The following is a 144,179-nucleotide window of genomic DNA, read 5'->3' as shown; positions in this document are numbered from 1 at the left end:
GATGACCCACTCGGTCGAGTTACATGTTTTCCAGAATGTATAACCCTCTGGAACCAGGTCCACTCGGTCGAGTCAAGGGTCCACTCAGTCGAGTGCTCGCTTACTTGGCCGAGTTGGCACTTGCACTCGGTCAAGTGATGCCATTGGGTTTTAAATTCGCACTAAGAGCTTATCGACAGATTTTCTTCAAGACAATACAAGGTTCGGGAGTTCGCCATTTATCGGTGACTCGTCCCGAGTTAGCTCATGCGACACTAAGGTTGCCGATCCCTACTTCCTACATCCACGCTCGCACTTATCTTACAGAAATGTTTCCATTCGTATACTAACAAAAAACACTATCAAGCATTAGATAACCGCATGATATGCGTCAAGGGAATGGGATTATCATTTTCGAAGAGATGTCAAGACATGTAAATCCATTCATACACATGTGAAATTTCATAGCATGCAAGAGTCTAGCAACAACCATATCATTCATGCCATCATACAACATTGTCAATAACGTTCACCCTTACTTGTAACCACCTGTAGATACCCAGTATCTGCTGAGACTCCAACAAACACCCGATGATTATCGGACTACAACATGTTTTGGAATCGCGGCGTTTGATCGACAGTTTGTGTACAACTTTACGTCGGAAAACTTAAAACGATTTCGAAAATAAAACATTTCAAAACATTTCAAAAATACCTGGAGTTTTTAATGCACGACGACGGGGTCGCAATGACACTAACTAGAGTCAAAACCGACACCGGACCAAAAACCGACTCAAAAATTCAAATCCCGACTCCAACAACGAGTCAAACCGAGTCAACCACAAAAAAACCCAACATTTTAAACCTTCTACCTTAAGTTTTCCCGGATTCATGTTGGTCAAGTACCAAACATGTGACTACAAAACCTAGGATAGAACAAATCATGATTGCGTTTGTTGTGAAAGTGACAACACAGCTCGAAGACCCGCGACGTGGCTCGCGCCTCTTTGAGCAGCCCAAGTGGCCACGTCGCTCAAAACTCACACAACCACTCATTCTCCTATAAATACCCCTCAAATGCCACCCATTTGAGACTTACGCGAGTGTCCGCCCCCTCTTTTCTCCCTTAAAATTCTCGACTCGACTTCTTAAGTCACAACCCGACGCATATTTACGACCTACCGACCGTAAACACGAGCCTTACACATTATTTGGTACCATCATCGTGCATTAAATCACTTGACCGACCACTTCGACCACTACACCATCACTAAACTTTTAAAACACTCTTTTACTTACCAAAACGGTTTTAAACCGAGTTTTTTCCGATCAAACGAGTTGTTACACTTACGTCGGTCACTCGCCATAACCAAACATGTAAGTATGAGGGTGTAAAAATCCTCTTTTATTATGTTTTCATTTGTTTCATGACTCTAACATGCTAAAACATGCATAACATGAACCAAAACATGGAATAAACGAGCCAAAACTGATTTTTGGTCTGAGGCAGAAGCCCATTAGGTCACCAACTAGCTCGCGCCTAAATGGGGTATTCAGACCAGAAATCAACTGTGTTTGTTCTCGTCATTTCCCTTAATCCATTTTTCATATTTGTAATCGGTTTTCACCATTTCAAGTATTTTCGAACCACTGTTATTTTATTTCACATGCTTTAACCATAAAGCATTTTTCACCCTTGGTTCTTACTACCATGACGGTTAAATCCGTGTTTCGGTGATAATATTTGGTTAATGAAATTTAGAAGGTATTTTAAAGCCTTTTATTTCATTTCTTTACATTTTCAAACAAACATATTAGTCACCAACACAAAGTCATCCTTGGTTCTACATACCATGCCGGATTTTAACCTGGGTACGATGATGAGTATCGACTAATAACATTCAAATGGACTTAAAACAATTAGTCCATAATTATTTTCAAAACTATTCATGTCAAGCTTTTCAAATCGAACCCGACACCGAATATTATCAAAATAATGATGATTATTCGAGTCTAGTTCTTCAAATCAACAAGTACGGCCAAAACGACCCCTTCAAACCAAACCGGGTTCAAATACCCATTTCCAACACGTTTTATAACGTTTTCTAAAAGGTCAGAACACGGCACATAAATCGTGGGCTAACCCGCGCCTAAACAGGCTCTCCATTTCTCATTTTCAAAACCAGAGGGAGGCCCCTTACACCGCCGGCTGGCTCGCTCCTCATATAGCCGTCTGGTACAGTGCCTGTTCCCTTCCAGCATTAGTCCGGGACGATCCCGACTCCGGTTAACCCGGATATAGGACGGATCAGATGACTATTTCGATTATTCAAAATCATATTTGCAAAATGCCTTACTAAGACAAATGGATCATGTTATGCACCCTAAAACGTAATACGGTAAATGGATGTTTAATTTCCGTCTTGCATGCAAATCATCCATTAATCCAACTCGACATCTTATACTTGATACTTGGATTAAATCAACCGACTTAGAAAGCTCTCACATGTTAGGTTTAAATCATTGGATGCGCATTCATGCATTTAAACCGTTTTATCAACTTTTGCATTCAACCAACCAAGATCGATCAGTAGAGGCCGCTAAACGCGGGCGGGATTGGGTGTCTGATTAAAGGGCTTCCCAATAAGTACCTTCACCTCTTACTCAGAAACTTTGGATAGTGGACGACCTTATCCAGGGCGTACGAGAGTCATTCTAGAGATAGGATGCAAAAGAGGGACGATTTCCTTATCTTTAGTACCTATGCCAAACGCTGCTTTGTGCTTCGATTTGACCGAGGTATAAAGTGGAATTCGAACGGGTTCCAGGCATCCCACAAATGCTTGGTGGCGACTCCGAACATCTCTAATTACCCTTACCGAGACGAAACCGACCGATCTAAAACGATCAGCGTCGAAAGCATTTTTACGCCGCCGAGCGTGGCTTTCAAAAAGACTGCTGTATGTCCACAGATCGAAGTGGGCTTGCAGGTGGGCCATGTCCACAGATTGACGACTCCGCTGGGGAAAACTAGGACACTTACGTCTTGGTGATCCCTAGATGGTGAGACTCGAACGAGGTCTTGGTTGGAATGCATTAATTGATATTACGGTCACGGTCGGGTTTCCTTGTCTGGGCACACAACCTAACCCTTTTCGACCAATTGGCTCGTTTCGTCGGCGTGAGTTTTCTCATCCCCGCGTTTCGAATCCCGATTGAGTCAAGCATACCGTTGACGTCACACATTTCTGTTTCGTCAAAGAGCTTTCATCACTTTCGAGCACGAGGCTAGGGCACCCTCCTTACACATTTTGTTTGGATTGGTATCCCTCTCGCAAATCGAGGTTTGATTGCTTGGTGTGTAACCCACCCTTCTAAGCCAAAACCCGTGTCAGCATGATGCATAATATAATGAAACTGTGAGTGCTTATGTGCTATCTGATCATAAGTCCTTCCGTGTCATTTTCTAACTTTCAAAAACACCTCTTTGCGCCGTTATAATGGCCATTTCAAACCTCGGTCTTTCGCCGACCGATGCACGCCTTTCTAGGCCGTCATAATGACGATTTTCAAACCCGGTTTTGTATAACCATTTCAACACGCCTTTCTAGGCCGTCATAATGATGATTTTCAAACTCGGTTTTGTATAACCATTTCAACACGCCTTTCTAGGCCGTCGTAATGACGATTTTCAAACGCGGTTTTGTATAACCATTTCAACACGCCTTTCTAGGCCGTCGTAATGACGATTTTCAAACTCGGTTTTGTATAACCATTTCAACACGCCTTTCTAGGCCGTCGTAATGACGATTTTCAAACTCGGTTTTGTATAACCATTTCAACACGCCTTTCTAGGCCGTCGTAATGACGATTTTCAAACTCGGTTTTGTATAACCATTTCAACACGCCTTTCTAGGCCGTCGTAATGACGATTTTCAAACCGGTTTTGTATAACCATTTCAAATCACCTTTTTACGCCGTTATAATCGCCGCGTCTAGACACGGATTTTAACCCGTTTCGCGCCGACAATGGCTTTCTTTCAAAACCCGAGAAAAGCACACACCCTTTTCTCGAGACACTTTCGAGATCCAGAGGACCATGCACCGTCCCCGAGACCTCTTCAAACATTTCAAACTCGATTTTCAAAAAATACAATTTTGAATTTCAAAAACCGTCTTGGGAAACAATACATTGTTTTCCGAGCCGACTGAAACTCAAAACCGCCTTTTTCAAAAAAACTTAAGACAACCCTTTCAACTGACCGACTTGCGGAGATCCCTATTTTCGGGAGCCGCCCATTAAAGCGACAAATGAATCTTTTTGAAAATTTCTATTTTCGAAAACTTCAATCCACCATTCCAATTCCGCCTCGTGTCTATCGAGTCAAAGCAAACATACTTATGGGTCTTTACTTATGAGTCGTCTCACCACGAGACCCGTCCAATGGCGCCGCGTCATCATGATTGGACTAGTGTCAAAGGTTCGGTCAAACACCGTCACGTCATAAATCGAGTCAGCACCGAGGGACCACACACGGTCGCCCCGTCTTGTTGAGTCTGTCTTTGTCCCGTCCTCTGCGTTTTCTACGTTCAGTCTTGGAACCATGTCGTATTGAGTTGTAATGTGAGCCGTTTTTCTGTCTCAGAGCCATGGCCCCGTCTTCAGCTTCGTCCAACAACAACAATGATAACAACAGAGATGTCACAACTGATCAGCTAGCCAGCCTGCTTACCGCTCTTAAGGTCACCCTGGATCGCGTCGAGACCCGTATCGATGCCCTCGAGAACAAGGAAACTAGGGAACATAATACCCCACCTCTGACTGAAACTGAGAAGAGGCTGAAACTCTTGGAGGAACAGCTCCTATCCCGGGGTAACAATATCCATCTTGAAAACAACTGAAGGTTCGAACCTGTCGGGGACCAGTTACTTGACAACTTCACCCTGACTGATGTGCCTAAGTTAAAGGGAGTGGAGGAACCACTCAACCATATCCGTGCTTTCAAGGACTACATGGCCATTAAAGGGGTCAAACAGGAACTTTTTACCCGGATCTTCCCATCCTCTTTGGAACCGATCCCTCGCCAGTGGTACTACTCCCTTCATCCGAAAAACCTCACTACTTTGGATGAGATCGCAGTTGAGTTTGCCAAGCAGTATGCCGACAACGTCGAAATCCAGGCCAACACCCGCACTCTCGAGGTGTTAACCCAAAACGACAAGGAAGGGTTCACTGAGTTCCTAACCCGATGTAGGAGGGTGAGTACTCAATTGGTCAGTAAGCCGAGTGAATCAACTCTGGTGGAAAAATTTATCGACAATCTCCGCCCGGTGTATGCCAACCTACTGAGGTATCAGAATATCAAAACTTTTCAAGATCTGCAGATTCTGGGGACACGTATTGAGGATGACCTCCGAAAGGGTGTCTTAGCAAAGACCACTGGCAGAGGTTACCAGGGATCCACCTCAACCGGATCTCTCCCTTACGGTCAGACAAACAAGATTGATGAGGTTAACCTCGTCGAACCATCTGCCAAGAAAACTGAGCGCCCCCAGAGAGTGTTCATCAACATAGGGTCGACTTATGCAAGTGCCCTGAAAAGGCTCATGGACCAAGAGAAGTTACAACCGATCGGACCCACCCCGGATCCGACCGACGCCAAGAAGTCCTGATTCTGGAACCCCAACGCCTACTGCCAGTATCATCGAGGGAAGGGGCATGATACCGAAAATTGCTTCAAACTCAAGCACCTCATTCAAGACATGATTGAGAAGGGAGATTTGCCTATACCCCCACCAACTAAGCCGAACAACAAGACGAATCCTTTGGGAATTCACGCCATCTCTGACGATGAACCGACCCTAGACTGCTCTCATCTCATCTTGCCGATTGACGACGAGGTGAATGTTCTGGAAAAGGATCCTTCAGACGGAGTGTTTGTGTTTAGTGCTGCCACCAAGCTCACTATGTTCCAACAAGTTGAAGAGGCCGTAGCAAGCCTCTCTGAAAGAATCACCCTACTCGACGACGCCTACCGTCGACTCATCTTCAATCCCCCAACACCGCGCCCAAGGGAGAATTCCCCAAGCATTCAAAACTACCCGCCCCAGGATGGATTGCTCCCGCGACCATTCTGGCATAGACTTCACGAAAATCACCCTCAAAATAATCACCCTCAAAATAACTACCCTCAAAATAACTACCCCCATAAAAATCTCCCTCACAAAAATATTCCCCACAAGAACTACCCACCGAGGAATACCCCTCCAAGGTATCCTCGAGACTCTGAAATTAACGGCATATGGAGGGATGATGTTGAGGATGTCTATATCCTCCCAGGGAAGGAGAAGTGGACGAAGGAAATCGGACATCTCACCCGGTCCGGACGTCCCTATCAAAATCCGAACAATCCAACGGTCGTTCCAACAACGAATGACCAAATCGTCCCAGAGGTGGACACTCAACCAAAGGCCCCCGAGAACTCAATCCTAAAACAGCTCCAGAAAGCAAAAGCCGAAATCTCAATTTGGCAACTGATCGCAACGTCTTTTGAGCATCGACAGGCCTCGCTGCTGGCCTTGGGAAAATTAACCGTGCCCTCCACCTCTTCCCCAGAAGAAATAGTGGCGCACATGACGAGAGACGCCCCTGATCTGAATAACCCGGTCGTCTTCTCCGACGAGGATATCCCTCCGTTTGGAGCCAATCATAACCTGGCCCTGTACATCACCGTACAATGCCTCCAGAAAAATATACCAATGGTCCTCGTGGATGACGGTTCCGCCGTGAATGTCATTCCTCTCAAAACTGCCCACAGGCTGGGTATCAAAGAATTTGATTTGATCCCAACGAATCAAGGAGTGCACGCCTACGACGGTACTCGTCGCAAGGTCGCTGAGCTAGTCACTTTGACTGTCGCAACCGGACCCTTAGAAAGACAAACCAATTTTCAAGTGGTCGACATCGACGCGTCCTTCAACATGCTCCTGGGGCGTCCCTGGATTCACGTCGTCAAGGCGGTCACATCAACGCTCCACCAGAAGATCAGGGCCCCCTTCATCGGGAAAACAATCACGATTCCTGCTTCCCCAATCAAAGCAGTTATGAGAAGGGGGATGGCCTCCCAAGCCATTGAGGAAGACGACAACGAAATGTGGGGTTTCCAAGCCGTAAACGCCATAACTGATGAATTGACGACCTCTGATTCTGACCCGTTCACCAACCTCACGGTCAACCGTATCATGATGCATCAGGGTTACTTCCCGGGTTTGCCGCTCAATCCACTAAAGGACCCATTGCCTCCCTTGAAACAGGCTAAGGTTCCCAACATTCCCTTTGGGCTGGGATACGAGCCTACTGACGAAGATATCCGGAAGATGAACCTCCTAATCCGAAAACGCAAGAAGCACGGAGATATCCTCCGTCCATACCACCTAACTCTCAACGAATACTTTGTCCCCGAGGGAGAGTCCGAGCTCTACCACGGTTTTCCGGAACCGATCTTTGACTCTGTGGCGAAGGCTAGGTACCCGGGAGTGGAAGTCTTCCAGGACTGCTACTTTATCCCCGACAACATCGAAGCTGCATCAACTGAGTCCAAACCGTCACCATGCCTCAACGGACAAGCTGTCACACTCCTCTTTGGGGAAGATAACATCAAACACCTCGACTATGAGGATATCATCAACATCGCCCTGAAAGACAATCAGTTTGATCCAACCGCCTTGATCTCCGATACTGACCCGGAGAAAGCTACCCAGGGCTGGAGGAAGACCATCAAGTGGACCGATCGCCAAGGCCGCATTCTCAAGATAACAACTGGAGAAGGCCCTATGTTCAAGGAGGGAAGTGAAGAAGGATCCGAGTCTGCGTCTGAGTCGGAGTCAGAGTCTGTTATAGCTCCTAACACTCCTAATGTCCCAGTCAAGGTCCCCTTCCCACTGTTTTATCACAAAGTCGTGGCTGATTCAGAGGTTGAGTCCACTAGGGTCACCCCCACTCCCATGAAAGGTGACAACCTGGAGCCTGTTCCAGGGGCCCCTTCCTCTATTGTGTCGCCTCTGACTGACCAAGAGATGTCTGTCCTTTCCGAGCTTTTCGCTCGTGTCAACTTAATGAACGCTAAGTTTGCTTATGACTCGTCTCAATTTAACTGCAATGCGATTCTGAATGACTATGAGGAATTTGACTTGAGTGACTACCCACCCCACTTAGCCAAAGAACTTGACAAACGGGAAACCAGAACCCCCATCATTGAGGAAACCAAGCCTATTAACGTAGGAACCGACAATACACCTCAAGAACTTAGGATAGGGACAACCCTGGACCCCTCGGAAAGACAACCGTTCATTGACCTCCTCCACGAATACAAGGACGTGTTCGCCTGGTCTTACAGAGACATGCCTGGGATTGACAGAGAAATTGCAGAGCACCGGATACCCATTAAACCCGGGGCTAAACCTGTGAAACAGAAGCTACGCCGGATGCGTCCTGAGTGGGCCCTAAAAATCAAGGAAGAAGTGGACAAACAGTTCAAGGCTGGGTTCATCAAAGTGTCTGAATACTCTGATTGGGTGGCCAACATTGTGCCCGTACCAAAGAAAGACGGAAGAATTCGGGTTTGCGTCGACTTCAGGGATCTGAACAAGGCAAGTCCAAAGGACGACTTCCCCTTGCCACATGTTGACATTCTGGTGGACAACACCGCCGAGCATGCTCTCCTATCCTTCATGGACGGTATGCTGGGTACAACCAGATTAAAATGGCTGAGGAAGACATGCACAAGACTGCGTTCACTACACAGTGGGGTACATATTGCTACACGGTCATGCCTTTCGGCCTCATCAACGCCGGAGCAACCTATCAAAGAACCGCTACCACTCTCCTACATGATATGATGCACAAGGAGGTAGAGGTATACGTCGATGACATGATCGTCAAATCGAAGGAACGGGACGGCCACATCAATGCCCTCAGAAAATTCTTCGCTCGTCTGCGGAAATATAACATGAGACTAAATCCTCAGAAATGTGCATTCGGGGTCACCTCCGGAAAACTCTTGGGACATGTCGTCAGCAAAAGAGGCATTGAGATTGATCCAACCAAAATCAAAGCCCTTCAACAAACGCCTCGGCCTAGGAACGAGAAGGAGATTCGGGGATTTCTCGGCCAGGTCCAATACATCAGCCGGTTCATTGCCAAGCTCACTATGATTTGTGAACTAATATTCAAGAAGCTTCGTGCCTCCGATCACACGGATTGGGACGACGACTGTCAGAAAGCCTTCGACAGGATAAAGGAAATCCTATCCAAACCTCCTGTCCTCATGCCACCTTAACCGGGGATTCCTCTATCCCTATACCTGACTGTTACCAACACAGCCATGGGAGCAATGCTAGCACAAACAGTTGGCAACGAAGAACGAGCCATCTACTACATCAGCAAAAAGTTCATTGAGTACGAGACGGGGTATACCCAACTGGAAAAGACATGCCTTGCCCTAGTATGGTCAACAAATAAGCTGCGACATTACATGCTCAGCTACTCGGTCCACATCTACTCCAAGATGGATTCGGTTAAATACATCATCGAAAAACCCGTACTATACGGAAGGCTGTCTAGGTGGACACTCATGATGTCCGAGTTTGATCTCAAATTCGTACCCCTCAAGGTTATCAAGAGAAGAGTAGTCGCTGATTTCCTAGCAGAAAATCCCGTCAACGAGGATCCAACGACCGACACATGGTCACTTCGTGACGAAGACATCCTTTATGCCGACTCCGACGCATGGGACCTATACTTCGATGGTGCATCTAATCTGAGAGGCTTCGGGGTAGGAATCCTTCTAATATCAACAGAGGGAGAACACGTTCCGATCTCGGTCAAGTTGGACTTTACTGTCACCAACAATGCCGCTGAATATGAAGCATGTCTTATCGGCCTACAAGCAGCCATCACACTTGGCATCAAGAGATTGAGGGTCCACGGCGATTCCTCGCTCATAATCAATCAGGTGTCCGGATCATGGAAAATCCGATCTGACAGCTTAGCTCCCTACCGAGCAAGGATCAATCAAGAGGCCGAGTTCTTCGACCGAGTCGACTACTTCCATCTGCCACGAGAGGAAAATCAATTTGCTGATGCCCTGGCAAAACTTGCCGCGCTCGTCAACATACCTGACGACATGACATCAATGCCCCTATGTGTCAAAAGAAGGAGCGAGCCAGCTCACATTTGTGCCATTATCGACGACGAGGAAAGCCATGATGAACCTTGGTACCAAGCCATCCTCAATTACAAAACCAAAAACGAATTCCCTCCCAACTCTGATCAAAGAGGACAAAGAGCCATCCGTTTACTTGCATCACAATTCGTGATAAACCAAAATCAACTCTACAAAAGAACACCCCAAGGAATTCTCCTCCTTTGCATTGACCATCACAAAGCCAAGATAGTCATGGGAGAGGTTCACGATGGAGAATGTGGCCCTCACATGAGTGCAATGATGCTTACACGGAAAATCACGCGGCTAGGTTACTACTGGACCACCATGGAAGCTGATTGCCGTAACTACATCAAACATTGCCACAATTGCCAAATCTTCGCCAACATACAACACATACCACCATCCCTTTTGTACACCATGATGTCACCCTGGCCTTTCTCAACCTGGGGCATTGTCATCATCGGGAAAGTCAACCCGATAGGCACCAAGTAGCATTGCTTCATCCTCGTCGCCATCGACTACTTCACCAAATGGGTGGAAGCACAGTCATATGCAGTCTTGACCGCCAAAAAAGTGGCCAAGTTCATTCAAAACAACATCATCTGCCGATATGGGGTACCCCTTGAAATCATCAGCGATCAAGGCTCTCACTTCCGGGCGGAAACTCAAGCCTTGTTGGACAAATACAAGATCAAACGACATCGATCATCCCCCTACCGCCCCCAAACCAACGGAGCGGTGGAGGCAGCGAACAAAACTCTTGTCACCATCATCAAGAAAATGCAAGACAACTACCACGATTGGCCGAGCAAACTACCATTCGCACTCTGGGGATACCGAACCTCCATTCGAACACCGACAGGCGCCACACCCTTCTACCTAGCATACGGTATGGAGGCGGTTCAACCGGTAGAGTTAGAAGTCCCATCTCTACGCATCCTACTGGAGAGTCAAGTCCCTGAGGCGGAATGGACCCGTCGAAGGTACGAACAACTCACTCTTCTAGACGAACGGCGACTCAACGCCTTGCACAACGTCCAACTATACCAACGACGTATACAACGGGCATTCAACAAGAAGGTTAAACCCAGAAACATCCAGGAGGGCGACTTGGTCCTCAAGTCAGTTCGAGCACCATTACCCGTCGATCCGAGGGGAAAATTCAAACCCAATTGGGCCGGGCCATACCTGGTCCAGAAAATACTTTCGGAGGGCGCAGTGAGACTGAGTGACATAGATGGGGAGGACTTTACAAACCCGACCAACCTAGACCAACTCAAGAAATACTACCCTTGAACCATAGCAACCAACGATCTAGCCTAGTTTTACAACTAGCAACGACCTCAACCCTCTTCAAGTAAAGTTCCTCAATGTGTTCTGATTTGAAATTGCATGTTTTATCGAGTCTAAACTGCGGCACTTTGCCCGTTTCGAATGTCCATTGATCTGTCAAAGGCAACGTCCATTTGCACTAAAACAACAAAACCCCTGAACTACGAGCATGGTTTGATTTCACCTCTTCAGGTGAATACGTAGGCAGTCCCTCTTATGTCTGAGGGATACAACCACAAAACCCAATCAAATTCACAAAACATTTCGAACTACGATCATAGTTTGATTTCACCTCCTCAGGTGAATACGTAGGCAGTCCTTTCTTACACAAGAAGGATACAACCATTCCCACAATAAAAAAAAAACATTACCCACACACAAAAAACATCCCCATCAAAAAAGAGAAAGGGAAAACCATTCCCTTTTTCCACAAAAATACAAAATGAGCCTTTCTCCCTTTCCACAAAATACCACTTTCCCAAGTGCAAATGTTTAGGACGATTCAAATTAAATTGCCTTCACAAAATGGATGGAAGAAACAAGCATTCACGATTTTCGACACGGGCAATCCTCTAATTTAATTAATAATGGGAGGGATTACAATTCCAACAACAAATAAAGCTCGACGAGTATACAACTTGTCAAAGCTAAGGTGTCAACTAACACACCTCACATAGTAAAACTAGCACAAAACACACAACAAATAGCTAGTACAACATAATAAAACTCACACCAATAATACGACATAATAATAAAACGGGTAATGAAGGTCTTCACTCTTCCATTCTACCCTTGCCTTTTCCCTCGGGTTACATCTTCCCCTTGTTCTTCTTCTTGGCCCGCCTAGCATGGATTTCCTCCTCGGAACGGATCCTCAACGGATCTAAGACGGCAACGGCCTCCGGTCTAACACAAGACCCCATATTTGACCCAAGATGAGCCAATGCACGGCCCACCATATTCTTGGGGCCGGAACTCCTCCTCTTCGGTGGTCTCATCACATCGGGAGTAGCTCCATCAACATACTCCTCAAAGAAGGCACGGTTGGCCTTGCCAACCTCTCGATACTTCAAATCGACGACCTCGTCCTTACGAAATTTGGATCTCTCTTCCAAGGACGGAGCTCGTGACCACTTGACATAAGCGGGAGTCACCCATGTTGTGGCAACGGGGTTTGGTACCTCCCAAAGTGGTCGTGTGGCCCACCACCTTTCGAAGAACTCCACAAGCTCGGAGTTCCGGAAAACATTCTCTTGGACAAGAGTATCTTGAGCGGGCACCTTTTGTTGACGCCCCATTTGCCTCATGAGCCTTTCGGGATAAATGAAGGAAACAACCTTCAAACCCACCACCATCAAAGAACGAGGACTAGCACCAGAAGCAGGCAACCCCGTGAAGGACCTCAAGTGCCACCACGGCACCACCCAACGGATATGAGGACCAACTTCCTCCGCCAATCTTGCGGCCTAATAGGCCTCGGTGGAAGCAAAACTATCCGGGTACAACTTCTTCCTCATGGTAAGATGACGGAAGGAGTATGAAGAAGGATTAACCGGAGGCTCTACATACCTTAGCCTCTTCAATAGCCACACTTGGAGGATCCTTGGGGATCCGAAAGAGGGAGCTTCTCCACAAGAGCCTTCCTTGTCCAAAGCTTGGATAATCTCTCTAAGTACCAACCATGATGGATCTCTACCATGCTCCATTTGCTCAATCACATGGATAAGGGTCATGCTACCATGGCATCTCGGCCCCTCCTTCTTCAAGACATCAACAAAGAGGTACACATGGACAAGGCAAAATGCAAGAGCCCTTCTCCTAGCCACCTCCGAGACATTAGCATCTAACCGATTTGAGAAGATGTTGATAAGAGCCAACATATCCACACCATGTGGAGCAAGAAGAAAGCTGATTTGGCTTGTTGATAAGCCCAACATGGAACGGAATTTCTCCTTGTAACACAACCGAGTCGGAGGAAGCACCGGAGCACAACCCGACCACCCACCAATGGCTCCAACTTCTTCGGCAAGAGGACAAAGCTCGCCTTTCGGAAAAACGAAAACATGGTGTTTCGAATCCCGAAACCGAGAACATGCTTCAAGAAACGAAGGTTGCACCTTGACTTGACGAAGCACCGACAATTGACCAACTCCCATGCAAGCGAGTTGATACTTTTCGGGAGGCGACAAATCCCGACACCATTGTCGCAATGCGTTCTCAAAAGCATCCATGAATTATTTTTGTGGAAGAAGAAGAGGTTTTGTAGAGATGATTTTGTGTTTCGGATGATGAAACAATGAAGCACAAACGTCCCTACTTATACAAAATGATCAGTGCATTTTTTCAGAAAAAGGGGAGAGCCGGCTTCCATCGCCAGGCTGCTCGCGCCTCTTTAGACCTTCTCCAGGATTCCCGCTGTTGACTTGTCTCTTTCAACATGTGTTTTCTCCTGACACCTCAAACCTCCCGCTAGGAACCTCGCGCCTCTTCGGGATGATCTGGAACATTTTGTGTTTCCTCACACTCACATTTCCATGTTTTCGCGTTTTACGAAATCCGACACAATTTCCATGATGCAGCTTTAAACATACGGATTTTTCTTTCTTTTTTTTAAGAGGGGAAGGGCTAGTCGCCCCGATCCGCGATGGATCGTTTCCATGTCAGTCAAAATTCCGCGGATCGTTTCCATGTCAGTCGAAATTCCGAAAATTTTCGCCTTTTTCGCAATTTTCCATCAAAAATCAAAACCGAAGATTGATAACACGACATCAATTTTCCTCAAAAATTCAAGCACTCACAAATTCGAGTCTTGACCTCAAAAACCAAATATACTCGCAAAAATCCTTTTCTAAAATTCTTTCCTGACGGTTTGAGTTTGAATTTTTCGAGTCAACTTCGATAATTTCGATGCAATTTAATTCACGACACGAGTTAATTGCTCAAATTTTCAAATCAATTCCTTTTGAATTCCGAACGTGACGATTCGTCACGGAATTTTCAAAATTCATTTCAAAATTTCAAATTTTAACTTCAAGTCATCTTGGTTAATTTTGATTTTTCAATCGAATGCTTTTACGTGTTTGCGGTTATGTGTATGTGCTATCTGTTGCCTGTTTTCTACACTAAGGGTGCAGAAACTGGTGCAAAGCAAATGGAGAATCGACAGCCGACAGCGCTCCTCCGAAACGCAACACAAAAAAGCTAAAAAACACAAAATAAACCACAATCCAAAAACACATATATACAAACCGCCTCACGCAAAATGTAAATGTGTACAGACAAGAGTCCAAGACACGGGCAAACTACAAACTACTCGACGTCTCCACTCCTAGTCTCACTAGGAGTCGCCACCAACGCAGACACCACCACCTGCTCAGGCTCCCTCTCCGGAGAACTCTCCAGCGTCTCCTCCTCCATCACGACGCGAACCTCCTCCGCCGCAGCCAACTGAGCCCTGAGGGAGGCAAACTCTGCGTCTTGACTCCGCAGCTCGTCATCATGACACCTCAACTCCTGGTCCCGACGAGTGATTCCTAACCCCTGGGCCTCGATCATCGACCTAGCTGCCTCCAACTCAGCACGGACCCGAGCAAGCTCCGCAGGATCCGCGGTACTCTGCAAAACACAATAACAGATCCTCAAGCTCTAAAAACATGAAATACAACACCAAATACAAAAAAACAGCACACAAAACGTACCTGAGAAAGCCGAGCCTCCCTCGTAGCCAGGTCACCAGCAAGCGCCCTCCAGCGGTTAGCCATCCGCCATAAGTTCTGGTGACTAACAGTCGTCACCTACAAAACAAAAATGTCCTTCAATACAATGTAAGGCAAAGTATAATTGGAGAAAGTGTTCAAGTCAGGAACTCACCCTCAGAACAATCAACCTCCACTCCATGCCGGCATCGGTCACCTCGGCCACCGCGGGCTCCCAGAACGCAATCAAGCTCCTCGCCACCCGGCCCCTGGAAAGTGGTCTCCGTCGGGAAAGCTGGGGGCTGAGTCCTCATCAGCGGGTCGACTCCCTACCATTTGGATCCACATCAAAGATGACAAACCCTCCTATCAAGGGAGACAATGAAAATAAAAAAGAAAAGAGGAAAACATACCTCGATCGGGTACCAAGCAAGCCTCGACAACCGGAAGGTGTCGTAGTCGGCATCCCGCAACAACAGCTCCTCACCTCCCCGACCGTGAAGGTGCTCCTCAACCTCATCAGGAGTCGACTCCTGGAACAACACCCTAGGCGGGTCAACCGGCACGAGGAAGTCTCGGTAAAGCACTGGCGAACTAAACGCTCACCCAAGTACCAAACCGGCTCAATTGCCGTCTCCAAGTACAAATGCAGGGAGCTGCGAGGCCGCAAACGCTCCCTGAAGGCAGCCGGTACACCCGTGTAGTGCTCGCAAGGCCGCCCAACAAACTACACTCAAAGCAAAGATATTCAGCTAACTGGGGGCTTAATGTGCTACCTAATCATCCTATCTCTATCTATTTCTATAAAGCAGAAGGGGGAGAGAGCGGGAACTTACATCAGCAATCCGAAGCTTGTTCACGCGACACCTGCAGTCATCGTAAGTCGACTTAGTCGACTTCTTCCTAGCCACCGTCCAACTCCTCACAGCAGGGTAAGCCGAGGGAACACCGTCTGTAGTCCCCGGACGTAGAGGAGTGAAGTAAGCATACAACCAAGCCTGTAATCAAACACAGCAAACACAAATCAGCCAATTTCTCAAAAATTGCCAAAGTCAAAATCAAAAAAAAAAAAACTACCACAAAAATACTCGTACCTCAAAGATGAGGCCGGGACCAACTAAGGCAGGAGCACTACCCGCTCCCACTATCTCCGGACGCACCGCCGCGTGTAAGTACCAGGTGAAACTCGCCAAAGCTGGCGCAACCCAGTCAAACCGACCCAAAGTGTCAAGGTCGGTGAGGAGAGGAAGCACCTTGGTCGATAAGCGCTCACCCTTGTCACCAAAGTACGTGGCACCCAAGAAGTACCACAACCACAGCCGCGCCTCCTTCGTGTCGGCCTCAACCTCTTCCTCCGGGCTTGCCAACGGCGCCGGAGCAACACCTGCCACCCTCTCAGTGAAGTGGTCCTTCACGTACGAACTCGCAATCAGGTACGGAGTGACGTCGGAAGGCTCCGGAAAAGCAGTACCGATCAAAGCAGTGACCGCAGGAGAGGACACTCTCTCCGGCGTCGCGGTAAACTCAATGGGCAGCTCGCCGCAGGGAAGGCCGGATACCATGGCGAAGTCCTCTAAAGTCACGCCGACCTCCCCAAACTCCATGTGGAACGACGACGTCGTATCCCAATACCGATCGAACATAGCTCGGATCAAACACAAGTTCGCCCTAATCGAGGACCTGTGAATGTCCCGCCAAGCGGCCACCAACGGCCCAAAAGCCGACCTCTCTATCAACGCCCTCGACCCAGCTCGGAGAACGTCGTAGAGACCCAAGCAGGTAGAAAAGCCCGAGAAAGTCCTCATGGTGCCAATCTCCTGAAATCAAAAACAGACAACGTAAGGATGCCTATTTAGGCCCGACACTTCTAAAAAAATGACAAAATTCAACCAGGGAATACGACTCACCATGCCCTCGTGAGCACGGTAGGAAAGGTGTCGGTCCAGTCGAAGCAACAACTGGCTACCGTCAAAACCCTCGGCCCACTCAGGCGCCGCCCGTAAAAGCAAACCCCGCGGGGCCGTAACTCGCCTGGCTCTCCAGCTCGCGACGTCAGCATCGTCCTCGGCTGTCTCCACTCTCCGTCTCTTATGGCCACGAGACTCGACGTGATGGGTAGGGCCCAACTCAACGACCCTGTTCACGTCCCGCAACGACCGCCTAGTCGCCCGAGGACGTCGCTCCCTCGAAGAAACCCTCCTCCCGGAGGTACTCGCCTCAGCCCCAGTCTGAGCTCTAACAGTGCTAACAGCCCCAACAACGGGCTCCTTACGCTCCTCGATGGCCCTTGAGGCCCCAACAGTCTGCTCAGGAGGTCTCTCCTCCTCAGTGACGTCCTCCACAACCACGGCAGGCGTGCTAACCGGAGTGCTAACCGGGCCCGACCCGAACAACTCCTCAAGAGTCGCAGCCATGAACTCGGCCTGCCCCGAACACTCTCCTGCAAACGAAAAACGTCAGCCGGATATTCGGCATTACGACGGCATGAAATGGATAAATCCAAAAAAAAAAAAACACACAACCTGCAATGCAAAAACAAGGGCAATCCCGCCCAAAATCCAACTAGAGAAAACCATTCACAAAAAAAAAACACAAAAACGACTCGCCCTTCTTTTCAAGCAAAAGACGAGTCAAAATCACAAAAACGGCATGTCAAGACCTCTACAGGGTCCGCCAACAAACCGAAATACATTCCCGACACAATGGGGATTTTACATTCCTGACACAACGGGTATTTTTCTACGGCTCAAAAAGGCAATTCATACGCTAATTTGAGCCCAAATCGGTCAAAATTCAAAAACGACCGCGAAAAGGCAAACGTGATTTTATCACGCCTCAAGGTGACCTAAAATACCAATAAGGTCCAATTCAAGGCAAATTGACTCAATTCAAGCCCAAACAGGCGCTTATTTGGGCAGACGTAAGACCGTCGCAAAAGGCAAAAATCCAATTTTGCCCACAAGCATCCGACGAAGGTCCTTAAATGGCAAATACGGGTTTTCCCAACTACAATGCAACCTAGTGGGACCCACTACCCAAGCAAATAAACTTGGCATTGTGAAATGAGACGGTTTCTCGCCTCACTCACGTTTTTCGAGCATAGGGGGCGGGAACGGGGACCAAAATGCAAACTAAAAGTACCCATATACTCCTAAGCAGGTTTCTAACCTAATGCAAGCATCAATTTCACTCGAAATGGGCTCAATCAAAAACGCCCAATTCGATTTTCTATGGCAAAATTCGCCCTAATTCAATCAAGCTAAGGATCAACAAATTTAAATGGATTCAAGAGGAAATACTTACCTTGAGATGACATTGTTGATGAAGGCAAGAACTCGAACTAGCAAGAAGGTCCTTCAATGGCGATTTTCGCAGGTTTTGTGTCGAAAATGAAGAAGGCGGGATGATGAATGAGATGCGGCCTGAACTCGCGTCTTTTACAAAAATAGGGAAGTCCCTTTGGTTCGCCAGGTGGCTCGCGCCTAAAGCAGGCCTCCCCCTTGCTCTATTAGCGGATTTTGGGCTTTAGCCCAATTTCCCGTGACAAACTTCAAACTTTCATTTGACGATATTAAAGGTCGTCATTTTTCTCAAAAACAAGTAGTGAAAATTCAAATTCACTATTTTCGAAAGCTTTAAACGACGGCACATGAACCGTACCTCCAGTCGAATAGTGAAAATTTAAATTCGCTATTTTCAAAAAATTTCAAAGCAAACGGCGATCAAAACCGCCAATTCCAAAAATAATAGTGAAATCCAATTCACTATTTCCCTCCAATTTCAGAAATAAATAGCGAAAATGCAAAAACTGCTATTTCTCCAAATTTTAAGCGACGACAATTAAAACCGCCATTTTCAAGATAGTTGGAAATTGAATTCCACTATTTCCATCACATGTCAACGGTGGCACATAAACCGTCACTTCAATCAATAGTGAAGTTTCCAAATCTACTATTTCCATCAAATGTCAACGGCGGCATATAAACCGTCACTTCAATCAATAGTGAAAATTCCAAATTCACTATTTCTTTCAAATGTCAACGGCGGCATATAAACTGTCATTTCAAACGCAATAGCAAACTCAAATTTGCTATTTTCCTTCAAAATTAAAACAAACGGCGATCAAAACCGCCGCTTCAAGTTCAAAGAAGAACGACGAATGGTGAAGATGCCAAATTCACTATTCTTTTAAATACCAGCAGGGGGCTTCTTCGCGGAACCCGCTCATTCCAAAAACAGTGATAGTGAAAATCCATACTCACTATTCCCACAGCGGCATTACGAGTTCGCTACTTTCAAAACAAGCCCATTCGACACGGCTACTCCCATGGTCCATTAACCGACCTTACCATCGGCTGGCGAGCCTTTGCCCGTAACCCTTCAAGGACAGGATCCCGAAGATGCCTCGGGTACATTTCCTTACCATCGGCTGGCGAGCCTTTGCCCGCAACCATCCAAGGACAGATCCCGAAGATGCCTCGGGTACATTTCCTTACCATTGGCTGGCGAGCCTTTGTCCGCAACCATTCAAGGACACATCACGAAGATGCCTCGGGTACATTTCCTTATCATGGCTGGCGAGCCTTTGTCCGCAAACGTGCAAGGACATATCCGAAGATGCCTCAGGTATGACTCCTTCTTATGGTTGGCGAGCCTTTGTACGTACTCTAATGGACTTTAAACGACCCGCACGGACAGTCGACAGACTCTAAAATGTTCCCGACGACAGGTCCTTGACTCGTACCCTCGAGTCGCCTAGGCGTTGCCCTTCCCGACGATAGGTCCTTGGCCCGAATCTTTTCGCGCCGCCTCGACGTCGCTTGGGTCTCCAGGTTGTAATCTTCGATTGACCTGGGGGCTCTACTTTGAATTTCGCCCTGTCCAAGCCTCAGTCAAAGTAGGGGCTCTGTAGATACCCAGTATCTGCTGAGACTCCAACAAACACCCGATGATTATCGGACTACAAAATGTTTTGGAATCGCGGCGTTTGATCGACAGTTTGTATACAACTTTACGTCGGAAAACTTAAAACGATTTCGAAAATAAAACATTTCAAAACATTTCAAAAATACCTGGAGTGTTTAATGCACGACGACGGGGTCGCAATGACACTAACTAGAGTCAAAACCGACACCGGACCAAAAACCGACTCAAAAATTCAAATCCCGACTCCAACAACGAGTCAAACCGAGTCAACCACAAAAAAACCAAACATTTCAAACCTTCTACCTTAAGTTTTCCCGGATTCATGTTGGTCAAGTACCAAACATGTGACTACAAAACCTAGGATAGAACAAATCATGATTGCGTTTGTTGTGAAAGTGACAACACAGCTCGAAGACCCGCGACGTGGCTCGCGCCTCTTTGAGCAGCCCAAGTGGCCACGTCGCTCAAAACTCACACAACCACTCATTCTCCTATAAATACCCCTCAAATGCCATCTATTTGAGACTTACGCGAGTGTCCGCCCCCTCTTTTCTCCGTTAAAATTCTCGACTCGACTTCTTAAGTCACAACCCGACGCGTATTTAAGACCTACCGATCGTAAACACGAGCCTTACATATTGTTTGGTACCGTCATCGTGCATTAAATCACTTGACCGACCATTTCGACCACTACACCATCATTAAACTTTTAAGACACTCTTTTACTTACCAAAACCCGATCAAACGAGTTGTTACACTTACGTCGGTCACTCGCCATAACCAAACATGTAAGTATGAGGGTGTAAAAATCCTCTTTTATTATGTTTTCATTTGTTTCATGACTCTAACATGCTAAAACATGCATAACATGAACCAAAACATGGAATAAACGAGCCAAAACTGATTTTTGGTCTGAGGCAGAAGCCCCTTAGGTCGCCAACTAGCTCGCGCCTAAATGGGGTATTCAGACCAGAAATCAACCGTGTTTGTTCTCGTCATTTTCCTTAATCCATTTTTCATAGTTGTAATCGGTTTTCACTATTTCAAGTATTTTCGAACCATTGTTATTTTATTTCACATGTTTTAACCATAAAGTATTTTTCACCCTTGGTTCTTCATACCATGACGGTTAAATCCGTGTTTCGGTGATAATATTTGGTTAATGACATTTAGAAGGTATTTTAAAGCCTTTTATTTCATTTCTTTACATTTTCAAACAAACATATTAGTCACCAACACAAAGTCATCCTTGGTTCTACATACCATGCCGGATTTTAACCCGGGTACGATGATGAGTATCGACTAATAACATTCAAATGGACTTAAAACAATTAGTCCATAATTATTTTCAAAACTATTCATGTCAAGCTTTTCAAATCGAACCCGACACCGAATATTATCAAAATAATGATGATTATTTGAGTCTAGTTCTTCAAATCAACAAATACGGTCTAAACGACCCCTTCAAACCAAACCGGGTTCAAATACCCATTTCCAACAAATTTTATAACGTTTTCTAAAAGGTCAGAACACGGCACATAAACCGTGGGCTAACCCGCGCCTAAACAGGCTCTCCATTTCTCATTTTCAAAACCAGAGGGAGGCCCCTTACACCGCCGGCTGGCTCGCACCTCATATAGCCGTCTGGTACAGTGCCTGTTCCCTTCCAGCATTAGTCCAGGACGATCCCGACTCCGGTTAACCCGGATATAGGACGGATCAGATGACTATTTAGATTATTCAAAATCATATTTGCAAAATGCCTTACTAAGACAAATGGATCATGTTATGCACCCTAAAACCTAATACGGTAAATGGATGTTTAATTTCCGTCTTGCATGCAAATCAACCATTAATCCAACTCGACATCTTATACTTGATACTTGGATTAAATCAACCGACTTAGAAAGCTCTCACATGTTAGGTTTAAATCATTGGATGCGCATTCATGCATTTAAACCGTTTTATCAACTTTTGCATTCAACCAACCAAGATCGATTAGTAGAGGCCGCTAAACGCGGGCGGGATTGGGTGTCTGATTAAAGGGCTTCCCAATACATACCTTCACCTCTTACTCAGAAACTTTGGATAGTGGACGACCTTATCCAGGGCGTACGAGAGTCATTCTAGAGATAGGATGCTAAAGAGGGACGATTTCCTTATCTTTAGTACCTATGTCAAACGCTGCTTTGTGCTTCGATTTGACCGAGGTATAAAGTGGAATTTGAACGGGTTCCAGGCATCCCACAAATGCTTGGTGGCGACTCCGAACATCTCTAATCGTTTCGAGACCCTTACCGAGACGAAACCGACCGATCTAAAACGATCCGGTCGAAAGCATTTTTACGCCGCCGAGCGTGGCTTTCAAAAAAACCGCTGTACGTCCACAGATCGAAGTGGGCTTGCAGGTGGGCCATGTCCACACCACCCACGTAGTGACCAACCGAGGCAATAGACACTAGCTTTGATATGAGGGCGCCCATTCATACAAAACCGATCTCCCATTGGACTCATGCCGGGTTCATTTTAATAGACACACCTAGTTCATTTTGGTTCATTCGTTTAGTTTCCAAAATCGTGGCTCTTATACCACTTTGTAACAACCCCTTCATGCCCGGCCAAGGTAATCGGGGAATGTTACCTTCTCGGTTTCCCGAGGTAGTGAGATCGGAGATACAATCCAAGAACAATATTATAAATAGCATGTTTAATGGTTTACAACGAATAAATGAATAATGAAAGATTACAACTCATGACCACTAAGCTAATCTAATCAATCATGTCCGACTCAGAGATCGTCAAGTCACGTCCTTTCTCCCGCATGCTACCAAAGCTAACCTGTAAACAACTGCTCCCCATATGATCGGAAATATCATATGGATCGACACAGGCCACCCCGGAAATAGGTGACATTACATGGGCACAACACACGTCAGTTCCAATGATAAACATGAGACATGACATAATGATGAAATATGCAACATGCTATCTACACGAAGGAGACACGGACAACCAACATCATACCGGTACCGGGACACGCCCAGACATACCCAGAACCACTACTCCGGTACCGGGACACGCCCAGACATACCGACCATCATGCTAGGTATTGGGACACGCCCAGACGTACCGGGTCCGGAAGCCGACCGGATCCTCTGCCAGACGTCGTGTCTCAACCACACGTGTCCCTCCGTACTCAAGCCATTAATGTGCACATTCCCCTTGGAGTGGGAAGCTCCAAGGGGCGACCCGGGCGCAAGACGGTTTCTCAATCGTCTTACGTCTCCTCAACAATCAAGTACCACCATCAAAGATCTCCAACACAATTCATTCACAACTATACATAGAAAATGGATAAGCCACATTAACCATATGACCAATTCATGAAATCCATCCCACATGTTATGAATTACAACCCTTACAATACCCACATGACATACTAACCAATTTATGAATGCATATGACAGAGGAAGACATACAAACATGCTTATAAAACATTGAAACCGAGTAGGATAACCTACCTTTAAGCATAATCCTCAAGATAATCGAAATCACCAAGTATCTATCTCATAAAACCGTCTCATCTTACATAAACCATGTAATATTTATCACAATTCACTCTATACTAAATTACAACATAAAATCCCTCATTATGAGTTACTAATTACTCATTTTACCTAACTAAATACTAATTAATCTTTCTTAATAAACCCTAATCCGAGATTAACATAAAACAAAGAGGAAAAAGGGTAGGATGTCGACTTATAAAGGTAGATCGGGAATTAGGAGGGGTCTTCCACCATAAATCTAAGCTTGAATGTGAAAGGGAAGGTTTATGGAGCTTTTAGAGAGAGGGGAGAGTATTTTAAAGTGAGGAAGAAGGAGAAGAAGAATGAAGGGGTTGGTGTTGGGATAAGATCAAATCCCGAAATATCATTTCTCGGGTACAGCTCAGCTCACTCGACCGAGTTACCGGTTCACTCGACCGAGTGGCTCTCACTCGGTCGAGTGTACCCTCACTCGACCGAGTGCCGACTCGCTTGGTCCACTAGGGGTTCCACTGGAAGTCTACTAGGTCTACTTTAGGTCTTACATGGTCTCGTCTGCGTATATGTGGGTTTCCTCACGCATCCCTAGGTCTAAGTACGGGTCCCATAAATGTCGAGTATTACACCGAGGCCATTTCATCTTGTGCAGTTGCAGTATTTCTATTTTTCCTCTTCTTTGAAATATTTTCCTGTTCATTTTTTTTGGTGAAACAATGAAAATCAAAAGCAATAAGGAGAACATGAAAATGCAAGTAGCAAAACAAAATCCAACATACTAACTACCCCGACTGCTGTTAACAGCAAAAAGAAACCGAATCTTAAAAGAGACCAACTTGATAAGGATGCCATATATCTAGTCATACAGCCATGAAATGAAAAAGGGTGTTAACTGGTAAAGTCGAATCTCGAGAATTATCACCCGCTCAACACAAATCAATTCACAAAATGATATCTGCGACTTAAAAAAAATGACAGGAAATATCCATTCAAATGCTACCACAACACTAATCATGCAAACAATCACTACCTCACCTGCTCAAAGAGAAGCAAAAGATTGCCAAAGCATAATACCAGTAAACCAATCCTATTTTTGCATTCAGTACACCATTTGTTGAATTGAATTGTAATCAATAAAGAACTATTAAATTAAATTGTCAACAATAAACACTGCAAAGTATTCATCGCTAAAGAAACAAAACCCAACATAATAACTACCCCTACTGCTATTAATAGGAAAAAGAAACACATCAGTTCAAGAAAATTTCTTGGCAAAGCAACTCTAGTACAGTCCTGGTCAATCAAGAAATTAATTTAGCATCTTAAATTGTGCATTAATACTACTCACTGCTACAATTGTACTGTCCAAGAAGCGTCATTCAGGACAGTTCTGCAAACCTTCATTATACGATAAATACGAGTTATGCTAACCTGAGATGTATTGTTTTGCAGATTTGTCCTCTATGATTTTTTTTTTCTTGAGATACTAGTCTGCTTTTGTCTAACTCTTATTCTTGGTCTTCTGACATATTTCACTTGATTCGGGTTTTGTAATGCAACCTTAGTCTGAGATCCATCTGAATTATCCATGAAAAATATGATACCTTGCTGATCTTCATTTTGGTTGACTTGTTCAGATGACATTCTACCCTCATTAGCAATGTCATTCTGCGTTGTAAGATTTTGGCTAATATTCGTAATACCAGTCAGTACAGTATCGAAGTTACTAGCAGAATTCATTGCTTTAATGACAAGTTTTTCAATTTCCTCTTGAATTTTTTGATACCTCATAACACACTTACTTTTCACCGGATCATAATAAGGAACTTTAACTCTCAGGTACGGTCTATCAATATCCCTCCTCCATCGATTAACAATATAGGAGTTTGGAATTTGTGGACCCCTGCATCATAAATAATTTTTAGAGAATGCCGACACATGATGCCACGTGTTTAAAGAAGCTTACAACTACAATATACTTCATTTGTGTCCTTCTGTAACTTCACCATGTACTCTACCCTCTTCTCTATCGGCAAATCACCAAATTCACGAGTGTCTTCTACCTTGAACTCTCTGAAATCTTCTTCATCTGTATGGATACTAGGAGTAGTATACATGCAACCTCTTACCTCATCCATCACCTTTTGGAATGCATAGTGTGTGTAGACTGGTTGAAAAAATCTTTCAGCAGCAAATTTAGTAACAATATGGTACCTTGTGTTCCTTGACTGGTGCTCTGCCAGTCTTTCCTTGTCACATTTTGCACCGAGGGCAAGATGATGTCTTACTTTTAACGTAACCCTTAAAAAAAGCATTTACGCTCTCATTTCTCTGTGTAGTTGACATGCCTGCCCAAAAACAATCAGTTAGAAAAGTGGGAACCCAACGATGTCAATCTTTGTACAAAGTATACAACCAGACATTATTTTTCAATTGATAGAGGTCAACAAACTCCTTCCAACTCACTTCAAACTCAGCAACGCTCATTGAGTCATAAACACACCTCGACATAGCTCCTTTAATCTCGTGGAAGTATTTGTAACTCTTAAACTTTTTTTTGTTTCTCCATAATATGCCAAAGGCACCTCCGGTGTCTAGTATTCGACATTTTCAACTTATTTGCTTTTGTTATAGGAACACTTTGATAAGTGATTATTGCTTTAGGTGCCACACCACCCATGCAATCTACCAATGTCCTCAATAACCACCTATAGGTTTCAATATCCGCTCTAGATAGTAGTGCACAACCCAAAAGTATTATTTGCCCGTGACGATTTATCCCTATAAAAGGAGCAAATGGCATCTCGTACTTATTTTTCAAATATGTACTATCGAGGCCGACGGAATCACTGAAATCTTTGTATGCTGCTCTACTCCTAGCATCCACCCACATTACATTACGGATTCAACCATCACACTCCTTCATGGATTTCATGAAATAATTATACAAAGCTACGGAATCTGGTCCAGCCAATTTCTCTTGTCTCTTCTTTTGTAGCAGGTTTCTCATGTCTCTCTCTAGGAAGAGAAGTTTTTAAAAGTCATGACTTTTCACCGCCTAAGCCAAATAGGTTTTAGAAGGCCTTATACGAGCCTCATCGTTTATCATGATTCTCCTCTCAACTTCTTTTGGCAGTTTTCTATAAGCTCGTAAATATCTGATATCTCCGGGCTTAAGGGGATGATTATGATCCAAGTTGACACTCGTATACATCCATTGACCCTCAGACTCCTTCACGTTGAATTTTGCGCCGCAATATGTCATTTGAGAAGGTCTAGGTTTCATTTTATTTTTCGACCTACTCGATTGTTCTCAACCCTTATGGCAAACCCATATAATGTACTTAGTTGGCTTATTTATTATTCGGGGCGGCTTCACATTCCTTAATCGAACAGAAAAAGTACATTGTTTAGCATTGTAACACCCCCATACTCCAAGTGCCTTACCAGGACCACTCAGGTATAAGGATGCTACAATCTCGGTTACCTGAGGCAATGATAATCAAATAGACAATAACGAAACAACATTTAAATAGAAATACTTTAGCGAAAGGTTACAATCTCAAAACCAAATCCAAAATGCGAATACATGTCCTCAAACCAACTGTCTAATCATCTAACTGAAATGTTTATTAAACTACTAAGCTACAGCGGAAGACTTCTAGCATCAGACCGTGGCACATCCCAGCTATCCCAGTAACTCGATTAATACCTGCTCAATAACTGCTCACCATCCCCGAATGGATCACCACAGTTATTAAAACATTAAACGGGGTCAGTACTAATCATACAATTTATATAAACCAACAATACCGTAAAACAAACAGCTCAATCATCACAGACATTCTCCGAACTCCAAACCCAACTCCACAATCCTGACTACACACTAAAGTGTGTAGCCCTGCCAGAGTGCCCATCGCAACAGGTCACTTCTCGCCGCCAGTGGGGGACCGCAGTCGTTCCCATCTAAGCCCCGCTCATCTCCATCGAGCGATAAACCCAAATCCATTAATGTGCACATCCTTTCTGTGGTGGGTTCCACAGAAGGCGAATCATGGGCGTGAAGCCACTCCCGCAAGTGACTCCACTCAGCCAGGGACGCACCCCGAAGAACACAGACAGATACAATCAATCACAACTACTATCAGTAACCAATTCCAGCAATCGTCACAATACGAGTATGATAATATTCAACAACCACAAAACACCACAACAAATTATAGGACTAATACTGAGTAGGAAAACCCTACCTGGAAAGCACAACACAATTAGACGATCTCACAGCTGATATCAAAACGCTTCCTCTACGAATCCTCCTCCTAACATACAAACATATAATCACTACCAATCATAAAATACAACAAAACCCCCAAATCCCAACACTAGGGTTTAACCAACTTTAATGAAATACTATAAAAACGGTATATAGGTCTTACCCTCGACGCAAGGATCACAACGGTATAAAGAAAGGTAAAATCCGACCTTCCAAGCTCCGGGATTTGCCAACAATGCGATTGAAGCGAAGAACGTAGTTTGATTTCTCCCTTTGAAAGTAATTAGGTTTTAAAAGTGTTTAAAGAAAAGTGACGGAAGTTATTATATACTTAATCGCATTATTAACAAAACCCGACAAATCAACCCCCGTAAACCGGCTACTCGATCGAGTAACTGAGGTACTCGATCGAGTGCCCCCTTACTCGATCGAGTATCTACGTTACTCGATCGAGTACCCAACAGGTCAGAAACTATTTTAAACTGCAACTCTCCCTTACTCGACAGAGTAAGGCCTACTCGATAGAGTACCCAGAGACTCATAAATCCGTAGTATTACAGTCTTCCCTCCTTAAAAAGAACTTCGTCCCCGAAGCTCAAACCACAGCAAAACAAAGACTCCCACTACAAGACTCTCGACTCAACAACCAAAACAAACTCAACAAAAAAAAACATGTTACTAACTCAAACTCAACCCGACTCAACGACAACAACCATACCGACACAACATAAAAAGGGTATAAAAACTCTTAAAACTCTTTGCGATCATCTCCTACCCCCCTAAAAGAAACAAGGTTACGTCCCCGTAACCATACATACCTGATAAAAAAGGAAAGGTTAACGCTCTCTCATGGCCTCCTCTGCCTCCCATGTAGCTTCCTCAATCTCATGGTTAGACCATAGGATCTTAAGCAAAACTGTCTCACCACTCCTAGTCTTCCTAACCTTCCGGTCAAGAATCTGCATAGGTACCTCAAGATATGATAAGGACTCATCTAGCTCTAAGCTCTCTGCCTCTAACACATGTGACGGGTCACTCACATACTTCCGCAGCTGCGATACATGAAACACGTTATGCACTCTCTCTAACGTAGCTGGTAAAGCCAGACGATATGCAACCTCCCCAACTCGCTCTAAGATCTCATAAGCCCCGATGAACTTCTGACTCAGCTTGCCTTTCTTCCCAAATCTCATAACCCCACGCATAGGAGACACTTTCAGAAGAACCTTGTCCCCAACCTGAAACTCTATATCCCGGCGATGTAGATCTGCATAACTCTTTTGCCTATCCTGAGCTGCTCTCATCCGTTCCCCGATCATCTTAATCTGTTCAACCATCTCATGTACTATCTCTGGTCCTAGAACCACTGCCTCAGCACTGTCGTCCCAACAAATCGGACTCCTGCATCTCCTCCCATATAAAGCCTCAAACGGTGCCATGCCAATACAAGTGTGATAGCTATTGTTGTAAGAAAACTCTATCAAATCCAATCTCTGTTCCCAGCTACCACCAAAGTCCATCACACAAGCTCGTAACATATCCTCAAGAGTTTTGATTGTTCTCTCAGTCTGACCGTCTGTCGCAGGATGAAATGCTGTACTCATCTTCAAAGTTGTTCCCAAAGATTCCTGCAACTCTTTCCAAAACCTTGAGATAAACCTCGCATCTCTGTCAGACACTATGTCCTTAGGGACTCCATGTAACTTTAGGACATTTTTTCGATAAGCCATAGCTAATTGTGCTTTAGTCCATGTATCTTTCATTGGCACAAAGTGAGCTGACTTGGTCAGTCGATCCACTATTACCCATATCATGTTGTTACCCTGTTGACTCTTTGGCAAACCCACGATAAATTCTATAGAAATGGATTCCCACTTCCACTCAGGTACCTCTAAAGACTGAATCTTACCTTGTGGTCGTCGCTGTTCCCCTTTAACTCTCTGGCATGTCAAACAACGGGCCACAAACTCAGCTGTTTCTTTCTTCATCCCAGGCCACCAAAACGTGTTCTTCAAGTCCTTGTACAATTAGTCACCACCTGGATGTACTGAATAAGATGTACAATGTGCCTCTGTCATGATAGTCTTTTTCAGCTCCTCATCATTAGGGACACACCACCTACCGTCGAACCTCAAACTACCATCTGTACGAATAGAGAATCGAGACACTGTCCCTTTCTCTACTCCAGCTCTCCACTCAACCATCTTAGGATCTAAAGCTGGTTTACCTCGAATATCATCATAAAGATCAGGCTATACTGTCAAATCTCCCACAGCATCCCCTCTCTACATCATATGTATCCCAAACTTCCCCACTTCATCTCTCAACCTCATCAAAGATAGAGCTGTACACAAGGAATGTACACTCTTCCTACTCAAAGCATCTGCAACAGCATTGGCTTTCCCTTCATGGTAGATAATATATAATCGCCAATCAGCTCCATCCACCTCCTCTGTCTCATGTTCAACTCCTTTTGAGTGAAGATGTACTTGAGACTCTTGTGATCCGAAAATACCTTAAAGGTCGCCCCATAAAGGTAATGTCTCCAAATCTTGAGAGCAAACACCAGTGCACCCAACTCTAGATCATGTGTAGGGTAGTTCTCCTCATACGGCTTCAATTGCCTAGAAGCATAGGCAATCACCTTACCGTTCTGCATCAACACACATCCCAACCCATTCTTTGAGGCATCTGTATAAACTTCAAAGTTCTCGATCCCTTCAGGCAATGCTAAGATAGGAGTTGTGGTCAAACGTTCCTTTAATGTTTGGAACGCCGTCTCACAACTCTCATCCCAATGAAACCTGTTCTCTTTCCTCATCAAAGCCGTCATAGGTCTAGCTATCTTGGAGAAATCTTTCACGAACCGTCTGTAGTATCCAGCTAAACCCAAGAAACTCATGATCTCAGCAACATTCTTTGGTGCTTCCCACTTTGTCACTGCCTCAATCTTTGCCGGATCCACAGCTACTCCCTCCTTAGAGATCACATACACCAGAAAAGCAACTTTCTCTAACCAGAACTCACACTTGGACAGCTTAGCATATAACTCATGCTCCCTCAAAATATGCAACACAATCCTCAGATGCTCCTCATGCTCCTCCTTAGTCTTAGAGTAGACTAAGATGTCATCGATAAACACCACCACAAACTTGTCCAAAAACTGTCTGAAGATTATGTTCATCAAATCCATAAACACAACCGGTGCATTAGATAACCCAAACGGCATTACCACATACTCATAATGGCCATACCTCGACGTGAAAGCTGTCTTTGGTATGTCCACCTCTCTAATCTTCACCTGATGGTACCCCGACCTCAAATCAATCTTAGAAAAGACTGATACACAACTCAACTGATCAAACAGGTCATCTATCCTTGGCAAAGGATACTTGTTCTTTACCGTCACTCGGTTCAGCTCCCTGTAGTCTATGCACAACCTCAAACTCCCATCTTTCTTCTTCACGAAAAAAAACTGGTGCTCCCCACGGCTATACACTAGGTCTAATGTATCCCTTCTCTATCAGATCATCTAACTGTTTCCTGAGCTCCTCCATCTCCTTAGGACCCATCCGGTACGGTGCCTTAGAGATTGGCCCCGTCCCCGGTTTCAACTCAATCGTGAAATCTATCTCCCTCTTCGGTGGCAACCCCGGAATCTCCTCTCGGAAAAACATCTCGCAAATCTCCCACCACCGGTATCTCGGTCAATCGTCGGACTCTCTATCCGGTCATCTCTCACATGGCACAAGATCAAAGGGCATCCCTTCCTCAGATAAGACTTCAAGGTGACAGCTGCAATCAACTTAACTTTGGGTTTGACTAGAAACCCACGATAAGACACACTAACACCCTTAGGCCCTCTCAAAGACACTTTCTTTTGATGACAGTCTATCTTAGCTTTATACTTTCCCAACCAATCCATCCCGACTATTATCTCAAAACCGTCAAAAGGAAACTCTAGCAAGTCTACAGGTAGATCAACTTGCCCAACTATCATAGGTACATCTCCATACAACCTCCCACATGATACAGACTCACCCGAAGGTATAAAAACTTTCTCACTTACAGACTCATATACCCTCAAACCCAACCGTTTAACATGACTCGAAGATACAAACGACTGAGACGCCCCCGAATCAAACAAAACAAAGGTATGAATACCGTTAACAAGAAAAGTACCAGTGATAACATGTGCATCCTCCTCAGCTGCTTTCTTGTCCATCATGAACAGACTTTCCATCGGTCTTCGTCCACCTCCCCGGACAAGATCTTGGCCGATGTGGTCGGCTTAGCACCCGACCCCTGATTGTTGTTGTTGTTCGTAGCTGGTTTCTGATAAGAATTACCGCCATTGCGGTTACCTCCACTGTGATAGCTCTGACTTCCCCGGTTAGACCATGACCCAGACGGTCTATTGCTCGCATAACTCTGTGCAGGTCCCTGAGAATAGCTCCCCCGAGCCGATCCCTGTAAAGCTCCCTGTGCATTCGTGCACTCATGTCTCTTGTGGCCTACACCGCCACAGCCAAAGCAAGTCATCCCCCAACTACCACTACTACTCACACGGCCACGCCCTAAGGAAGCCCCAGCACTGAACCCTGACCTAGCAGAAAACCCTCTAGCTTGATTGTGGTTGCCTTTCTTGTGACTAGATTGACCACCACCCTCACTCTCAGCCTTTCTTTTCTCAACACCCACTCTCTCCTGAGCCATCTCCACCAACCTCTCAGCTCTCCCAGCCCTCTCATAAGCTTCCTTAACATCAGTAAGGACTCCCACAGGTAGCTTATCCATGATCTTAGGGGTCAACCCCCTCTCAAACCTCGGCACTGTGTTCTCCTCACTCAAACCCATATCCTCAAAGATACCTAGACTTCTCATTAAATCGCTTGTAGTACTCAAAGAATCGACATATCATATGTCATCTTAAACCCATCAAACTCCTCTCTCAGCTTACTCCTCACATGTTCCGGTACAAACTCTTTCCTCATAGCCCTCCGAAACTCTTCCCAAGGTATAGCAGGTAAGCCCTGGTTCGCATACATCTCCCTAGCACTCACCTTCACCTTATCCCACCACTCGCCAGCTGCTTCCCTCAGGTAGAACGCAGCTTGTTCTACTCTCATCTCATCAGGACAGTGAACCAGGTCTAGTATATTATCCATCTCACGATGCCAGTTTTCAAGAAGGTTAGGTTCCCCGGTCCCCTTGTACTCTTTTGGGTTAAACCTCGCTATATAAAGGCTGATCTTAGAGTGATCAACCTCCTTATCCTTATCTTTTCCCACTTTCTTTAAGGCCTCCGTAAGAGCATCTTGATGCTCCAACATCTTAACGATATCATCTATGTTCATGGTCTCAGCTCTCGCATAAAAAGCGTTTCTCTTGGGCGGCATCTTGAAACTATATAAGAAAAGGTAGACATAAACATACGCACTAAAACCTCAAAACACGAAAGCGGACTGCCCAGAACACACTCGATCGAGTGCCTAAACCTACTCGATCGAGTAAGAGGCTACTCGATCGAGTGCCCACTATACTCGATCGAGTGCCCCGACATCAGACCCAAAACAGACCTTCTGATCTCAAACATACTCAACCGAGTAGCACAGCTACTCGATCGAGTGACCCCCTACTCGATCGAGTGCCCGAGGTACTCGATCGAGTGCCCAAAAACACGATTCTGGTTGCAAAATCGTCAAATACCCACTCGATCGAGTCAGACCCACTCGATCGAGTCATGCTAACTCGAATATGTTACCCGCATGCTCTATCATATCCCAACATATTCTATGCAACTTTATAACTCGACATATAAAATAGTTAAGCATGCATTTCTACCAAGCTTTATATATGATCAACAAATCAACGATATCATATTATCAAACGCCACATATTAAACAACCAACATGCTTCTTGTTCAAACAACAGTTCTATATACTTCACCAACCTTTCATGCACAAACTCAACCTTCTACTCCAAACATCCAACAATTACAGCATACATCACCACATTCACATGCAAACTAACAAACATCACATACGACCTTGACATATACCCCCCCCCCCCATGTGACCGGTTCAAAATTGTAGGGCGAGTTCGCGACTTTAGGACGTCTCCCAAGCCTTTGCATCAGCTCTTAAAACCTTTACCCCGGGTTCATTTTAATTGACTCCCTATATTCATTAGATTCATTGGTTACAAGTTTCAGGATCGTCGCTCTGATACCATTTTGTAACACCCCCATACTCCAAGTGCCTTACCAGGACCACTCAGGTATAAGGATGCTACCATCTCGGTTACCCGAGGCAATGACAATCAAATAGACAATAACGAAACAACATTTAAATAGAAATACTTTAGCGAAAGGTTACAATCTCAAAACCAAATCCAAAATGCGAATACATGTCCTCAAACCAACTGCCTAATCAGCTAACTGAAATGTTTATTAAACTACTAAGCTACAGCGGAAGACTTCTAGCATCAGACCGTGGCACATCCCAGCTATCCCAGTAACTCGACTCATACCTGCTCAATAACTGCTCACCATCCCCGAATAAATCACCACAGTTTTTAAAACATTAAACGAGGTCAGTACTAATCACACAATTTATATAAACCAACAATACAGTAAAACAAACAGCTCAATCATCACAAACATTCTCCGAACTCCAAACCCAACTCCACAATCCTGACTACACACTAAAGTGTGTAGCCCCGCTGATCGCCCATCGCAACAGTCACTCCTCGCCGCTGTGGGAACCGCAGCCGTTCCCACCTAAGCCCCGCTCATCTCCATCGAGCGATAAACCCAAATCCATTAATGTGCACATCCCTTCTGTGGCGGGTTCCACAGAAGGCGAATCATGGGCGTGAAGCCACTCCCGCAAGTGACTCCACTCAGCCAGGGACGCACCCCGAAGATCACAGACAGATACAATCAATCACAACTACTATCAGTAACCAATTCCAGCAATCGTCACAATACGAGTATGATAATATTCAACAACCACAAAACACCACAACACATTATGGGACTAATACTGAGTAGGAAAACCCTACCTGGAAAGCACAACACAATCAGACGATCTCACAGCTGATATCAAAACGCTTCCTCTACGAATCCTCCTCCTAACATACAAACATATAATCACTACCGATCATAAAATACAACAAAACCCCCAAATCCCAACACTAGGGTTTAACCAACTTTAATGAAATACTATAAAAACGGTATATAGGTCTTACCCTCGACGCAAGGATCACAACGGTATAAAGAAAGGTAAAATCCGACCTTCCAAGCTCCGGGATTTGCCAACAATGCGATTGAAGCGAAGAACGTAGTTTGATTTCTCCCTTTGAAAGTAATTAGGTTTTAAAAGTGTTTAAAGAAAAGTGACGGAAGTTATTATATACTTAATCGCATTATTAACAAAACCCGACAAATCAACCCCCGTAAACCGGCTACTCGATCGAGTAACTGAGGTACTCGATCGAGTGCCCCCTTACTCGATCGAGTATCTACGTTACTCGATCGAGTACCCAACAGGTCAGAAACTATTTTAAACTGCAACTCACCCTTACTCGATAGAGTAAGGCCTACTCGATAGAGTACCCAGAGACTCATAAATCCGTAGTATTACAAGCATAGTCACTGAGGTGTTTGTCTAAATCTTCAAGGGTGTCAAACTTCATGCCATCTTTTGGCGCTTTCACTTCGATTTCTATAACAGAATGTTCATTCTCATTATCGACTTCTTTATCAGAGTTATAAAAATTATCTTTTTCACCATTCTCCTTCGCACACACTTCTAAAATATGTAAATCGCTTCCTGGTATAAGTTCTTCATCATCAGATAGACCAATATCATCAAAATTATACTCCCCATCATTATTATCCCCAGAAGAAGGTTCTGTCTCGATCCTCTCACCATGTATCTCGACAATATTACTGCCACTTTGATTGTCCACACCTGACATTAACAAAAATGGATTGCTGAAGTTGAACAAAGACAGATTGTTGTTTCGGCTTTGATGGCACCTATAAAACCTCAAGAGAAGATGTGTATTCAAGCAGTAGTTTGGTTAATACAGTATCTTCTTTTTGGCGGAACTGTGAGAATATTATTAATCAGCAATCAAGGCACGAGCACCATTACAACCATTCCATGACTCAGTTGTGTCCAAGAGACCTATTACAATCACCTAGTACAACCTCTTAATCTTTCACCATTCCAAAAAATGATGTGGCATATAACCTACATATGACACACTGACTCTTAATTTAACATCCTCCCTAATGCAGTATCTTCATTCATTCTAATTTTAAAACTTTGAAGCTAATTAAAGTAGCATGTAGAGTTATGATGTCCATTCATATTTGATACATATTGTGGCTGTTCATCACTTGTTTCTATTACTGAATCAGTGGTAGTGACTCAACTATAGAGCTCAATTTGTTGCTCTGAATCAGTTTAACAAGCATTTGTTTAAGGGCATAAGTAACAAAGGATGAATTTTCGAGCAAAACTAGGGGTCGAGGAACATGAACGGGATTGGGCTACTGCACATTTGTATACATTGCATTCATAACTATGCAATGGCAAGTCGTGTCACCAGAAATGGGTGCTTTTTCTACACGGTTAACTTTAGTAACTTGGGGATTTCAGTGAATAGTTTACTTTAGCTACCTTTACCCCAACCCTCCAACAAACAGAGAATTTCTCCTTTCCAAAGGATTTGGCGCACAACCTACTTTCTCAAACTTTCAAAATTCAACAGATAATCAGTTGTTTATATGAACTCGATCGATCAAGCAAAGAACATACTAACAGTACAACAAATTAAAGATTCCATAAAAATCGAAATGTAGAAAATGCAATCTAAATCATCATTAAGTATAAACTTGACAGAGAGCGAATTATTACTCACTCGTCTCATTCATTTATTTACGTTTTGTGTTCTTTGTAAAGAGTATTTTAGCATATGTAAACAAATGATTAAGATGATAATAGAGCCTTTACCCTACAATAAAGGGAGCCCTTGGCTCCTTATCTCTATCAAGGCAACAATCACTATTCTTTCCATGTATATATTATACATAGCTGTTGTTGATTATCTTCCGCAAATAGGCAAATTTTGTAGGTGTATATATATATAGCTTGCACATTCTATTGTAACATACACAATCAATTCTTATCATTCTAATATAATCGATATATTACATTCATATTATGGTATCAGAGCCTATTGACCAAGTCTTGGTCATTCACGACTCTCCCACACCTACATCCCACGACACACCAGACCATACCCCCTCGACACACGACCAGACCATAACGTCTTCCACCCAAGGTACCCAACCTTCCGAGACCGACCACCTTAACAACGAGCCACAAGGATCTACAACCATACCCGAGCCTGCTGCCCTTGGGCATGGTCATCGCCTAAAAGATACCCAACTCGAACCTCAAAGACTTCGTTGTCCGCACCAATCGGTCCTCGACTCACGCCCTCATTTCATCATCACCGTCTTCAGGTACTCGTTTACCTATCTCTAATTATGTTATCAACACTAAATTTTCCCCTAACCATAAAGTTTTATTGACGGTCGTGACCAAAAGTCACGAGCCGAGTACGTTTACTGAAGCAATGCAGAACGCTAACTGGAAGGCGGAAATGCAACTCGAAGTTGATGCTCTTGAAAAGAACAACACTTGGACCTTTGAACCGTTACCACCTAATAAAAAGGCTATTGGTTCCAAATGGGTCTACAAAATCAAATACAATGCCGATGGAACCATTGAGCGCTACAAAGTTCGCCTCGTTGTAATGGGCAACCGATAAGTTAAAGGGGTTGACTACACCGAAACCTTTGCTCCTACAGTTAACTCGTAACGGTACGAACTCTACTTGCAATTGCTGCAACCAAACAATGGGAACTACATCAATGGACGTTCATAACGCTTTCCTCCATGGCGATCTTCATGAAGAGGTGTATATGAAACCTCCACCTGGGTTTCATTCGAATAGAGATGGAAAAGTCTGCCGCCTACGCAAGTTGTTATATGGTCTAAAACAAGCTCCTTGCTGTTGGTATGCTAAACTTGCTTCCGCTCTTACTAAATATGGGTTCAAACAGTGTCCATATGACCACTACCTCTTCTCCATTACAACACCTGGCACCGAAGTTCACGTCCTTATATATGTCGATGACCTGGTTGTATGTGGCAAGAATTCCAACACGATCAAGCAATTTAAATCTTATATGTGTAATTGTTTCCACATGAAGAACCTTGGCACTCTCAAATACTTCCTTGGGCTCGAAATTGCTAGAAGGAAAACCGGGATTTTTATATCACAACGTAAGTATGCTCTCGATATCCTCAATGAAACCGGGCTACTTGGTTCACGACCCAAACATATCCCAATGGAACCAAATCATCAATTGGCTCTTTCCAAAGCTCCGCCTATGAAAGACCCACAACCATACCGTCGCCTAGTAGGGCGTCTCGTGTATCTCACGATTAGTCGACCAGAGCACATCTACTTTGTCCATACCTTGGCACAATTTATGCATCCCCCTACTACCGAGCATTAGCAAGCAGTTTACAAGTAGTACGCTACATCAAGAATGCACCTGGTCAAGGCATTCTTCTCCGTTCGGACAGTGACTTGTCACTTCTCGCTTACTGTGACGCTGATTACGCGAAATACCCGAACACTCGTCGCTCCCTCGCAGCTTACATGGTCTTCCTCGGCTCTTCTCCCATATCTTGGAAAACAAAGAAACAAACTACGGTCTCCCGCTCATCGACAGAAGCTGAGTATCGAGCCATGGCATATACAACTTGCGAACTTAAATGGCTCAAGGGTCTCCTCATCTTTCTCAGGATACCTCATAAACAGCCCATCAAACTCATTTGCAATAGTCAATCCGCTCTACACATTGCACGCGACGAGATTAAAAAAGGGTACCATTACGACAAGTTATATTCACACCAAGAATCAACTCGCATACATTTTTACCAAAGCTCTCGGCCGTACCTCTTTCTCTGATCTCTTTTCTAAGTTGGGCGTTTCGAACCTCCACACACCAACTTGAGGAGGGGTAATAGAGTCGTTGCCCTACAATCAAGGGAGCCGTTGGCTCCATATCTCTATCAAGGCAAAAATCACGATTCTTTCCATGTATATAGTATACATAGCTGTTGTTGATTATCTTCCGCAAATAAGCAGATTTTGTAGCTATATATATAGCTTGCACATTCTATTGTAACATACACAATCAATTCTTATCATTCTAATATAATCGATATATTACATTCATAATAATAGATGAAGCGAGTAAAAGGTGAACAAATGACTAAGACAGAGAGAGTAATAGTGAAAACGAACAAACCGGCGACAACTTCGCGATTGAAGAGGGTGATTTTCGGCAAAGATCGCGAACGTACCCAGTTAATTGGATTTAATACTCAGAGCAAATTAAATTCAATCACTCAATTGGTTGTGAAACAGAATTGAAGGAAAATAAAACAACCGTATTAAATTTTGAGATCAAGTAGAAGAAATAGAAACAATGAACAATAGAAACAATGAACATAGGAGTTTTGTGATGAAGGGAGGAAGTGACATATTGTATTCACTGATAATTTGATTATTTTTTTTTTTTTTTTTTTTTTGTATGGAGATAATTTGCTTTGGTTAAGATCAGTTTTGATTTTAGTGGAATAGCTATAAGATAAGGTAAAATTACGTATTTATCCTTTAATATTTGGCGCAAAAACGAAAATTAACAATTTATTTTATTTTTTTTATTTAGTTAGGGTGGCGCCCTATCAGCATCCTTAAGTTATTTTAGCTGCAAGTCTGTACTGGTACTTAGAAGTTGTTAGTATATTGCACTTATGCTCAAAATTTAACTATTCATATTTTAGGGACCTGAAATGTTAATAAATACTAGTGTGTATCCCGAATTCCCGTACTAATGCACGGTATTTTAGATTGGGTAGTGAGATATTCGTTCTTACTTTGAAAATTTACACTACTGTTACGAAGTTTTATGAATTCATTTTTTTTAGTGAAAAACTAAGTACAACTTTGTTCAAAATAAAAAGACGGGTGTTATTCAAGATGGTGTACGCTAGAGATGTTTAATGTGAAGCTTGAAGAAATTACGGAATATCTTGATGACTTGAGCTTACTTGGCTATTGATAATTGGTATGCATTTTGTGCAAATTAGTGAATGGTAGTGGTCTGCTTTTTGAATAATTGAAATGTCTTGTTTGATGTCTGATAGATGAATATGTTCGATTTCAACATTTTTAGCTTATAACTAGCAGATCTGGCTACTCATTGCCCCACTCCAATTTTACTTATTCGTCAAATACTTGCTTGCTTAAACTGAGACATGAGATGTGTTAGCTTCAATGTATTCGCTTAATTCATGAACTGAAGGCTTACTTTTCCTTGTAAAGATTAGAAATAGCCGAATTGTTTACGTAAATTAAGGGCATTATAGAGATCCATGCACATGTTCTATTAAAAAATCAATGCTTAATGTTTGATAGATCAATACGCTCTCTTTGAACAATTTTGTAGCTCATTTAGTAGTGACTATGACTAATTTGCTCATTTGGTTTTCATTTATATCCCATGATCAAAGAAGGCATTACGAAATTTAGGGTGTTTGAGAGCGTAATCTGTTATAACAGAAGCAAGAAAGAACTGATAAAAACAATAAAGACACAAACGCACAGATTTACGTGGTTCACTAACGGTGTGTTAGCTACGTCCACAGGGCAGAAGGGAGAGAGTTTTATTGATATGTGAAGAGTTTTCAGATTACAGATTCAGACGGTATACGGTATATCTGCTAGGTAGAGGCTTAGAGAGTTTATATAATACTCTCTAAACCTAATACAGAATGACCTAATAAAGGCCCAAGACAGACCTAGCCCAATAACAGATACGGATACCGGTCAGCGAGACCCCCGCATAGTTATTCGAAGTGGCGGTTTAACAGAATCAAGGCACAAACCCAACATAATCATATATGATTTGAATTGGGACTGATCTCAGTAACTCTCATTGTAGTAGTATCATGCCTCATGGGGCTCTAATTGTGGGACACAAAGTGTGACAATGTTTACTGTTGGGTTGAACTTTTAACTGAGCTTCCTAACATTACAGTTATTTTATGTGTATACATGGTGAACACCGATCAGTCAAACTTCCTATGAAGGCTTTGTTATTAAAAACTCGTAGAATTCTCATCAACTGGATGGAGTAGGGTGGGATGGGAAATTGTATACTAGCTGTGAAATTGGATGATGAAACAAGGAACATATATTACTTCGCACTTCACCTAGGCTGTTTGGCATACGACACAACACGAAATACTTCATTTTAATCCAAGTGAAAAAAATAAACCTCTTTCAGAACTAGTTGTGTTCAAGCGTTATACTTGCAGTGGAGTCAGATTAACATAGGGAAGTGCTCAAGTTTGATGTTGCAGTTTGCTGCTGATGAAGGGTCGAAGGGATATAATGATGGGATTGGTTTTGCCTGTTATGTACTCCAAGTGTTCTGTAGTCGAAGAATGGTAGTCATGCTGGATGTATATATACAAACTGATCAGTTGTTTGCTCATTCCTGATAGCCATTGAACCTTCAATTTTTATCTCAAGCTTCATATTTATCTTTGAAGTTTTTCCATAGTCATTCTTTGGCCCAGCAGTATGCTTTGCTTTGGAGGGTGAGGGTTTCGGGTAGAAATCTTGCAGTTTTGTTAGAGAATGTACTCGTAATATGGAGCACCAACAGACTGAAATTCTCAATATTACGAGTTATTTGGAAGAGTTATCTGTGTTTTCTAACATTGGAGTGCGGTTGTGTATGTCGTCCACCCTGCCTCTACCCCCACCCCTATCCAAGGTATGAGCCCTTGAGGCATTAGGGTAATTTTTTAGTAGATTCGGAGCTCAACATCTGGATCATCCCTCGAATTCTGATTTTTGTGACCTAATCCTGGGAATTTAGTTCGATTTTTTTGCTCCCTCCATTTCTTCATGCGTTTCTCATTTTCCAAAATCCCCCTCACATATATACTTTAAAAAGTGAGAAAAACACAGTGAAATGGAGGTTAGTATTTTTTTTATTCTTGTTTTAGAACAGTTCCATGTTATCCAGCATGGTATGTGTGGTCGATGGTGCTTCACTTTTAATTTTTTACTACCTTTGTGGCATTGTGCAACTCATCATATAGTAGTTTCAAGCATAATAGGCCGCGGTGTCTTTGTGATATCAATGAGTGATGTTTGTCATACTGAAATCACTCAAACTTTGCTTACAGGGTGTAATTACCAGTTTGCTAAGTTCAACAATTCAGCATTTTTCTTAAATTGTCAATTTTTATTTATTGTTAATCTTCTGAATGAATGGTTAGGACTCAGAGAAGGATGATCTTCCCCCTCATATGGACTGATGACTGATGTACCCATCCCTGAGATTAGAAAGGTCGGTATCAGTAAATTGTTGTTTTTTTTTTCGGCAGCTGTAAAAAAAAGTGGATTACATGCTCATTACCCTTTTAGCTAGGCGATGAGCTCGTTTATTAAGATTCCTAGGTGCAAAACTAAGACATAAACAGTGAAAAGATGGAACAAGGTAGAAATATCTCCAAGCACCCCTTTAGCAAGATGATGTTCCTGTTCAATCCCTGTAATTTGGTAGAGCACCTTTAGACAGTCAAACGAAATATTCAAATGAAATATCATATTACGGACGGCCCATTCGAGAACTTTCTTGATACCAAGAGCTTCAGCTTGACTCGCCGATTCAGCCTTGAACTTGCCTCCCTCCTCAAACAAAATACTTCCTTCATTACTATAAGCTACCCACCCGGTAGAAGCCTCCAAATGATCAAACCAACTAGCGTCAACCTTAACGCGAGTTATCAAGCATGACAATTCTTTACCGATGAGATATAAAGGAATAAAATTTTTAATTTTATACCTGAGATCTTCCTTTGGACATAGCTCATCCACCCTCCCTCCATTTACATCAGCATTACCCAGCTGAATTGCTTCTGAAGCATAGTGTAACATCCCCATACACGAAGGTGCCTTACCAAGACCACCTTAGCACATTGAGATGCTACCATCTCGGTTACCCGAGGTATAATAATCAAAGGAGACCATAAAGTTGACTCGGACTAGTGATGACTTCATCCCTAGCTAGATTCCCCGCGTACTCCATAGAAATACCTGCTAATCAACTTCTTACCATCCCCGAATGGATCACCATAGTTTTCAAAACATTTAAACGGGGTCAGTTACTGAATAATCAAAATAAGCAATGCAGCAACATCCAATTACATAAGCACATTCCTCCAACTCCAGTTCATCGCCAATCACCTGTCTATACACTAAAGTGTGTAGACCTGCCAGAATACCCATCGCAACAGGTATTCTGATGCGTGTATTTTATATATGGTTTTTACCCTATATTTACACGCATTTCTGTGTTATTTATGTAGTGATTAACTACAAATGTCCCCCGAATAGTCTACTTTGGTTCGCCTTGTATTTATTACTGGAATGAGCCGGAGGGAGCGTAATCGAGCCTAAACTTGCCCCATCGGCATGCATTTTGGAGAAAGAAGAATCGGAGCTTGAAATCTGTCACCTAGAGATGCGTGAACTGGCTTCGGAAGGTGTTCAAGAGTTCATCCGTGCTAATACAGCTAGATCGACCAAGTTGGCTGCTGTTTCTGGTCGATCGAATGCTTTATGCTGCTGAAGATCCTCGATCGAGTTGTTACTGTACACGATCGAGATGGGATGTTTTCTGGTTCCTCGATCGAGCACCTAATGTTCTCGATCGAGATGTTTGGTCTGGATTTTCCTCGATCGAGTGGTTTTATTCTGCTCGATCGAGTAGGTTCTGCCGTAGGGGGTATTTTACGCAAAGATATTTTATTTCCCATCTGGAGAATAAATAGGATGACGACAGTAGAACAAAGTATCACTTCTTTCACCTTTAATTTTTGGATCTGGAAAACTTCTTCTTCTTCCCTTTTCTCTCATTGCTTCTTTACTCTCTAAACTTAATTACTCCATTGCTACTCTCTTGTATTCGGTATTTCTACTCTTTATTTTGATTAATTATTATGATTGCAATTTCATCCTTGTCTTTATTTCTTCTATTGATTTCTCTTTCTCTTGTCCCTGTCTTATTTAGTATGTTCAATTTATTTGTTATGCTCTTTATTATTTTCACAATATCAATTATGCAAAGCTAATCTCCTTTGCTAGGACATAGGGGAGCTATGGTACTTAGGGAATAATGAATAAATGATTACGGTTTGGTGTAATTTTAGTCTGTGTTGTTAATCATTGCAATTAATTGTAATTAACTGCTTGAGTCGACTCATTTAGCTAGTTAATTTCATTATGCCTTGACCTAGATCGAGAGATTGGAAGGGGTAAGACCTGCAATGAACATTAGGGCATGCTAGTGAGGGTGAAAGCTAAGCTAGTAATGTTTTAGGGTGAATAGCGGTTCGAGAGGACCTTTTCATTACCCTGCAGACCGGATTTATGCTAACCTGTGACCCTAGATTGGACTCCTAGAAAACCATGGTGAACCGACTGTCCTAGCTATCTCTCTTTATTTGCCAATTTCTCTACATTTTAACCTTTGTCTCTTCTCTACTCTCTTTCCTTATAACTTCATAGTTTAGAACTCAAACAACCAAAACCCCAAGATATGGATACTTAGACAGACTTAGTTTAGCATACATTTTTCCATCTCCCTGTGGATTCGATACCCGACTGCCTCTACTGCATTTATTATGGACCAGTTGGTTTTATTTTTGATAGGGTTGCGACAGCCGTGTCAAATTTTGGCGCCGTTGTCGTGGAGGTAGCGTAATTTTGTTGCTTTATTTTAAGTTTGTCTCTCGTCTCAAGGAATTTATTCCTTGAGACTGATCTCATATTTTTCTCTAGTGCTTTAACTGTGTTGCAGGAAATCTGTCCTAGAAGAGGACATTGTCATACCTGCTATTCTTTCAACTTGACTTGCTAAAATGCCGAACATCGCCAGTCACTCAGAACCTATGGTGGATTCTCTACCTAAAGGTTTCCTGCTTCCTACTACAGACGCGGGCACCTTTGGAATTCATTAATCCTACATTCAGTTGGTTGAGAGGAATTTCTTCAAGGGAGTAGCTGGTGAGGACCCGTGTAAGCATATAGAGTTGTTTACGGAGTATTGTTCCACTATTCCTTTAGCTGTTCGGGTGACACAGGATAGGGTCAAGGGAGTCCTTTTTCCTTTTTCTTTGAGTGATGACGCCCGGGAATGGTTGAGAGACTTGGATAGGGAAGCTGCCGGTGTTACTGACTGAAATTCCTTAGCCTTAGCCTTCTACAGAAGGTATTTTCCACCACAGTGCACCAACGCGTTGAGAGGCCAAATCACCACTTTTACACAATTGGCCACTGAGGATTTGAATGAAGCTTGGACTAGGTTCAAGAAGTTAGTTCGCTTCGTACCTCATCATGGTTTCCAACGATGGTTCTTATGCACCCAAATTTACAATGGGTTATATGCTGATCAAAGGGCCGTGTTGGATAATGCAGCCAAAGGGAGATTTCAAAAAAATGTTGAAGATGACAAGGAATGGCGTCTTATTGAAGAAATGGCCATTCATGTAGCTGAGTGTGGGAATCCCAGAGGGGGTAGACGAGTGAACGAAAGAGCTTGCAAATCTCTAGTGGCAGAAGTGGAAAGTCTTAATGCAAGGTTTGATAATTCGGAGATTCTACAAACTTCAGGTGAACATGAGCAAGTCCATGCCATGATTGAACAAGAGGTGATTTGTGGTAGATGCAGTACCGAAGGACACGATAATATTATTTGTATGGTGGATGTAGAACGAGTTCGTGCTTACCAACAATATAAGCAAGGATTCCCGTTCTCTAAACTTTATGAAGATTTAACCATGCCAAGTACTTCTAGTCCTCCTAATCCGATGAAACAACAAGTCGATTCACCTTCTAAAAATGTAGAAATTGCGGAGTTAAAGTCTTTGGTGCTATCCCTAGCACTTCAACTCGAGAGAAACTCAGACAGAGCTGAAAATTCTATAGAAAAGTTGCAAGACCAAGTCGCGCAACTTACATCTTAGGAAAAAAATCAAGTGAATCAATCACTTCCTTGCGACTTGCTTACTGCAATCAATCTACGAAGTGGACTTACTTATGATGGACCAAAAATGCCGGAAAATGTTGATATACTTGTTGATGAAACTCCGAAAATTGTTTTGGAAGAACACATTGACGACGTCCTTGCTGAACATCGTCCAAATGCTCCATCAAGTGAATCTGGTACTCGATCGAGCAGTTTCTCCTCTGAAAGTCCTCGATCGATTGATGTAAGGTCTCGATCGAGGAGTGCTCAAATCGAAGAACTCGATCGAGAGGTCTGTGTTCCTCGATCGAGTAATTCCCCTGAAGAAAGTTTTCGATCGAGTGGAAATTGTGCTCGATCGAGTACAACCAATAGTGGAGACGCTGTTATGATGTCTAAACTTGCTGATGTGTCGTCTTCCCCTGCTGCGGAGATGCCACGTTTAGACAAAGGTAAAGAGAAAGTCGCAGACCCGCTTATTGTTACCAGGATTCCTTATCTGGGACGTCTGAAAGATGCCAAGGTCGAGCGACAGTACGGTAAATTTGGGGATGTGGTCAAGAATCTTCAGGTGACCATTCCTTTTACTGAACTAATTACGCAGGTACCTTCTTATGCAAAATTTATGAAAGATATTTTGACGCGTAAGAGAGAGCTGAGTGAATTCAAGATGTTGCATTTATGGAAGAGTCTAGTAATTTAATTCTTAATAAAGCTCCACCTAAAATGAAAGACCCGGGTAGTTTCTCTATTACCTGTACCATAGGAAATGAAGTGATAAATAAGGCTCTCTGTGATTTAGGAGTCAGTGTCAGTGTCATGCCCTACTCTGTCTGCAAGAAACTTAATATAGGTCACGTTAAATTGACTAATATCACCCTCCAGATGGCTGATAGATCGGTTAGACGACATTTAGGTATCCTAGCAGACGTTCCTGTTAAAGTAGGCAAGTTCTTTATACCAGTAGATTTCATTGTCTTAGACATAGCTGAGGATACCCGGACACCAATTATACTAGGAAGACCATTCTTATGTACAGCTGAGGCTATTATTGATGTCAAACAAGGACGTTTGACTCTTGCAGTGGGGGATGATGCCATCACTTTTAGTTTTCTATGTACACTTGCTAGACCAATGATAGAGGATACTTGTTATTCAGCTGATATCGTTGATGAGTCTGTTTATGAGTTCTGGTCATATTCCTTGATTAAGGATCCACTGGAGGTTTTGACGTTGCTAGATGAGTGTGCAGATAACCAGGAAAACAATGACGTTGTGTTAGATTTGCTTGAAGCTGCAATAGATGAGCGTGAACTCACCGACGCTGAAGGAGAGAGGGTAGAACAATTGGTAAATACTCTTTGTGCTATGGAGGTAAAGGTACCTTAGCATAAGCCTCTTCCTTCTCATCTTAAATATGCATTCTTAGATGATACAGAGCAGTATCCAGTCATTGTTAGTGCTAAATTAGATGATAAACAACTGACCGCTTTGTTAGATGTTCTTAAGAAAAACAGGAAAGCGATGGGTTATTCATTGGATGATATTAAGGGCATCAGCCCTGATATCTATATGCATAGAATTGAGCTAGAGGAAGATCACAAACCTTGTAGATAGGGTCAGCGCAGGCTGAACCAGAAGATGCAAGATGTTGTGATGGCTGAGGTAATGAAGCTACTAGATGCGGGTATTATCTACTCTGTTGGTCATTCTAAATGGGTGAGTCCGGTTCAGGTGGTTCCTAAGAAAGGAGGAACTATTGTGGTTAAGAATGACAAAAATGAATTGATACCTACTAGAGTAGTAACTGGTTGGCGTATGTGCATAGACTACAGACAGCTAAATGCCGCCACAAAGAAAGATCATTTTCCCCTTCCTTTCATTGATCAGATGGTAGAAAGGTTAGCCTCTCATAAGTTTTTCTGTTATTTAGATGGGTATTCAGGGTTCTTTCAGATCCCTATTCATCTGAATGATCAGGAAAATACTACTTTCACTTGTTCTCAAGATGTTTTTGCTTATCGTAGAATGCCTTTTGGTTTGTGTAATGCCCCTGCCATCTTTCAATGGTGTATGATGGGTATTTTCTGAGTATATAGATTCTATTATGGAGGTCTTTATGGACGATTTCAGCGTCTATGGGAGTAATTTTGATAATTATTTTTCTAACCTTGATAAAGTGTTGCAGCGCTGTATTAAGGTTAATCTTGTGCTTAACTGGGAGAAGTGCCATTTTATGGTCAACGAGAGAGTTGTCTTAGGGCATTTGGTTTCTGATAGGGGCATCGAGGTGGATAAGGCAAAGGTGCAAGTGATTCAGCAATTGCCTTCTCCTGTTAATGTTAAAGGAGTGAGGAGTTTCCTTGGTCATGCCGGTTTCTATCGCCGATTTATTAAGGACTTTTCAAAAATTGCTAAACCACTTACACAACTGTTGCTTAAGGATGCCCCCTTTGTATTTACTGATGAGTGTCTTTCTGCTTTTAACAGGTTGAAGCAGGCCTTAATCTCAGCACCGATTATACAGCCTCCTAACTGGGATCTGCCATTTGAGATCATGTGCGATGCTAGTGATTATGCACTAGGAGCTGTGTTAGGCCACCGGAAAGACAAGGGTTTATGCGCGATTTATTATGCGAGCCGAACTCTGGATGAGGCTCAAGTGAAGTACACGACCACTGAGAAGGAGTGATTAGATGTGGTTTATGCGCTGGAGAAATTTCGTTCTTATTTGATATGGTCAGAAGTCACTGTTTTTACTGATCATGCAGCGCTGAGACACCTTCTTGCTAAGAAGGAAGCTAAGCCAAGACTTTTGAGATGGATACTCCTTCTCCAAGAATTTGATCTGCAAATCAAAGACAAGACAGGCATCGAGAATATAGTAGCTGATCATCTGTAGCGATTACCGCAACAGGAGGGAGAGGATCCTCTACCTATTGATGATTTTTTTCCCAATGACTCTTTATTTCCCGTATTTACTAATAATAACCATGATCCATGGTATGCATATTTGGCTAACTACGTTGTCAGTGGCGAGCTACCACCTGACCTGTATTATCAGCAGAGGAAGCGGTTTCTTTATAATGCCAAGCAATACTTCTGGGATGATCCTTATTTGTTTAAGGAGTGTGCAGACGGTCTCTATAGATGGTTTATTCCGCAGTGGGAGACCAAGGCGATCCTAAGGTTGTCACTTGTCCTCTTATGGTGGTCACCACGGTCCATCGCGAACCGTGGCTAAGGTACTTCAATTTGGTTTTTACTGGCCTACTTTATTTGTCGATGCTAAAGTGTTTGTTTCAGCTTGTGATGCTTGCCAACGCTCTGGGAATATTTCTAAGAGACATGACATGCCATAAAATGGCATTCTAGAGGTCGGGGTTTTTGATGTCTGGGGCATTGATTTTCATGGGCCATTCCCGTCTAGTAAAGGTAACAGGTATATATTGGTAACTGTGGATTATGTGTCTAAATGGGTGGAAGCTATTGCTTCACCTAACTGTGATGCCAAGACCGTGATTAAGATGTTTAAAAAGATTATTTTTCCCCGATTTGGTGTCCCTAGGGTCGTCATTAGTGATGGGGGAATGCACTTTAAAGAAAAGAAACTTACATCTATATTGTCTAAAGTCGGTGTCCAACATCGTCGTGGTTTGGGGTATCATCCCCAAACTAGTGGGCAGATTGAGGTCTCTAATAGAGAACTAAAAGAGATTTTGGCTAAGGTAGATTCTAAATCATAGAAGTATTGGAGTCTAAAATTAGATGACACATTATGGGCATATCGGACTGCCTTTAAAACACCGATTGGTGCATCACCATATCGGTTGGTTTATGGGAAGTCTTGTTATTTACCTGTTGAACTAGAGTGTAAGGCTCGGTGGGCCATTCGTGAACTAAACTATGATCCTAAGTTGTGTGGTCAGAACCGTTTATTGTAGCTAGACGAGCTGGAAGAGTTTAGGCTAAATGCCTACGATAGCTCACGCATTTACAAAGAGCAAACGAAGAGATGGCACGACAAAAGGATCATACCTCGAGAATTCAAAGTCGGGCGGAAGGTGTTGCTGTTTAATGCCCGGCTGCATTTATTTCCTAGTAAGCTGAAGTCTAGGTGGAGTGGCCCATATACAGTGACTGCTGTCAATAAGTTTGGGTCCGTCGAGTTAGAGAATTCCGAGGGAGAAAGATTTAAAGTGAATGGCCAATATGTGAAGCATTACTATGATGCAAATGACGTGGATGGCAGGGTCGAGGTTCTCTACTTCGACAATCCTGATGAGCCAGATAATTGAAGTCAAAAGGTCATGCGGGGCCTCTTAACCTGCGCTATCCGGGAGGCAACCTGGCATATAATTTGTTAATTTTTGTTGCGTTTTTGCAGGAATCTAACGTGGACTGTTCGATCGAGTACTTATTATCCTCGATCGAACACTTTTGTTGATCAATATGCTCGAACGAACATCTCCCTTCTCGATCAAGTACTTACAAAAGAGGACATCTCGATCGAGTAACTACTCCTCTCGATCGAGCACCTCTGATGCCCATTTCACTCGATCGGACACTTTGTCCTTTTGATCGAGTCCTCCTGCTTTGATTCGCATGCTGCGATGTTCATGGGCTATTTGTGACCTCCCATGTTTCTGGTCGGTTTGGGGAGGTTCCCACTTCACGATTATCTTGTAAGTTTCCCGAGTCTCGCTCTCCTTTTCTCCTTAGTTTGCATTTCCTTTCCCTATTTTTGGTACAATAAGGGCATTGTATGGTTTGGTTTGGGGAGGTATGCATCCATATCTGTGTCTGCATGTTGCTTTTATTGCATTTCAGTTTCCACGTTTCATTTACTTTCGCATGCATTGCTTATTTTAATTATAAAAATCCCTTAAAAATTCAAAACATTCAAAAAATTCATGAAATTCAAAAAATTTCATGTTTACTTTTACATTTAGGTTGAGTCGAAATGATGGAACTTTTATGCTGCTTTGAGTCTTCTACCCTTGCCTTGCACATTCCTAACATTTTTGTTGGCATAGTAATGTGCATAATCTACGAGTTTTTGGTTTAAACCTATCTGAATGAATAGACTTGACTCTCTTATTGGTAAGCTACATATACATTCTAAGGTTTAGAACTTGATAAACTGGTGACATTCATGACCAGTTTCATATAGGATGTGAGTAACACTCTCTATAACACATGTAACATCAATTTGCACGTGCATGACATTCTTTTCTCGGTACATGTATGCATTCGGTTTATGGTGGTGACACACGTGGAGAGGTAACTTACAACCCTTCTTTCATTACTACCCATAAACTTCACAATAGCCAAATTTGCATGTTGACCCCTTAACTACATCCAAACTTAGCCTGCCCTGTCAAGCTAGTTCAGTGGTTTTTGCGAGTATGCTGTTATCCATGTATATTTGGCTCGCTTTGAAAGACCTGAAGTTGGTGGTATGAATTGAAGAAGTGAATTAGAAAAATGGAATGAAAGATTGAAAAAGAAATATGAAAGAAAGAAAAAAATGACGAAGAAAAAGAAAAAAAACAAATGAAAAGGATCGTTGAATAATACTCTCATGCTTATCATTACTTTTTATAGGGAGTCTTTTGTTAATGTGAGTGATGTTATGCCACAATGGCACGGTTTTACGTTTTATGTTGAGTGATGAAGCGGAATGCGTTGATTATTTGGTTATGGTTGTACTAGCTTGGCCTTACCTCCACTTATCCAAATTCATTTTGCCCCTTGTTACCCAATTGCCTCACCTCACATTATATGTAAGTCCTCGGCGTGTGTCTTGGTCCTGATTGGTTGGAATGCGTATGTACGGTCGGTAGAAATCGGTTTCATGTTGGTTGCATGCATGTTCTTATAGGTTGAGTTAGGTGAGTGTCTTTACTTCTTTCTATCTCATACTTTTATACTCACCCTGTGCTTGATTTGTGTGAAGAGCGACCCGTGAGAGTCCGATATATATGAGACTTGCAAGGTCGACGGTTCAGTAGTTTAAAGCATTGATTTAACTCGTTTGCACTTACTTTTCGCCACTTTGTTGGTTGTTGCATTAAATTGGCTTGGGTGGACGATTTATAGCTGATAAGTTGGTCATGTTCCATTAGTTGTCTTTAGTTGCATTTATAGTTTTCTTGGGGACAAGCAAAACTTTGGTTTAGGGAGATTTGATGCGTGTATTTTATATATGGTTTTTACCCTATATTTACACGCATTTCTATGTTATTTATGTAGTGATTAACTACAAATGTCCCCCGGATAGTCTACTTTGGTTCGCCTTGTATTTATTGCAGGAATGAGCCGGAGGGAGCGTAATCGAGCCTAAACTTGCCCCATCTGCATGCATTTTGGAGAAACAAGAATTGGAGCTTGAAATCTATCACCTAGAGATGCGTGAAGTGGCTTCGGAAGGTGTTCAAGAGTTCATCCGCGCTAATACAGCTCGATCGACCAAGTTGGCTGCTGTTTGTGGTCGATCGAATGCTTTATGCTGCTGAAGATCCTCGATCGAGTTGTTACTGTACTCGATCGAGATGGGATGTATTCTGGTTCCTCGATCGAGCACCTAATGTTCTCGATCGAGATGTTTGGTCTGGATTTTCCTCGATCGAGTGGTTTTATTCTGCTCGATCGAGTAGGTTCTGCCGTAGGGAGTATTTTACGCAAAGATATTTTATTTCCCATCTGGAGAATAAATAGGATGACGGCAGTAGAACAAAGTATCACTTCTTTTACCTTTAATTTTGGATCTGGAAAACTTCTTCTTCTTCCCTTTTCTCTCATTCCTTCTTTACTCTCTAAACCTAATTACTCCATTCCTACTCTCTTATATTCAGTATTTCTACTCTTTATTTTGATTAATTATTATGATTGCAATTTCATCCTTGTCTTTATGTCTTCTATTGATTTCTGTTTCTCTTGTCCCTGTGTTATTTAGTATGTTCAATTTATTTGTTATGCTCTTTATTATTTTCACAATATCAATTATGCAAAGCTAATCTCATTTGCTAGGATATAGTGGAGCCATGGTACTTAGGAAATGATGAATAGGTGATTAGGGTTTGGTGTAATTTTAGTCTGTGTTGCTAATCATCGATTAATTGTAATTAACTGCTTGAGTCAACTCATTTAGCTAGTTAATTTCGTTATGCCCTGACCTACATCGAGAGATTGGAAGGGGTACGACCTGCAATGAACATTAAGGCATGCTAGTGAGGGTGAAAGCTAAGCTAGTAATGTTTTAGGGTGAATAGCGGACCGAGACGACCTTTTCATTACCCTGCAGACCAGATTTATGCTAACCTGTGACCTTAGATTGGACTCCTAGAAAACCATGGTGAACCAACTGTCCTAGCTATCTTTCTTTATTTGCCAATTTCTCTACATTTTAACCTTTGTCTCTTCTCTGCTCTCTTTCCTTATAACTTCGTAGTTTAGAACTCAAACAACCAAAACCCCAAGAAACGGATACTTAGACAGACTTAGTTTAGCATACATTTTCCCATATCCCTGTGGATTCGATACCCGACTGCCTATACTGCATTTATTAGGGACCAGTTGGTTTTATTTTTGATAGGGTTGCGACAGCCGTGTCATATTTCACTCCGCCAGTGGGGACCGCAACCTTACCACCTAAGCCCCACTCAACTCCCAAAGCGAATAACCGATGTCTATTAATGTGCACATCCCCCTTGTGATGGGAACCATAAGAGGCGAATCAAGGGCGTGAAGCTATTCCCGCAAATGACTCAACTCGGCCGAGGGTGCACCTCGCGAACCACATACAATTATCAGTCAAAACCACAATACTTACAATCATGCTTATTACCAAGAAATACAATTATGACCACAATGATAACCATGTAGTTCATCTATCACATTAACTTAAATCAATTATACAGTAACCGAGTAGGGAAAACCCTACCTTTTCGCAATCCGCTATAACTGCAGTCAAACATACAATTGTACAAGAGTACCATATCGTCACCTACAATAATAATCAACAACTATACATCATAATCCGATTTCTACCCAAAACCCCCAAATCACTCAATTAGGGTTAGACCAAACTTAACGAATCAACATAAAAAAACAACATAAGGAACTTACCCAAATACCGACGATTGCAAAGATGTAAAAATCCGCAAAAGTTATGAACCCTAGCTTTAGATTTGATTGTAAAAGGTGGAAAGGTTGAACGTCATTGAAGTTTTGTGAAATCCTTTGAGAATAAAATGTAGAATGAAAAGAAAGTGACGAAATAACCTTTAAATACCTCTTCCACTTTACTATCAAACCGCGACAAAAACCCGTAAATAAACCGACACTTGATCGAGTAACTTAAGTACTCGATCGACTACACCCTACTTGATCGAGTTGCGTCCATTCGATCTAGTACACTCATATCAGAACGTACTCCAGAACCCACATACAACTTACTCGATAGAGTACCCTAAGACCAGAATACCTGAGGTATTGCACATAGTAAGATGATTGTGAAACTAATTGAAAAATACATCCGGAACTAGTATCGCACCTCTGATGGCATGAGCGTGTCGTTGTACACCCAATCAAAACACATTTATAATACTCAATAAACAACTAGTTAGTGGTAAGTCGAGGTCGATCCTTGGGACGGTGTGCTTTGGGTTATAAGTCTATCTATCTCAATTTATGCTAGTGTCACAATTTGTTTGGGTTTGTAGTTGTGTTCTAGACTAATGCAAGCAATAAAGTATAACTAGCAATGAAATGAAGGATGTAAACAAATGATTAAAAGTGCTAGGATATCATGGGTTCATGGGGGATTCATGGGAGTTGATCATACAAACATGTTCACAAAGTTTCAAGCAATTAATGTTGTAGAGGAACCGAGTTGGTTTATGTCTTATGGTTCTTAGGAAGAGTTGGGTCCCAGAGCCGAATCGATTAGATTGTACAACACCTACAAGTCGACTTACTTTCCCCCTAATCACTTATATGCATGGTCTAACTAGACTCGAATTGGTTTATATCTTACAAGTAAAGTTGAATAGGTAAGAGATGGTTGTAAATGCAAGGATTCATAGGCTTAGCATTTCATCAAACATAACATGTGCATAGGTTGACATCATACCAAGCAAGCAATTTAATTATGAACATATATTAAATTAAGCATGATTAATCCCCATGTTTGTTTCCCTTAATTACCCATTAATCCTAGCTAAAGGAAACTACTCACTCATTATCATGGAAAACATGTCATTAATTGTGTCAATCATTACAACAAGTATAAACATGATAAGAGCTTAAGGAAATAAACAATAAAGAGTAAAGAGTAAAGAAATTATACCAAACTTGAGATGATCCAAATAATAAAGCAAAGAATAAAAGAAGATAACTTGATTGATTGATGAAGGGTTGTCAATCCTCCAATAATAACCCAATAATCTTCAATTACCCAAAAGTAATAAACTTGAACAATAATTAAGGAAAGATTAATGTGAAATTTTGGAAAGATTGAAGAGTGATCCAATCTAATCTACTCCTAATCTATTCTAAGCGGATTTTCTAATGTGGAAGCCCCCTTTGATTATCATCAAAATGGGGTATATATAGTAGTGCCTCATTAGGTTAACTAAGGCTAAACTAGTAATTAACAATTCTAAGTTCTAAGTAGGGAAATGCGAGTATTTTGGAGATATGAGCATCCTTGCTGAAGACGCCATGGTCCGCTCGTACACAAGGGTAGGACGCTCGGATTCTGGGCAGGGTAGGATGAGCGGCTGAAGGTCGGGACGCTCGGATTGTTGGGGCATAAGACGAGCGTCTTGAAGCTTTGGACGCTCGGATTGCTGTTCAGAGTGCTTCCTCTCGCATACTTCTTATTATTGCAATGTTGGTATTTAGTTCTTGCCTCTTCTTCCACACTCGTTCAACCACGATCGTCAATGTCCTTACAAATAAGCTCAAAAGACGGGAATTTCCGCATAATTGTCTCCTTTCCTACAAAACAAGCACAAGGCGATAGGAAAGCAAAATAGAAAGCATTTGACGGATAAAATGGCTATGGAATGTTATAATAATATACAAAATAGGCTCAATTAGGGGACTAAATGTGCGTAAATATGGGTCACATCAAATATCCCCAAACCGAACCTTTACTCGTCCCGAGTAAAGAGGTGACTAGAACTAGACCTTTATTTAAACTAACCTACTAATATAGCCGATGTGAGACAATTACCGGGTCTCACTCCGCCCCTTCAACTCACAACAAGACATCCATGAGGTAGGGTGCCTTCTTGCAAAGCAAGGTGGGGCTTGCCAAAATGGCGATACATCCAAGCATTAAAGCACACAAAACGAGTAATGGATGCATCTACAAAAGAATAGCCACTTTCCTCATCTAAGTGGCGGAAATTATCTAAAGGGGAGGCAATATAAAGGTACACATTCTATTATAGATATGGTTTCTTCAAACTACTAAGCCTATAAGGATACCAATAAATCACCTCCAAGTTGTGTCAAGCTAGGGTACCTTTGTCCTCAATCGTTAAATGCTTTCGTCAAGAGTATGCTCACTATGGTGTTAGAAACAGTGGAGGATCGCGGAATTCCTCTTCTTGCCTAGACAAGAAGAAGGGTCGTCCCGTCTTTACCATGCACAAAAGTGGATACGATGGAAAAGGGATCAATAGGATTTGAGTTTCATTTGGGAGTTTGCTTTTTGTTGTTGTTTTTCCCCTCAATTTCTTGTGGCATATAACATTTGAGAACACTTTCTTTTGCCATTTCTTTTTGATGTTTGGCATTTCAATACTTGACAATTTCAACTTTTCTTTGCATTTCTTTTTGAACATTTTCAAAGCTACCCCATTTGTAGTGAGGGTGCTTATTTTTGAAGCATTAGGAGTCTATTTTTGTTACTCCTCTTTTCTTTTTGATGCAATTGCAAACTTTTTGACTTTTCATTTCATTTCTTGAACTCAAATTTGAACAATTTTTGTGCCCATTCCCTTTTGATGACAAAATTGTGGTAGAACATGGATGATGGATGGTTGCATGAATTCAAGGGTCACCTTGGAATAAACGGTAGCCAAGGAGTTATCACACCACAAGGTACTCTTGACTAGGCCTTAATCCATGGGTCAAAGGATACTAGCATGACACATCCTAGGGTGTTTTACAAGTATTATAGCAAGCAAAGTCTTAAGAAGAAAAAGTATCTACAAGGGCCTTATATACACTTGTCAAGTTTCCTAAATAGATGCTTTCACAAAGTTTTTCCTAAATGCAACTATATGCCATGATGCAACTAACACTTATACATCCTAATGCATATGCTTCTACCAACTAGTATGCCAAATACTCTAAATGCAATCCTATAATCACATTGTTTATACCGCATCAATCAAAATAAAGCCATATAATCATTAACATAAAGAGGAAAAAGGAGATTGGAAAGATCATACCAGGCGGTCTTCAATATCCTCATGTCTCGGATGTGGCGTAGTCAATCAATGTAAACAAGGATGAACAAACACAATATATACAAAACAATATATACAAGACTATACTACAAAGGAAATGAACTTGTTTTTTTGGATTTTCAATTTTTCAAATTTTTATGGTTTTTATGATTAATGAAATAAAAAAAACTTGTTTTTTGTATTTTTCAAAAAAAATTCAATTTTTTTGTATTTTGGAATATAAATTCCCATCCCCCACTTTATTTTGGACATTGTCCTCAATGTACATATACGAGTAGGAATGAAAAAGAAAGTACATGTTTTGGGATTTTTGATTTTTTTGATTTTTTGAAATAAAGTACAAATGCAATGATATGATATGAATGAATGCATGCTCTAACTAAATGCAATTCTATATGACATATATAACAACTGAATGCAATCTACACTATACTAGATGATGCATGCTTAGGTCACCTATGATCAAACCTCCCCAAACCGATTTAAGCACTATTTCTAGTGTAGAAAGAAATAGGTTTGGTCATTAGTGACTATGCATGAATTCTAGTCTATATGCAACTAACTATATGAATCATGTGAGATATATAACAATGCAACTATACTATATGAACTAACTAATGTGAATGCAATATGAAATATAATACAAATGTAAGTGAGGACTAAACTAAATGCAATGCACTATACAAAAAGGGAGAGGGAGAGAAGAGTATCATACAAATGGAGGTGGTGAGGTAGGCATCTCTCACTCGTCATCATCATCCTGGTGGTAGCCATACCTGCTAGAACTTCCTCCTTGGTCATACACCCCTCCTTGACCAAAGTATCCTCCACCTTGACCATCAAAGTTCCCGGCTTGGTTCCCTTGATTAGGGAACAAAAGGTGTGGTTGAGCCCAAGATGGTCGAGGGCCATTAGGGTCGATATACCCTTGTTGTGCTATTTGGTAGTATTGAGGATAGAGGGCCAAGTAGTTATCGACCCGCCCATCATGTACTCCAAGATCAACCTTCTTCATAAGATCCATTAAATTATTCATATCTGGAGCATCGGGGACTTGCGGTGCGAATGGCCTATGAGGAGTAGGGTATGGTGGGATAGGCACATAGGACGGCGGGGCAATGGGCCATGCCGGTATCCCGCGAGGTTGTGGAGGATGGCGGGGTATTTTTTCTCTTTGAGAGAGGTTGGGGTGGATTTGAATGTCGAGAAGGTAGCTCGGCCTAGGTGAATACGGGCTCAACCTTGGGTTGGTACCGGGTATATTCCACCCCGAAAGAATAATAGAGGAACACCCTTTTGTGAACCATTCTACACCCCCGCCTTGGGTGTAGGCACACCACCGGTGGTGGTTAAAGACGGTGTCCTCATCAATCAAAGTACTACCCTCAAGAGGTGCATAAGTCCCATGGGTGTTGAACCCGGGACAAAGGTAGTTAGCCAAGATAGTAATTAGACCTCCCATCACGAAGGTCTTAAGTTGGGAGTTCCCTTGAGAAAAATCATAGAATCTTGTAAGCATCTCAAGGGGGGTATTGAAGTTGTATTGCCTTGTCCTCCGAACATTTAGATAGGACTCAAGGAATTTCAAATCGAGGAGAGTGCACATATCTTGCTCATATCTCCCATTAATGGTGTCGGCTACGAAACGTTCGGTGATCCGAATCACCGGGTGTTGAAGAGCAAAGGTGTAGCATTGTTTTTGGTGAATGAAATCCCTCCCGGAAATAGCCTTCCAAACTAGGTCCACATTAAAGTCGGAGGGTTTGTTGATGTTGCTTGTTGGTACAACAAGACCAAAAATATGAGCAAATTGGTCAAGTGATAGGCTATGGTCGAGGTTGCACAACCGGAACTCCATACCAACGTTGCTTCGTGTGTTCGAAACAATGCGGAGGCTACTCAAAAATTCCAAGGTAAGGCTAAGGTATGTCTCTTCATGGGAATGGAATAATTTCCCAATCCCCAAACCATCAAAGAACATTTCGGTTTGGTACCTTATACCTAGGATTTCTAACACCCTAGTGTCAATAAATTGAGTCGGTTCGTAATGCTTACCTAGCAACTTGACGAACTTAGCGCGGTGGTCATCGGATGTGAAGAGTACCTCCGGAAAGTACTCAAGTTGCTCCACCCCTCCTCTTATCACGGGATGGAAGTTTCTTGGCGGCATCCTTTCTTGAGGGGATGAAGAATATGAGCCCTTGCGTTTCTTGGTGGCGGCTTCAACGAGCTTCTTGGCTTTTCCCTTGAGATTCATCATTTTTGATTTGGGAAAGTTAGGATTTGGTTGATTTTTGGTTGATTTTTGTTGTGATGGGAGTGTTTGGAGGTGAAGATGAGTGGATTAGGTTTAGATAAGATGAGGAAATGAGGGATGGTGGGGGTGTTTTTATAGAAAAGTGGGGTGGGACGAGCGGCTGAGGGTCGGGCTCGGGCGGATTATTCGAGGTAAGTGCAGGAATCCGAGCGTCTTTAGGGTCGGGACGAACGTCTTCCTGCAGGTGGTCCGAGCGTCTTAGCAAAAATCCGCTCGGATTTCATTCCAGGGATTCTGCTTCAGCTGGGGTGGACAAAAGACGAGTGTACCGAGCTTGGGATGAGCGGCTGAACTGAGACGAGCGTCTTCTTCAGAATCCGCTCGGATTCAAGCGTAGTGCGAAATTTTTCTTCAGGTGTCCTAAAGCACGAGCGTCCAACTAATAATACGGGCGTCTTTTTCTGGACGAGCGTCTTGCGCCATAATCCGCTCGGATTTCAGGTCAGCGCCAAACAGTACCCTGAGGAAGGTTGAGGACGAGCGTCCTGCCCTCGGGACGAGCGTCCCTCGCTGATTTTCAAACTTTTCTTTCTTTTCTTTGCAAGATCGTACCCTTGCACCCCTTTGTCATTCCTCCTTATCTTTTTCTGAAATTTTGCTCAATAAAAAAAGTGTAAGAAAACTCTCTCTCTCACTACTCTCATGCAAGAAATAAAAGTGCGAAGATTTACAATATTATACAAGGCAAAGGTTCAAGAAATATCTTACAAATGGTGGTTTGAGATAGGACTCCACCAAACTAGTTCACATTGTAAAATTTCTTTGTCCATAGAGCTCAAGGCTCTTAGAAGAAGATCAAAAGCTTGTGAACAAACTCCAAATAAGCATGAGTATGGTTTGCTTAACTTCAAGACGAAGCTTGGCCAAGGAAGTTTGTCATTCATTCTTGTTTTATTCCTTTTCTTGGCACTTGAATATTTGCGATGCTTCAAACCGATTAGCCCATGATTCTCGTTAGCATAAGGTAGGAAGTATGGTTCATGGTTGTCCGGAGACTTCCACTCACTACCTTTTTCTTCAACTTTGTGATGATGATAGCATTTGAATTTATCAATCCTTCAAGAGTAGAAGGAGAATTCTCATGACCTTGATGATCGAGTTCTTTAGAAGTTGACATTGTGGATGCCAAATTTCCACAAGTAGCTTCATGTGCAAGTTTCTTTTTGAGCTTTTCCACCAAGTACCCCTTGTATGATGTCTTGACCTTTTGGAGGAGATCCACCATATCGTCGTCAATAATCATAGGTTCCATAGTGGGTGTGAAGTAGTCTTCATAGGTAATAGGGAAGGGACATTCTTCTTCATGATAAGATATCTCAAATTTCTCAAGAGTAGGCTCCTCAAGGAGAGCAACCTCACAGGCTTCCGCTTCCTTACCCCACGAGTTCTTACAAAACACAATTTTATCATCATAGCTATCTTCATAAGAATCATAGATGGGCGCTTCGTTCTTCTTCAATAATTCTTCCCCCACCATCTCAATATTCACATCAAAAGACACACCTTCATACTCACAAAGGCTAAGAGTATTTGGCTTACTCAACCTGTGGACAAGGCCCTCGGGAACTGCGTCCGCGGGATCTACACTAGGCATAATCGACTCGAGGATCTTTCGAATCGAATTAAGACAAACTAGAGTCGCCACCAAGTTTTTTGGGAACTTGGAACCGTTCAAGTCAACTTTACGCCTTTCATCGAAAAGCATAAAGCCAATCGACTATGAGTGATTAAAGATAAAGACTTGTACCCTATATCACTCGATTTGAATGACTCTCGTAATCCAATGGTATTTAGACGGATCCACAAACCATAGATCTTGAGTAAGGGGTGAGGGTACGTGTTAGGAAGCCCATAAGGACACCTAACCCCGCCCGTCAATAACGGCCTCTACTAAGTCAAGTGTCGGATTTCAAACAAGGTCATAGCTACTACGATATATGATATGCAAACATCATTTTAAAACCCTAACATGTGACAACAATTTCTATGTCGTTTTAGATGCAACTAAACTAACTTTATCAAAGTTGTAATTTAGCATGTGGGTTGATTGATCTAACAACATACAAACGAAACAAACAAGGCTTGATGGGAATGGGGGAGCCGTTGGGATCTATCCTATTACAACCCAGGCATTTCATGCCGACACAACGAGAAATTAAAGATACAACTCGATCTAAAATACAACGCTATACACACGACGCAATACACGGCCATTCGGCCTAGGAAACCGTGCACAAAGGGGTGGCCCACGGCTTACATGACTCACGGCCTTGGGTCACTCCTCGTAATGTGTGCTTTCACTTAATCTCATCGAATTAGACATAAGGCCACGCACCAAAGCATGCATTAGCATAAATCGGGCCATGTTGCTTTAAACAACATGCGATTTACTACGCTCTTATATGCATTGGGGCACAACCATCTAACCAAACAAGACTAAGGTTTTTGGAAGAAGTTTTGACTCGATAAAAGAAAGCTAACTTGAAAATTACAACTCGATAACAAACGATAAATTACAAGCGACAAAACAAATAAAGAACGAACGGTGTAAAACAAACGAAACAAGAAAGACAAAAGGACACGGCCAAGCCTCGCGGCCTAAAGCCACGTCCAACCCTAGGTCCTAGGTCAGGTTCATTAGTTAGATCAATTGATTGCGAAACAAGTTCGAAAGCGGGCTAGAAAACAAGTTAGAAACGACGTTGATCGATTTGAAAAGATACCTTGCAAACGCGCATTCTACACGGCCTAAAGGGGTCAAATTAGGTCAAGTTTGCTAATTAATTTAACTCATCGAGTGTTAATAAGAATGTGCTAATCAAGCACTCTTATACTAACGAGAAATTAGGTGAAAGAGAGAGATGCGTTCAATTAAGTTACAGAATTGTCAGTTGATTTTTAAAGCTATGTCGATGTACCCTAACGTGTTTAATTAGGTTATTAAATTGATCTAATGTCATCTAAACGAGTTATATGTTAACAATCAGAGGTCAAACTAACATGTGAATGGTCCTAAGGTGGGTCGAATTACATGAAACAAAAGAGGGGTCAAAAGCGAAGAGCGAAGTCAGAATTCGTTTTATTAATGCCCTACCTTGAACACGAGGATATGTAAATGAGACGGAGGTGTATGACCGACTGATGTAGCGGTTTCTTTCCCATCTCAAGTCAACGCGGGTGTTCATGGTGGTACTTTAACTCATACTCGGACTAAACTAGTTTCGTAGTTAATGATAACAATCGATAAACAAAAACGATAAATAAACAAAAACGAACTATAAGAAAACAAACATAAAAAACGAAATAAAAGGGAGAAAGAGGAGGATTTTATGCACCCTCAACCTACATGTATCGTTGACACCGTCTTGGGTCGTAATCGATGGTAGATTTTATCTCGAGAGGCCGTCGTCGACGAAGAAACAAAGCAAACAACACGTTTTTTGCAAATCTGGACAACAACTTTCAAACTGCGATTTCTCTCTCGTTTCACGGTGAAAATTCGATTCAAAAGATGTTTTGAAAACTAGAAAGAGAGGAGAACAGAGATCTTAAAACAATCCCTGCTCGTTTTGAATTATTGGGCACGAAAAATGAGCACAAACAGAATCGGACAGACAGGGAAAAGTCACAAAAACAGAGTGTATAACACTCTATTTTTCGAGGGAATTCGTGTACTCTCAAGGGCAATTTGGCTCGTAAATCTTTGTCTAATGTGTAGATGGATGTTGTATGGTTAATTAGGAACAAGAAACTCGAATTTTGATGGAGGTTTGAAGGGAGAACGAAGGGTTTCAAAGAGGACACACAAACTGATTCTCAGTTTGTAAGTCGGTTTTGTCGAGGGTTTTTGGGAGGCAATTAGGGTTTGTTTCTGGAGTTTAAAGCTTGTAAGTGAAGGTAGTATGTATGGAGAACTTAGAGGAATGAAAGTATGGCAGAGGGGAGGTATTTATAGGGAGTTAAAGTAGGGTTTTAGAGGGGAGAGGCAGACGGGCTCCGTTTGCACATAGCTGCTGTCCAGCAGCTTTTGTGAGGGTTTGAGAGGTTTTGTGAGGGGTTTTCTTGGTGGTTAAGCTAAGGTAATATGGGTAGGATACTAGGGTATGGGTTAGGGTTAATGGGAATGGGTTTTGGTGGTATTTGGAGCGGGTTTTGGGCTCGGGATTTGGCACGCAAAACAGTGGGGGGGGGGGCTGCTTATTATGCGGGCTGTTTGGGGAGGATTTGGGACGGGATTTGGGCCGTGGTTATGGGGGTTCGAACTGGGGTTGGATGGGTAGAGGCTTAGGTTGGTTAGTGTACTCGAGATTCGTGCCAACTCGCAAAGAAAACGGGCTCAAAAACCGAGCTATAATCGAGCTCCGAAACGCGTGGTTAAAACGAGTTTTCGATTTTTAAATTCGATTTTTCAAATCAAATTAACACATTAAAATTAATGATTTTTCAAATCAAATACACTCATAAAATGATTTTTCAAATTAATTATTTATTTTATTTTCAATAAAATAAACTTGAGAAAATAAATTCAAAATAAAATAAAATGAACTTACCTTAAAATAGCTTTAATTTAAATATCATTTAAATTAATAAAATACTCCGTCGACAACGCTCATTCTACATCGTAAAACGAGCCCAAATAATGACAATGACAACTAAAGAATACATGTGTCCTATCATCATCGGGTGTTTGTCGGGTTCTCTATAAATTCCAATATCGACGGATACGGGTATCTACAGAGCCCCCACTTTGACTGAGGCTTGGACAAGGCGAAAGTCAAAGTATACCCCAGGTCCCTCTCGACCTGAGGATTCTGCGGGTCATTTATAGTCCATTAAACTTGCGTATGTAAGCTCGTCAGCCATAAGAAGAGATCATACCTGAAACTTCGTTGGGGATTAACTCTTGCTTCATGTTGCGTCGAATTATCATCGTTGGTCATCGACCCATAAATTGCATATATGGTGGATTGAGCCTTATCCTTAGGCGCCTATGTATCCGTTTCTGACGGAATCAAACCCGCGTCGTAGTTCGGCCACTGCTGACACTTGCCCAAACTTTATCATCTGCTGGCATTTGTCCGAAATTCGTATCTGCTGACACTTGCCCAAAGTTTATCATCTGCTGGCAGGTGTCCGAAATTCATATCTGCTGACACTTGCCCAAAGTTTATCATCTGCTGGCAGGTGTCAAAAATGAGACGGGACTTTCCGAGGAGGTTGCCGCCACTTTCATCACTTGCTTTCAGCTGCGGAATTCTTCCATTTCTTACTCTTGTAATTGAATTGAATTCTTGGTGGATGTCATCCTTTACATCTTGATAATGGTCTCTGAAGCCAACGGCTTCAGAGCCCCCAGTTTGTAATGGCTCTAAAGTCGAAGACTTTAGAGCCCCCAGTTGAAGCATATCCTGCTATAATTGAAACACAAAAATGTACTAGCAATAATCATCACATAAGCACATTTTAGATCATCAATCTTGAAATTGGATCATTTGAAATACTGGGTCATCGACCCGAAAATTGAATTTGAAAATTTTGAATAATTGGGCCATCGACCCGAAGTTTAAATTTGACATCACTTGGTGTGTTGGGCCATCGACCCTTCAAAATTGAATTTGAAATTTTGAATGATTGGGCCATCGACCCGAAAATTGAATTTGAAAATTTTGAATAATTGGGCCATCGACCCGAAGTTTCTACTACTTAGATCATCTATCCACAATTCGCAAAAAGTTTTTGGAATTTTGAAATTTTGAATTTTTTTGAAATCGAACCTTGATGGGTGAGCATGAAACATGACACGGACACTCTGTATGACTTGCAAACAACGTGGGCGTAGCCCGCTACCGTAAAACAAAAAAAGAAACAAAAACCGTAAGTGTGCACGAGTTTAAATTCAAATATTGACTTGTTGGGGGTAGAAATGTAAATTGGCCATTCTGGTGCCAAAAGATGCGATGAATGAGCGAAAACCCGACGCATCGTGCTAAAGACTGGTGTGAACTGGGGCGGGCCTAAGAGGTGCATGACCCGAGGCCCACACGGCCAAAAAAAAGCCACCCTAGGGGTGTCACCCTAGGTTTTTCCTTCCCTTATACTTTCTATATATAAGGAAGAGTTGTATTGCCAGAAACAAAATTTATTCTGCTTTCCTAAACGGGTGCAAACGACATAAATCATTATGAATAATCTAGTGAGTGCTATGCGAGCATGGGAGACAGACTTCACTGTCGCAGAGAGACAAGAATTAAAGACCGGTCAACTGGCGCAATTATTTCCCTTACGCCAGATCCGCCTTCAACCTGCGTTGTTGGAACACTGCCTTAACTATTGGGATCCTCGTACCCATGTCTTTGCTTTTCCTGAAAGGGAAATCTGCCCTCTGCCGGAGGAGTTTTCTGCCCTGGGAGGGTGGGATGCTGAGGTCGTACCGGCCATACCGAAATTTCATTCGGGGTGGCGTGGAATATATCTAGACTGTCTTGGCCTTTCCAGGACGGAGTCTGAGGAGATAGTTACTGGTGACGAAGTCAACCTTCTTGCTATTCATCGGAAATTTTGCATCTTGCGAAACAGTACTTCACTGCCAACGTACTGCCGCAGGGCATTTGGATTGATCATGTTACATCTTTATGTCTTCGAAGGTAGGATGAACAAGACAACTTGCGTAGGACAAGCGAAGCTTGTGTCTATTGTGTCTCAGATGGAGACGGGACATAACCCTTCCTGGATTATTCTCGCTGAAACCATCAGGGGTTTAGATGCTAAGAAAATGAACCTTGGTGTTGATTGGTCGGGATGCTCCCGTCTATTGCAGGTAACAAAATCTATCCTCTTGATTTCGCGTTCTTGATTTTTACCACAATTCTTGTGTTATTGCCACGATTTATCTATATGTTGCCACGATTTCTGCCACAATTCTGTGTTTCTGCCCCGATTTTGTTGCATACTACCACGATTTTGCTGCATTCTGCCACGACTGTGCTTCTGTTGTCTTTTTTTCTTTTTTTCTCCTTTTTTTTCTTTTTTTTTCTTTTTTTTTCTTTCTTTTTTTTCTTTTTCTCGTTTTTCTTTCTCTTCTCTTTTTTTTTTTGTTCTTCTTTTTTTTTTTTTTTCGTTTTCTTTTTTTTTCACGTTTTTTTTTTCTTTTTTTGCAGGTGTGGCTTTGTGAGAGATTTTGGCTCTTTGCCCCGCCGCGTGAGCCAAACTCGTACCTCACCCGTATGCTGACTATGCGTGCTAAGCGGTATGAAGACGAGCATCAAAATGACCTTGCTTATTGGCGAAACAAGATGACAGAAGGGGGAGGTCGCCCCCTTTGCTGGTTTATGCCTTGGCTTCGCCTCAAATCTTTTACTATCCTTCCGGAAGATGATAAGACCAGACGTTTGCAATTACTGGGTTTGGAACGGTCTATTCACATTTACCCCGACCGAGTTCTTGCGTCAGATGGGCCGTAGACAAGTAATTCCCAAGTGTGAGGCTGTTCTGGGACGAGCAAGAGAGCTACATCCCTCTATATGTGATGACTGGCTCAGGAGGTGGCACCAAAGGCGTCTCTGGTACGTGTCTGCGCGCCCTGAGACTACCTGGGTATCCCCGTCCTACACTAAGTGGCTTAATGAGAAAACTGAATCAGGTAAGGACTTGTGTCGGAAGGATGAGCTTGTCGACATCAGATATTATGACAAAGGCAGAAGCAGTCGCGACTTCTTCGCTAACGATCTTTCGTCTGCATCTGGACCCGAAACTAAGACCGAGAAAACTTCTAAGACTGACTCACAGGTGACAGGTGTGTGGAAACGATTGGGTTCAAAGGCACACTCGGGCTCAGCCTTGGAAGGAAGACTTGGCCCTTGCTTGAGTGTAAAAGATAGGCTGGGCCCTCGGGAGGAAATGATGATCCCTCCTAAGAAGCGCGCTAGACAGAACGCGACTACCCCTCCTCCGTAGGAGCCTCGGTCACATGACTCAAAAGGCAAAGGGAAAAGGAAGATGTAGGAGCCTTCGACTCCAATCTATTATTTAATACTACTACTTATCATTTGTTGCTGGCTGTCTTTTTTCTTTTTTTGAAGGTTGTAATGGGCATTGCCCGATTTTAATAAGACTTACTATTTATTACAATTCCCAGTTTCTGCATAAAATTTCATTTTATTAAAGGAAGGGTCGGTTGTACTCTTATAAAGAGCTGCCTACGTATCTGTTATCAACAGAATCAAACCGGGTTCGTAGTTCCACAAAACAAATGCGCTATAAACATCAGTTTATAATGCACAAAAAGCAGTGAAGCAAAAGTGCATGGCTTAGACTCGCTTGCAAGCACCGCAATTCAAAATTTTATTTTGCGACATTGAGAATGAGTTCTAAGGATAGTATTTCTTGATTGATCCAAATTCGTCGGATTTGCAAAGTCGTTTCCATCTAGATCTCGTTAGTCCGATTGCGCCTCCCAATAATATTTTCTTTACTGTAAGGACCGGCCCGGTTCGGCTTGAATTTTCCCCTCGGGTCGATTGGTAGTAAAGCGCGAAGCGGACTCTAGGACCAAATCCCCATCCTTTATTCCTCGAGGTTTCACCTTTTTGTTAAATGCTCTTTGTATCCTTTTCTGATAGAGTTGAACATGGTGTAGCGCATTTAACCGTCGCTCGTCGAGCATGACCAAAGAATCATACCTAGCTGCAGCCGATCGACCTCCGAAACGACTTTCTAACAAGAATCCTCAAAGAAGGTACATCTAATTCGATAGGCCGGATCGCTTCCATCCCATATGTCAAATAGAACGGAGTTGCTCCAGTGGCTGTGCGAATAGACGTCCTGTATCCCCATAGTGCGAACGGTATCTTCTCTGGCCATTCGCGATAATTGTCGGTCATTTTCCTGAGAATCACAGTGATTGTCTTGTTGGCGGCTTCCACCGCGCCATTTGTTTGAGGTCGATAAGGTGACGACTTGTGGTGCTTGATTTTATACTTTTCAAGTATCACAGCAGTTTCAGCTTGGAAGTGAGTGCCATGGTCGCTAATGAACTCATGCGGCACCCCATATCTGCAAATGATTTCATTCTGAATGAACTTTGCTACCTGCTACGCTTTTAGTACTTTGTATGATTTCACTTCTACCCACTTCGTGAAGTAATCGATGGCGACTAGCATGAAACAATGCCCACCTGTTCCAGATGGGTTGACCTTTCCAATAATGTCGATTCCCCATGTTGAGAAAGGTCATGGTGATGTCAAAGTATACAACAGTGATGGTGGCACGTGTTGTATGTTCGCAAAGATTTGGCAATTATGGCAATGTCTGACATATTCGCGACAATCTGTCTCCATCGTGGTCCAATAATACCTTAATCTCATGATTTTACGCACTAGCATATGGGCATTCATGTGTGGGCCACACTCCCCTTCATGGACTTCTTCCATGACTCTTTTTGCAGTTGGTGAGTCTATGCATCGCAGAAGGATATTTTGCGCGGTCTTCTTGTACAATTGTCCATCATTGGTTCTAACGAACTGAGCGGCTAGCATTCGAATAGCGCGCTTTCCGCGGTTATCCATGTCGGGTGGGGACTCTCCTGATCCTTTAAATTTCAGAATAGCATGATACCAAGGTTCAGCCTCGGTTTCTTCTGTGTCTCCGATTACATTAACGTAAGCAGGTGATGATCTTTGTTCGACACATATTGGCATAGTATCCATATGATCAGGTATGTTGATCAGAGCAGCTAGCTTTGATAGTGCGTCAGCAAACTGGTTTTCATCCCTGGGGAGGTGCACGTATTAGACGTCGGCGAACAACTTTTCTAGTTCCTCGATTTTCGCTTAGTACGGAGCCAGTGTCGCCGGGTTTTCCACGTCCCGGCAACCTGATTGATCACTAGCGACGAGTCCCCATGTACTACGAGCTTTTTGATGCCTAACTCGAGAGCACTGTGCAAACCGAGTAGGCACGCTTCGTATTCGGCCGCGTTATTAGTAACATTAAAGTCCAACTTGATCGAAATGGGAACATGTTCACCTTCTGGTGAAATGAGTAGCACTCCTATCCCGTAACCCCTGCAGTTCGATGCTCCATCGAAATAGAGGTCCCACGTATCGTTGTCTATGTGAACGATATCTTCGTCGGGAAACGACCATGTATCTATAACCTCGGTTTCTTCTATCGGGTTATCAGCCAAGAAGTCCGCAACCGCCCTTCCCTTTATCACCTTTAGCGGTACATACTTTAGATCAAATTCGGAAAGCATTAAAGTCCATCTCGACATTCTGCCGTTTAGAACTGGTTTTTCAAACAAGTATTTGATTGGGTCCATCTTCGAGTGGATGCAGACACTATGACTGAGCATGTAGTGTCGTAACTTCTTTGTCGCCCATACTAAAGCCAAACATGTCTTCTCGAGCTGAGTATACTTGATTTCATACTCCAAGAACTTTTTACTAATGTAGTAAATTGCTCTTTCCTCTTTATCGACTATCTGTGCCAGCATTGCCCCCATTGCAGTATCGGTAACTGTAAGATACATCAAATGTGGTAACCCAGCCGTTGGTGGGCTGAGCACGGGAGGGGAAGATAGTATTTATTTGATTTTGTTGAACGCAGCTTGACAGTGATCATTCCATATGACGTGTTCCCCGACTTTCAACTTCTTAAAAATTGGTTCGCATATCATAGTTAGCCTTGCCACGAACCGGCTTATGTACTGGATTCTTCCTAGGAAACCTCGAATTTCCTTCTTGGTTTTCGGGTGAGGCATTTCCATTATGGCCTTTATTTTTGATGGGTCCACCTTGATGCCACGGTGGCTAACGATGTGACCCAACAGTTTGCCGGATGTGACCCCGAATGCGCACTTTTGGGGATTCAACCTCATGTTATACTTGCGCAATCGTTCAAAGAATTTGCGTAGCGTACCAAGGTGGCCATCACGCTCCTTTGACTTGACAATCATGTCGTCGACATAAACCTCGACTTCCTTATGCATCATATCATGTAACAACGTTGTCGCGGTCCTTTGGTATGTGGCCCCTGCGTTTATCAACCTAAAAGGCATTACTGTGTAGCAATAGGTTCCCCATTGTGTTCTGAACGCAGTCTTATGCATGTCTTCTTTCGCCATCTTGATCTGATTATAACCGGCGTATCCGTCCATAAAGGATAATAATGCGTGATTTGCCGTGTTGTCAACCAGGATGTCGATGTGAGGTAATGGGAAATCGTCCTTCGGACTTGCCTTGTTTAGATCCCGGAAGTCGACACAAACCCGAACTTTACCATCTTTCTTTGGCACTGGTACGACGTTAGCCACCCAGTCTGAGTATTCTGACACCTTGATGAACCCAGCTTGGAGTTGCTTGTCGATTTCTTCCTTGACTTTCAAAGACCAATCTGTGTGCATTTTGCGGAGCTTCTGCTTGACTGGCTTATATCCCGGCTTGATTGGGATCCTGTGCTCCGCAATTTCCCTATCAATGCCTGGCATGTCTTTGTAGGACCATGCAAAAACATCTTTGAACTCATGTAACAACCCAATGAACCCTTGTCTCTCGGTGGGACTTAAAGTAGTTCCTATTTTAAGCTCCTGTGGTCCTAAGGTTGTACCTACATTGATGGTTTCGGTATCTTCGATGATCGAAGTTTTCTGTTCGTATTCTTCCAACCCTTTTATCAACTGTAGAGGTGGTTCCATTTCTTCTTCTTCTTCTTCGACCAACTGTTCATCCTCGACCTCAGTCTCAATGTCATTATTAAAACAATCATTTTCAAAGTTTGAATTGCAATGTAAGTGAGACAAGTCGTAAGCAAACTGGTTCATATTATTATTGATTTGAAATTGCGCGAAATGCGCTAACATTTGAGCCAACTGGTCAGAGCTCAGTGGCGAGATAGGGGTATTCGGGACAGGCCCCGGAATACCACCATTAGGAAAGGGTGCATAGGAAGGGAAAGCTAGGGGAGGGGTATTTTCAACACCTGACTCCTTAGACTCAATCTTAGGACCTATCTCAGACTCATACTCGGACTCAGACTTAGACTCAGAACCGGTAACGTCATCTGGGTTGAACATCTCTCCTTCTCCCGTTGTCAACTTGAAAAGAAGTCCCTTGTTGTCAGTCCACTTGATTGTTTTCCGCCATCCCATGTTGGTCCTAAGAGGATCAACATCGGTGATGAGGGTAGATGGGTCGAAACGCTCGCTTCTCAGGATCATGCTTACCAAATCTTCGTTTGGTATTGGTGATTTCCTCTCTTCACCGAAAAGAAGACCCAAGGCTCCCTCGTCGCTTATTGGATCTGGTTTAGTCCCTACTGGCATCACAGTTAGAATATCTTCAGGGATGTAGTAGCATTCTTGGAATACTTCGATTCCTGGGACCATAAGGTTTTTCTTTGGGTCAAAGATAGGTTCGGGGAAGTCCATGCAGGGAAGTTCTTCCCCAGCTCTCACGAAGTGACCGTTTAGAGTTAGGTGATACGGTCCCATTTTAATATCTCGATCTTCGATCGTTCTTCCCCTCTTTTCCAGCAGATCTTTCCCAGTGGGCTCATATCCAAGCCCGAAAGTTACTCCTTTGGCTACTGGCGGTTTCAACTCGAACGTACTCTTCTTTCTAGGATATAAAGAGAAACCGAAGTACTTCCCAGTCTTGAGAATCACCTCGCAGGCATGACTTCCCGTGTATAGATCCATATTCTCTGCTTCGGAGTTCAGCTCGATCATGTTGAAAATCTCGAAACCACATGCGTCATTGGCAGTTTCGACCCTTACTTCAGAAGTAATGTCTCCTCCTGCCACAGTAATTTGCGTGGCGTCAATGGTGACGGTTTTACCGTTGAGTGGGACTTTGATTTTTCGATGCAGCGTTGATGTTACGGCCCTTGTAGCGTGGATCCAAGGCCTTCCCAACAATAAGTTGAAGGATGAGCAAATGTCAATTACTTGGCAACTCACTTTCATTTCCACTTGCCCTGTCTGTACTACTAGATCGACAAGTCCACTTACTCGACGCACAGTGCCATCGAATGCCCGAACTGTCTGTGTAGTGGGAATGAAGTCATTCTTCTCCAGGCCCAGAATATGCGTTGTTTTCAAAGGGAGTACGTTGACAGCCGATCCGTCGTCAACCAAGGTCATAGGAATATGCTTGTTGAGACACAGGGTAGCAATATAGAGGGCCAGGTTATGTCGGGGCCCGAACGGTGGTAGATCTTCGTCGGAAAATTTCACGGCGTTGGTAATCTGAGGCCGATTCTGGGCGATGTGAGTGACCATGTTAGCAGGAGTAGTATTTGACGACACGATCATGTTCATCAAGGCTTGCAACAACGCCTGACGATGTTCGAAAGAGCTTAAGATAAGTTGCCAGATAGACACGTCGGCCTTAGTCTTTTGGAGTTGCTTGATGAGGGAAGCCTCGGAGGTCGACCCTTCACCAAGAACTTCGACCACTACCGGCTCTTTGGGAGGTGTCTTGTTCGGGATATCCTTAGCTTTCTCCACGCGGTACGGGCGCCCTGATCTAGTCAGATGGTTTGACTCTAGGGCATGTTGCCTCACTTTTAAGATTTCTTCTTGGGTGTGAGGGATTGTCGCACCTTTGACGAGGTAAACTTCATCTTCGTCATCAGCCCAAACGCCATTGATTTCATTGCCGCTCCGAAGTATGTAAGGAGTGCAATCGACAACAAAATCCCCGAATGTAATCTCGTTTCTCGAGCTTGGTAGGAACTCGGAGCAATCCACGAATATTTTTCCGATGAAAACCCCTTTTAGACGACATGGGCGAATCAAGTGAGAGTAATCGACACTATCTTCAGTGGAGACAAAGTTAGTGTGGTCCCCAAAGGGGTTGGTGACGTTGTTGGGCTTTATGGCCGGGATTGGGAGCGTTCCGTTCTCAATCATGTCTTGAATTTCGTGCTTTAGTCTAAAGCACCTTTCAGTATCGTGTCCCTTCCCTTGATGAAAGGCACAGTAGGCATTCGGTTTGTACCATTTGCCTTGTTGTTCAGCAGGTGGATCCGGAGTTGGACCAATGGGCTTCAACTTTCCTTGGGCCATGAGCCTTTGGAGAGCGTAGGCGTAAGTGCACCCGATATCGGTAAATACTCTCGGAGCTTGGCGCGGAGGCCTTTTTGACTGTCCATCTAAGAGATTGACAGTTTCATCAAAGTGGGCCGCTGCTGGTGCTTTTGCTTTAGATGACGAGGCCCCTTGGCATCCTTTTGGCTTCTCAGCTTCAGCCATTCGAACATCGTCCTCTACCTTTATCCCGATTCTTATCAATTCTTTGAAAGAACCAAAATTCTGGTATTTCAGAGCATTACGGTAAACAGGTCGTAAATTGTTCACGAACTTACCTACCATTTCAACTTCATCAGGCTTCTTAGCTAGTTTCACGCTTTCAGCGCGCAATCTTGCGAGGAATTCAGTAAAGCCCTCTTTTTCCTTCTGTGTCATTACTTCCAAAGTCCTTATGTTGGTTTGAATCTCAACATTGTCAAGATAGTGCTTAGTAACTCCACCGTAATATCTTCGAAAGTGGGGAAGTTCTTAAGGTCAAGATTATAGAACCACGCCTTCGGGTGTTCATCCAGAGTGGGCAAAAATTTCAGAGAGCATGTCAGCAGGTACTCCCTTCAGTGCTAAGTACCCTTTATAGGCCTTAACATGGTGGACTGGATGTTCGGTGCCCTTGAAATTTGGGATGTCAATGAGTACCATGTTCGTGGGCAACTTATCCTGGACTGGGGCATAGGCCCTAGCATTCTCATAGTGGATGTTCTTCCCCTGGGAGAGTTTCAGACGGTCTTCGATGAACTTGAACCGTTTCTCCAGATCAGTCAGGGGTGGGGTAGATAGAGGGGAATCTTCACCCAGCTTAGATTCGATTGCATCCATGCGGGTCATCATGAGGTTCACGGCCTCAGTGAGCTTGTTAACAGCATCTTCCATTGCTTGACGTCGGGTTTTTGGCGGCCTTTCTACAAGAAAACCCCGAACCGAGTCAATATTTAAAGTAAGAGCCCCTGCACACTTAAGGACACGACACCAACTTGACTCAAATAAAGACTCGACTTATGACTGACTAACCAAAAGGTTCGACTCACGGTTGGATTTAGACCTTGATTCATTTTGGGATCGACAAAACGACATGACCCAAACCATCATGACTCGATTCTAAACCGGACTTGGTGTGACTAAACCCGTGGTTGGACCAACATAGTCCTTAGGTTCGAGTGAAAACGCCCTAATTGGCCTAGCTTCGAAGTTTCTGTGGACTATCCTAGACCAATTGGTCGACCCACATGACTCGAAGCCCAAGAGGTGAGCTTGGGCGACCCGACAAGGTCGTGTTCTAGACACTTCAGATGAGACACAACTAGCCAAACACGGCCAGGACCTGGACACGACTCGACGCATTTCATGCTTGGTTAAGGTTCGAGAGGCATTTTGGATTGATTTTGAAAAACGAAGGATTGATTTGAAAGTGAGTTTTGAAATGGGCAGCATGCCGGCTATAAAAGCTCATTTTGGGCCGAAAAATCTAGTCCTATTTGGGCAGCATTCCGCGTTTTTAAAACCATGCTATTTTGAAAGTAAGTTGTTCAAAAGTTCGGTTTTGAAATCGATATGGAAAATTTTGAAAAGACTCGGGAAAACACCTTGCACATTGTCATTCTCATGTTATAAGGATGTATGCTCCTAGACATCTCTAAGTCTCGGCAAGTCTTCTACAAGAAGGTCTATGCCCTCCATCCTTTTGCGGTCTTATAGAGCAAGGGCCTTTAGGTAGAGTACCTAGAAGAGCATCCCCACCATCAAGAACCACGCGAGGCGGAGCGGAAGCAAGCAATGTGCGAGTTCCTGGCATAGTGGGACGTCGCCCCCCACGCATCACAAAGAAACGCTGGGACGGCCCGGGAAAATCCTTAAGGGTTTATGCATGAATCGTAGCACTATGAGTAATGTTTTACTTTCCAATACTTTCTTTTCAAGTTTCACCTCGGAGGAAAAGACCCTAGAAACAAAGTGTAACTAGTCCTCTTTTCCCCAGCGGAGTCGCCAAACTGTGGACAAGGCCCTCGGGAACTGCGTCCGCGGGATCCACGCTAGGCATAATCGACTCGAGGTTCTTTCGAATCGAATTAAGACAAACTAGAGTCGCCACCAAGTTTTTTGGGAACTTGGAACCGTTCAAGTCAACTTTACACCTTTCATCGAAAAGCATAAAGCCAATCGACTATGAGTGATTAAAGATAAAGACTTGTACCCTATATCACTCGATTTGAATGACTCTCGTAATCCAATGGTATTTAGACGGATCCACAAACCATAGATCTTGAGTAAGGGGTGAGGGTACGTGTTAGGAAGCCCATAAGGACACCTAACCCCGCCCGTCAATAACGACCTCTACCAAGTCAAGTGTCGGATTTCAAACAAGGTCATAGCTACTACGATATATGATATGCAAACATCGTTTTAAAACCCTAACATGTGACAACAATTTCTATGTCGTTTTAGATGCAACTAAACTAACTTTGTCAAAGTTGTAATTTAGCATGTGGGTTGATTGATCTAACAACATACAAACGAAACAAACAAGGCTTGATGGGAATGGGGGAGCCGTTGGGATCTATCCTATTACAACCCAGGCATTTCATGCCGACACAACGAGAAATTAAAGATACAACTCGATCTAAAATACAACGCTATACACACGACGCAATACACGGCCATTCGGCCTAGGAAACCGTGCACAAAGGGGTGGCCCACGGCTTACATGACTCACGGCCTTGGGTCACTCCTCATAATGTGTGCTTTCACTTAATCTCACCGAATTAGACATAAGGCCACACACCAAAGCATGCATTAGCATAAATCGGGCCATGTTGCTTTAAACAACATGCGATTTACTACGCTCTTACATGCATTGGGGCACAACCATCTAACCAAACAAGACTAAGGTTTTTGGAAGAAGTTTTGACTCGATAAAAGAAAGCTAACTTGAAAATTACAACTCGATAACAAACGATAAATTACAAGCGACAAAACAAATAAAGAACGAACGGTGTAAAACAAACGAAACAAGAAAGACCAAAGGACACGGCCAAGCCTCACGGCCTAAAGCCACGTCCAACCCTAGGTCCTAGGTCAGGTTCATTAGTTAGATCAATTGATTGCGAAACAAGTTCGAAAGCGGGCTAGAAAACAAGTTAGAAACGACGTTGATCGATTTGAAAAGATACCTTGCAAACGCGCATTCTACACGGCCTAAAGGGGTCAAATTAGGTCAAGTTTGCTAATTAATTTAACTCATCGAGTGTTAATAAGAAGGTGCTAATCACGCACTCTTATACTAACGAGAAATTAGGTGAAAGAGAGAGATGCGTTCAATTAAGTTACAGAATCGTCAGTTGATTTTTAAAGCTATGTTGATGTACCCTAACCTGTCTAATTAGGTTATTAAATTGATCTAATGTCATCTAAACGAGTTATATGTTAACAATCAGAGGTCAAACTAACATGTGAATGGTCCTAAGGTGGGTCGAATTACATGAAACAAAAGAGGGGTCAAAAGCGAAGAGCGAAGTCAGAATTCGTTTTATTAATGCCCTACCTTGAACACGAGGATATGTAAATGAGACGGGGGTGTACGACCGACTGATGTAGCGGTTTCTTTCCCATCTCAAGTCAACGCGGGTGTTCATGGTGGTACTTTAACTCATACTCGGACTAAACTAGTTTCGTAGTTAATGATAACAATCGATAAACAAAAATGATAAACAAACAAAAACGAACTATAAGAAAACAAACATAAAAATCGAAATAAAAGGGAGAAAGAGGAGGATTTGATGCACCCTCAACCTACATGTATCGTTGACACCGTCTTGGGTCGTAATCGATGGTAGATTTTATCTCGAGAGGCCGTCGTCGACGAAGAAACAAAGCAAACAACACGTTTTTTGCAAATCTGGACAGCAACTTTCAAACTGCGATTTCTCTCTCGTTTCACGGTGAAAATTCGATTCAAAAGATGTTTTGAAAACTAGAAAGAGAGGAGAACAGAGATCTTAAAACAATCCCTGCTCGTTTTGAATTATTGGGCACGAAAAACGAGCACAAACAGAACTGGACAGACAGGAAAAGCCGCGAAAACAGAGTGTATAACACTCTGTTTTTCGAGGGAATTCGTGTACTCTCAAGGGCAATTTGGCTCGTAAATCTTTGTCTAATGTGTAGATGGATGTTGTATGGTTAATTAGGAACAAGAAACTCGAATTTTGATGGAGGTTTGAAGGGAGAACGAAGGGTTTCAAAGAGGACACACAAACTGATTCTCAGTTTGTAAGTCGGTTTTGTCGAGGGTTTTTGGAAGGCAATTAGGGTTTGTTTCTGGAGTTTAAAGCTTGCAAGTGAAGGCAGTATGTATGGAGAACTTAGAGAAATGAAAGTATGGCAGAGGGGAGGTATTTATAGGGAGTTAAAGTAGGGCTTTAGAGGGGAGAGGCAGACGGGCTCCGTTTGCACATAGCTGCTGTCCAGCAGCTTTTGTGAGGGTTTGAGAGGTTTTGTGAGAGGTTTTCTTGGTGGTTAAGCTAAGGTAATATGGGTAGGATACTAGGGTATGGGTTAGGGTTAATGGGCATGGGTTTTGGTGGTATTTGGAGCGGGTTTTGGGCTCGGGATTTGGCACGCAAAACAGGGGGGGCTGCTTATTATGCGGGCTGTTTGGGGAGGATTTGGGACGGGATTTGGTCCGTGGTTATGGGGGTTTGAACTGGGGTTGGATGGGTAGAGGCTTAGGTTGGTTAGTGTACTCGAGATTCGTGCCAACTCGCAAAGAAAACGGGCTCAAAAACCGAGCTATAATCGAGCTCCAAAACGCGTGGTTAAAACGAGTTTTCGATTTTCAAATTCGATTTTTCAAATCAAATTAACACATTAAAATTAATGATTTTTCAAATCAAATACACTCATAAAATGATTTTTCAAATTAATTATTTATTTTATTTTCAATAAAATAAACTTGAGAAAATAAATTCAAAATAAAATAAAATGATCTTACCTTAAAAAAGCTTTAATTTAAATATCATTTAAATTAATAAAATACTCCGTCGACAACGCTCATTCTACATCGTAAAACGAGCCCAAATAATGACAATGACAACTAAAGAATACATGTGTCCTATCATCATCGAGTGTTTGTCGGGTTCTCTATAAATTTCAATATCGACGGATACGGGTATCTACACAACCTCATGTCTTCTTCGTTGAATACAACACTTTCATACTCACAAGAGCTCAAAGAAATTGGCTATTCCTACTTCTCTTCAAAGGTAACTCCTTCAAACTCGCATTCATGATCAATGTCTAAGGAGTGGTAGGCAGTGATTGCTTGGGATTCTTTCATTTGGGCAATTTGAATCTCCAATTCCTCACCTTGGGCAACAATGCCTTGAAGAACATTGTCCCTCTTTTGGCTCTCCTCTATCATTTGTTTGAAGAAGTTTTGTTGATCTCCCATCATTTGTAGGATCATATTTTGAATGGGTTCATCTTCTTGTTGTGGGTGGGTGTGAAAGTGTTGTATTGTGGCAATTGAAATATATTATGAAGTGGGTATTGGGTGGGTGGTTGTTTTGAATATTGGATGTGGTGATTTTAGTGGGAAATGTTGGGGTAGTAGTTAGGATTTTCATTGTATGAATAGTAAGGTAGCTTTGTGTTGACTTGCTCCTCAAACTCCCCATACCCATAGTCATACTCAAGAGATCTAACATATACTCCATATGTCAAGTCTTGGGTCATCATCATGGTTAAGACAAGGAAACAACTACAAGCATGGAAACTACAATAAAATGGTAAAAACGAACCTTGAGGAACAAGTTCCTCAAGGTTAAAGCACAATTAAAATAGACAAACAAACAAGAACTTAATCACATAACACCGTCCCCGGCAACGGCGCCATTTTGATGGCGTGAGCATGTCGTTGTACACCCAATCAAAACATATTTATAATACTCAACAAACAACTAGTTAGTGGTAAGTCGAGGTCGATCCATGGGACGGTGTGCTTTGGGTTCTAAGTCTATCTATCTCAATTTATGCTAGTGTCACAATTTGTTTGGGTTTGTAGTTGTGTTCTACACTAATGCAAGCAATAAAGTATAACTAGCAATGAAATGAAGGATGTAAACAAATGATTAAAAGTGCTAGGATATCATGGGTTCATGGGGGATTCATAGGAGTTGATCATACAAACATGTTCACAAAGTTGCAAGCAATTAATGTTGTAGAGGAACCGAGTTGGTTTATGTCTTACGGTTCTTAGTAAGAGTTGGGTCCCGGAGCCGAATCGATTAGATTGTACAACACCTATAAGTCGACTTACTTTCCCCCTAATCACTTATATGCATGGCCTAACTAGACTCGAGTTGGTTTATATCTTACAAGTAAAGTTGAATAGGTAAGAAATGGTTGTAAATGCAAGGATTCATAGGCTTAGCATTTCATTAAACATAACATGTGCATAGGTTGACACCATAACAAGCAAGCAATTTAATTATGAAAACATATTAAATTAAGCATGATTAATCCCCATGTTAATCCTAGCTAAAGGAAACTACTCACTCATTATCATGGAAAACATGTCATTAATGGTGTCAATCATTACAACAAGTATAAACATGATAAGAGCTTAAGGAAATAAACAATAAAGAGTAAAGAGTAAAGGAATTATACCAAACTTGAGATGATCCAAATAATAAAGCAAAGAATAAAAGAAGAGAACTTGATTGATTGATAAAGGGTTGTCAATCCTCCAATAATAACCCAATAATCTTCAATTACCCAAAAGTAATAAACTTGAACAATAATTAAGGAAAGATTAATGTGAAATTGTGGAAAGATTGAAGAATGATCCAATCTAATCTACTCCTAATCTATTCTAAGAGGATTTTCTAATGTGGAAGCCCCGTTTGATTATCATCAAAATGGGGTATATATAGTAGTGCCTCATTAAGTTAACTAAGGCTAAATTAGTAATTAACAATTCTAAGTTCTAAGTAGGGAAATGCAAGTATTTTGGAGAGATGATCATCCTTGCTGAAGACGCCATGGTCCACTCGTACACAAGAGTAGGACGCTCGGATTCTGGGCAAGGTAGGACGAGCGGCTGAAGGTCGGGACGCTCGGATTTTTGGGGCATAGGACGAGCATCTTGAAGCTTTGGACGCTCAGATTGCTGTTCAGAGTGCATCCTCTCGCATACTTCTGATTCTTGCAATGTTGGTATTTAGTTCTTGCCTCTTCTTCCACACTCGTTCAACCACGATCGTCAATGTCCTTACAAATAAGCTCAAAAGACGGAAATTTCCGCCTAATTGTCTCCTTTCCTACAAAACAAGCACAAGGCGATAGGAAAGCAAAATAGAAAGCATTTGACGGATAAAATGGCTATGGAATGTTATAATAATATGCAAAATAGGCTCAATTAGGGGACTAAATGTGCGCAAATATGGGTCACATCAACCTCTAAAAATGATATTATTTCGTAGCACCCATATATTCCATATAATAGCCAGAAACTGAACAATTCTATTAACAGCATCATCCATTTTCCTAAGATAGCCAATCCAACTTATGTCCAATCACCAACTCGATAATACGAGTTATTCAACGTATTAATACCCATAGATGATCCATTCCAAATCCTAGAAATAACATGACAGTCCCTGAACAAATGGTCCAAAGTTTCCACCTCCCTATACTCGTCCTTGCAAAAAATAAAAAACGGGTTCACACTAATATTTCTTCTCATGAATTCATAACCCACCGTAAGCGTACTGTAATAATTTTTCAATCCAAAATCCTCCATGTATGTAGTTCAGGGAGATGTCATAACCTCGACCTGCAGAAGTTTTTACCTATAGCAGTGATGCGCAATAAATCCTTTTCCGAGCCCTTATTCGCAATAAAATAACCAAAAGCCACGCCATATCCACTTTTCACCGAATAAATACCACTACCATTATGTTTCTAGAAAAGATAATCCGTATCCTGTGAGAAACAAACAGGTATGGCCAAAATTTTATTAGCCCATTCCTCAGTAAAGATATCCCTTATATAGCTTTCGTTCCATAAACCATTCCCATGACACAGATCTATAACCTTCAAATTCATCAAATGGTTGTTTGGAGAACCAATTAAATCATCCTTAGGGGAAGGAATATCACCATTAACCCAGGGACTTGTCCAAACACTTAGACCCGAATTTATCCCTGGTTTACATCCAAAATTTGTCCTAATCAAAATCATGCCATGGTAAATACTTCTAGTTCCCCACGACCAGTTACACCTTTTATTAATCATGGGACCGTCCTTCCATCTCCCCCCCATTATGTTATCCTTAAAAACGCGACTAAAAAAGGATTCACTCTCCACCAGTACTTTCCATGCATTTTTAGTCAACATTGCCTGATTAAGGCACTCAATATTTCTAATGCCAAGACCACCCGAACTCTTTGGCAAACTGAGAAAATTTTTCCTACGCCAGGGAACACATCTAGCCGACCTACTTCCCGCCCACCAAAAATGTGACAATAAGGAGTTAATCCTGTTTGCCACACTTACCGGTATTTTAAACACCGATAGAAAGAAATTAGATAAATTTGATAAGACGGAAGAGATCAGTGTGAGTCTACCTGCTGAAGACAAAAATAATGCATTCCAAGAATATATCCGTAACCAAACCCTTAAAGATACCTTTCTTCGAGGACTGAAAATCAGTGGAAATACCGAGGACTTTCCAATACCCTTATTGTGCTTGATATTCAAAACCTTTAGACACCTTCGTGCCTTAGCAAGCTTCGTGCTAGGGCTAAACAAAACCCTAGATTTATTATCATTCAAAACTTGTCCCGACGTCGTACAATATCAAGACAAAGTGCCTTTTAACTGCACCACTGAGTCATTCTTATCATGGAGGAAGAAGATAGAATCGTCAGCAAAGAAAAGGTGTGTCAAAGTCTCTGAATTTCTGCTTAGTTTAATTCCTTTTAACAAACCCTCTTGCGGCGCCTTATAAACATTAGCCGACAGGAGCTCCATGCATAAGATAAATAAGTATGGTGATAATGGATCTCCCTGACGAAGTCCACACTGTGGGCGGAACTGCTGTAAAGGAGCTCCATTAAAAAGCACCTCATAAGAAACGGTACTGACGTAGCTCATGATAAGGTTAATAATTCTTTCAGGGAACTGAAACCATAAAGCATAGCCCCTAAAAAATCCCATCTTACCCGATCATACGCCTTACTCATATCAGCTTTAAAAGCAAATCTCCCATGCACTCCCTTTTTATGTGAATTAGTATTATGAATGGCTTCATGAGTGAGTAGAATATTGTCACTAATTTGCCTTCCCGGAATAAAGGCATTCTGAAAATCCTCAACCAAGTATCCCATAACACGGGATAACCTATTAGTAATGCATTTAGTGATAATTCGCATAATAACATTACATAAACTGATAGGTCGGTAATCACTCACCCCCTCCGTATTTTCACATTTAGGAATAAGTGTAATGAATGTCTGATTCAGTTCTTTCAACACCACCCCCGAGTTTAAAACCGAAAGAACAGCTCTCGTGACATCTTTTTTAACCATAAACCAACACTTATGATGAAATACCACCGGAATTTCGTCCGGACCAGGAGATTTGAGCGCTCTCATTTGAAATAAAGCTCGTCGAACTTCTTTAGCAGTAAACGGTATTGCCAAGAAATCTCCATGGTCACTCTTAACAGTATTCCGAAGACAATGTATCATTTCGGGAAAAACGAACCCCCCCCCCCCCCCCATACTAGCACCATCTTCATTCCTAACGCTATCCGGGTTATATATAAATCATAAAAAGTTTTATAGAACATAGTACCCATCTCCTTATTATCAAAAATCCAAGAATCATTTTCTCCCTGAATACCATATATAAAGTTTCTACCAGCCCTTCCTTTAACCCAATTAAAAAAAAAATCGTACATGTATCATCATCAATATTCCATCTAATCTTGACTCGTTGCTTCCAAAAAACTGCTGCAACCTCCGCAAAGTTTCTAAGATCATCATTAATACTAGAATATTTCTCATCCTTACCTTTCCTAATAGCTAGATCCATTGCTTCTTCCAGCTTGACATCAAAATCCTCCCACCTTTTCTTCCATTCTTGTTTCTTATCAAGAACCCACCTCCGAATTTATTGTCTAACCCGTGCGAGTTTCCGAATAAATTGGAAAGCAGGCGAGCCCGAAACTCTAAAGCACCAGTTATTACTAATGAGCTGGAGACACTCGGCATATTCCAACACCTATGAATCAATTTTGTACGGCTTCTTATTATTATTAGTCGTCAATTGGAAATCCAGTTCAATAGGACCATGATCCAAAATTTGAACGGGAAAATGTTTCACCCCCGTATTTGGAAATATAAAAAACCAATCCTTTGAGCCAGGAGCCCGATCAAGTCGTTCATACACTCTCTTATTCCCTTTCCTATTATTACACCAAGTAAAGCGAGGCCCTTTGAAGGGAATATCTACAAGTTCATTATCAATTCTCCAACTATTAAATTCATAAGTGCCACCAATCGGACTTTGATTTCTACTCAATTTGTCATACACATACTCCACTTGATTGAAATCCCCTAGAATAAGAAAAGGATGATGAAGATCTCTAAGCCACGCTTCCAACTCTTGCAAGACAGTAAGCTGAAACTGAGCCTTAGGCGCACCATAAAAGAACATAAGGAACGCCCATTATATTTCTCACAAAAGAGAATGATGAAGTTATTACATGTCATAACAAAAACCATTTTAGCTTCTTTTCTCCATCCTACCCAAAGACCCCCAGATGCACCATTAGCATTTACTCCCTCCGACATCACAAAACCAAAGGATCTAAACATAGGGCTTACATTATTTATATCACACTTTGTCTCAACTAAAAACATGAAATCATAATACTTATTACTAATTAACGCTCTTAACTTTGGAATCGTTGGGGAGAGCGTATTATTAAGACCCCTACAATTCCATGCGAGGCCAATCATGGAGAAGAAGGAGGTTGAGATGGGTCAACCTCCATAAACCCTTTACCAGCATTAACAGAAGCACATTCACTTGAGCAGTCCATCTCCTCATCGGCAAGACAAACTCTGAACCCACAAGACTTGGTGACACCAGCAGCGTTATTGATTGAAATATCAACATTACTGTCATCCTTCCTAATGCAGCTGCGTTTTGCCAATTGAGTTAAGTACTGCTTTGTACGACCAATAAAAGTAACATCATCCGACATCAGCATGTCATTAATCTCAGTTCTACACTTCCTGTTCCTTACAGTAGCTATATCTTTCATAAACAGCCCTTCAGAAGCACTTTCGAATTCACTACACCTGTTATTCTTAGTACCATTATCAGCATTTTTTAAACTAATCTTTTTCCCATCATCCGTCACCTGCAAAACCACATCCTCAATATCTCCAATCCCCTTACCCTTTTTCAAACACCCCTCTTGTATCCTCCCCAAATAATTCATTCAAAGGTTAAAGAGATGATGATCCCACCCGAAGCTCCTTATCTTTACGAACAATAGCACTTGGCACAAAATTCAACGGGATTGATCCAACCACAAAATTAACTTCCCGATTATGTTCTTCTCCAACCTGTCCTAGATTAAGTTGTAGCAAAGTATTCACTTCCTCTAACTCATCAGTGGATATAACATTAACAGTATCACCCTCAATAGCCATAGCCGAATCTTCAGTAGGACCTTCACTGCCATATCTTATAGGAGAAAACTGATAAGAATTCGTCGTATCCGAATCATTAATAACAATGAAAAAATCACCCTCATCAAATCTTCCTGCTGGTCATCTTCATTAGTCCATCCACCAGTCCCTCCCACAACCGATCACTGACCATTGCTACCAATCCCATTTATATCAGGCATAGTGGAAAGATCGTTAGGTTGGTATATGAAGATAAGCATTATCTCCATGAGCAAATTGCACGTGATTTTGGTGCAACAGCACTGCACTAGAAAAAGGTTGTTCATTCTAATTGAATATCATGTCAGGTTTAACACATCTCTTTATATCTGCACACGGATCACCAAAATGGAAAAAACCTCTCGATTCTCTATTATCGCAATTAGAATCCAATCTAATTCTAGAATGGAAAATTCTATAATTATAATTGTTAGCCCGGAGGTCAATATTAAACATAGTATGCTGAGCCTCAATAAAATGCACATGAAAACCCCTCGCTTGAAATCTCTGCATCACCTTTTCCACACTAGCCTCAATACAACTCTTAATTTCGGTACAACCACGTTGTTTATGCCTTATCTTCCCACATCTAACACAATATTTAGAGATTTCTTCATACTTGAAATAAACCCACAGTAACATCTTATTAGCCACACTAAAAAAGAGTCCAGATACAAGTGGTTCAGATAAGCAAACTTTCACCCTAATTCTGATATAATCATTATGAGGTAACGAATGAAAACTTTTAATTTCGACCTCTCTGCCAAGCATATTCTGAATAACCTCAGCAGGATGCATATTCATGTATTCAAAAGGCAGTCCATAAATCCTCATCCACATCCATGTATGAGTGAAATGAATGGTGTGTGGAGAAGATAAGGGTTCCCAAGCTTTAAACACCCTCAAGGCCCCTTTAAAAGAAGCAACCTTCTTGTTTAGTATATTAAGATAGTCGAGAGTATTAGAGAAATGAAGGATGACTAAATCCCCCATATTGTGTACAGTAACTTCACCTCTTAGTCCCCACTTATCGTCAATAATCTGTCTGATAGAACATGCATTCAGCAATCTATAGTCTACAAGGTAACCAATCAAACATTCACTCCAAAACTTCCAAGAATGATTCATGACCACCGGGTTAAGATGAGAGATACCATCAGATCAACACTATGAACAGGAAAAACCACCCGACTTCTTCTCCATATAGTGAGGAGAAAAATAGAAAATTTACGATGGATAAAAAACAGTCAGTACTGGAACACGAGAACTTAGACACATGTATATTAGAAAGCTACAACGTAGAGGAATAATTGGGGAAAACCAATTTAAATACTAAGCTAGAACAACTAGGACCATTAGAAAACAAGTAGAAACTTCAACAAAACAGAATGTAATACTACGGTTTTCTATGTCTATGGGTACTCTATCGAGTGAGGCTTACTCTGTCGAGTAAGTATCTTTTTACGCAAAACAGTAGCTGACCTGATGGGTACTCGATCGAGTAAGTGTGACACTCGATCAAGTAAGGGGCACTCGATCGGTAAGTGACTTACTCGATCGAGTAAGTGTGTCTTACGGGATTGTTTAGCCGGGTTTTGTTAATAATGCGAGAGTAATATAAAAAGGATTCCGTCACTTTGCTTAATCACCTTTAACATTCGAAAACCTTTCAAAGAGAAGAATAACAGTTACGTACATCGCATCCATCACATTGTTAACAAATCTCAAGGCTTGGGTTGTCGTATTGGCTTGTTCTTTACGCCGTTGTGATCGCTGTGTCGAGGGTAAGCTTCTTATATAATTTTTATAATGTTTTGATAAGTTTGTTTAAACCCTAATTAGGTATATTAGGGGTTTTGAGGATTATTGTTGATGTTAGATTATGATTGTATGATTGTGTGTTTATAGGAGGTGATTTCGTTGAAGAACGATTATGATTAGCTGATTGTGACGATCTTGGTGATTGCTTTTCCAGGTAGGGTTTCCCTACGCAGTATTGATTACATAATGTTGTTGATGGTTGATAATTGTTAGTGGTTTGTATTGTATTGGAATTGATAATTGGTGATTGTGTTGTATATTGTGATTGGTTGTTGTTGTCTGTGGTTCTCGAGGTGCATCCTCGGCTGAGTGGAGTCACTTACGGGAGTGGCTTCACGCCCTTGATTCGCCCTCTGTCGAATCCGCTACAGAGGGGATGTGCACATTAAGGAACATGGGTTTATCGCTGGGATGAGATGAGCGGGGCTTAGGTGGGAACGGCTGCGGTCCCCCACTGGCGGTGTGGAATACTTGTCGTGATGAGTATTCTGGCAGGACTATACACTTTAATGTGTAGTCAGGTGTGTAGTGGTATGTTGGAGATTGGGTTGTTTGGTTGGTTTATTGTATTGCTTTTGTTGCAGTTGTGTTGTTTGTGTAATCAGTACTGACCCCGTTTAAATGTTTTAAAAACTGTGGTGATCCATTTGGGGGTGGTGAGCAGTTGTCTATCAGTTATACTATGGATGCGCGTGGGATTAGCTGAGGATGGAGTTGTCACGAGTCTAATAGTAGTCTTCCGTTGTGTTGTCTTTATACTTTTGTTACTTCAGTTGTACTTTACTTTACAGTTGGTTTTGTTATGTAATCACTTAAACTCATTTATTAAAGTATGTTCTTTTATGGTCTTTTTTATATACATTACCTCGGGTAACCGAGATGGTAGCATTCTCATGCTTTAAGTAGTCCTAGTAAGGCACTTGGAGTATGGGGGTGTTACAAAGTGGTATCAGAGCGACGATTTTGGAACCTGTAACCAATGAACCCAATGAATATAGAGAGTAAAATTAAAATGAACCCGGGTAGGATTTGTTAGGAGCTAATGCAAAGGCTTGGGAGACGTCCTAAAGTCGCGAACTCGCCCTACAACTTTAAACCGGTCACTATGGGATGTCACGGGATCGCTATGTGCTTGTTAATGTTCTATTGCATACATATTGAATGATGTGTTGTATGAATATGTTGGATGGATGGGTGTTATGTGGTTGAATGGAGGTGTGATGAAAAAGATGAAGGTAATTGTTTATGATAACACGAACTGTGGTTGGGATCGCTATGTGTTTACTAATGTTTATATGTATATAATGGATGATATGTTGTTTGGAATTGTTGGAAAAAGTATATGAGAAGGATGAATGATGCGGTGGAAAAGGGAAGTAGTTCATATATGATAATATGTGTTGAATAATGATGTTGCAGGATGGATGATTTATAATGTGGCTATACTAGTAACATGTGATTAGGGGATGTGATATGATTATACATGATTTTGTTTGCATAAAGTTATATAATAAGTTCATATACTTGTCTATTGTTATATCATATGCACTTGTTAGATGAAGAATGTGTTTGAAATGGCAGAATTGATTGGAAAAGATGGGGTAGCAATTGCATGAGGATATGAATTTTGTGATTAAGAATATGTTTAGGTGACGAAGTGGATTTGTACTATTATTGTATTAGTAACATGGAAATAGGATTTGTAAGGTATGAATATGTTTTGTTTTACGAAAAATTATAAAGTTAAAGCATGCGAGTAGTACACGATTGATAAGTTGAATGTTGTATGAGCATGATAGATGTTGATACGTGTATTTTATATAATCTTTTTAGCCTATTTTTGCACGTATTTCCATGTACTTTTGTACTGTTTATATTGCATTATACCCCGAAATGGCTACTTTGGTTCGTCTTGTCTATTTTGCAGGAATGAACGTGAAAGTATTAAAATCGTACCATTTTCGTCCTGTTTTGCATGCATTTTGAGGAGACGGGATTTCTTGAGCGGGATACTGCATTGGGATGCGTGAAGGAATGGTCCACGAAGTAGTCGGCAATGAGTTTGGAGCTGTTTTGGAGGAAGAACACTCAATCAAAGGCCTTTCTTGGTCGATCGAGTGGTTTCACAAGCTGAGGAGGTCGATCGAGCAATGTTTGTACTCGATCAATTCTTTGAAAATCAAGGTTACTCGATCGAGTGATATTTCTACTCGATCGAATGGTTTGCTGGCTGAAGTACTCGATCGAGCTGTTTCAAACTGCTCGATCGAGTGGATTAGGGTTTCACGGGCCTTAATTACTCTGTGTTACTTATTTTAGTTTATGGACTTAGTTATTTTCTATTTAAGCGTGAGTTAATTAGGTCATTTAGATCTTCTTATCTATCTTTCACTGCTAAACACTCTTGAACGCTGCGTTCTCTTTTCCCTAAACTCTTTCACTGTAACTTTTGCTTTCGGGTTATTTTGCTTGGATCTCGTTGTTCTTTACGCCGGAATTCTCGCGATTGTAATCCTTTTCTTCTTTTAATCTTAATTTCGTTATTAGTTTCTTTAAATTACTTGTTTCCCTATTCCTTAATTTCTGCCCTAATCTTCGTTTATGCAATTTTATTATAATTTCAATATGCTTACTATTAGTTCATTCATTATTTTTAATCTTGACAATATTGATAGTATGAGTAGCTAATTTAATTCATTTTGGGACTAGGGGATCTATGGTAGAATTGTGACAATGTAGCGAATAGGCTAGATGACTTATTTGTGAGATCCTGTACCCATGGCAATTTAATTGTATTTACCGACTTAGTTGAGTGCATGCTTCTAAGTTACCCTTTAATCTGGTTAAATTTAATCCTGGATCGGAAGATTGGACTAAATAGACCTGCTATGAACAGTAGATGACCCTGACGAGGACGGAAGTTAAGTTAGTGGAAATCTAGGATAGAAAGTGGACCGGAAGGACCTTTCAACATCCGTCTCACAATGGGTTATCTAGGCTATTTGCAGTTGAGTCATTAGGCTACCGTAGTGAACCAAAATCCCGACATGTTCCCTCTTTATTGATATTCTTATTCCTATTTTCTGCCCTTTTTATTGCTCTCATTTATTTCTCTTTCCCTTAAGCCTTTTAGTTTAGAAACCAATTTATAAACCCCCATATTGTGACCGAATAGACGGACTCTTTACAGATATCTTGCCTCCCTGTGGAGATCGACCTGACTTCCCTAGCTATACAGTTATTTTAGTTAGTTATTTTTGATAGGTATACGACTGCCCTGTCAAATTTTTGCGCCGTTGCCGGGGAGGCAATAGCCCTATCTGTTTTTGTTTCGTTTATTTTTATCCGTCTCAGGGAATTTTTATTCCTTGAGGCAGTTCTCATTTATCTCTTTTAGTGTTGTGTATGCCCAGGTCAAACAGGTCGGAGTTAGTTTCAGCTGATTCTGAGCCAGAGCGACTGTTTAGGCATAGACTTGAGTACTTTCGAACCCGACCTACAGCATTTTCTATTTGCAGAAGATCAATCTTTAGTAGAAGATAATCTCATTTATGCCGACCAACCAGTAAAGATGCCGAATATTGCAAGTCACTCGGAGCCTAAAGCATCATCTATTCCCAAGGGTTTCAATATCCAGACTGAGGATGGCAATACTTTTGACATCCGTCCGTCTTATATCAATCTGGTGGAGAGAAATCTCTTTAGAGGTGTGGCAGGTGAAGACCCGAGGAAGCATATGGAGGTCTTTACGGACTATTGTTCTACTATCCCCGCCACAAAGGGGGTAACTCAAGATAAGATTAAGGAGGTGCTGTTTCCTTTTTCTTTGACTAACTCAGCCAGGGAGTGGCTGACCGACTTGGACCGCACGGCCGCGGGATCACGAATTGGGAGACCCTTGCTCTTGCTTTTTATAAAAGGTATTTCCCTCCGCAGCACACTAATCAGCTGAGGGGAAAGATAACCAATTTCAAGTAGGCACCTAATGAGACATTTTATGAAGCCTGGTACCGGTTCAAGAAATTAGTAAGGTCTCTTCCTCATCATGGGTTTGATCAATGGTTGCTATGTAACCAATTCTATAATGGGTTATATGATGACCATAGAGCTATTCTGGACGCCTCATCCAATGGTAGATTTTAGAAGAATATTGACGATGATAAGGGATGGGGGCATCATTGAGGAGATGGCGACCAATTGTGCTGAATATAGGAACCCACGGGACGGTATTAGAACAGTTCACTCAGTTGATAAGGAAGTAGTGGCTCATTTGGAAGCCATGAATGCCCGTTTTGATAGATTGGAGCTGCAATCTGCTGGGGAGCCTCAGACGGTTCATTTGTTTACTAGACAGGACACCGTCACATGTGAGAGGTGTGGGAGCAATGACGGTCATACTACTATTGACTGTCTTACAGAGAAAGAACAGGTCCTTGCCTTCCAACAATACAGGCAAGAAGGGGGTTCCTACTATAATAACCAAGGGGCAGTCCATCCCAATTTGAGGTGGATAAGTCAAAATGTGCTCAATCCTACTCCTCCACTGCATCAGCAGCAGCCATATGTCCCTCCTCATAAGGCTCAACAAGGCTTTCAAAAGCCTCCTTCCTTTCCTCCTCCCAATCAAGGTGCATCATCTTCAGGTGGGGTAAGTGAGCTATCTGAGTTGAAGATGATGTTGCGAGTCTCGACAAAAAGCGATGGCGGCTAAGTGACCAACAAAAAGAAGCATCTATTAAGTCACTTGAAACCCAAGTTGCCCAGTTAGCCGCGAACCAGCCCACGAGGAAGCAGGGTCATTTGCCATCACAAGCCGATAAGAATCTACATGGGACGGTGAATTTAATAAATCTGAGAAGCGGTCGTTCATATGAGGGACCCGATCTGTTGAATTCAGACCCAAGGAAGAGTATTACTGTTATTGAACGGGTTACTGTTGATGAAAACGAGCTGACAACGAAGGAAATACTCGATCGACTAGTTTTTGGGGGTCGATCGAGGAAAACATATGAAAAAAGGACTCGATCGAGTGAAAATGTTGCTCGATCGAGTGAACAAGAAAATGAACAGCTCGATCGAGAAGTCCAAACCACTCGATCAAGTGATATTGCTGAAGAAAGAGTTCGATCGAGTGGCATTTTTGCTCGATCGACTATTGCTGATAATGAAGACCTCAATCGAGAGCCTGCTAGTGCTCGATCGAGTGAAATCTCTCCTGAAAGACCTCGATCGAGAGGTAAGAAGTCTCGATTGAAGGATAAAGAGCTTGATCCAGCCGACACGTTAGAAGAAAGAAACAAAGGGCTCGAGATACCTATTACCATGCCCTTCCCGAGGCGACTAAAGAACACGAAGGCCAATCAACAGTTCGGTAAATTTGTCGAGCTCCTGAAAAGCTTGCAAGTCACTGTTCCGTTCGTCAAGTTGCTGACACAGGTACCCTCTTACCTTAAATTTATGAAAGAAATTCTATCGCGTAAGAGGCATATTAACGATCATGAGATGGTAGCTTTGACCGAGGTAGGGACTGCCCTAGTTCAAAATAAGTTACCTCCCAAACAGTCAGACCCGGGTAGTTTCTCGATTCCGTGTCATATAGGTACCCACTTGATTGATAACGCGTTATGCGATCTTGGCGCTAGCTTGAGTGTCTTACCCCTGTCTCTTGCCAAGAGACTTGGTTTGACTAAGTTTAATTGCACGAACATGACTGTATAGATGGCCGACCGTAGTATATCACAGCCGTTAGGTGTCATTGAGGATATACCTATTAAGATCGGGAGATTCTTTATTCCCGTTGATTTTGTTGTGCTTGACATCTCCGAGGATACTCACACCCCTATTATTTTAGGAAGACCATTTTTATTCACTGCTCGTGCAGTGATTGACGTCGGGGGCAAGACATTGACTTTTCAGGTTGGGGACGACGAATTGATATTCCATCAGTCTAAGTCTCGAAGGGCTCCCATGCAAGCTCAGCCTTGCAATGCCCTTTCCTCCACTGACCCTCATATTGACACTCCAGATGAAAATTTGGAATTTTGTGCTGCTATCGTGACCCCTCCGCCTCAGCTTAAGAGCAAAAAGGAGGAAAATTAGTTTGTTTTCCTTGCTGCAGGTACAGATGAAAATGCAGGAGTTGTCAAAGGTTGTCGTGAAATTGAGATCAATCAAGTTGGGAGTAATAACGTTAAAGCTGGTGAGAAAGTAATAAGGACGAGAAAAGTTCGTGCGTATGTGGACGTCAACTATTCTCCTCCTAATAGTTCAAGTTCAAGCTCCTGGAGAATGAAGAGGACGGTCGATAATGCTGAAGGGACGTCCTCCAGTCAGAAGCCCTCCGAGGGGCTACTAAATTGTTTTGAGAAGTGAGCGGGGAATGCCTCGTGTAACAATTTGTAAAAACTAATTTTAATTTCCGTTGGATTTGTTTTATTGCGTTTATTAGGACAATTAGAATTTAGACATTTTTATCGTAGTTAGAAAGACTATAGACTGTTACTTTTTGTATTTGGTATATTGGGATATGCTTGCGAGTGTTTTTATGCAGGTTTGGGGAAATTTTAACTCATCTCGAGGACATACACGAGGAAAAGCACTCGATCGAGTACTTTTTGTACTCGATCGAGAGGATATTGTAGGAAAAGGGTTCGATCGAGGGTTTTGCAGCTGTTCGATCGAGTTGGCAAAATAAGGGAGTTCTCGATCGAGTTAAATTTTACTCGATCGAGTGAATTGGAGCTGAAAGTCCTCGATCGAGTGATTTAAAATCACTGGATCGAGTGAAACTGTTTATAATACGCAGGAAGTGTCTCTTAACCTCCCTCATTTTCCTTAATTGTTTTCATATTTCATAGTTCTTCATTTGTGCGACCTAAAATCCCAAAATCCTCCATAATCCTTTGCCCATTACCAAATCCAACACCTACAAATTGTTCCTTGCTTTTAATCCGACATTTCCCCCATTTATCCCCTTTGATTTTCGCGGCCAATTAAGGGTATTAGGGTTTGCGGTTTTTGCTCGAAAATCGACTAATTTGCGCCGTTTTCTGTCGATTAATTGCTTAATTTGTGGGTGCCAATTATCAAGTAAGTATTCCTTTCCCTCCTTGCTATATTGCCATTTATTTCATTTTTTTTTTGAGGCAATTTGCGATTTAGGGTTTGTGATAGTCGAAAATTTCGACTGAAATTAGGGCTTATGCTTAATTTGCTTTACTTGATAATTATTTCCCTTACCTCATCGTTGTCTACATGTTTGTTTCGAATTTTTCGAGGTAATTTGTGATTAGGGTTTATTACAGTCGAAATTTTCGACTGTAATTGGGTTTTTCTGCTGCAATTGCTTTACTTGATGATTATTCCCTCTTCCCCGTCACCGATTATCTGCTTAATTCAAAAATTTAAGGTCAAAATTGGGAATTAGTGCTTGTTCAATCGACAATTTCGACTGTTTGGGGAATTGTTGCTGTTTATTTGTCAATTAATTATCGTTTCCCTTCCCTTGCTTGATTAGGATGGACAGTAGCTCTATGCCTTCTTCCAGTTCCACTGTCAGTCCGTCCTTAACTGGGACGGTAGTCCCTGCTGCTACTACCGTCTCCACACCTGCTAGTACCACAGCTTCTACTTCTGTTTTTCTCGTTACTGCTGCTGGTACCGTTTTTGCTGCTGCTAGCTCTGTCTCAGCCTCCACCTCCGTCACAGCCACTGCTGCTAGCCCTTCTTCCTCTGTGTCGGTCTCTGCTGCTTCTTCTGTTGCAGCTACAGCCAGTACTTCAGGTACAGTGACCACCCCTGCTGCGTGGTCACCCGCAGTCACAGCTGCTTACCGGGTGGCTCTAGTTCCTCGTGCCGTCGGAGGACGGGCTTCTACTTCGGGTTCTAGAGGTCGGGGTCATGCACGAGCTACACCTGCCGCTGGCCGTTCTGCTGGCCGTGTTACCATCCGAGGGGACGACTCCCTCGACTCGCACCCCGACTACCAGCAGGTAATTTTTGTAAACGGTATTCATCGCACTAGATTTTATGCTTTGCTTGACTGTGACTTTCTCCCGACTCGTTTTTTGTGCCGTTCGTCACTTGAGAGGCTTGGTATCTACGAGCCGGTGTGTAAGATTTTGAGGGGTACGGGGATGGCTGGACTTGTGACCATGAGTGTCTACACCTTCAGGGAGCTGACCCTTGAGTTTTTCAGCTCCTTTACCTTCTCCTTCGGGGCACACGACGCTGCCCCTACTTGTGCTTCTGTGTCTTTCCGGTTGTACAACCGGACTTTTTCTTTGACTTTGGAGGAGTTTGGTACTCGACTTGGCCTTTCCTTTAGGAGCGCCACTGCCGCTCCTAGGAAGGTCCTCCGTCAGCTTTGGCGGACTTTGGCACAGGCCTCCTACGAGGAGCGACGTCTCGCTCAGGTCCACCTTTCCCCTACCCGTTACTTCCTGCGACTGATGGGAAGTACTATTTTTGGCCGTAAGGAGCCAAACAACGTGACTAACACCGAGCTTTCAATTCTAGGCGGATACTTGAACATTGACAGCGAGGGCCCCTTTGCCCTCAACATTGCTTACTTGACCGCCCAGTACTTCCAGTCTCAGGGGGAGAAGACCACGGGCACCATTGTCTGTGGTGGCATAGCCACCTTCCTTGCTCGTTCTCTCCTCCCTGTTTTACCTCGTGACTTACCGTATATACCGGGAGATAGGTTCCTGGACCGGGCATCTATGTTGTCCATGACTTGGCTGACTTCTGACTACCGGACTTGGAAGATTAGTGGTTCCTTGTCCATCGACCTTCCTTGCAACACCCTTCCTCGTCTCGACCCCTTGCCCACTGTCGCACGGGGCATTTTACCACCACCGTTACCCATGTACCACCTACCGCTCCAATCACCTACTACCTTGCCCGCTTCTAGGAAGCGGCGTCGACCTGAGACCGGAGAGGGATCCACACCTCCTACGGGTGGCCAGACTTCCACGGCCACTCCTACCCCGATTCCTACTCCTACTCCTACTCCTGCACCCGACCAGGCACAACCGGTTCTTCCGGCTAATTTTGTTTCTCCTCCACCCTTTGAGGCGTCTGCGGTCATGGACTAAGGACGCCGTGACAGTTTGTTGATTGAGATGGCAGAGAGACAGGCTCGTATGGAGAGGGACATAGCTCTTACTTTGTTCGTTCTGTACGAGTATCACATAAGGCGACACCGTCCGATCCCAGAGGGTTGGCCACACCCTTCCTTCTACCGGTACCCAGCTGAGGGGTACCCGGAGTCTGCTAGTGAGGACGAGGAGGACGAGGACCCAGTGGCGGCCGCAGCGAGAGCTCAGGAGGAGCACATGAGGAGGAGAGAGCAGGAGGAGGAGGACCCGGACTACACTTTGACGGTGGAGGACGTGACAGAAGAGGCTGACGAGTAGCTACTGGTCTACTCACTTCCCCAGTTTTCTGGCTGGTTTGGGGAAGTTCGCGTTTTGTATGTATATTCTCGCTCTTTTATTTTCTTTTGTCTCCTTTTCATTTTATTGTTTTCATTCATTTATTAGTTGTATATTCCCGTTCCCTTGTATTTTTCTGCTGGTGTATGTTGGAGGACAACGAGGACAATGTCCGTTTTGGTTTGGGGAGGGTAATGCATCCTTTGAGTCTGCATTTGCATTTGTTTTGCATTCACGTTTCTATTTTCAGCTTGCATTGTATTTATTTATTTCATAAAATCATAAAATCCAAAAAAATTAGAAAATTTCAAAAAATTAATTAAATATTCACGTTTATTTTTGCATATAGGTTGAGTCAGAACGGTTGATTTCCGTGATGATATTGCACTTTAACTTGTCATTTTACTTGAGCCTTGCACTTTCATTGACGGTTATTAGCTGAGTCTTACGCATAATCTACGAGTTTTTTGTTCAAATATAGCTGACTGTTAAGACTTGACCTGATAAATTGGCAACCTACTTTACAATTTCTGAGTTTTAGAGCCTTATAACTGGTGACATTCATGACCGGTTTTTATAGGAATTGAGAGTAGTACTCCTTGCATAGCATATTCATCATTTTTGCACTTTTATGACATTCGATTTCTTGTCAAATACATACATTCGGGTTTGTGGTCGGTGTCACATGCAGGGAGGTGCTTGAAAATGTTCCCTTTTCTTACATTTTTCACCCATTTAGCTCCACTTAAGCCAAATTTAGCCTTTTCGACCCATTAGCTACATCCAAAACTGAGCCTGCCTAGTCAAGCTAGTTTAGTATGTCTTTTGTGGTATGCTTTTCCGTCTGCAAGTTTGGCCCGTGAGTATTTTGATCGGAGTTGGTGGAGAATGAAGGAAGGGAGAATGAGGAAAAAAAAAAGAATTGGAAAAAGAAATTGAAAAAAAAAGAGGAAGTAAAACGTGAAGGAAAAAAAAATGAAACAAAAAAAAAAAACAAAAAGAGTGAATCACGTAAGTCGGGAAGAAAAGAAAAGAAAAAGTTTGGAAAATTTAGTTGATTTGTATTGTTTGACTAACTAAGACGGTGTTAAAAAAGGGAAGTTTGTGACCGTCTCACTCCTCTGTTCTTATTCTATATTTTTTGAGGAGATAGTGTATATGGATGGTGAGTTGTGTGCCAAATGAAGGGCACTTGTGTTTATTTCTTAGTCAGTTGAGATTTGGACAGTCTTATATGGTTCTGTTTAGGAACTAGCTTGACGCTTTTACCTCCACATTTCCATAACTTGTTTTGCCTTTTCTTACCTGAACCTCACTTTCCTATACTATTTATAAGCCCTCGGCTATGACGGACATTGTTGGTTGGAATGTGTGCATTAGTACTCGAATTGTCTATCATTTTTGTTGCATGTATGCTATGTAGGTCACAGTTTAGGTGAGTGACTGTTTCTCCTTCTCTCTTTTACATAAATTCACCCTTTGCTTCATGAGAGAAGAGTGACCACGTGAGAGTCCGATTTTGTTGGTCTTGCAAGATCGATAGGTCGGCTTTATTTCTGAACAACTCATAACTCGTTTGCGTATTGACTGTTGTAGCTGTAACTGTTGATTTTTGTAGCATTAAATTGGTTCAAGTAGACAAGTTATAGCTAGCTCTGAGTTTTCATTTCCGTTCCATTAGTTGCATTTAGTTTACTCGAGGACGAGTAAAGGTTCGGTTTGGGGAGATTTAATACGTGCATTTTATATAGTCTTTTTAGCCTATTTTTGCATGTATTTCCATGTACTTTTGTACTGTTTATATTGCATTATACCCCAAAATGGCTACTTTGGTTCGTCTTGTCTATTTTGCAGGAATGAATGTGAAAGTAGTAGAATCGTACCATTTTCGTCCTGTTTTGCATGCATTTTGAGGAGACGGGATTTCCTAAGCGGGATACTGCATTGGGATGCGTGAAGGAATGGTCCACGAAGCAGTCGGCAACGAGTTTGGAGTTGTTTTGGAGGAAGAACACTCGATCGAAGGCCTTTCTTGGTCGATCGAGTGGTTTCACAAGCTGAGGAGGTCAATCGAGCAATCTGCTATACTCGATCGAATTGCTGAAAATCAAGGTTACTCGATCGAGTGATATTTCTACTCGATCGAATGGTTTGCTGGCTGAAGTACTCGATCGAGCTGTTTTAAACTGCTCGATCGAGTGGATTAGGGTTTCACGGGCCTTAATTAGTCTGTGTTACTTATTTTAGTTTATGGACTTAGTTATTTTCTATTTAAGCATGAGTTAATTAGGTCATTTAGATCTTCTTATCTATCTTTCACTGCTAAACACTCTTGAACGCTGCTTTCTCTTTTCCCTAAACTCTTTCACTGTAACTTTTGCTTTCGGGTTATTTTGCTTGGATCTCGTTGTTCTTTACGCCGGAATTCTCGCGATTGTAATCCTTTTCTTCTTTTAATCTTAATTTCGTTATTAGTTTCTTTAAATTACTTGTTTCCCTATTCCTTAATTTCTGCCCTAATCTTCGTTTATGCAATTTTATTATAACTTCAATATGCTTACTATTAGTTCATTCATTATTTTTAATCTTGACAATATTGATAGTATGAGTAGCTAATTTAATTCATTTTGGGACTAGGGGATCTATGGTAGAATTGTGAGAATGTAGCGAATAGGCTAGATGACTTATTTGTGAGATCCTGTACCCATGGCAATTTAATTATATTTACCGACTTAGTTGAGTGCATGCTTCTAAGTTACCCTTTAATCTGGTTAAATTTAATCCTGGATCAGAAGATTGGATTAAATAAACCTGCTATGAACAGTAGACTACCCTGACGAGGACGAAAGTTAAATTAGTGGAAATCTAGGATAGAAAGTGGACTGGAAGGACCTTTCAACATCCGTCTCACAATGAGTTATCTAGGCTATTTGCAGTTGAGTCATTAGGCTACCGTAGTGAACCGAAATCCCGACATGTTCTCTCTTTATTGATATTCTTATTCCTATTTTCTGCCCTTTTTATTGCTCTCATTTATTTCTCTTTCCCTTAAGCCTTTTTAGTTTAGAAACTAATTTACAAACCCCCATATTGTGACCGAATAGATGGACTCTTTACAGATATCTTGCCTCCCTGTGGAGATCGACCTGACTTCCCTAGCTATACAGTTAGTTTAGTTAGTTATTTTTTATAGGTATACGACTGCCCTGTCATATGTTATTGTTTGGCTTTTTGTAGATAGTAACATGTGGTTAGGGATAGTGGTTTTACAAGTATCGAGTCGCTTTTATTCACTTTGTTGATGTTTAAGTTGTTTGAAAGAGAAAATCAAATAGTTATGTGGTTCGATTATAGAGAGGTTGTCTTTAAACTAGTATAACTTGAGATGTATATATGATTTTAATGTGATTATAATTGGAGGTGATAGCTTGTTCTATTACGATTCCAACGATAGGTCAAACGCCCAAAATGACCAAGAAACGAGTGAGATATGACCGTTTTACGAAAATTGGACAGTGTTGAGAAATGCGTAGGGTACTCGATCGAGTGCAAAACCTTCACCTACTCGATCGAGTAGGTTGTACTCGATCTAGTGACCCCTGTCTTGGGTCATATGCTTATCTTTTGACTTCGTTGCATATTATGTTTAATTCAAAGCTGTTATTTTACTTCTTTATGCATTGTTTTACATGTGTTTCGGTCTTGATGCGTAAGTTACCCAATCTTATGATGTAGTGAGTGGCAGCTTATGGTGGGTATGAGTTCGGTAGGGAGGACATGAGTTATATGTGGTTGTGATGGATAGTGGAAAAAGAAAAGGAACTATGATGAGCTGATTGAGGCATGGTGCAAGTTTTGTGATACGTTGTGACTGATATAATTGCGAATTTGAGTAATGTAAAGGTAAGTGTATATGAGTAAGGAGTGATGTAAGTGTAACGAGGAACGTGAGAATGAAAAGGTTGAAAGGAAGGATATGGATAGTAGCAACTTAAGATGTGTAAGGAATTATGGAGGGAGATGGTTAGATTGTGTTGGTTAAGGATATATGTAATGAAAGGTCGTTGTAGAGGGATGAAGAAGAGTGCTATATAGTGAACGTAGATGGAGACATGTCGCGATGTGGATTTGTAGATATAGATTCAGTTTGGGAATTTGGTTTATTGAGAGGTGAAACTAGTGTGTGATTTTCTTGGGCAATTGACGATATGAGATGAGTTTTGGTTAAAAAAATGTGAGTTGCTCAGTAAACGATGATTTTGTGGATTTATTAGTGGTAAGTGTGAGTGAGTAGAATGATGAGAGAGGACCCATGGTAAGAAAGAGTGAGAAGGTACTGATATGAAATAATGGGATTTGAGTCTTGGAGCAACGAGAAGGTAACCGGAGCGCTAAAGAGTTAGGTAGAAGAAATAAGGAGTTGAATTATTAATTGATTTTGTTGAGTGTAAAAGGAAGAGAAGGTTGAAAGTAAGCTCAGAAAATGTCGACCAGAGTTAAGGAACACGAAAGTAAGGAATCGTGGAAATGTGAGATAGCATCATGAGAAGGTGTGAGTTAATGGTTATATAGGAGTTTCAGGACAACATGTTAGCCATGAGATTCGAGGAAATAAGGGGAGTAAAAGTTGGTAGAGTATTTGCACAATATGAGATCTTGATGGTGAGTTAGGTGGCGATACAATTAAAGACAGAATTGGGATGAATGTTCAGGTAAATTTTGTTGATGGAATTAATGTTCGTTATTTGGGATGTTAACCGAAAATGGGAAAGAAACCGTGACATCTAGAGATGAGTGTAAGAGGTTTGATATACGAACGGTGGTAGTGTTGAGGTGTTGTCACTAGCGGTTAAGGGCGATGATAAGCAGGAAAGATAGCCATTCTAAAGAAGTTAATTTTGTAGAGACCGGATTGATGTGTATGGTTATGAGGGAGTATAAGATGTGGTTATAGGAGACGATTGCTAGTAGTTGAGTATTAGCGGTATGGTTATATTTGGCAGGAAGTGATGGTTATGCGAATGGGAGAATGTATCATGAGGGGCATACGAGTTAAGCCCGGGCGAGAGGTAAGCTTTATCAAGTGGTAACTTACATGATCAGGATTGACTGGTTGGATGTGATTACGGGACTATGATGTGTATAAATGCTTGTGTGAGGTTTTGACCTCACGAGAAGTGGTATGGTGTGATAGTTATAAAGTTGTTATCTGAATGTGGTATAATATATGTTGGGTACGGTAACCTAATGGAATGATATTCAAAAAGTAATAATTTGAGTAAACTGGCATGGCTAGTTATACTTGTATGTATATTCATGATATGTGTTTATTCCGTGAAAAGGTATGGATGATATTCATGAGATTCTTATATGTTTATTCCGTATGATTTGTTGCATTGTGATCTAGTAGAGCGGCTTTAATGAAGTTTTCTTGTCATGGAAGTTGTACTGAGTCAGTGTTTATGTGATTGTATAAGTTGCGATGACTATCGATGTGGCTGTTGTGCCTCGGGTGATGATCCGAGCACGGCGGTATTTCGTGTTATGATATGGGTATTTTCGCGCTGCGGTGCGGCTATTGGTGGCTGTGTTGCGATGCCGTCATCGGTTGTGGTGGAGTAGGTGGGATGAGTACGCTTTCAAAGGAATATACCAGTCATATAGATTGTTATTTTGTTTACAACTGTTTCTTATGAGTTTCGTTTGGACATATAGATTGTTGTTTTGTTTATTGATGTTTCTTGCTAGTTTCAGCTTGGGAGTGAGGGTAGAGTATGATATGGAAGAGAGTTGTGTATGTTTCCGTTGTTGTCATGTTATAGTGATATCCTGTTGATGGGACACAGTTGCGAGAGGTTGTTGGATTACTTGTGATCTTCTTTTAGAGGAGGCATTGGTTGACATAGTAATGGTAAGTGATTTGTGGCACATGTGTTGTACTGATCTGGAAGCTGCAAGTGGTTCATAATCTTTTGTTGAGACAGTGAGTATAGGGTGTTGGAAATTAGTATCATGTTAAGTTATGAATGAGTTTTGCGGTAATGAAAGAAAGGAACTTGAGGATCTAGTGTGAGTGTGGGTAATAAGTGTGGATCGTGAGTTATGCTTTTGGAGATAGGTGCTTTGTATACAGGAATACGTCGTTCTACAGTAATGTGGAAGAGTTGGAGTATTGGTTATTGATGCGTGTCTTTTATATGATGTTTTACACCTCATTTTACACGCATTTCAGAGCTCAATTGTGTAGTTTATGCTACTATTTGCCCCATTTCGTCTACTTCCGTATTTTTATGTAATATTGCAGATTTATGCGGAAATGAGTAGAAATTGAGCTAAATCCGTCCCCGAGTACCTTGCATTGCCTTTGACATGAAGTATTTACACAAGGAACGAACTTGGTGCGCATTTCGAGGCCTGGAAGATAATTTTATGAAGAATTAGAAGCCAAGTACCAGCTACTCCAGTCGATCGACTGACCTCCATAGTCGATCGACCAGAGCGCGACTTTAGAAGTAGTCTTTGTTCAAGATGACTAGTCGATCGACTGCCTTGCATGGTCGATCGACCATCATACGAGCTGGCGCGCAAATTAAAGAAATAGAACGAGAATTCCAAAGCCCATTGTATATTAGGTTTAGGAATAAGTGTTACGTTATATTTGTTGGAGTAGTGTCCTCCACAATGAGTGCGTTTACATATTAAATCTCGTAAAAGGAATATCGGGGATTTATTTTATTTATTTGTCAGCTGGTCATCGTTAATCGGTAATGATTGGCTGACTAGAGTTTGACATTCTTGTCGTGTGTGGACGGCGGTGATGGTGATCCCTTTAGGTCACACCTATAGGATGACGCCCAAATAGAATAAATTAATTGTTTGTATGAGATACGAGATAATTAATTCCTTGTATTATTTGACTCTTAGTTAGTCACATAAATGTATTATTTGATGACGGGTTACGAACTCGGGACAAAGAGATTTATTATTTAATTATGAGATATTTAAATAATAAATGATTAGAATTTATTAATTAATTGTTAATTAATTAATTTTATACGATATGTGTATATGTTTTGAGGTAGAATCAATTAGCTATTAAATTTTACAAGAGGTTGTAAAATTAGCTAAATGGGTTAATATTGACACATTGTATGTTGATAAAATGGTCTTATGATTACTTAATAGTTAAGTAGTTATAGGTAGTTAATTTATATTATTTAAGTGTTAAATAATTAAATTAATGTTTAATAATTAAATATAAGACTTATAAGCATTTGTAGGGCAAATGTCGAAAACCGAAATGGACCAAAAGTAGTCCATATGTTCCGGTTTTTTAAGGGCATACATGTGTCCATTTTAGTGGATTTTCCACTTAAAATTGTCTCCCATATTTTGCTATATATACCCCACTATTCACCTCATTTCTTAAGTTGGAAAAATAAGAAGAAAAATTGGTCCTTTGAGTCTCCTAAAACCGGTTGCCTACTATACATTTAGAAGACCAATTTTCCTTCTTACTTTGTTCATCTTATCATCCAAAACACATATAAATATAAACTAATAATATTATCAAAGTAATAATATTTATTAGTACATCAAATAATCAATAAACAAGGATTACTACTACATATACCTAGTTAGTATTATAGTAGTATTTTGGGTTGATTCTTGGGTGCTTCCTTAGGAGATTACCTATATTGGTAATTGGTGTTCTTGGAGGATCATCCATAGTTGAATAGCTCAAGAACTATAAAGGTAGGAGACTTTTGTAGTGCCCATATTTGCCTTATAGCAATGTAAGGAATTTTTTGTCTTAAGATGGTTTAAAACCATCTTTTATACTTTTTATTTGCATGCATGTAGATTTAGACCACTTTAAACTAATTTGTAATTTTAATATCATAAGATGAGTATTAATTTGGTCTAAATAACTAACAAGTGGTATCAGAGCATTGTTAAATACATGCATGTTGTCTTAAGACGATTTTAGTAATTTATGAGATAAATTAATAAAATTGATATTATGTTACTAAAATTCGTTTTATCACATAATATAGTCTTGCATGTAAATAATCTCATTTTCCACTTTTTATAACTTAAATTGACATAAAATTGAGTAAAAATGCATTAAAATTAATTAAGAGTTAATTAAATTGGGTTGCATGTTAATTTTATGCATATTTATTTATAAATAACCACATGCATGTTCTATTTATGAGATAAGTAGATACTTTAGGTTAATGTGATTAATTTAGGTAGTTTATTGATTTTTATTTGATAAAAATGGGTAAATAATGGTTATTTTATAAATAAATATTGATTTAATTTTAGGGCTCGAAATTTCTGAATTTTTAGCTCCTGGAAATTGTTCCAAAATGTATAAAATTTTATTTTAAGTCATTTCAATTTTTATGGTTTGATTTAGAATTAAATCATAAAAATTATCGCTTTACCGATTAAATTGTGAAATCTTTTTAAATAAATTTTAAAAACAAAAATTTTCACTTGCATGGCATTTTTGGTATAAGACCAGAATGTTCATGGTTTTGAAATTTATTTTTCCATAAATTTTTATATTAAATGGAATTTTTGTATGATAATTGTGAATTATTATATCATTTTTGTCATAATTGTGTTTTAATTCCCATATAAATTCAAGATAATTGTTGAGAATAATTATTTTAATATTAGACCAGATTAGTATGATAAGTAAGTCTTAAAAGTGTTTTAAGAATTGATTATGAATTTTTATTGGTAAAAATTCCGTCAAGGCAAGCTCAAATGATCATTATTGGTAAGTTAGACGATTTGGCATCTCATTTTCCATGCATTTTATTATTCATTTATATGAATGTATTATAATTATGTAATTTTTCCTAATATGGCCATAGGTAGAAGTTGGTATTTCCCGAAATGTAAGGGAATATCGACTTGTTTTGTAATTAATTGCGATTTCGCATCGCCTAATTTGTAATTAATTAATAGTTTTATTTTAATTTTAATTTTATTACAAATTGTATAATAGGGTATTGTTATGTAATTTAATTATTAGTAATTAGATGAAGCTTCTAAAGACGGAGTTTTCATGAAGACGGTGTTTTCGGAAAGGCGTTCCGAAATCCTAAAGAAGGAGGCCAATTTATGAAGACTCAAGGGACCAAGGAGTTGGTTTCCGAAGTGTAATAATTTTAGTTAATTAGATTAACTAGGTGGCCATATTAGGACTTGTCTGTTTTAATTCTTTTATGCATTCATGCCAAATCGTCACTACATGTTTTATTTTTGTTGTTATCAATTTAATTGTCTAGCATTCACCAATTTAGTTCACTTAAAAGTGATAGACAATTAAATTGATAAGATCTCTCACATTTGTTTAAAATTGAGATTAAGCCTTACCAAATAATAGCACCTATGAATCCTTTCTTCATTAGAGGTAGGTTCGGATCACCGAGGTACACTCTTTTTACGTTGGGTAAGTAGGGTAATAAAAGTTATTACGCGTGAAAATTGGTTGGACTCAACGGGATAAATATGGGTTGAATCGGTCCACCGTGCCCATATTTATTCTGGGGCTAAAAGACAGATTTTAAAAAAATCCGTCAACCAAGAGTTCTAGTAGTAGAATCAGTCAAAATGTTGACTCACCAAATTTATATAAATATGGGTTGAATCGGTCCACCGTGCCCGTGTTTATATAAAATTGGATCTTGGAATCATTTATATAATTCAGTGGGAGATCATTATATAAATGGGAACTTGTTAAATAGTTTCACAAGTTAAATATTTCTAGACGATAAATGTTAATCTTTCCTTTATTTCCTTTGTAGTAATCATGATGACTTCTACTAGTGAAACCGCCACCATAGCTAGAGATTCATGGCTACGTTCTTTTATGGACAAATATGTATTAAAAGCCGACGGTAGTAATTTTAAAGATTGGGAAGAACAACTTCGATTAGCTACCGCAGGTGATGGCAAATTACGTTACTTTGTCGATCCCTCTCCCCCTTCGCCTAGTACTAGGGCCACTGCCGATGTAAGGGAGGCTTTTTCAAATTATCAAAAAGAATCCGCTGCAATAAAAAATGTTTTGATTTTTTCAATGGATCCTGCTTTACAAAGGCAATGTGTCAAGTTTCGTGATGCACATGAAGTATTCTCGAGGCTTTCCACTATGTTTTCTCAAGCCCCGAGAATAATTCGAAAGATGACACCGCATTGTTTGTTTCTTTGAGGCTAAACTCAAAGATGGTCAACCTGTAAGTTCACACGTACTTAAAATGATTGAGTACGTGGAAACTTTAGAGGGGTTGGGATGCAAGATCCCCGACGAACTTGTGATTGACCGAGTACTCCACTCTCTCTCGCACGTCAAGGGATTTACCCAATTTAGGGTAAATTACAATATGACAAACATGAGAAAGAGTTTACATGAGCTCCATTCTCTGCTTGTGCAAGCAGAGAAGGACATGGGATTGAGTGGGAGTACGAGGAAAGATGTGCTTGCGATTAACGTGAAGGGGAAGAAACAGCTTAAGAGGAACGCAGGTAAGAAGCCCATTCAGGTGGAGGGCAAAGGTAAAGCAATTGCGAATTGCTCTACTAAGCAAAAACCTATAAAGGGTAATCCTCTTAAAGATACTTGTAATTATTGTAATAACAAGGGACATTGGAGACGTAATTGTACAAAGTACCTGGATGACATAAAAGCTGGCATTGTGAAGCCGACATGTAATTTCTTAACTGAATCTTTTATGATAGACATAAATTATGCTTCAAATACAACTTGGGTATTAGATACTGGTTGTGGTTCTCACTTGTGTAATCATTTGCAAGGCCTAAAAAGCATAAGAAAGCTAAACAAGGGTGATGTCGATCTCCGAATGGGAAACGGGTCTAAAGTAGATGCCGTCTCTGTAGGAACTTATGTACTTAGTTTAGCTTCGGGGTTGGAGTTACATCTTAATAATTGTTATTTTGTACCAACGCTATCTAGAATATAATATCCGTATCTGTGTTAGACACAGAAGGGTTTTCCTTTGTAATTAAAGACAAGTGTTGTACTTTTTCCCTTAATGGGATTGTATATAGTCAAGCTATTTCAATCAATGGTATTTATACTCTAGATACTTGCAACGATGTTTATCATTTAGATAATAAAAGACTCAAAACAGGTGATCCTGATCTATCTTATTTATGGCATTGTCGATTAGGATACATCAACGAGAAATGCATTAAAAGACTAGTGTTGACTGGTGTAATTAAACCTTTTGATTTCGAATCATTTGGTACATGCGAATCTTGTCCTCTTGGCAAGATGACTCGTTCACCTTTTCTAGGAACAGGATCTCGAGCTAGTGAGCTATTGGGTTTAATACATACCGATGTTTGTGGCCCAATGACAGTCACTGCTAGAGGTAATTATGACTATTTCATTACTTTTACCGATGACATGAGTAGATATGGGTATATCTACTTAATGAGGTATAAAAGTGAAGCTTTTGATAAGTTCAAAGAGTTTCAGAATGAAGTAGAAAACCAATTAAATAAGAAGATTAAAGCATTATGATCAGATTGTGGTGGGGAATATTTAAACAATGACTTTAAAGATCACCTTATAAACTGTGGTATTGTATCTCAGTTAACTCCTCCTGGCACACCACAATTAAATGGTGTGGCTGAAAGGAGGAATCGAACTTTATTAGATATGGTTCGATCGATGATGAGTCAAACAGAGTTATCTAAGTCATTCTGGGGTTTTGCCATTTTATCTGCTGTACAATCACTTAATAAAAGTCCCACTAAAGCAACTGACAAAACTCCATATGAGATATGGAAAGGGAAAGTCCCGAATCTGCGATACATGAAAGTATGGGGTTGTGATGCTTATGTCAAGAGCAAGTTTGACGATAAGCTTGCACCTCGTTTTGAAAAGTGTATTTTTGTAGGCTACCCTAAGGAAACTTGTGGATATTACTTCTACAATAGTAACGAGAACAAAGTGTTTGTGGCTCGTGAAGCTGTCTTTCTAGAAAAAGAATTTATTTCTAAAAGACGGAGTGGGAGAAAATTTGAACTTGACGAAGTTCAAGAGCCACAAACTGATATGACAATACAGGAAGATGTTCCTTCTACGTCGAATCGTTATTGTTCCTTCCGAACCTAGGAGGTCGAGAAAGGGTTAGTCGCCACCGATAGATACTTTGGTATTATCGAGGAAGATGGTGACTATGAGGTTTTACTTTTAGAAAGTGATGAACCCAAGACCTATAAAGCAGCTATTATGAGTTCTAACTCTAAGCTATGGCTCGAGGCCATGCAATCCGAAATGGATTCCATGTACAATAATCAGGTATGGGACCTGGTTGACTTACCTAAAGATGTTCGACCTCTTCAGTGTAAGTGGATATTCAAGATTAAAATCGGCATGGATGGACATAAAGATGTCTACAAAGCTAGATTGGTTGCAAAAGGTTTCACTCAGGTTCATGGTTTACACTATGATGAAACTTTTGCACCAGTTGCTATGCTTAGATATGTTCGGATAATGTTAGCGATTGCTGCATTTCATGATTATGAGATATGGCAAATGGATGTCAAAACCGCTTTCCTGAACGGGTTTCTGGAAGAGGAAGTGTTCATGACACAACCTGAGGGTTTTGTGGATCCTAAAAATCCTAACAAAGTATGCAAACTTAAGAGATCCATTTATGGTCTTAAGCAAGCGTCAAGGAGTTGGAATCATCGTTTTGATCATGTTATTAAACATAATGGTTTTTCTCGAAGTGTTGAAGAACCATGTTTATACATGAAGTTTAGTGGGAGTAAAGTTGTTTTCTTACTTCTTTATGTGGACGACATATTACTCATTGGGAATGATGTAGATATGCTTGCTTCTGTTAAGAAGTGGTTGGGAAATCACTTCCAAATGAAAGATTTGGGAGAAGCTCAGCGCATCTTGGGTATCCGGATCTATAGGGATAGATCCAAAAGGATATTAGCATTGAGTCAAGAAGCCTATATCGATAAGATTCTTGACCGATTCAATATGAAAAACTCCAAGAGAGGTTTTCTACCTATGGGCAGTGGGATCACTTTGAGTAAGTCACAGTGTCCTACTGAGCCTAAGGATATTGAACGCATGAAATCGATTCCCTATGCTTCCGCTGTTGGATCGATCATGTATGCTATAATGTGTTCTCGTCCTGATGTCTCGTATGCTTTGAGTATGACGAGTCATTTTCAGAAAACTCTAGGTGAGAGTCACTGGATAGCCGTCAAGAATATTCTGAAGTACTTGAGACGGACTAAAGATTCATTCTTAGTGTTTGGAGGAGAATCTGAATTACGTATAAGAGGTTATACGGATGCCAGTTTCCAAACCGATAGGGATGATTTGAAATCCCAGGCTGGTTTTGTTTTTTTGTTGAACGGAGGGGCGGTTTCTTTGGAGAAGTTTCAAAGAGTCTCGTGATCGCTGATTCTACAACGGAAGCCGAGTACATTGCAGCCTCCGAAGGCCGCAAAGGAAGCTGTTTGGATTAGGCAATTTTTAGAGGGACTGAAAGTAGTTCCGACCGCCGAGGATCCTATCACTTTGTATTGTGATAACAGTGGTGCTATTTTTCAAGCAAAATAGCCCAAGTCTAGTAACAAGTCTAGGCATGTACTTAGGAAATTTCATGTAATTAGAGATTTAATCGAAAGGAAAGAAATTACAGTTTGTAAGGTTGGGACAGCTGACAACATCGTTGATCCTTTAACCAAGCCATTGTCTCAATCTAAACATGATAGTCATGTAGTTTCGATGGGGTTGAGACGAATGCCAGAACTGTTGTAAATTATATGATATGTAATAATCAAAATATTGTATTTATTATTTCATATATGATAAGTTGCATTTATCGTTATATTCAGTTTTATGTCTAAATTTTATATACTTTGTTTTTCTCCAAATAGGTTGTAACGACAATGTCGAACCCTATTAAGTGAACTGGATTAACATTATATTTTTGTCCCTAGTTACTTAATGAGGTGACGTCTCGGAGTGACTAGATTGTAAGGCGATAGATGACAGGTTCGACTGTCATATGGTCATAGTGATGACTGGTCGATTACATAGGCATATTGTGAGACAATTTGTCGGACAGTGACCGTTTATAGAGTCCTTTTGTTGCTAGGTCATGGCGAGGACTTCTATTTATTCCTTTGAGTCAATTCTTTAGACTGGTGACTATTTGTCTGAGTTGGTACGGTTTTCCGGTGGCTTTGGTTTTTGTTCTAGGTCGCACCGTAAAAGGAGGCCGATGAGCATTTACTGGGTGAAGAGTCTATTGATCCAAAATACTCAAGAGGGGGGTGAATTGAGGATTTAAAACTTTTTGAAAGCTTTTTCGATTATGCTAATGTAATTGATTATTTAAAGTTTATTGATTAAACTTTAACTAATCAACTAATGGAGATAAACATAATGAACGAAACAAACGAAAGAAGAAGAGACACACGGATTTTTGAAGTGGTTCAGTTTCACAAGTCGAAACCTACGTCCACTATTCTCGATTAATAAATTTAGTACCTTTCTACGGATTACAAATTTACTAACCCAACTCGTACAACTAACTCTAGCTGTAACTCAATGAGTACCGTTAAATACTCGAGTGACTAACTTACGCTAATAAGAAAGCACTAATGATTCTAACAAAGGTTCACGTTAATGAACAAGTTAAGAATTCAACTAAACACTATTATCTTATAACGATAAATGAAGAACGAGTATGCGAGTTTTGTGACACACGACCTTTCAAAATTGCAAATCGGTTTTTCTGTTTAAAACACACTGTTTGCTTTTTAAAGATGAAAATAATTTTTATGCTTAAGGTCTCTATCTTAGATGTTGTAAATAGCAAAGTATTTATAGGTAAGGAAGAAGTAGGCTACACGGTTTTTGCATAAACCCTAATAGCCGAAATAATAAGATATAATTACAAATTATATCTTCTTATTATCTCTTTCCTAAAAGCCTTGAAAGATAATAAATAATATTCTAAAAGATAGAATATAATCTTTCCAAATATTATCTTTACTATAAATTCTAAGATTATGATAAGATTTCCTAAAACAAGAATATCTTTAATCATAAATAAATATATTAAGTAAGATATATAAGATATGTAAAGATATTATTATAGAATATAATCTTTACCTTATATCTCCTAGGCAACACGAGATATCACGGCCCATAAGCTCGTGAATCGTGCAAACCCTAGTCTTAATATATAATTAGAATTTAGGTTTTAGGAGAGGCTATATAGAAACCCTAATTAGTAGTAAAGTCCAACTCATAAGTTGATCCATCATAACTACCAATTAACATTTACTATAAAACCGGACTCCTCACTAAACCGGGCTTTATTAAATAAATACTTTCATTAAAACATTTAAAATAAACTTTAAACAATTATAAAACAATTTTCGAAACATTTAAAAGTCGTGTATAAAAACTCAGCATTTCAATGTTATAGTAGAAGAGCTATAACATTGAGCTCTTTTACTAGTAATGTTATAGCTGCAAAGCTATAACTTTACTAAATCAAGAAACTCACTCTTGATTACCATTACGAGATAATCACCTATACTATTCTAATCTTCAAGGAGATCTTCGAGTATAGGCTACGTCATCATCCAAGCTTGATTAATCTTTAGACGAACTTCGTCTTCACATAATACTTGAATGAATCTTGAATTTGCTTGATCTTGACCAAAGGCCTGAACTTCTCATGCAATTGTCACAATCCTCTTTGTTGCTCGTAATAGGTTAGTTCTAAGATACTCAACAAACGATTACACGCAACAAGTATATAGAATGTAAAACACCTTGACATCATCAAAACATAAACATATAAGCTATATGGTCCAACAAATTCCCCCTTTTTGATGATGGCAAGTCTCCTAAAATTGTGACTAATTAAAAAGTTCCCCTTCAATATAATACCGTTATCTTGATAATAAAGATTAACACAAGATCAAGACAATTTTTCAAAAACCGAAACTTTAAGGACTTTAAGAGACAATTGGTCTTGACAAGGAGCAAGCTTAGGTAGATGCTTACTATAGACGTTCTTTCCCCCTCTTGACATCATCGAAAAGCTAAGAACAAATCAAAAATGACTAGAATAATATAAGACGAGACAAGAGATAAAAACGCCATAAGAAATAATAATAACACGTAAGACTAGAAGCATCCAAAAGATAATTAGCATACAAACTAAGAATTAAACATGTTAAAGCCAAAGTGGGCCGAATGAATACATGTCTAATAAAACACTTGGGCCATAACCACAAGTGCATTGCCAAAATGGGCCGAATAAGAAGTTTGTTTAACACACCATTAAAGGAAATAAAAGGAAAGCTAATTAAGGTAAGGGCTAATGATGGTAAGGCAGGGGATCAAATGTTACGGGTCTTATACGGGTTCACGTAGTCGGGTCTAGTGCGGTGCTCCAAAGCATCCAGACGGTCAAACGAGCTCCGAACCAGCTGCGAAAGAGTACCAATGCTCCTTTCAAAATTAAGCACTTTCAAAGAAAGAGCCTTTGTGGCCTCCAACGTGAGAGCTTGATCACCCGCCATCGCTTTCCCGTGCATCACCAAAGCTCCACCCTGACTCGTAAGGAAAGTGAGACGATCACCGTGTGGGAACACTTCCCCACGAATTGCCTTGAACTCCCTTTCAAAACCCGCTAACCTCTTGTCCACTTCCTCCATCCATGAGTACACCCGAGTAGCATCCAAACCCGAGTCTAAAGACCGAGATGGTCCAACCCGTGACAACACCGTAGCCAAATTAGTCGAATGCTCCTCGAATTTCTCCATTAAACCACTCATAAACCCCTCCAACTTTGACTCGACAGCTCCTAAACCCGATCCACCGGGGCTTTCTCAACATCCTTTGCAAGAAGCAACTCGGGTCCATCAACAACAAGACCCATTAGCTTGATCAACTTGTCACACATACAATCCCGAGCACTAACACCGTAACTGTCAGGCCCTACCACTCGCTTTATTTCCAACAAACGAGATATCCACATACCATATGGCAAATCGATTGTGGTGCTCAACTTATCCTTAGTTACCGTATGACTTGTCTGAATTATACGGTGCAAGACAACACTACCCAAATTCACCTTCTGACCTTCCAACCAAGAATAAACGATTATAGCTTCATAACTTGACACCTTATCACGGCCTCCTCTCCTCGGCACCACTGTGTTCCACCAAAAGTTCAAGAGGAACTTGATTTTTGCCGAGAGAGGACGAACCACGATATTAACTCCCTCCGTCATCTCCTCAAAATACTTCTTCACTAACAACTCCTTTTCACTCACAACATTAGACCATTCAAGACTCGGATTTAATTCGATTCCTTCATCGGGAACCGAAAAAGCAGAGCAAAAATCCGAAACAGAGACAGTAACATCAACGCCATTAACAACCGCATGCAAAACACCTTTCTTAATTGATACACTAGCAAAGAATTGTACCACCTCAACTGGGTAAATAGGACCCGAAAACTGACTAATGTGACTCCACCCTTGAAAATCAAGAAAATTAACAAAGAAAGCAAGAGCGGGAACACTAACCAACCAAGATTTCGGATAGTACCTACCACCATGAATAGAATACCTCAAAACTCGATTAACTAAGATGCTTTCATCATGAGTAAGCCGAACACGATTTAACCCTTCCTTGGTCGCGGCTTTCAAAGCATCCCTAAGCAAAGTACGAGCAACACCATTCCGAACTATCACCTCGGGTTCCTCCACAGCTTCACTATCATCAACAACTACTTTATTTTTACCCTTGAAAAGACGGCGTCTTTTGCCTTCGGACACCGATTCGTCCTGACTACGAAACAGGGGCGAGTTTGGGTTTGGCTGTGGTGAAGGACAATTCATGGAATGAGGATCATGTGGTGGTAAAGGTGATGTTTGGTTAGGAAATGGGCGATTTTGGTGGTGACGGGTTGAGGATCGGGTATTTTTTGCATGATATGGATTCATGATGATGGTGATTGTTGAAAAAGGAGGTGATGGTGATGGTTTGAGTAAAGGAGAAGAATTGTGATGATGGTAAAAATTTGGAAGAAAGAAAGGTATGCAAGTGGGGATGGGTGGACGGGTAACACGCAAAGGGTAGATATAGGTGTAAGCTTAGGGTTAACAAGTGGAGGTCAATTATGGTAAGTGTCTTTAATTAGGAATAGGTATTGTGATAAGTATAGGAATTTATGGTGATAAGACAAGAATTAGGAAGTTGATTTGAGGTAGGAAATATGAGCCGTGTATATGTGAGCTATTTGGAAGATTTTCTTTTTTTTTTGATTTGGAAAGATAAAAATATGGTGTGTTTTGTTTATTGTGATAAAGAATAAGTTTGTATATCAATTAACTTCTAAATAGCAAATAGAATCTTATGATAAAAATATTTCTATAAACAAAATTATTCATGCAACGCAATATACGGACACAGTCATACAATCTTAACTTAACTAGTCAGTCATAAAAAGATTGAACAAATATAGAAGCTTAGGTACCACTGATTAAACCAATTTCCAACCGTAAAGTCTCAAATCGTTCTCTAGCTAATGATTTTGTCAAAATGTCCGCCCATTGTTTTTCAAAGACTACAAAATTCAAGTTTTATATTCCCCTTCTCAACATGGTCTCGTATAAAATGGTGTCTTATTTCAATATGTTTGGTACGTGAATGTTGTGCGGGATTTTTAGAAATAATTATCGCACTAGTATTATTACATAAAATAGGAATACATCCTACGTCAACACCATAATCACGTAATTGTTGCTTAAGCCATAAAAGTTGAGTACATACCAGTCCTGCGGCAATATATTCGGCTTCAGCAGTTGAGAGAGCAACCGAATTTTGTTTCTTCGAACCCCACGTGATGATACACGGTCTGACAAACGTGGCGACACCCGACGTGCTTTTTTTGTCTAGAGAACATCCTGCGTAGTCGGCATCGGAATAACCGACTAGATCAAAATTGTACTCCATTGGATACCATAGGTATAAGTTGGCCGTTCCAATCAAGTAACGTAAAATTCGTTTTACGGCCGTCATATGCGATTCTTTGGGAGACGATTGATATCTCGCACAAACGCATACGCTAAACATAATATCGGGTCTACTTGCGGTCAAATATAACAGTGACCCAATCATCCCACGGTAAGTAGTTTCATCAACTGATTTACCGTTTTCATCCAATGTCAATTTCTTGTTCTCGACCATTGGAGTAGGCATAGCGTGTGAATTTTCCATTCCAAATTTCCGAATCAACTCTTTGATATATTTCTGTTGATGGATCTTAATGCCTTCATCTGTTTGTTGTATTTGCAGACCTAGGAAGAATTTCAATTCTCCCATCATACTCATCTCGAACTCGGAAGTCATCAACTCAGAAAAATATTTGCACAAGCTTCGGTTGGTCGATCCAAAGATAATGTCATCGACGTATATTTGAACAACCAAAAGGTCAGAACCCTCGGTTTTTAGAAATAGAGTTTTGTCGACGGATCCTCTACTGAATCCACCGTCAAGTAGAAACTTAGATAATCGATCGTACCATGCCCTAGGTGCTTGCTTTAATCCATATAGGGCTTTATCCAATTTGAACACGTGATCCTCAAATTTGATATTCTTAAAACCAGGGGTTGTTCAACTAAGACTTCCTCTTGTAAATAACCATTCAAGAATGTTGTCTTGACATCCATCTGGAAGAGTTTCATTCCCTTGTGTGCGGCGAATGTTATTAGAAGTCTGATAGCTTCAAGACGAGCAACAGGTGCGAAAGTGTCGTCATAATCTATTCCTTCTTGTTGATTATACCCTTGGACCACCAATTTTGCTTTGTTTCTGACAATGACTCCGGCATCATCTAATTTGTTCCTGAAGACCCACCTAGTTCCAATGACTGAACGATCTTTTGGTCTAGGAACTAAATGCCAAACCTTGTTTCTTTTGAACAGTTAAAGCTCTTCTTGCATAGCTATAATCCAATCTAATTCAGCGAGAGCTTCATTGATATTCTTTGGTTCGATCATGGATAAAAAAGAGTAAAAAGAGCAGAAGTTGTTTAAGGAACGTCTTGTTTGAACACCCTTCTTAATATTCCCAAGAATATTGTCCATAGGGTGTGAGTTCTTGTATTTCCACTTTGTTGATGTGCTTGGTTCTTCATCGTTATTTGAACTTGTCCCGACTTCATTCAGTTCGGGATTAGAGGAAGTTCCCCCTGAATCCAATCCGGGTGTTGTATTAGAGCCGATTATAACCTCGGACTCTACACCTTGATTTGGATTCAATGTTATAGTAACATCATCTATAACATTGGTTTGGGAGTTCTTGTCTTGAGTCAATGTTATAGTATCATCAACTATAACTTTGCCTTTCTCCTTTTTATCTTTTGAGGAACGATCAAGTTCATCATTCGTTCCCTCAATTTCATTGTCCTCCAATTCCAATTCCGGGGGATCGTCTCTTGAAAGACGAAAGTCGGGTTCATCCAAGTCTTCTTCCTCATCCTGTTAAGGCTTATCAAACACGTTATCTTCATCAAAAATAACGTGAACACTTTCTTCAATACAAAGAGTTCTTTTATTGAAGACTTTGAAAGCCTTGCTATGATCTGAGTATCCTATGAAAATTGCCTCATCACTTCTAGGGTCGAATTTGCTTAAACAGTTTTTACCGTTATTCTGCACAAAGCACTTTCTCCCAAAGCAACGAAGATGGGAGATATTAGGTTTTCGACCTCTAAGGAGTTCGTAGGGGGTTTTCTTGAGGATAGGTCGGATCATAGCACGATTATGGATGTAGCAGGAAGTACTAATGGCTTCAGCCCAAAAGTTACGAGGTAAACCACTACACAGGAGCATTGTACGTGCCATATCTTCTAAGGTTCTATTCATACGTTCAACGACACCGTTTTGTTGAGGAGTTCTTGGTGCAGAAAAGTTATGCCCTACACCATTAACTCTACAATATTCTATAAAGGTTTGATTGTCAAATCCGGTGCCATGATCCGTACGGTTCATAAGACAATCAAATTCATCAAAAGTTTCGTCTTTTGAATGAAGAAAGATAGGCCATACATACCTTGAGTAGTCGTCTACAAGAATGAAGACGTACCTGGATCCTCCTCTACTCCTTACCTTCATTGGTCCACATAAATCCATGTGCACTAATTCCAAGGCTTGATTTGTGCTTACTACTCTTTTTGGTTTGAATGATGATCTTACTTGTTTACACCTTGCACACGTATCACACATCTTTTCTTGGTCGAACTTGATCTTAGGTAACCCTTCAACCAAGTCCCACTTCTTGAGTTTGTTCAAGGTTAGTGAGCTAATGTGACCAGCCGTTTATGCCATAAACAAGGATCATCAAGTGTAACCTTCATACACGAAAAGGAGTTGGTAGGCACAGCATTTAAATCTACCATATAAACATTCCTTTTTCGGTGGCCTTCAAGAATAACGTTGCTAGTTCCTTCAATAATAATGCGACAACTATCAGTATGAAAAACTACTTTGTTACCTTTGTCGCATAGTTGAGATATGCTTAACAAGTTATGTTTTAGACCACCCACGAGATAAACGTCACTTATTGCGTGAGACTTAGAGATTCCAATTTTGCCAACGCCAATAACTTTTCCCTTTTTGTTGTCCCCGAACGTTACTTTTCCTCCATTGAAGGGCTTAAGTGAGAGAAACAGATTCTTATCTCCGGTCATGTGTCTTGATGAGCATCCACTGTCAAGATACCATTGATTGTTTTCTTTCACCTCTTCCTGCATAAAGGATTAGATACAGTTTTTAGGTACCCAAGCTAAGTTGGGTCCCTTATGATTAGTTACTCTAAATACTAAGTCCTTTCGAACCCAAACACGTCTAATGATCGTTTTTCTAACTTTAGGTTTGTTTGGCTTGGGAGGAGTTCTAGGGTTAGGGTTTTCTCTAGGTCTAGGAGTTTCTCTAGGTCTCTCTTGACTATTTGCCTTGTGAATAGGTTTACTGGGTTGAGATCTACAAGGGCTTTGTGAAGTGCTAGGTGTCTTAGAGTAGTCAAAGGCCATGTCATAGAACCAACGAAATTTGTTGTTCCTTTCTTCGTTAGGTTCGTTAGTGGGGATTTCCTTATCCTCGACAACTGAGTCAATAGTTTTGGCATGTTCGGTATTTTTTCGTAAATCACGAGCCTTTTTGACACAATTGATTTGGATATGACCCGTATGACCACAGTAATTGCAAATCAAGTATTCAGGAAGCTCATCATACTTCCTTTTTCTAAAATCAAAATCCGAAGGTGTTGATTTGCATTTAGAGTGATCTCTACGGCTGTAGCACTCATGTCCTAACCCCATCTTCATATTATTGTCAGATTGTTCGGTTAGGAAGTTTAGGACTTTTGTGCTACCTTCCCACTTGTCATGGACCTTTCTAGCGTGTATAAGTAGGTCTTTTAGGGTTTTAATTTCCTCTTGACATTTCGTGTGATCTACATCATTGTCCTTTTTAAAGTTGTCACGAAAGTCTTGGAATCCTTTGTTAAGAATGAACACAACATCGGTGTGGTGTTTCTTAACATTAATCATATCGGTCTTAGATTCTTTCAATTGCTTTGAAAGAGAATCTATCTCTTTCTTTTGATCCAAGATCACTTCTTCATTAGATGTGACCTTAGTTTCCAAGAGTTCTTTGACTTTTCTAAGTTCTAAAGTTATAGCTTCATTAGCTATAACTTTGGCTTGAAGGTGCTTGATGTTAAGCTTTAGGTCAGAAGTTATAGCTTCATTAGCTACAACTTTGGACTCTAATTCCTTCTTTTCAGCCATAGTAGAGTCTAATGTTGTGGCTTTCTCAGCTATAACTTTAGATTTCAACTTCTTAGCTTTAGTCTTGAGAGTATGATTCTCTTCCGCGATTTCGAGAATCTGTTCCTTTAGATCTTTCAATTCCAAATCCTGTTCGTGACACTTATCAAGAGATTGTTCAAAGAATTCAATTAAAGCATTTTTAGACAATTTCCTAACACGTTTCTTAAGCTCAAGATAACTTACCTCTTCATCATCGTCTTCGTCTGATTCTCCAAGAAGGCAATAGTTTGAATGAGAATTTGTGCTGTCATCGTCACTGTCGGAGATTAGGTCAAGACTCACACTGCTAAGACAAAGGTTTGCAACTTCGTCGTCTTCAGATTCCTCGTCATCTTCTGAGTCAAGGTCTCCCCAACACGAAGCCATCATAACTTGCTTGAATTCTGATACGTGCCTAATGTATAGTCTTTTTAGCCTATTTCAGCACGTATTTCTATGCATTTCTATACCGTTTTTACAGTATTTTGCCCCGAATTGGCTACTTTGGTGTATTTTGTCCTTTTTGTAGGAATGATCGCGGAAGTAGCGGAACCATACTCCTTTTCGTTATTTTTGCATGCATTTAGAGGAGACGGGATTGTCCCAGAGTGAGATGTTGCACTTGGAAGTGTCGTTGCACGCATTACGAGGCATTTGGGTGAAGACGTGAGCTGAATTGAAGACCCAAGTGGTCTATCGAGCTGTTTGGTGGTCTGTCGAGCTGACTGGTGGTCGATCGAGTGGTTCCTAAGCTCCCCAAGGCTCGATCGAGCTACTGCTTACTCGATCGAGTAATCCACACATGACCAAGTCCTTGATCGAGTACCCTGCTGGTCGATCGAGGGACTTCTGCTGAGATGTTGGTCGATCGAGTGGTTTAACCCACTCGATCGAGAGGCTTCCGACACTATGGGCTTTAATTAGTCCATGTTTTACTTTTCCGCATAAACTCTTAAGTTGTTTGGCTATATAACCTATGTTTTTACTAGGTTATTGGTTATCCTTTTATCTATCTTTTTACCTTCCTTCACAGTAGAACATTGTTACGTTGCAAAAACCTTCGACTGCTACTCTTGTTCCCGGAATTTTCTTCATTGGATTTCGTGTCTTTACGCCGGAAATTGCTTGGATTGTAATCTTCTCTCTACTTAATAATAATTTACCTTCTGTTGCTTTTAATTCTTGTTATTGTTATCATTCTTTCTTGCCCTAATTTCTATCATTGAATTTTACTATTAGTTTGTTATGTTATCTGCTGGGAAATTATCTGCTGTTAGATTAATTATGAGTATAAGTAGCTAAACCCCTTCATGTTGGGATTAGGGGATCTGTGGTAGAATAATGACGACGTAGTGAATGAATTAGATGAACTGATAAGAGACTCTGTCACTATAGCAATATAACTGTAATTCTCGACCTAGTTGAGTGCACGCTTCTATGTCACCCATTATTCTGGCTACAATTAATCCTGGATCGAAAGATTGGACTAAATAGGCCTGCTATAAATAGTAGACTACCCTAATGAGGACGAAAGTTAAGTTAGTGGTAATTTAGGGTGGGAAGTGGACCGAAAGGACCTTCTAATATCCGTCTCGCATTAGTTCGTCTGAGTCATTTGCTGCTAAGTTGTTGAACTACCGTAGTGAACCGAATTCCCGACATGTCCCCCTCTTATTGATAGTTTTAAATCGCTTTCCTGCTTTACTGCTCTCTGCTTTATTTCTCTTTCCTTTCAACTCCGTAGTTTAGAACCAAAAATTTAATCAACATCAATTGTTACCACAGGATTAGAAATAGATAGCTGTAGTTGCATTCCTCCCTGTGGATTCGATACTCGACTGCCTCTGCTACATTTTAGTTGAGACCGTTAGGTTTTACTTTTGACAGGTACGCGACAGACGTGTCAAATTTTGGCGCCGTTGCCGGGGAGGCAATTGTTCAATTTACTAGCTGTTTTATTTTTAATTCTTCTTTTAGTTTAAGGAACATCGTTCCTTAGACTATTCTCATATCTTGTCTTTAGTTTCCTCTTATGCGCAGGTCGCAAGGTGGACCACTACTACCTTTTGATCCCGAGATTGAGAGATCTCTGCACGTAAAAAGGAGACTATTTCAAGAGCAACAGGCAGAGGAAGAGCCTAGTTCTCGTGGTAACTTTTACGAGAACGAGCTTTTCGAAGACAATCCACCGTCTTCTCCAGTTTCCAATTCATCACTTGAGTCTATTACTTTCCCAGATTTTCCCGAAATGGCTGAGGAAGCAACCATTGCTAGTCACTCCGAGCCCACGGCTGACAATCTCTATAAAGGGTTCGAACTGCCGGGAGATGCTAGGAAGTTCGAGCCAAAGCCTGCATACATCAATATGGTCGAGAAAAATCAGTTCGGGGAGCCGCAATCAAGACGCACTCAAAGATATGGAGACTTTCATTGATTCTCGCTGCTCCATACCTCCTCCCACCGCGCGTGACGGTGATCGATCAAAGAAACTATGTTCATCTTCTCACTCCGCGATGCTGCGAGGGAGTGGTATAGGGATTTGGACAGAGCTGCTCACGGCATAACAGATTGGAATTCGCTAGCATTGGCGTTTTATAAGAAGTATTTCTCTGCTTCGAGAACCATCGCCATTAGAGCTCAGATAACAAGTTTCAAACAAGGGCCTGACGAGAACTTCCACGAGGCATGGCTTCGATTTAAGAAACTGGTGCGGACCATACCGCATCACGGTTTCGAAAAGTGGAGCCTGTGTAACCATTTTTATAATGGTTTATATGATGATCAGAGGGCTATATTAGATGCTGCAGCCAACGGTCGATTTGCTGACAACTTGGGAGCGACCAAGGGATGGAAAATCATAGATGATTTAGCCACTCACAGGGCTAAATATGGGAATTCAAGAGAAAACCAAAGGAGAGCCACTGAATCCTCTTCAGTAGCCGCATTAGAAGCCCTTACCGCGAGGTTCGACAAGTATGAACTAGGGGGAGCTCTCAAGCCAGGGATGTACCAGGTTAATGCTATGACAGACGGTCCCTTCGTCTGTACGAGATGTGGGGTAGATGGACATGTCGCTGATTATTGTCCTAGTCCTTATGAGCAATGTGCCGCCTTTCAACATTACAGGCAAAACAACACTCATTACGAGCCGAATATCCACCCCAATTTGAGGTGGAGTAACCAGAACGTACTCAACCCCACCGCTCCTCCAAATCAGCAGCAGCAGCCCTATATTCCTCCACACCAGAAGCAACAAGGCTATCAGAAGCCTCCGTCCTTCAACCCTCCTAACCAAGGTGCTTCGTCATCTAGTGGGGTGAGTGAGATAGGTGAGTTAAAGTCCATGATGCAGTCCATTGCAAAGCAATTACAACAGAAGGACACGGCATTCAAGGCACTTGAGACTCAAGTTGCTCAACTGGCTGAAAATCAATCTTCAAGGAAGCCCGCTCATCTACCGACTCAAAATGACAAGAACCCCAACGAGACGGTACATCTGATAGAGCTGAGAAGCGGTCTCTCTTATGAAGGACCGAAGTACGTAAATCGGGACCGAGGAAGAAGTCGCTAATGATGAACAAAGTGTTCGTTAAGAGAAAAGGACTCACGACACAAGAGTTACTCGATCGACTGAAGTCTGATGCTCGATCGAGTGGAAATGGTGAAGAATCTGCTCGATCGAGTAGAGCTCCTGCTCGATCGAGAGAAGCAGAAGATGAGGTTGGTCGATCGAGTGGTAAGTTTGCTCGATCGACTGAAGCTGATGAAGAAACTGCTCGATCGAGTGAGCATATTGCTTGATCGAGTGATACTGATGATGGGAAGCTTATTCGAGAGCCTGCTAGTGCTCATTTAAGCGAGGAATTACCAGAAAGGCCTCGTTCGAGAGGTAAGAAGCGTCCAAAGGATACTGAACTTGCTCCGGAAGACACTTTGGAAGCGAGAAACAAGGGGCTCGAGATACCAATCACGGTTCCCTTCCCGAGGCGGCTGCAGAATACCAAGATTAATCAACAGTTTGGCAAATTTGTTGAGCTTTTGAAGAGTTTGAAAGTTTCCGTGCCGTTCACTGAATTGCTGACCAAGGTACCCTCTTATTTAAAATTTATGAAAGAAATTTTAGCACGTAAGAGGACTATAAATGATAATGAGACCGTAGCTTTGACTGAGGTGGGGTCAGCCCTATTCCAAAATAAGCTACCTCCTAAGCAATCGACCGGGTAGTTTTTCGATCCCTTGTCACATAGGTATGCAATTGATTGATAATGCGCTATGCGATTTAGGCGCTAGCGTAAGTGTTTTACCTTTGTCTCTAGCTAAGAGACTTGGTGTGACAAAACTGAGTTGCACCAACATGACTGTCCAGATGGCCGACCGTAGTTTATCACGGCCACTAGGTGTAGCGGAAGACGTACCTGTTCGGATCGGGAAGTTCTTTATTCCCGTCGATTTTGTCGTCTTAGATATCCCCGAAGATGTGCACACCCCTATCATTTTAGGGAGACCATTTTTGTCCACTGCCCGTGCAGTAATAGACGTCGGGGGGAAGACTTTGACCTTCCAGGTAGGGGACGAGGAGCTGACTTTCTATCAGTCCAAGTTCCGGAGGGCTCCCATGCAAGCTCAGCCTTGCAATGCCCTTTCTTCTGTTGACCCTATTATTGACACTCCAGATGAAAATTTGGAGAATATTGCTGTTATTGCTAACCCTCCGCCTCATACTGAGAGCAAAAAGGAGGAAAATTCGTCTGTTTCCCTTACTGCAGGTACAGATGAAGGCAAGAAAGGAGTTGTCAAAGGACGTGGTACAACCACTATCAATCAAACTGGAGAAAAGGATGCCAAGGAAGATGACAGAGGGGCGAGAACGAAGACAGTTCGAACCTACATAGATTGGAACTATGTTCCTCCTCCTCTTGCAAACAGTAATTCAAGCTCATGGAAATCAAAGAGGACGGTCAGTGTCGCTGAAGTGACGTCCTCCAGTCAGAAGCCCACGAAGGGGCTACTGAAAGCTGATGGGAATTAAACGGGGAAATGCCCCGTGTAACAACTTGTAATAGATTTTTGTTTGAATTTCTTTTGAAATTCTTTATTACGTTTTTAATTAGGACAATTAGTTTAGACATTTCTTTAGCTTAGACTGAGACTATAGACTGTGTTTTCTACGTTTTTGGTATTTTGGGATATGTTTTACGCAGGTTTGGGGAAGATGCACGCAATTCAAGGAAGAAGGGACGAAATTCAAAGAGTCCACACGAGGAAGTCCTCGATCGAGTACTTTTTGTACTCGATCGAGTGAAAAATGGGTCGATCGAGCCGTCTGGCTACTCGATCGAGGAAGGCAACAGAGGAAGTGATCGATCGAGAGGGTTCTTACTCGATCGAGCAAAGGGGACGGCAAAAGCCCTCGATTGAGTGATTAAAATCACTCGATCGAGTGAAATGAACAGTGGACGGGAGTTTTCTATACTTAACTCCTTATTTCCGTTTTCATTTCTAATTTTATCCCTAATTTCTTCTAACCCTCCCTAATTGTGATTTCCGTCTTCCCCAAATCCCCATTTCTTGCCCAAAATTTATCAAATTCGCCACCTACATTCTTTTGCCAGCTAATTAATCTTCAATAGCCCCTTATTTTCCCCCTCTTTTGTGCTCGTTTTCGCGGTTTTTAAAGGGGATTAGGGTTTGCGGTTTTTCAATCGAAAATCCGCCTTGGTTGATTGCTTTTTTTTGAAGTTTAATTACTTATTGTAGGTTAATCATCATCAAGTAAGTGTTCCTTTCATACTCTTTGCATTTTCTCTTCCTTTAATTAGAATTTCTTGAGGTGATTTGAATTAGGGTTCGAAAATCCCATGTCTAGTCGATTTGTTTCGATTTAATTGTGTTTATATACCCTTAAATAGCTTGATTGATGATCTTATCCCCATTCCTCACTGTTTCTACATGTTTAATTCAAACTTTGCGCGATTTCCGCGATTAGGGTTCCTGTAAGTCGGTTTGTCGACTGTCAGACGGTTTTATGCTGCCATGCTATGTCTAACTGCAGTTCTTGATTACTCTTTGCTGCCGTTATCTGCTTTTCCGTCCCCTATCGCCTTTATATGCTGTGAATCGTTGGGAATCTCGCGCTGTGAGTGGTTATGCTCGACTTCTAGGGGTCTTACGTGCTCCCCTATGTGGTTTTCATGCCGTGTTTGTCTCCTTTAGCAGTCACTACTTTGTCATTTTACCACCACTCACATGCTACCTTTCGAACTTATTGAGGATTGTTGGATTTTGTATGCTGGAAGTCGGTTTTCTCGACTAATAGGACCATTATTTGTTTTCACATGTTGGTTAGCGGTTGTTTTAACCACGGTTGGCAGCATCTTCCCTTATTCGTGCCCTTTGATACTTTGCAGGATGGACGCGAGTTCTTTGCCTTCTACTAGTACGTCCTCCAGCTCGTCCGTGAGCGAGTTAGTGGTCCCTGCTGTTGCCACTAGCTCCGCCTTGGTCACCACTGCAGCACCAGTTCTACTTGTCTCAGCTGCAGGGACAGTGTACGCCGCAGCCAGCTCAGCCGGGAGCTCAGTTCAGGTTACACCGGCCACTACTCCTACCAGGCCTTTCTCTCTGCTAGCCTGCGGATTCACGCCCGTTTCCCGCACTGGTATCCGCCACCGAGGCCACATCGCAGAGCTAGCCACTAGCCATCACTTCCACCCCTTCCGAGGTCGTTGTTACGAGAGAGGGCGCTCTCACACCTCTACCGAAGATGCCCACGGTACGTTTCACTTCAGAGGCTCACCGGAAACGGTTAGCCACTTTACTTCGTTGCCCTCTCTCCCCCACCCGTTTCCTTGCACGGACTGACCTAGAGACCTTAGGCATTTATGAGGAAGTCTGTAGTTTGTTGAACGGGACGGGTATGTCGGGTCTGATTACCATGCAGGAGGCTACCATTCGTACCTCTACTTACGAGTTTTTTAGCTCCTACTCTTTTGACACCGACTCTTACCAGCCGACCACTCCGGCTCCCGCATTCACTTTCGACTCCGCAATGAGTCGCACCACCGGACTTTGGCCAGGTTTGGGCAGGTTTTGGGACTAGTTAGTGACGGTCCCACCGCCCCACCTCGAGACCTCCTTCACCACTTTGGGTCGCGCTTACTCACACCCCCTTCCAGGCACGGAAGGGAGCTCATGTTCACTTACCTGCGCCCCGTTACTACTTGCGTCTGTTAGGAGAGACCATTTTTGGGCGCCCTGAGCCCAATAACGTGACCAACACTGAGCTAACGATTCTCGCGGGGTACCTCAACATTGACTACGGTACCCCGTTTGTTCTAAACATTGTCTATCTGGTAGCTCAGCATTGGAACGGAATTAGGACTCGGGTCAAGACCGCTGTTGTCTGCGGCGGACTGGTGACTAGGATTGTCCGCCACCTTTACCCCACTGAGCCTGGACTCACTGCACCTGATGAGATGGCTCACCTTGACCTGGATGCCATGGCTGACTTCGCCTGGTTCCCAAAGGCGAAGGGGAGCGCGAGGACGTGGAAGATCTGTGGTTCCACGTCTGTTACCTTGCCGTGCTCTACCCTTCCGCCACTTTTACCGCTCCCTACTGCTGCTGAGGGAGCGAGGCCACCTCCACCTACCTACCACCTTACCTTCACCCCTCCTTCTTCTTCCAGGAAGAGGAAGCGGGAGGCCGGAGCATCGTCTAGCTCTCAGACTCCGACCCAGACCCAGTCTCAAACTCAGACTGGACCCACACCGACTCCCACACCTCCACCTTCACTCACTCCACCTCCTTCTGATCCGGCTTTTCCGGCCAATTTTGTCTGCCCTCCTGTCTTAGAGGCGCCCGAGGTCATGGACCAAGGGCGTCGTGATGCCGTGCTTTCGGATATGTGCAGGTACATTACTGAGATGAGACGGGATATGGCTTTGGCTGTATTCCCGCTCTACGAGTTCCACATCCGAGCCCGGCGACCGATTCCAGAGGGGTGGCCGCATCCTTCCTTCTACCGATACCCGGCGGACGGTACCCTCCACTTCCTTCGACTCGAGGAGGAGGAGGAGGAGAGGCGGTAGCACGAGAGGTGCGGTTACGGGCGGAGCGGGCGGCACGGTCACCGCGAGAGAGAGGAGGCGAGTGACCCTCCGTTCGCACTCCGGTCCGGAGGATCGGCTTGAGAGATGACGACTAGAGGTCCCCCCTCGTTTGTTGCTGGTTTGGGAGACCGTTTTGTTGAGTCGGAGTACCTGGGAGACGGCGGTGCCGACGACGAGTAGCTACTGGTCTACTCACTTCCCCAGTTTTCTGGCTGGTTTGGGGAAGTTCGTGTCTTGTATGTTCTCTTACTCTTTTTTTTTCGTCTCCTTTATTTTATTTTTATTGGTTGTATACTCCCATCCCCCATTTTTTTTGCTTTGGTGTATCTTTGGAGGACAACGAGGGCGTTGTCCGTTTTGGTTGGGGGGAGGTCTTTGCATCCTTTTGAGTCCCAGCATCTGCATTTGTTTTGCATTCACGTTTAATTTTTCAGTTTGCACTTGTTGTTTATTTTCAAAAAATCAAAAATCCAAAAAAATTAGAAAATGTTAAAATTCAAAAAAATTTCACGTTTATTTTTGCATTTAGGTTGAGTCAAAACGGTAGATTCCCATGATGAAATTGCACTTAACTTGTCAATTCACTTGAGCCTTGCACTTTATTGATGGTTTTTAGCTTTGTCATACGCATAGTCTACGAATTTCTGTTCAAATAATAGCTGACTGTTAGACTTGACCTGATAAATTGGCAAACTACTTAAAAATTCTGAGTTTTAGAGCCATAACTGGTGACATTCATGACCAGTTCATTAGGAATTTTGAGAGTAGTACTCCTTGCATAGCATGTTCATCTCATTTGCACATTTATGACATTCAATTTCTCGTCAAATGCACATATTCGGGTTTGTGGTTGGTGTCACATGCAGGGAGGGTCTTGCAAATTCCCCTTTCTTTACATCTTTCACCCATTTAGCTCCACTTTAGCCAAAACTTGCCTTTTTGACCCATTAGCTACATTCCAAACTAAGCCTGCCCAGTCAAGCTAGTTAGTTTGTCCTCTTGTGGTATGTTTTCCATTGCAGTTTGGTCCGTAATCCCCGTTTGGAGTTGGTGTTTGTATTAAGGAAGGAGGAAGAAAAAAAAAAGGTATTGGAAAAGAAAAAAAAAGGAAAACGTGAAAGAAAAAAAAATGAAAAAAAATGAAAAAAAAAAAAAAAAAAAAAAAAAAAAAAAAAAAGAGCTGGAACGAAAAGAAAAAGAAAGAAAAATTTTATTGTGTAAAAAGTTGTCCCCTCTTGTCAGAGTTGAGAAGATGTTCGAAGATGTTCGAAGATGTACAATCGACAAGAGGGTTGGTTGTTTCTTAGTTAATGTTTGCATTTACGATGTGTTTAAAAAGGGAACTTTGTGACCGTCGACTCCTCCACTCTTATTCTATATTTTTTGAGGAGATTGTGCCTTGAGTCTAGTGAGTTTTGTGCCAAGTGAAGGGCACCTGTGTTTAGTCTTTCAGACAGTTGAGATCCGGATGGGTTATCATGGTCCTGTTAGGAACTAGCTTGACGCTTTTACCTCCACATTTCCATAACTTGTTTTGCCTTTTCTCACCTGAACCTCACTATTCCCATTTTATTTGCAAATCCTCTACTGTGACGGACATTATTGGTTGGAGTGTGTGCATTAGTACTTGAATTGTCTTTCATTTTTGTTGCATGCATGTTATGTAGGTCGTGATTAGGTGAGTGACTGTCTTTTCTTCTCTCTTTTACATATTACATTTGCCCTTTGCTTCATGAGAGAAGAGTGACCACGTGAGAGTCCGATTTTGTTGGTCTTGCAAGGTCGATAGGTCAGCCTTATTTCTCGAACGACTTATAATTCGTTTGCGTATTGACGCCTAGCTTTAATCTGTTGATTTTGTTGCATTAAAGTGGTTCAAGTAGACAAGTTAAGCTAGCTCAGAGTTATCATTTCCGTTCCATTAGTTTAGTTTTGAGTTTACTCGAGGGCGAGTAAAGGTTTGGTTTGGGAGATTTGATACGTGCCTAATGTATAGTCTTTTTAGCCTATTTCAAAGACGTATTTCTATGCATTTCTATACCGTTTTTACAGTATTTTGCCCCGAATTGGCTACTTTGGTGTATTTTGTCCTTTTTGTAGGAATGATCGCGGAAGTAGCGGAACCATACTCCTTTTCGTCCTTTTTGCATGCATTTAGAGGAGACGGGATTGTCCCAGAGTGAGATGTTGCACTTGGAAGTGTCGTTGCACGCATTACGAGGCATTTGGGTGAAGACGTGAGCTGAATTGAAGACCCAAGTGGTCTATCGAGCTGTTTGGTGGTCTGTCGAGCTGACTGGTGGTCGATCGAGTGGTTCCTAAGCTCCCCAAGGCTCGATCGAGCTACTGCTTACTCGATCGAGTAATCCACACATGACCAAGTCCTCGATCGAGTACCCTGCCGGTCGATCGAGGGACTCTCGCCGAGATGTTGGTCGATCGAGTGGTTTAACCCACTCGATCGAGAGGCTTCCGACACTATGGGCTTTAATTAGTCCATGTTTTACTTTTCCGCATAAACTCTTAAGTTGTTTGGCTATATAACCTATGTTTTTACTAGGTTATTGATTATCCTTTTATCTATCTTTTTACCTTCCTTCACAGTAGAACATTGTTACGTTGCAAAAACCTTCGACTGCTACTCTTGTTCCCGGAATTTTCTTCATTGGATTTCGTGTCTTTACGCCGGAAATTGCTTGGATTGTAATCTTCTCTCTACTTAATAATAATTTACCTTCTGTTGCTTTTAATTCTTGTTATTGTTATCATTCTTTCTTGCCCTAATTTCTATCATTGAATTTTACTATTAGTTCGTTATGTTATCTGCTGTTAGATTAATTATGAGTATAAGTAGCTAAACCCCTTCATGTTGGGATTAGGGGATCTGTGGTAGAATAATGACGACGTAGTGAATGAATTAGATGAACTGATAAGAGACTCTGTCACTATAGCAATATAACTGTAATTCTCGACCTAGTTGAGTGCACGCTTCTATGTCACCCATTATTCTGGCTACAATTAATCCTGGATCGAAAGATTGGACTAAATAGGCCTGCTATAAACAGTAGACTACCCTAATGAGGACGAAAGTTAAGTTAGTGGTAATTTAGGGTGGGAAGTGGACCGAAAGGACCTTCTAATATCCGTCTCGCATTAGTTCGTCTGAGTCATTTGCTGCTAAGTTGTTGAACTACCGTAGTGAACCGAATTCCCGACATGTCCCCCTCTTATTGATAGTTTTAAATCGCTTTCCTGCTTTACTGCTATCTGCTTTATTTCTCTTTCCTTTCAACTCCGTAGTTTAGAACCAAAAATTTAATCAACATCAATTGTTACCATAGGATTAGAAATAGATAGCTGTAGTTGCATTCCTCCCTGTGGATTCGATACTCGACTGCCTCTGCTACATTTTAGTTGAGACCGTTAGGTTTTATTTTTGACAGGTACGTGACAGACGTGTCAAATTCTCTCTTTGTCTTCTCACGTTTTGTCTTGTCCTTTATCTTCTCCCATGTTGGACAATCTTTGATTATATGACCAGATTCTCCACACTTGAAGCAACCTCTATTTGCGAAAGATGACTTTGAGTCATTAACCTTTTTGTTGAATGACTTGTTGTTATTGTTGTTATAGGATGATTTTGTTTGTTTATTTCGAAAAATCTTATTTTTAAAACGTCGTGCAAACAAGACAGTTTCATCCTCTAGGTCAGAGTCCACTTCTTCGCTCTTTAAGGCCATACTCTTATTGCGACTTGGTTCAGCGTCGTCTTTGTTAAGAGTAATTTCATGGGCCATGAGAGCACCAATGAGTTCTTGATAGGAAAGGGTTTCAAGATCTCGTGATTCCTCCATTGCAGTGACCTTAGCACGCCACTTCTTAGTCAGGCTCCTAAGAACCTTTCTAGCAATGTCCTCAGTACAGAATCTCCTACCTAGGTTTTTCAGTTCATTTATGATGCTTGAAAACCTTGCGGACATACTATCTAGAGACTCATTAGGCTCCATGATGAATAGCTCATATTTTTGCATAAGCAAATCAATTCGGTGCTTCCTAACAATGGAAGTACCTTCATAAGCTAATTCAAGACCATCCCATATCTCCTTGGCCGTGGAACATGAAGAGAACCGATCAAACTCAGTAGAAGTCATTCCGTTTTGCAGAAGACTTATTGCTTTGGAGTTCTTTTCGGCCTTCTTGTAGTCGGCCTCGACATAGTCCTCTTCTTTCTTTTCATAGGTAGTGCCTTCCTCGGATGCAACAAGAATTTTGTGCGGTCCGTTTTGAATAATCCTCCAGCACTCCCAATCGTGTCCTTTCACATAGTGAGTCATCATGTTTTTCCACAATCCGTAATTCTTCCCATCAAAGACGGGACACTTGAGATATTTGGAATCCATTTATCACGTGATAGGCAGCGGAATATAAAACAATACGATAAATGAAAAACAAGATAGATCAGCCTCTTTGCGGTTAGGCAATCAAGAGCACGAGGCTCTGATACCAATTGAAAAGTCTATTGATCCAAAATACTCAAGAGGGGGGGTGAATTGAGGATTTAAAACTTTTTGAAAGCTTTTTCGATTATGCTAATGTAATTGATAATTTAAAATTTATTGATTAAACTTTAACTAATCAACTAATGGAGATAAACGTAATGAACGAAACAAACGAAAGAATAAGAGACACACGGATTTTTGAAGTGGTTCAGTTTCACAAGTCGAAACCTACGTCCACTATTCTCGATTAATAAATTTAGTACCTTTCTACGGATTACAAATTTACTAACCCAACTCGTACAACTAACTCTAGCTGTAACTCAATGAGTACCGTTAAATACTCGAGTGACTAACTTACGCTAATAAGAAAGTTACTAACGATTCTAACAAAGGTTCACGTTAATGAACAAGTTAAGAATTCAACTAAACACTATTATCTTATAACGATAAATGAAGAACGAGTATGCGAGTTTTGTGACACACGACCTTTCAAAATTGCAAATCGGTTTTTCTGCTTAAAACACACGGTTTGCTTTTTAAAGATGAAAATAATTTTTATGCTTAAGGTCTCTATCTTAGATGTTATAAATAGCAAAGTATTTATAGGTAAGGAAGAAGTAGGCTACACGGTTTTTGCACAAACCCTAATAGCCGAAATAATAAGATATAATTACAAATTATATCTTCTTATTATCTCTTTCCTAAAAGCCTTGAAAGATAATAAAGAATATTCTAAAAGATAGAATATAATCTTTCCAAATATTATCTTTACTATAAATTCTAAGATTATGATAAGATTTCCTAAAACAAGAATATTTTTAATCATAAATAAATATATTAAGTAAGATATATAAGATATGTAAAGATATTATTATAGAATAAAATCTTTACCTAATATCTCCTAGGCAACACGAGATATCACGGCCCATAAGCTCGTGAATCGTGCAAACCCTAGTCTTAATATATAATTAGAATTTAGGTTTTAGGAGAGGCTATATAGAAACCCTAATTAGTAGTAAAGTCCAACTCATAAGTTGATCCATCATAACTACCAATTAACGTTTACTATAAAACCGGACTCCTCACTAAACCGGGCTTTATTAAATAAATACTTTCATTAAAACATTTAAAATAAACTTTAAACAATTATAAAACAATTTTCGAAACATTTAAAAGTCGTGTATAAAAACTCAGCATTTCAATGTTATAGTAGAAGAGCTATAACATTGAGCTCTTTTACTAGTAATGTTATAGCTGCAAAGCTATAACTTTACTAAATCAAGAAACTCACTCTTGATTACCATTACGAGATAATCACCTATACTATTCTAATCTTCAAGGAGATCTTCGAGTATAGGCTACGTCATCATCCAAGCTTGATTAATCTTTAGACGAACTTCGTCTTCACATAATACTTGAATGAATCTTGAATTTGCTTGATCTTGACCGAAGGCTTGAACTTCTCATGCAATTGTCACAATCCTCTTTGTTGCTCGTAATAGGTTAGTTCTAAGATACTCAACAAACGATTACACGCAACAAGTATATAGAATGTAAAACACCTTGACATCATCAAAACATAAACATATAAGATATATGGTCCAACACTGGGTTATTGTGATCTGTATCGAACGAAGAAAATAGGTCAACAGGATTGTCCTTTTAAGTCATATTTTATCTCAAGGCCACTCGAGGAGAGATGACTGTGAATGCGTGGCCACGCTCGGATGCGATCTATAGTAGATTATCCGGTCTCGCGGTCATTCTCCGATCGAGGAAACCACTTTATGATATGATCACGTGCAAGAACGACCTGAAAGACATCTTGCATTGAGTGGGAGATATTATTGGACAAGAGAATTGGTAACGCATACTTGTGTCAGACAAGTGGGAGATTGTTGGAGTAGTGTCCTCCACAATGAGTGCGTTTACATATTAAATCTCGTAAAAGGAATATCGGGGATTTATTTTATTTATTTGTCAGCTGGTCATCGTGAATCGGTAATGATTGGTGACTAGAGTTTGACATTATTCTTGTCGTGTGACGGCGGTGATCGGTGATCCCTTTAGGTCACACCTATAGGATGACGCCCAAATAGAATAAATTAATTGTTTGTATGAGATACGAGATAATTAATTCCTTGTATTATTTGACTCTTAGTTAGTCACATAAATGTATTATTTGATGATGGGTTACGAACTCGGGACAAAGAGATTTATTATTTAATTATGAGATATTTAAATAATAAATGATTAGAATTTATTAATTAATTGTTAATTAATTAATTTTATACGATATGTGTATATGTTTTGAGGTAGAATCAATTAGCTATTAAATTTTACAAGAGGTTGTAAAATTAGCTAAATGGGTTAATATTGACACATTGTATGTTGATAAAATGGTCTTATGATTACTTAATAGTTAAGTAGTTATTGGTAGTTAATTTATATTATTTAAGTGTTAAATAATTAAATTAATGTTTAATAATTAAATATAAGACTTATAAGCATTTGTAGGGCAAATGTCGAAAACCGAAATGGACCAAAAGTAGTCCATATGTTCCGGTTTTTTAAGGGCATACATGTGTCCATTTTAATGGATTTTCCACTTAAAATTGTCTCCCATATTTTGCTATATATACCCCACTATTCACCTCATTTCTTAAGTTGGAAAAATAAGAAGAAAAATTGGTCCTTTGAGTCTCCTAAAACCGGTTGCCTACTATACATTTAGAAGACCAATTTTCCTTCTTACTTTGTTCATCTTATCATCCAAAACACATATAAATATAAACTAATAATATTATCAAAGTAATAATATTTATTAGTACATCAAATAATCAATAAACAAGGATTACTACTACATATACCTAGTTAGTATTATAGTAGTATTTTGGGTTGATTCTTGGGTGCTTCCTTAGGAGATTACCTATATTGGTAATTGGTGTTCTTGGAGGATCATCCATAGTTGAATAGCTCAAGAACTATAAAGGTAGAAGACCTTTGTAGTGCCCATATTTGTCTTATAGCAATGTAAGGAATTTTTTGTCTTAAGATGGTTTAAAACCATCTTTTATACTTTTTATTTGCATGCATGTAGATTTAGACCACTTTAAACTAATTTGTAATTTTAATATCATAAGATGAGTATTAATTTGGTCTAAATAACTAACAATATTCCTATATAACGTAACCTGACATTATCAAGTTCATCATTCAAGTTTTTATCATCAGTAATTATGGTTCTCAAGATTATTTCGTTTTCAATACAATTTACTTTTGCATTCGGTTTCTGGATCTTTGTTCTGCAATTCTTCTCTCCTGTTTTTGTACGGTATTTCCGCTGTTCCATTAACCAGTTTTATTGCTTTTATTTCGTTCATAGTACAGAATTGCTAGAATAGTTCCCGGAAGCCAAATTATCGTTTTATGTTAACTGTTCGTTTAATTAATTTAAGTATGAATTCGAATGTTTTAATTGTTAAGCTTATTGCTGTCATTATTTCTAGTATGAGTAGCTAAATCCCTTGTACTAGGATGTAGGGAATCTGTAGAAGTAGGCGGCATCAGAATAGTAGACCTAGAACGCGCCACGGTCGATCGACTGGGTTCCCTGGTCGATCGACTGGCCACGTGAGTTTTACCTTCGTTTTAATTAATTTAATTGCTATATTTGACGAATCGAGTGCACGCGACTAGTTGAATGTTTAGGAATTGACCGACCCAATAAGGATCGAAAGATAGGGAAGGGAGATAGCCTACCTAATTAAGACGACTAGATTAATGAGATCGAAAGATGAGTTAATTTAGCCTTTTAAATCACTTTTCAGAACAAAAGTTAGCATTAGTGATATTAGGGACCTGTAGCGAGATCGAAAGATGCTACCTGTTAAGAATGGACCGAGAGGACTTCTTATTTTCTCGTCTCACGTGATTGTTTTAGACCTGCCTAGTATTTTGCCGCCGAAACTATAGTGAACCGACCATCTTAGCACCCTTTTACTATTTGATTTCATACATTTCTTTAGTTTTCTTTTAATTTCATTGCCATTAGTATAAACCAACTCAAATCAAATCCCCCTCACATTTGTTGCCTTAGACTAGAATTAAACAACTATTAATTGCATCGCCTCCCTGTGGTTTAACCCTGACTGCCACTAGCTATAGTAGTAGTTTGGACTATAAATATTATTTTTGGTGCATACAACGACAGGCATCAAATTTTGGCGCCGTTACCGGGGAGACAATTGTTTAAAATTTTTAGTTGTTTCTATTTTTAGTCTTTTTCTTAGTTTAAGGGACATCTGTTCCTTAAACTATTCTCATATTCTACTTGTAGTTTCTTCTTATGCGCAGGTCACAGAGTGGTGAATTACTACCGCTCAATCCTGAGATTGAGAAGACTTTGCGTGAGTTGAGACGATCATCTAGAGTATTGCCGACAGAGGAAGAGCTGAGTACTCTGTCTAGTTACTACGAGAACGAGCTATTCGAGGAGGATCCACCTTCGTCACCTATTTCTACTTCTTCGGCAGAGACTGTCACATCTCCAGACATGGCTGAAGAAGCGAGTATAGCCAGTCACTCTGAGCCGACAGCTGAGAATCTCTATAAGGGATTCGCATTACCAGGGACGGATAGAAAATTCGAGCCAAAGCCGTCCTATATCAACTTGGTTGAGAGAAACCAATTCGGGGGAGCTGCAAATGAAGATGCAGCCAAACATATGGAGACATTTATTGATTACTGCTGTTCCATACCCCCACCAACCGGTGTGACCCACGACCAGGTGAAGGAGACTATGTTCATATTCTCTCTTCGTGATGCTGCAAGGGAGTGGTACCGAGACCTGGACCGAGCTGCTAACGGGATCACTGATTGGAAGTCGCTGGCCCTGGCATTCTACAAGAAATATTTCTCTGCCTCGAAGACAAATGCCATTAGAGCTCAGATCATGAGCTTTAAACAGGGCCCTGATGAGAATTTTCATGAGGCGTGGGTCCGTTTCAAGAAGCTGGTGCGAACTATTCCGCACCATGGGTTTGAGAAATGGAGCTTATGCAATCAATTTTATAATGGGCTTTATGACGATCAGAGGGCTATCCTGGATGCGGCAGCTAATGGTAGATTCCAGGAGAATGTTAGAGAAACTAAAGGGTGGAAAATTATTGATGATTTGGCCACCCATAAAGCTGAGTATGGAAATTCCAGGGGAAATCAAAGGAGGAGTGCTGAATCCCCTTCTGTAGCTTCATTAGAGGCTCTTACGGCGAGATTTGATAAGTACGAATTGGGAGGAGCTTCAAAAGGGGGGATCTATCATGTGAATGTTGTTTCAGACGGTCCTTTCGTCTGCAAGAGATGTGGAGGAGAATGACATGTTTCAGACAATTGCAGCATTCCCTATGAGTCTTGTGCTGCTTTTCAACATTATAGGCAGACATACACTTATTTTGAGCCGAATGTCCATCCGAACTTGAGGTGGAGTAGCCAAAATGTCCTAAATCCGACTCCACCTCCACAGCAGCAGCAGCAGCAGAATTATGTGCCCCCTCATAAGCAGCAGCAGCCATATCAAAAGCCTCCGTATGTTCCTCAGCAGCAGCAGTAGTCCCATGGCTCCGATTTTGCCGAGTTGAAAAATTTGTTGCAGAAAGAGTCTCAAGCTAGAGAGGCCGGGATAAAGATGTTGGAGAGCCAAATCGCTCAATTAGCTAGCAAGAGTGCAACTCGAGCTCCGGGGCATTTACCGTCGCAAACTGATCAAAAGGAGACCCTTAATGCAATTACTTTGAGGAGTGGGTCTACCCTTGATGGGCCCGCTATGGTCGAGGATGTCACTGAAAAAGATGAGGCGGAACCAAGAAAGAACAAGGCTGTAACGAATAATAGCAAGAAAAAGACGATCAGCAGGTACGTCAGTCGATCGACTGACATACCCAGTCGATCGACCTGTCCGCAAAGTGACACAGCTACTATTCCTGTAGAAGTCAGTCGATCGACTGACATGCATGGAGGATCGACTGACAACGCTGCTGATTGTGAGTCTTTTCGTCCTCCAATGCCAAATAACTTGAGGGACCACTTGTTTCGGGGTACGACTACTCCAAAAATATTGAGGCAAGACCCAAATGCTGATGGGTCAGTTCCGGTTCCGAAATATGATCCGATGACGATTAATGGTTCATTTTTGAGACGGTCTGAAGAAGGGTCAAGCTACAACAAAGAGAAGGTAGTGGATTTTCAGCCTAAATCCACTAACGCCGGTGTGAGAGACCTAGAGGAGAGAGCGAAGTTATTTCTTATAGCCCTCTATCCGGAGAGATTGGTGCCAACGAAGGAACAGGTATCGTTTAACAAATTTAAAAATCTCATTCGTAGCTTAAACGTACAAGTTCCTTTTCTTGAGTTAGTTAATCAAGTGCCTGCTTACATTAAATTTATGAAGCAACTTTTATCTAAAAAGAAGTCACTTGAAACTGTGCATTTTGTCGCACTAACTGAGGAGTCATATTCTTATTTGACTCATACTGCACCTCATAAGCTAGAAGACCCAGGTAGCTTTTCAGTTCCATGTAATATTGGCACCTTTTCTATTGAGAAGGCATTATGTGACCTAGGAGCCAGTATTAGTGTAATGCCCTTGAGTCTTGCTAGGAAATTGAAATTAACTAGGTTTGAAGTTACCAACATGACAGTACAGATGGCTGATCGATCTGCGGTCCAGCCTATAGGAGTCTTAGAGGACATTCCTGAGCAAATAGGAAAGTTCTTTTTCCCAATTGACTTCGTTGTACTAGATATGCCCGAGGATGCTCACATACCTATCATATTGGGTAGACCATTTCTGCACAATGCTGGTGCAGTTATAGATGTTGGCTCAAGGACTTTGACCTTCAAAGTAGGGAAGCATTCCATTGTCTTTGCCCAGACAGCTAAGAAGAAAGATCCCATGTGGCCAGTCACTTGTAATACGGTTTCTGAAAAGAAATCCTATTTTGTGCTTTCTAATATGCCTGTCTCTATGCTTGTTTCTGCTATAACACCTCCGCCCCAGATTGGGAGCAAATTGGAGGAAGATTCTTCTGTTTTGGATGTTGCAGGAGCTGGTTTGGGGAAGGAAGAGCCGCATGTTGCTCCAGCTGTGAAGGAGCCAATCGTTCAAAGAGGCGGTTTAGGATGACTTAGCTATAGCACAGATGAGGAGCCTGATGGGGAGCCAGTCAAAGTGAGGGAGTCCGACTTGGACTTTGATGAGCCAGAAGAGGTCATTGCTTGGGAAGATGTTGAAGTTGTTGATCCGTTGAGTTCTGCGGATGTTGAATCTGATAGGAGTGCAGCTGAGGAGATGAGCACTGTAGAGGCTACCTCTTGTAGCCAGGAGCCGAGCAAGTGGGCCATTTCGTGGCCGTTCTTGATCAACTACTAGTTGATTGAGACTTTACAAACATTTTATTGCTTTCGTTAAACTCTTTTTATTGCTTTTGTGTGCGCGAGACTTCGCATTTAAATAAGTTTGCTTAGGATTTTAAATATTTTAGACTGTTACTTTTGGTTTTGCGCAATTTTGGGCGCGTTTTTATGTGTAATTGCAGGTTTGTAGACCTTGATAGCTCAATTTATTGAGCTAATTGAAGAAATCAGAAAGTTACAGCAGGTTTTCCAGTCGATCGACTGACTCCTATGGTCGATCGACTGAGCTGCGACTTTCAGGAGCTTCTGTTCCTGTTCACTCTGGTCGATCAACTGGGTGATGTGGTCGATCGACCGCCCTGCGCTGCTGTACCTGTTTTCGATCATTCCCCTGCTGTGTTTGGTCGATTTGCAGAATTGAGGGAGTCTTCTCTCCACTTTATTCTCCGCCTCATTTCTGTTTTCTTCCGTTCTTTATTTTACACATAATTTTGCGTTTAATAAATTGTTTTCTCGAATTTACGCGCAGTACTTTTGCTTCTTTTCAGGTACTTATTGGTAGCACTGCTGGCTACTGAAACCTCCTAGCTCACACTGGTTTGGGGAGGTTTCCTTTTACTGCGCTTAAAGTCTTGTGAGTTTCCGAGTTCTTACTTCATGTCTTATGTAGTTAATTTTCGCAAATTCCCGTTTTCCTTTTATTTCATTACATGATTTTGCACAATGGGGACATTGTGTGATTTGGTTTGGGGAAGGGTTTTGCGTTGCATTTCATTTGCTTGCATTCACGTTTACAATTTTGTCTTGCATTGTTATTTATTTTCCCTCATATATACAAAATTCAAAAAAATTCAAAAATTCAAAAATTTCAAAAAAAATTGCACGTTTATTTTAGCATATAGGTCGAGTCGGAACGGTAGTATATCAATGATGACATTGCATTTGCAGCTGTTTTATGCCTAAGCCTTGCTAATTGACATGTTATTAGTAGAATCATTTGCATAGTCTACGAGTTTTTGTTAGTTTATCTTGCTGGACTTGACTTTGATTTTTGGCAAACTACATCATTTTCTGAGTTTTAGAGCCTATAACTGGTGACATTCATGACCAGTTTTTCTAGGATTGTGAGTAGTTACTCCTTGTGAGACATGTTACATAAATGTGCATAAATATGAACTTAATCTGCTTAATACCTGTATGTATTCGGTTTGTGGTTTGTTGACACATGTGGAAGAGGTTTCCTTTGTTCATTTTGCCCATAAGCTCCACACTGCCAAAAATAGTCTTTTTGTCCCGTTACTACATCCTACATTTAGCCCGCCCTTGTCAAGCTAGTAGTTTATGTTCTTGGGATTGTTACTTCATTTTTGGTTGCATATGCTCTTTTGAGATGATGTAAGGAAGATGAAAAAGGAAGAGAAAAAAAATAGAATTGAAGAAAAAGAAAAGAAAAAGAAAGAAAAAAAAACAGAGAAAACGCATGCTGTACTGTAGAGGGCGGTCGATCGACTGCCCATCTTGGTCGATCGACTGAAACCCGAGAAAAGAAGAAATCAAAATCACATGGTTGGAGTTTTCATTAGTTGGTGATTTTATTCCCATGCTTTTTTATCATCATTTGGGGAATTACAATTATATCGGAGATTGTGAGATTTGTGCTTGATAATTAGCACCGTTTCGATTGAAATCTTGAGCAAGAAGTTAGATGTTGTTATTAATTTGGTTCCCTTAGTTACTAGCTTGACTTTTAACTCTGTTTTTATCCAAATTTATCTTAGCCTCTTCTTACCCATAGCCTCACATATCCATATTTACCTCGGCATGTGTCATGGTCATCTGTTTGGTTGGAATGCATATGTACGGTTGTGGAGATTATTTTCATATTAGATTGCAGGCATGTTCTTATAGGTCGTAGTTAGGTGAGTGTCACTACAAAATGAATTCTTTCTATCTTTTACATATACTCACCCGTATTCATTGAGTGATATGAGCGACCCGTGAGAGTCCAATTTTAAAGGTCTTGCAAGGTTGACGGTTCAGCGGTTTTTAACGACTTCATAACTCGTTTGCATGATTCATATTGCTAATTGATTGTTAGTTGTAGCATTAAATTGGTTTAGGCTATTCGGTTTGCATTTCGCTCTGAGATTGAACTCGTTCCATTAGGTTTTAGGATCGAGTCTAGTTCTTGCTTGGGGACAAGCAAGGGTTTGGTTTGGGGAAGTTTGATGCGTGTCTTTTATATGATGTTTTACACCTCATTTTACACGCATTTCAGAGCTCAATTGTGTAATTTATGCTACTATTTGCCCCATTTCGTCTACTTCCGTATTTTTATGTAATATTGCAGATTTATGCGGAAATGAGTAGAAATTGAGCTAAATCCGTCCCCGAGTACCTTGCATTGCCTTTGACATGAAGTATTTACACAAGGAACGAAATTGGTGCGCATTTCGAGGCCTGAAAGATAATTTTATGAAGAATTAGAAGCCAAGTACCAGCTACTCCAGTCGATCGACTGACCTCCATAGTCGATCGACCAGAGCGCGACTTACTAAGTAAGCTTTCATTGGTCTGAGACTAGTCGATCGACTGCCTTGCATGGTCGATCGACCATCATACGAGCTGACGCGCAAATTAAAGAAATAGAACGAGAATTCCAAAGCCCATTGTATATTAGGTTTAGGAATAAGTGTTACGTTATATTCCTATATAACGTAACCTGCATTATCAAGTTCATCATTCAAGTTTTTATCATCAGTAATTAGGGTTCTCAAGATTATTTCGTTTTCAATACAATTTACTTTTGCATTCGGTTTCTGGATCTTTGTTCTGCAATTCTTCTCTCCTGTTTTTAAACGGTATTTCATTTGTTCCATTAACAGATTTTATTGCTTTTATTTCGTTCATAGTACAGAATTGCTAGAATAGTTCCCGGAAGCCAGATTATCGTTTTATGTTAATTGTTCGTTTAATTAATTTAAGTATGAATTCGAATGTTTTAATTGTTAAGTTTATTGCTGTCATTATTTCTAGTATGAGTAGCTAAATCTGTAATACTACGGTTTTATGAGTCTCTGGGTACTCTATCGAGTAGGCCTTACTCTGTCGAGTAAGGGTGTGTTGCGTTTTAAAATAGTTTCTGACCTGTTGGGTACTCGATCGAGTAACTAGGATACTCGATCGAGTAAGGGGGCACTCGATCGAGTACCTTAGCTACTCGATCGAGTAGCCGGTTTACGGGGAATGTTTTGACGGGTTTTGCTAATAACGCGAGTTTGATATAAAAGGTTTTCGTCAGTTTATTTAATCACTTTTAACCTTTCTAAACCCTTCAAACGAAAAAGGAGTTACGTAGTTCTCTCTCGTCGCGTTGTTGGCAAATCCCCAAAGCTAGGAGTGTCGGATCATCTTGTTCTTTGCATCATAGTGTTCCTTGCGTCAAGGGTAAGATCTACATACCAATTTTATCTTTGTTTCTTTGAGTTTGTTTAAACCTTAATATGGGGAAATGGGGGTTTTGTTGTAGATAATGATTGGTAGTGGTTATGTGTATGTATGATAGGAGGAGGATTTGTAGAAGAGGCTTTTTGATACATGTTTGTTGAGACCGTCTGATTGTTGTGCTTTCCAGGTAGGATTTCCTACTCAGTATTAGTCCCATAATGGGATGATTGTTGATGTGTTGAGATTGATTGTTTGATATAGTAATTGTATTGTGACGGTTGTGATTGTGATTGTGATCGTTGTCTATGGTTCTCGAGGCGTGTCCTCGGCTGAGTGAGGTCACTTGCGGGAGTGGCTTCACGCCCTAGTTTCGCTTTTCGTGGAACCCGCCACGAAGGGATGTGCACATTAATGGACGGGGTTATCCCTCATTATGAGGAGCGGGGATTTGGTGGGTACGGCTGCGGTCCCCCATCGGGTGGCGGGTCCAGTGGACGATCGGTGATTGAGATTGTTGGAATTGGTGTGGTTGTGTGTGTGACGGTTAAGTCATCTGTTTATCTTATTGTTGATATATATTGAATTGTGTGATTAGTAAGATCGACCCCGTTTAAATGTTTTAAAAACTGTGGTGATCCATTCGGGGTGGTGAGCGATTATTGAGCGAGTATGATATGACGCGTATGGGATAGCCGGGATGAGTC

Source organism: Silene latifolia, chromosome 1, assembly GCF_048544455.1.
Source record: "Silene latifolia isolate original U9 population chromosome 1, ASM4854445v1, whole genome shotgun sequence".
Classification (NCBI taxonomy): Eukaryota; Viridiplantae; Streptophyta; class Magnoliopsida; order Caryophyllales; family Caryophyllaceae; genus Silene; species Silene latifolia.
This window is presented reverse-complemented; position numbering follows the sequence as displayed.